The 140465-nt window shown below is 51.9% G+C and overlaps 4 protein-coding genes and 2 long non-coding RNA genes across 31 annotated transcripts in view; 4 read left to right on the forward strand and 2 right to left on the reverse strand.

The window, feature by feature from the left end:
• The window catches only part of LOC109554514 (uncharacterized), a 39571-nt gene extending 34617 nt beyond the window's left edge, over window positions 1-4954 (reverse strand). For all 5 annotated transcript variants that reach the window (XR_011564807.1, XR_011564806.1, XR_011564809.1 and 2 more), the window contains exon 1: window positions 4763-4954. This is a non-coding gene — a long non-coding RNA (uncharacterized lncRNA). The remainder of the gene's footprint in view (window positions 1-4762) is intronic.
• Window positions 1-8229, forward strand: part of RCE1 (Ras converting CAAX endopeptidase 1) — an 89630-nt gene extending 81401 nt beyond the window's left edge. For 8 of the 12 annotated variants that reach the window (XM_070782457.1, XM_070782458.1, XM_070782460.1 and 5 more), the window contains 8 exons: window positions 4621-4802; window positions 5489-5591; window positions 5688-5767; window positions 6025-6103; window positions 6594-6761; window positions 6890-6961; window positions 7220-7282; window positions 7572-8229. In XM_070782457.1, the coding sequence (XP_070638558.1) occupies window positions 4621-4802; window positions 5489-5591; window positions 5688-5767; window positions 6025-6103; window positions 6594-6761; window positions 6890-6961; window positions 7220-7282; window positions 7572-7807 (983 nt within the window). In that variant the 3' untranslated portion in view covers window positions 7808-8229. Of the gene's footprint in view, window positions 1-4316; window positions 4520-4620; window positions 4803-5074; window positions 5354-5488; window positions 5592-5683; window positions 5768-6024; window positions 6104-6593; window positions 6762-6889; window positions 6962-7219; window positions 7283-7571 lie in introns of those variants that run through there. The other 4 variants (XM_019955077.2, XM_019955075.2, XM_019955078.2 and 1 more) reach the window with 4 other exon arrangements.
• Window positions 8230-10133: 1904 nt separating this feature from the next.
• Window positions 10134-112843, reverse strand: PC (pyruvate carboxylase). 10 transcript variants are annotated; one of them, XM_070782453.1, is made up of 23 exons: window positions 112752-112829; window positions 108295-108332; window positions 43038-43222; window positions 31445-31580; window positions 31159-31343; window positions 30616-30781; window positions 30384-30529; window positions 30152-30269; window positions 29733-29884; window positions 28170-28288; window positions 25784-25946; window positions 23629-23811; window positions 14689-14833; window positions 14232-14321; window positions 13923-14144; window positions 13304-13460; window positions 12617-12857; window positions 12243-12492; window positions 11836-12080; window positions 11575-11754; window positions 11243-11491; window positions 10829-10969; window positions 10134-10751 (listed from the first exon to the last, which is right to left on the reverse strand). In XM_070782453.1, exons 4-23 carry the CDS (start codon window positions 31578-31580, stop codon window positions 10503-10505), a joined length of 3537 nt encoding a protein of 1178 aa, XP_070638554.1. In that variant the 5' UTR covers window positions 43038-43222; window positions 108295-108332; window positions 112752-112829; the 3' UTR covers window positions 10134-10502. The 10 variants fall into 10 exon arrangements, with proteins under 10 accessions (XP_070638554.1, XP_070638555.1, XP_019810353.1 ...); XM_070782454.1 differs by lacking the exon at window positions 112752-112829 and adding an exon at window positions 112221-112360; XM_019954794.2 differs by lacking the exon at window positions 43038-43222 and having other exon boundaries at window positions 112752-112843.
• Window positions 18523-21689, forward strand: LRFN4 (leucine rich repeat and fibronectin type III domain containing 4). The gene is made up of 2 exons (XM_019954801.2): window positions 18523-20225; window positions 20864-21689. Exons 1-2 carry the CDS (start codon window positions 18541-18543, stop codon window positions 21423-21425), a joined length of 2247 nt encoding a protein of 748 aa, XP_019810360.2. The 5' UTR covers window positions 18523-18540; the 3' UTR covers window positions 21426-21689.
• Window positions 92776-104398, forward strand: LOC139180590 (uncharacterized). The gene is made up of 3 exons (XR_011564819.1): window positions 92776-92866; window positions 96727-96776; window positions 98768-104398. It is a non-coding gene; the product is annotated as an uncharacterized lncRNA (long non-coding RNA).
• A 13604-nt stretch (window positions 112844-126447) lies between the features above and the next one.
• C29H11orf86 (chromosome 29 C11orf86 homolog) lies at window positions 126448-128714 on the forward strand. 2 transcript variants are annotated; one of them, XM_070782422.1, is made up of 2 exons: window positions 126448-126806; window positions 127358-128714. In XM_070782422.1, exons 1-2 carry the CDS (start codon window positions 126537-126539, stop codon window positions 127451-127453), a joined length of 366 nt encoding a protein of 121 aa, XP_070638523.1. In that variant the 5' UTR covers window positions 126448-126536; the 3' UTR covers window positions 127454-128714. The 2 variants fall into 2 exon arrangements, with proteins under 2 accessions (XP_070638523.1, XP_019810869.1); XM_019955310.2 differs by having other exon boundaries at window positions 126454-126806; window positions 127355-128714.
• Window positions 128715-140465: the final 11751 nt, after the last annotated feature.

The following is a 140465-nucleotide window of genomic DNA, read 5'->3' on the forward strand; positions in this document are numbered from 1 at the left end:
ATGATACTATGGTACTATTATTATCCTCATTTTACAGATGAGGAAGCTGAGGCCCAGAGATGTCAGTAAACCTACCTGAGTTCGCACAGCTTGTAAATGACAGAGCCAGAACTCGAACCCAGCCAGCCTAGTCTAGCTAACAGAGCCAGACCCGTGGGGATGTACTGTCAGACAAAACAGTGCCTAGGCTTGAGGGAGCTGGGGGACTGGTTTCAGCATCGTGCTTTGTTGGTGAAACTTGCCAGGCTAACAGCAACATGCTGCATGGTGTCTATGCTAAGGTCTTAAGATGTGTTTCTGAATCATTCTATTGAATTATATTTTAAATGTGGGGGCTATTCCTCCTGAAAAGAACTGTGCAGTGAAGGCTTGTATAAATTTAGATTTGGCAATTTAAAAGAATGAAAGTGTATCACCAAACACAATTTAGTATTCACCACATACAATTCAGTATTTGTGCAGTGAAAAGATAAAAGAGTAAGTTTCCTTAGAAGAAAGAGGGCTTCCCTGGTGGCTCAGATGGTAAAGAAGCTGCCTGCAATTTGGGAGACCCGGGTTCAATCCCTGGGTCAGGAAGATCCCAGGGAGGAGGAAATGGCAACTCACTCCAGTACTCTTGCCTGGAGAACCCAATGGACAGAGGAGCCTGGCGGGCTACAGTCCATGGGGTCTCAGAGTGGGACACGACTGAGCGACACTTTCACTTTCTTTAGAAGAAAGAAATTAACATTTAATTCAGTACCTTCTGTGGACCCAGGGAGATGCGAAGCTTTTAGTTACCAGTCTTTCACAGGGACGCTTTGCGGTGGGGAACACTGATGTACTTAGCAGGAGGAAGATCTGAATTTCAGCCTGCTGCCCTTAAAGCCCATGCTTTCTCTACTGAGTATTTATGCTCTGGTGGACCCACCCAGAAGAGTGTTTGAGCTGCTCTGCCTTACAGAGCTTCAACTCTAGTTGCCATCAGTCCTGTGTCCCACGTTGGCAGGTATGCTGAAGAAGATCAACAGTGTGTGACGCCTCAGGTCCATTCCCTGAAGAGCCTTCAGTTTGTCAGTGCTTCCCAGTCTTCCTGGCTTTCTCCTCAGTGGCTCCTCCATTCTTTTAAAAATCTACCCAACCTCTACCCAACCTCCTCACTTAGCCTCCTACTTCACTTACTAATCTCTTTTCTCCATCAGATCAGATCAGTCGCTCAGTCGTGTCCAACCCTTTGCGACCCCATGAATCGCAGCACGCCAGGCCTCCCTGTCCATCACCAACTCCCGGAGTTCACTCAGACTCACGTCCATCGAGTCAGTGATGCCATCCAGCCATCTCATCTTCTGTCGTCCCCTTCTCCTCTTGCCCCCAATCCTCCCAGCATCAGAGTCTTTTCCAATGAGTCAACTCTTCGCATGAGGTGGCCAAAGTACTGGAGTTTCAGCTTTCCATCATTCCTTCCAAAGAAATCCCAGGGCTGATCTTCAGAATGGACTGGTTGGATCTCCTTGCAGTCCAAGGGACTCTCAAGAGTCTTCTCCAACACCACAGTTCAAAAGCATCAATTCTTCGGCGCTCAGCCTTCACAGTCCAACTCTCACATCCATACATGACCACAGGAAAAACCATAGCCTTGACTAGACGGACCTTTGTTGGCAAAGTAATGTCTCTGCTTTGGAATATGCTGTCTAGGTTGGTCATAACTTTCCTTCCAAGGAGTAAGCATCTTTTAATTTCATGGCTGCAGTCACAATCTGCAGTGACTTTGGAGCCCCCAAAAATAAAGTCTGACACTGTTTCCACTGTTTCCCCATCTATTTCCCATGAAGTGATGGGACCGGATGCCATGATCTTCGTTTTCTGAATGTTGAGCTTTAAGCCAACTTTTTCACTCTCCACTTTCACTTTCATCAAGAGGCTTTTGAGTTCCTCTTCACTTTCTGCCATAAGGGTGGTGTCATCTGCATATCTGAGGTTATTGATATTTCTCCCGGCAATCTTGATTCCAGCCTGTGCTTCCTCCAGCCCAGCGTTTCTCATGATGTACTCTGCATATAAGTTAAATAAACAGGGTGACAATATACAGCCTTGACATACTCCCTTTCCTATTTGGAACCAGTCTGTTGTTCCATGTCCAGTTCTAACTGTTGCTTCCTGACCTGCATACAAATTTCTCAAGAGGCAGATCACGTGGTCTGGTATTCCCATCTCTTTCAGAATTTCCCACAGTTTATTGTGATCCACACAGTCAAAGGCTTTGGCATAGTCAATAAAGCAGGAATAGATGTTTTTCTGGAACTCCCTTGCTTTTTCCATGATCCAGCGGATGTTGGCAATTTGATCTCTGGTTCCTCTGCCTTTTCTAAAACCAGCTTGAACATCTGGAAGTTCACGGTTCACGTATTGCAGAAGCCTGGCTTGGAGAATTTTGAGCATTACTTTACTAGCGTGTGAGATGAGTGCAATTGTGCAGTAGCTTGAGCATTCTTTGGCATTGCCTTTCTTTGGGATTGGAATGAAAACTGACCTTTTGCAGTCCTGTGGCCACTGCTGAGTTTTCCAAATTTGCTGGCATATTGAGTGCAGTACTTTCACAGCATCATCTTTCAGGATTTGAAATAGCTCAACTGGAATTCCATCACCTCCACTAGCTTTGTTCGTAGTGATGCTTTCTAAGGCCCACTTGACTTCACATTCCAGGATGTCTGGCTCTAGGTCAGTGATCACACCATCGTGATTATCTGTGTTGTGAAGATCTTTTTTGTACAGTTCTTCTGTGTATTCTTGCCATCTCTTCTTAATATCTTCTGCTTCTGTTAGGTCCATACCATTTCTGTCCTTTATCGAACCCATCTTTGCATGAAACTCACCCAACTTGTACTCCGCCCACTGCCAGACCCTTATCAGCACGGGGCCCACCCCTCCAGGGGGCATTACTCCTATTTTCTTGGTGCCATCAGTTATTCCTTCGGCACCTTCAGCTCCTTTTCTGAGTTCTCTCCATCAGGAGGTCCATCTTCAGAAGGACATCGCCCTGATCTTGACCTTCTCCCACCATCCCCTCACGCCGCAATCAGGATTCTCAAAGGAGCAAGCTGCATTCTGTTTCCGTCTCTCTCTTTTGTTCCCTCTCTAAGCCAGGGCACTGCTTTTCCTGTGCCTCTGAACTGCACGGCTCTCGTTTGGGAAGGCCTCTTAATTACCAAATTGATTGTGCATTTATCTGTATCATACCTGGACTATTTGCAGCACTTGGCACTGTGAGACTGTGATGCACCAGGTTCTCCTCATCGCTTACCTTTTCTCTTTGACTAGCTTCCTCTGGCCACCCCCAAACAGTGCTCACACCGCACCCCCTCCCTAGCTGCTCTCTTCCATCCCAGGCACTGACCGCTGCCTCTGGGAACGAGACTCATCAGTTGGTATGACAAGTCCAGGTCTCTCCTGAGCCTTAGATGGAGACCTGTCTGCTCCATATGGTGGCCCATATGGTCAACTTCCTCTCTCCTGGTATCCTGCCCTCTGCACACACACCCAAGATCAGTTCTTCTTTCTTTAGTCTGTGTCAGGATTAGTAGCACCACAGTCGACATATCTAGTTTTTCACATTAGAATCCTGAGATTCATGTGAGATGGCCCTCATTCTAATGATTCACATCCAGTCTACCACCAAGGCCTGTCGATTCAGCCTTATGAATACTTCTGACTCCTCCATCCTCACTGCCTTCACTTCTGGGCTCTTGAGGTCTTCCCTCCTCTAACTTGACTCTAAGCCACATGTTTGACAAATGATCATTCTGAAATACAAAATTAACAATGTACCTCATGTTTAAAAGTCTTCACTGCCTTCCAGTTTCCTATAAATAAAAATCCATTTCTTAGCCTGCCCTGATTCCCACTGACCCATTCAGATTCATCTCCTTGAATCCCCATCTTGCATTTTATGTAGGATACTGCTTAATGCATTTGCGTGTTTGCCTCTTTCAGCCAATTCCCTTCCTCTACCTGTCAGTCCAGTGTATTTCTCTTCATCCTTCAAAACCCAGCTCAGACATCTCCTCAAGGAAACCATTCTTCACTTACAGAGATGGTTAACAGCTTCTTTCTGTTTTACCCCCTGGACTTTGTACACACTACTGCACCCTTCCTAGTACCTGTGAGCTGCACCTAGGGAACAGCTTGTTGATCTACGTTCCCAGGACCTGCTCAGGAAGAAGCTATAGATCCAAACGCTATAGATGCAAACTTAAAGTTTGCACTGCCAACTGAAGCCTGAGCAACAAAGAGGGAGAGAGGTGAGGCCAGGCTTTCCGGCAAGTAGGGAGGAGCTGGATGATGCAGACTCCACGAGGAACGTGTCAAGTGACCGACTTGGCGCGAGCCCCAAGTAAGGGCTTGGTTCAATCCCACATGTCTTCCCAGGCCCAGCTCTGTGGGGACAGGGAGACCCGAAGCCAATGTGCAGCCTCAGCCTGATCCTGTAGACCCGGTGCTGCCAAGTTTTAATGCGGACAGAACCAGATGAAAGGGTTCTGAGGTGGGAGAGCTAAGAGAGTCTGAATCTAACTCCTCCCTTTCTCCCAGTTTTCCCCAAGCACAGGACAGGGGAGTGAGATGAGCGGGTTTGTTTTCTCCTAGGGACCGGCGAGCAAACAGAAAACAAGAGGCTTAAGAGAGGCAGCCAAGGCATGGAGGAGACGCGGGCCTTCCGCTCTGCTGGGGCCTTGAACCCTTCAGAGGCCGCTTCGCGCCGCGCCGAGCCCACCGCGGCCCCGCTGACCTTTAGCAGAAGCAGGACGGGCTCCGGGAACGGCCTGGAGGTAACCGAGCTAAGGTCGAGTCGGGAGGGCGGGGACCCGGCCACGGCCGAGGGGTCCTCACCCGGGTCCCCTTTCCTCCTGCAGGACGCGCTATGGCTGCAGGAAATTTCCAATCTGTCCGAATGGCTGAGTTCTGGGCCTGGGCCCTGAACCTGCCCCCTTCCCCGCGCTTCCACGCCCACCCAGCCGCCACTCGGGTCGCCTGTTCTGTGTTTTTCAATAAACCTGCTCCGCACGCGCAGCTTCTGCTTCAGTGTGGGGGCGGAGTCGGGGGCGGGGCCGGGGACCGCGCCGTCGGATGACGTCAGCCACGCTTCCGGCAGGCGCAGGATCGCGTCACTGCGGCGCGCCGCGGGTCCAGGCGCGATGGCGGCGCTGGGCGGGGACGGGTTTCGCCTGCTGTCGGTGTCGCGGCCAGAGCGGCAGCCCGAGTCGGCGGCTCTGGGCGGTCCAGGCCCCGGGCTGTGCTGCTGGGTGTCTGTGTTCTCTTGTCTCAGCCTCGCCTGCTCCTACGTGGGCAGTCTCTACGTCTGGAAGAGCGAGCTGCCCAGGTGCGGGGGCTGCGCGCGCTGCCGGAATCCGCGCCTCCACGGGGCGGGGCTGTGGGCGGGACTTGGCGGACAGAGGGCGGGGCCGCGCCTTCAAGGGTGGCCGTGGGTCCCCTGAACTTACTGCCTCCTTCTTAGGGACCATCCTGCAGTCATAAAGCGGCGCTTCACCAGTGTCCTGGTGGTGTCAAGTCTCTCGCCCCTCTGCGTGCTACTCTGGAGGGAACTTACAGGCATCCAGGTGCGAGGGAGGCGGGGCAGAGGGCGGCGGGCGAGCGATCTCGGGACTCTAGGGGAGGGAGCGAGACTGATGCCCCCTTTCCTGTGGCTCAGCCAGGCACATCCCTGCTCACCCTGATGGGATTCAGGCTGGAGGGCATTTTCCCAGCAGCGCTGCTGCCCCTGCTGCTGACCATGGTGAGTGCTCGTGCTGTATCTTTCCTTCTCTGCTCTTCGTTAGTGAGACCCTCCTTTTTTTCCTAATCCTGATTGTGCCCAGCTGTTGATTGATGAGAGACAAGAATTGTGAGATGGCCCAGGGCCCTCGGGTATGCATAGGTGGGAAATCCTGGCAGAAAACAGGAAGCTTGAAATCTGAGGCTGTGTCTGGACAATCCACAAGGGCAGTGGATTATGAGCCTTTCCTTTCATCGCTCCTGTTTTTCTGTCCTCAGATCCTTTTCTTGGGCCCACTGATGCAGCTTTCCATGGATTGCCCCTGTGACCTGGCAGATGGCCTGAAGGTTGTCCTAGGTGAGTCCTCAGGGCCAAGGGAAAAAGTAGGCAGTCCAGGATAATGAGGAGAAGGAATCAGTGCACTATGGTGGGACCTGAGATGTTCTGTTTCTCACCAGTAAAATGGGAACACATATCGGGTGGCCTCTAGGAGTTAGTTCCTAATGTCCAGTGAAGCCTGTAGGAACCCCTAGCAGTATTTGGGATGGACAAGAAAGCTTGTCCGTTGCTTCCCTTGACCTTGGTTTCCTAAAAGAGAGCTGGTCTTGGGCAAATTTTGATGGTTTCAGAATTTACTGTCAGGACACTTTGCCTCAGCTACTATTGCTTTTCCCTTTCATTTTCCTTGAGATATTGTTTTATACTAGGTCTGATAAAGTTTGAATCTTAATCTGTTCTCCCAAGTATTTATGGCCAGGGAAGGTTGTGGGAGAGGGGCCCTTGAGGCCTCTGGGTCACTTGGTTCAACAGCTAGTCTCTCATGGCTTGTCTTGAATCCCCTCCCTAGCCCCTCGCTCCTGGGCCCGCTGCCTCACAGACATGCGTTGGCTGCGAAACCAAGTGATCGCCCCCCTGACAGAGGAGCTGGTGTTCCGGGCCTGCATGCTGCCCATGTTAGCGCCGTGCACAGGCCTGGGCCCTGCTGTGTTCACCTGCCCACTCTTCTTTGGAGTTGGTGAGTTTGTTGTGCCTGGTCCTGTTGAGATGGTCCTAGCAGGGAACCAAGAATGGGAAATGGGGGCCAGGGGAGGGCCTGTCCAGCAGGCTGGGAGGAGTGTGACCTGGTTCTCATCTTCCTCTCAGCCCATTTTCACCACATTTTTGAGCAGCTTCGTTTCCGCCAGAGCAGTGTGGGGAGCATCTTTCTGTCTGCAGGTGAGTCCCAGAGAGCTGGCCTGGGGCAGTCCTGGGTTGGGTGTGTGAGGGTGCCCCTGATAGTCACTCTGGAGGAAGAGTTGGGAACTGAGGGCTCTAGTATTGGAGGGGCTGCTGACCACGGGCTTGGGGTGTAAAGAACAGCCTAGGTGTTGGGGCAGGCAGTCAGGGGAAGGGGGTGTCTCTGGCTGATGGGTGTGCAGTGCTGGGGCAGGAAGGGCATGCAGGTGTGGTCACTCGAGGCCTCCCCGTCTCCAGCGTTCCAGTTCTCCTACACAGCTGTCTTCGGTGCCTACACTGCTTTCCTCTTCATCCGCACAGGTTGGTCTCAGTCTCTCACGGGTCCCCTGGGGCTCAAGGGCCCACAGGAGTGGGTGGGAAAACGGCAATCTGTTCTAGGAGCAACAAGTTTTCTTCTCCCACAGTCCTTGAGACAGGCTGAGCCAGGGTCCTCTGCCTGGTGCGGTTTGAGAGGTGGAAGCAGAGGCCGTGTGTGAGGGTGGATGGGTGGCTGTTGATCTCCTGTTTCGGGGGATGAGGGTCTTAGCCCTGGAAGGGCCTGGGGAGGTAGTGGGGCTGCTCCATGAGCTTCTCTGTCTCCCCTCCCCAGGACACCTGATTGGGCCGGTTCTCTGCCACTCCTTCTGCAATTACATGGGCTTTCCTGCCGTGTGTGCAGCCCTGGAGCATCCGCAGAGGCGGCCCCTGCTGGCAGGCTATGCCCTGGGTGTGGGACTCTTCCTGCTTCTGCTCCAGCCCCTCACGGACCCTAAGCTCTACGGCAGCCTTCCCCTTTGTGTGCTTTTGGAGCGGGCAGGGGACTCAGAGGCTCCCCTGTGCTCCTGACCCACGCTCCGTACACACTCCTATGAACTCTCACAGGCTTCCCAGCCCCTCCCGGTCAAGGGGTACTTCAGGGGAGGAGCTGGCGGGAGGCCCCGAGAACTCAGGAATTTTTGTAGGGGATTGAAGCCAGAGCTAGTTGAATCCCAGGGACCAAGAGAAAGGAGCAGACATCCCAGGATGTGGCCCCTCCTGAAAGGGTCGAGGAGCAGCTGGGAGTGAGGGGCCACGGGGCTGGGCCCCGGAGCCAAGCACTCCTGCCTCACCTGGGACTGCTGCTTCCCTGAGCTGCTCTGTCCCCCCTGCCTCTGAAAAGCTGCTCGGGGGTGGAATTTACAGAAACCCCCCAACTTCCCAGGGTTTTCTCATTGTCTTTTTGCATCAGGACTTTGTATTGGGATATTAAAGAGATTTAACTTGGGTAACATGGCCTTGGACCTTTGGGGATTAGTCTGTGTGGAGTCTTGGGAATATGCCCCGTGCCCCCAGCCTGCCCTGAACACTAACCTCTAGGCAGGTCCGCCTGTGCCTGGGTCCCTGGAGCCCTGGACAGGATGGGGGCCTCTGGCTGCCCTCAGTCTGCAGTGTGCTTCCTGAGCCAAGCCCTAGGTCCTCACTATACGGGACTAGGTGGCACGTGCAAGCTCAGCTCATCTGGGCCATCTGCCTTCTACCCGGGTCAGAGTTGGGCCCGTGCCCTGCCCCCAGCGATGGAGCCTCCAGCCTCAGAGGGTGGATCGTCCACTGCGGGCCTTCCACCAGGACCTCCCGGCATCTGCCAGCCTCACGCCACAGAGGAAGCAAGTCTAACCCGAAGAGGAGTCCGCCCAGGCAGCAGGGAGGGGCGGCCGTTCTGGCGCTCTCCACCTCACTCTGCCACGCACTGTGCTCCTTTGGCCCCTGGAGGAACCCAGAGCAAAGGCCCAGAGAGCATGCGCAGCCCTGCCCAGCAACGCTGTAACTCAGGGCTCTTTCTAGAACCTGGCAGTATTTTATTTGCTCTTCCTCTTGTTTTTAGAATGGTCCTTATGTTCTCATTCCTCTGCCTCTAGGACACCTCTCCCCGTCACACACACTTTCTAAAAACATTCGTGATAGAGTATTATCTCTTTAGGTCCCATTCTAGACTTGAGGTTGTCGTGAGTCCCCTTCCCTGAGGCTGGCAGTTGAAGAAAAGGATTCGGATGTACGTCACTCCCCAGGGTGCCCCCAGGTTGGCTATGACTATACTGGCGCTGAACGGGCCTTGTGACAGGCGTGTACTGACCTCGCTGGTGAATTTTTCTCTCCCCAAGCCTGTGTAACCATTGTCAAGGAAGCCAAGGAATTGTGCACAGGCGGGTTTCAGAGGGCATATTTGGGATCTGAGAGTCCAGAAGAGGCAGTTCAGGCCCAGCCTGGAGCCTCGGAGCAGCCCTCAGCACTCTTGGCAGGTGCTGGCAGGGGCCGGGCCCTGAGGTCAGGCTGGGGCTGTCCCTCCACGTCCTTCCACGTCTGCTCAGGAACTGCCTGGGCCCCACCCCACCACGACTCGCTTCCTGACCTCCCTGTAGGGGGCACATTAGTGACCCAGGCAGGCGGGGCTGCTGTCCCCCCCCCCCAGGTGAGGGCACTGTGGGATGGGCTCGGGGGTCTCCTGAGGCCTGGTTGTGGGGGTGTGGACAGGGCTAGACCCTAGGGCTCAATCCAGTGCTCCTGAGCTTCCCACACCCAAGGGTCTTGTCTGTCTCCAGAAGGCGCATCTGCATCTAATTCTGAATCGGATGGTAAGTTAGTCCCTGCTTCCCAGGGGAATAAAGCAGTGTGTAGTTGAGAAGCAAGTCTACCAACAGCCTGGGCTTGAACGCTGCCTCTTACCAGCTGTGGGTCCCGGACAAGTTATTTAACCTGCCTGTGATTCCATTTCTGCGTCTATAAAATGGGCAAAAGGTGACTCCTTGAGTTAATAGGTGTTAAGTATGTAGAACAACCCCTTGCCCAGCCCAGGCTCTTAGTAACTAGCTAACACCCCATTTGGGGTGTGTATACAACAGGCACTTAAGAATCCACCTGCAGTGCAGGAGACCTGATTCAAGGCCAGGGTTTGATCCCTGGGTGGGGAAGATCCCCTGGAGAAGGTAATGGCAACCCACTTCAGTATTCTTGCCTGGAGAATCCCATGGACAGAGGAGGCTGGTGGGCTACGGTCTGTGGGGTCAGAGGCAGACATGACTGAGCGGCTGACAGTCGTCACTGGTGTCCTCGGCGCCTTCCTAGGAGGAGGGGACGGCCCCCCACTCTCATCTGGGGCAGCCCTGCTGCCTGTGCTCAGTGGCACTAAGACCCAGAGTGGAGGGCGGGGAAGCCAGTTTTATTGAGCAAAGTTCTTCAACCTGGGCCTCAGGTCTCCCCTGCAGGAGGTAGCACCCCTAGGTCTGCTCCCACGGGCCCCAGGCCCACCTGCAGTCTCCAGCAAGGAGGGGACCTTTATTTGGCAGGAGATGAATACGTGAGCGACTGTCGACCGCAGGGAAAGGACAGATGGTGGGAGGTGGGAATGGACCGCCACAGGCAGTCTGTCCTGCCGTGAAGAGCCGCGGACAGGAGCTGCAGGGCCAGGCCTTCCTGGCCTCGGGCACTGGCCGGCCTGGGCCTGCCCTGGCAGCACAGTGTCCTGAAGGCAGGGGCGGGGATGGTCAGGCTGCCAGTCTCAGCGTGGTCACTCGATCTCCAGGATGAGGTCGTCACCCTCCAGCGTCATGTCCTTAGTCACGTGGACCTTGCGGACAGTGCCCTCCACAGGCGAGGTCACTACAGTCTCCATCTTCATGGCACTGAGCACACACAGGGGTTGGCCCTTGGTCACCTTGGCCCCTGCTGCCACCTTGATGTCTATCACCTTCCCGGGCATGGGTGCCCCAATCTGGCCCTTGACGTCCTTCAGGGCCTTGGGGTGGAAGTGCATCTCCTGCAGGCAGGGCGGACAGCACGTGAGGCCTCAGCCCTGCCCGTCCCCACCACCTGGCTGGCCCGGGGCAGCTGTACCTTCATGGCCTGGGTGTCCTTGACCAGGATGGACCGCAGCTGTCCGTTGAGCTCGAAGAAGACCTGCCTCTGGCCCGCCCGGTTGAGGTCACTTATGGCCAAGGCTTTGATGTGCAGCGTCTTGCCTCGCTCCAGCTCCACCTGCAGGGAGGCCGCCGGGAGGCTCAGAGCTGGGCAGGGCGAGGGGCAGGCGAGGAGAGCAGCCCCTGACCCAGTCCCAGGCAGGCCGCCCACCTCCCCGAGTCTCAGCTCCACACTTGTAAAGACCTAGCTCCCCAGTCTCTTAAGGGTACTGTGTGAACCCCCAGCTCACGAGGCCAAGGGACAGGCACATCAGAGCCCTGGCACCCTGGAAGTGCTGGGGTCCCTAGGGGTGGCCGCTGTGCAGCGCAGGTAGGTGCCAGAGCCACTGACCTCAAACTCCTCTGCAATCTTGGGTCCCTGCAGGAAGAGGCGTGTATTGAGGCTGTCCAGGGGGCCGAAGGTGGCAGTGAAGTCCTTGAAGTGGGCAAAGACGTCGGGGTACATGGCGGCTGAGAGCACGTCCTCCGGGGTCACCTCCTCCCCGTGCCGTTCCGTCAGCTCCTTCTCCAGCGCCTGCAGGTCCAGGGGTGGGAGGGAGGCTCCTGGCCGGCCCTCCACCCTCGGCAGGTCTTTCAGCACCTGGGATGCAGAGCGGATGGTCAGGCCTGGCTCCCAGACGCCCTTGCACTGCGCCGCCCCCCATGGAGCCGGGCCTTCCTGACCTTGGAGCGAAGGGGCTCTGGGAAGCCCCCGTGGGGGATGCCGATGTAGCCCTGCAGGAACTCCACCACCGAGCGGGGGAAGGACAGCTCCTCTGCCTGCGCTTCGGCCTCAGCTCGGGTCAGCCCGTTCTGCACCATGAACTGGGCCAGGTCCCCCACGATCTTGGAGGAGGGCGTCACCTGAGGAGAGGGGACCCCTGGGTTTAGGGGGCCAGGCACCTTACGGAGACCCCGTGGCAAGGGTGGGCGCACCTGGCTCACCTTGATGAGGTCGCCCAGCATCTGGTTGGCCTCCACGTAGGCCTTCTTGACCTCCTTGAACTTGGAGCCGAGCCCCATGCTGTGCGCCTGGAAGTGCAGGTTGGTGTACTGGCCCCCTGGGATCTCGTTCTCGTACACGTCCGAGTTGCCAGACTTCATGGTGGCCGTGCAGTCAAAGGCCGCGTACAGCCCCCGGGCCCCCTCCCAGTACTCGCTGTAGTCGAACACACGCTCCAGGGGCACGCCTGCAGGGACACCAGAGGGGGAGGCTCGGGTGCGCTGAGTCCCAGAGGCCCCTCCTGGGGCCCCGGGTCAATCAGGCCCCATCGCAGACGTGGGTGATGGAAGGCCTGGCCTGGAGAGGCCACCCTGACCTCCAGGACGGGCAGGGCTGTGGCTGTGCCTACCTGTGTCCAGGGGCGTCCCTCGGGTACAGGCCACCAGGGCCCCCATGCTGGGCTGTGATGTCATTCCAGACATGGAGTCAGCCGCCACATCCACCACGTCAGCCCCTGCGTGAGCACAGGCCAGCATGGCTGCCACGCCCGCCCCTGACGTGTCGTGGGTGTGGATGTGCAGCGGGAGGTCAGGGAAGCGGTCCCGGAGGGAGCTGACCAGCATGGTGCAGGCCGTAGGCTTCAGCAGCCCAGCCATGTCCTGAGGGGAGCGGGGAGGAGAGACAGTGAGGGGCGGGCACGCAGTGTGCCCAGCGGGGGTGAGGAGCGTCACAGCGGGGAGGCGGGGCAGGGGGCAGGCTCCCAGGGGTGGGCTGGGCGGGCACCTTGATGCACAGGATGTGGGTGCCGGCTCGCACCAGCTCCTCGGCCAAGCCCATGTAGTACTGCAGCGAGTACTTGGTGCGGCTGGGGTCGGACACGTCACCCGTGTAGGAGATGGCGGCCTCCACCACGCCACCAGCACTGCCCGCCGCCTCCATGCCCAGCAGCAGGTTGGGCAGGTAGTTGAGGGAGTCAAAGACCCGGAAGATGTCCATGCCATTCTCCTTGGCCACCTCGCAGAACCTGAGTGGTAGGAGTGCTCAGGGTTAGCGCCAGCCCACCCCCTCAGCACATCCTTTGCCGGCTCCTGGCCCTCTTGCAGGCCCTGGGGAGTGAGATAAGGGCCGGGTCTGGCGGGGGCACCCCAGCAGCATCCGGCAAGCAGCAGAGCCGCCCGGTGCCAGTCACGTGCAGTGCAGCTCCGTCTGCCCGAGTCAGAAGGACTGCTGGGGATTGTTTGCTTTGCCAAGGCATGGCAGGCTGAGGAGACGGAGGCCTGGGTTCCAGCCGCAGCTCTGCACACGTGCGCTGGGGCTCGTCTGCCCTCTGGGGGCCTCCCTGGAGCCCTCCCAGTTCTCTCGTTTGCCGCCCTGGCTGGGCACAGCTACTGAGAGGCTTGGTTTCCGGCCCACTGTGAGGTGCACAGGCCTCGCACCGGGGCCCGAACGACACACCCCGCCCAGGCTCACTTGAAGACCACATTGTCGGGGTAGTTGGTGTAGCCCACGGCGTTGGCCCCCCGCAGCAGCATCTGGAATGGGATGTTGGGGACGAGCTCCCGGAGCTCCTGCAGCCGTCGCCAGGGGCACTCGTACAGGAAGCGCATGGCGACGTCAAAGGTGGCTCCTGCACCGAGACCAAGAGGCCCAGGTCAGCCCTTCGCGTCCCGGGGGCCCCGCCATGCCCCGCGGCCTGCGACTCCGGTCTTAACAGCGCCCTGCCCATCAGGGTCCCTCACATCCTGGCCCTGACCCCTGCAGACTTTCCTTTGCTGGCCCCTTGGGACCACTTGGGCTCACAGTGTCCTCTCTGCGCCCCCCTCACAGCCCTTACCCCCCTTCTCTGTGCCACAGCGCGCCAACAGGCTGGCATCTCCTCTCTCACCCTGAGCTGCCAGGGTTTCAGCTCTGCGACCTCAGGTCCGGCACCAGGTCCGGGAGAAGGGACACGGGTCACCATTTGCTAAACCCGCGAACGCCTTGCCTTGTTCAGTTCCCACGGATTCCCCCAGGGTTCCCACCTCCAGCTTGTCCCAGAGAGTGACCCGCCTGCACTGTGGGGCCCACACCCCTCCCTCTTCCAGCCTACCTCCCCAGTTCTCTATGCTGAAGAGTTTGTTGAAGCTGTGGGCAACATAGGGGGAGATCTTTTTGAGATCGTGGGTGCGCACTCGAGTGGCCAGCAGTGACTGGTGGGCGTCCCTGAAGGTCGTGTCCATCAGCAGCAGCCCCTCATGGTTCCGCACCGCTCGAGCAAAGCCCTCGGGCCCCTCCCGTAGCAGGATGTCTCTGAAACCCGTTGGGGGTGGGCCTAGGGCAGAGCGGGGCATTAGCACCCACCCTGCAAGTGGCGGCCTCCGTGTCACCGCTGTGAGGTGGCAGAAGGGATCTCACCTACCTATGGGCACCACAGGGACGATGGGGTCCGTGGGGCTGGGGCTGGCCTTGACGGGGATCGGAGTAGTTGGGCCATTCACCATGACGTGTCCTGGGGAGAGAGTGGGCGAGGGTCAGGGCAGGCTGGCCCAAGCCTGAGTCAAGGGCAGAAGTTAGAGTGGCTGGGCCTGGGGCTGGGGGCACTCCTCCAGGACCCCGGGTCTTCCAGCTGGCCCCTGTCCTCTCCAGAGCCAGGGCCTCCTGGGTCAAGGCAGTGGGGACCTAGTGACAGCCACACGGATGGAGAAGCAGCCTCTGAGATCAGGAGCAGGGGCGAGGGGTCGGGGTCGGGGTCGGGGTGTGAAGCAAAGGAGGAGGCGCGTGGCCAGGCTGAGGATGGGGTGGGGCGGCCAGGCGGCTCTCTGGGTGGGGGCGGAAGCAAGGCATCTGGCGGGGAGAGAAGGGAGACTCGGGCGGACCGAGGTAGTGCAGCAGCTTCTGGGCCCGGTTCTGTGCGGGCCGCAGCTGGAACAGCTCTGGGTTCTCGTCGATGAACTGCGTGTCCACGGTGCCTGCCAGGAACTGCTGGTTGTTGAGCACGTTCTGCAGGAAGGGGATGTTGGTCTGCAGGACAGAGCGGGTGGGAGGGTGTCACCATGCAGTTTGGCCAGGGACAGGAGGGGCTGGACGTGCCGCCCCAGGGGCAAGGCTCCCCAGGCTGCGGCGCAAGGCTCCCCAGGCTGCGGCGCAAGCCTCCCCGTGAAGTGGCGGTCCTGCCCCGCCTCACCACCCCACCCCGCTCCTGGCGGAGCCCCCAGGCCGTCAGGGGCCTGAGCCCACCCCCCTACCCTGCTCGCCTTGGAGCCTGTGCTGAGTCCCACGTCCCCACTCCTCAGGGATCCTTGGATTCAGCCTTTCCTGCAGCACCACCCCTCCCCGCCATGCTTCCTCAAAGGGGCCCCAACCTCCAGGAACCCCACCACCGCACGCAGCACGCGTCCCCGCTTCCAGTTAAATCCACCTTCCTCCTGCCAGCCACCCCCGCCGGGATGCCCTCCCTGAGCTTCCAAGACTTTTCGCTCCCCTCTGCCTCCTCCCTGGTTCCCCCGGGGCTCCTCCCACCCCTGCAAGACAGGGGCTGTCACCCGGCCCCTCCTCCTCACCCAGCACTCTGTCCCGGGGTGGCCTGTCCTGGCCACCAGCTCCAGACCCCACGTGGAAGTGCCTCCTGGGCACCTCTTCCCGAGTGCTCCTCACACAAGCTCTTCCAGCCCCAAGTCGGCCTGTCTCCCCCAGGCCTCCCCTACCTTCCGCTGCGTGCCTCACCACCCACCCGGTTCCCAAAACCTGCGCTCATCACCTTCACCACTCCTGTGCCACTGGGCACACCAGACGACCCTATCACAGCCATCTCTGGACTCCGTGTCCCCTCGGCCTCAGGCCGTGCCTTCTGCCGGGCTCCGCCGGCACGGCCACCTCTGGTCACTCCAGACTTGCTCTGTGCGCTCACACCGCCCCGCCTGCTAGCTGAGCTCCTCCCGGAGGCCTGAACTCAAAGACCTTCCCGGTCCTCATCTCCCGCCCTCACGTGGAGCCGGACACTCCCTTTCTAGCACTCCACAGGACCAGCTGTGGGAAAGCCTCGCTCAGCCTCGTCATTTGCAATGCTCTCAGACCCGGGAGCGCTTTAGAGGCAGGGGTGCCGTCTGAGGGGCTGGTGCCCACGTGCTCTGCGCACAAGGGCCCTCCATTCTGCTCATTAAACAGCTGGGTGACAGCGTGAAGCCACGGCAGGGCTGAGCCCTACCTAGAGGCCAAGCAGGGGTGGGGTGGGAGCGCCTGGGAGCCCGCGCTGCGGGAGCTGCCCCAGGACATGACTTCGAGGTTAGTGGACGTGACTTCAATGTGTGTGTGCCTGCGGCTGTGGCCTGGCTGTCACTTCAGAGAAGGCAACTTTGTGTGTTGCACACGCGCGATCCTCTGGCACCTTCGATAGGAAGCCCAGGCCCAGCAGGCCCCAGGCCCTGAGGCTGCTCTGAGAGATTCTTCCTGTCCCCAGGGCTCTCGTCTCCTCCCCTACCAGCATCCATGGCAGCCACCGCAGATTGGGGCTGGCCAACATTGCCTCATGCCTGCCGGGTGTGACCAGCCTGCCTATCTGTCCCTGAGACTAGTCTGTGCTCCTCCTAAAATGGGGACATTTCAGCTGTGCCAAGGCATGGAATCCGAGACAAGAAAACCAGTTCCACCAGCTAAAGAACCTAGCGCATCCTAGGGGTGGCCAGGATGCTAAGAGGCCTCCACGTCCCACCCTGCGTTTCCCTTGGGTAGACCCCTCCTCCTCTGTCATTTCTGGAGGATGTCACGCCATCCGTCCTCCGTGGGGGAGTGAGCTCCATGCGGGCAGGCAGGCCCCTCTGGTTCCAGATCTATCCTAGCTCCCCGCCGAGCGGCACGTGGTGGATGCCATTAACGTGCTGAGAGTGAATAAAAACGTTCTTGATGGGGAGAAGGACAAGGGAGTATCTGATGCCACTGAGCAAGAGGTGACCTGGGCAAGGATCCAGCGCCTTCATTTTACAAATTCAACAGCCGGGGAGGTCTGAGGAGTGGCAACAAAAAGCATGCTTTCCAGCTGCCTGAGCCCCTCACAGGTCACCTCCTCTCTTCCCCTCTCACCCCATGAAGCACCAACAATCAACACTCCTCAGCCTGAATAAGAAAACTGGCTCAGTGGTTAAAGAACTTGCCCAAGGTGACCGGGTGTACCAGGCACGATTAGAAATCTAAGGAAATGGAAACCCACTCCAGTATTCTTGCCTGGGAAATCCCATGGACAGGGAAGCCTGGCGGGGTACAGTCCATGGGGTCGCAAGAGCTGCACACGACTTAGCGACTAAACCACCACCACTGTTTCCCTGAGTAGCCTGAGGGATAGGAGATACTTGGGGGAGGTGGTAACTTCCTTGTTTCCCTGCTGGGCCCAGACGAAAGACGAGGGTGCGCGTTCTGCTTCAGAGCTCTCAGCGCTCCCAGCCGAGCCCGGATCTCGGAGGCAAAAAGCGGGGAACTCGACCCCGCCCCCGACACACCGCGGGAGCCCCGTCTCGTTCCGGGCCACTCTTCCACGGAAATGGCCCGGTAGGAACAGAAGGGGAAGGAGGGGCCGCGGGCCAGGCCAGGACCCCTGACGCACAGCTTCAAACGGCGTGCCACCGCCGGCCTGCCGGGAAAGCGCGCCGCGCAGACCAATCGGGCCGGAGGCGGAGACCGGTTGGTTCCCGAGCTCGCCCGGTGGGGCGGGGAGCCTGGGACGAGGAGGGAGGGGCCGGCAGCGGGGGCGGGGCGCGGCGCCAGCCCGAGGCCGAGCCCTCTCCGCCCCACCCCGCGGGAGCCCGGCCGGGGGGCATCGCCCAGCCCACCCCTCCCCCCGCAGGGCCCGTGCCTGTTGGGGACCCTCCACGTGACTTGGTGATGCAGAACGGTTATGACCTTCACCGTGTGTCTGTGAACGCGAGGGTCCCAGCAACAGTGCGGGTTTGCACCCGGCCCTGCCGGTGGGTGCGGGGATGTGTGGGAGTGTGGGCATGTGTGGGTGTGTTGGGGAGGGTGCCCAGCGACATGTGACAAAGACTCTCGTCTCTGGGAGATGGTGAAGGGGCCCGCGAGCTGGCGCTTTGTCTGCCTGTCTGCAGAGCGACGGTTCGCGCAGCGGCAGCAGGCGCCCGTGCGGTGCAGGATGCCGGGGCGCCAGGGTGGCCGGGGGCGCGCGCGCCTGTGCCCGGGTGAGTGCGCTGCGGCAGCACCGGGGGGCTGCGCTGCGGGTCCGCGCCGGCCCGGGCCTCGGGCGTGACCAGGAGCCACCCGTGGGCGCTGCAGTGGCCGCGTGTCCGGGTGACCTCGGGAGCCGGCCTGGACCCGGGTGGATCCCCGCGCGCCCCTCCCCGTCCGCTCTCCACGTGCGTGTCCGCGGTGCGCGTGCTCGTTGGCGCGCACCCGCCTGCCTGTCGCTGCCGCCGCCGCCGCCGCGAATCGCTCCGGGAAAAGGTGCCGGGAACCGAGTGAGCCGGGGCCGCGGGCCCGAGCGCCATGGGCCGGAAGGCGCGCGGAGCGCGGCTGGTCAGCCCCGGGCCTCATCCCCGCGGGAGAGCCGCCTGGAGTCGGCAGGGGCCGGCCGGGCCCACGGGGAGGCCGGCCCGCGCCCCCTGAGCTACGGACACCAGGTGAGGGGCCGTGGGGGGAAGTGTGGGGAGCGGCCGGGGAGGGGCGGGGGCCCCGGGAGGGCTTGGGGAGGCGCCTTAGCCGGCGGGGGAGGGGATGGCGCCGAAGGGATGCTGGCGAGTCCAGGGGACGCCAGGGGAAGGAAGTTCCGGGACCCTCCCTGCGCTCCCGGCCACCTCCGCTTCCTGCTCACGCCTCACCTTGTCCCCAGAGCCTGGGTTCCCTCTCACGGCTCGGGAAATGTGACCTTTATTCGGGGGGCCTGGCTCTGCAGGCCCCAGCCTGATCTCAGCTTTGGGGGACCCCTTGGGCCTTTGACCCTGACCCCACCCCCAGGCCAGGCTCTGGAAGCTGCCCCCCCACCCAAGATCGGCCTGGGGGCAAGTGGGCAGTGGTGCCAGCCCCACCTGTGCCTGGGCTGTGGCCCTTCCTACAGGGCGCTCGCCATGGCCCCGCCACTCCTGCTGCTGCTGCTGGCCAGTGGAGCGGCCGCCTGCCCACTGCCCTGCATCTGCCAGAACCTGTCGGAGTCGCTCAGCACCCTCTGTGCCCACCGAGGCCTGCTGTTCGTGCCGCCCAACGTGGACCGGCGCACGGTGGAGCTGCGGCTGGCCGACAACTTCATCCAGGCCCTGGGGCCGCCGGACTTCCGCAACATGACCGGGCTGGTGGACCTGACGCTGTCCCGCAACGCCATCACCCGCATCGGGGCCCGCGCCTTCGGGGACCTGGAGAGCCTGCGCTCCCTGCACCTGGACGGCAACAGGCTGGCGGAGCTGGGCGCGGGCAGCCTGCGGGGCCCCGCCAACCTGCAGCACCTCATCCTCAGCGGCAACCAGCTGGGCCGCATCGCGCCGGGCGCCTTCGACGACTTCCTGGGCAGCTTGGAGGACCTGGACCTGTCCTACAACAACCTACGGCAGGTGCCCTGGGCCGGCATCGGCGCCATGCCCGCCCTGCACACCCTCAACCTGGACCACAACCTCATCGACGCGCTGCCCCCGGGCGCCTTTGCCCAGCTCAGCCAGCTCTCCCGCCTTGACCTCACCTCCAACCGCCTGGCCACGCTGGCACCTGACCCTCTCTTCTCCCGGGGCCGCCACGCTGAGGCCTCGCCTGCGCCGCTGGTGCTGAGCTTCAGTGGGAACCCCCTGCACTGCAACTGCGAGCTGCTTTGGCTGCGGCGGCTGGCACGGCCCGACGACCTGGAGACCTGTGCCTCCCCGCCCGGCCTGGCTGGCCGCTACTTCTGGACGGTGCCCGAGGGCGAGTTCTCCTGTGAGCCGCCCCTCATCGCCCGCCACACGCAGCGCCTCTGGGTGCTGGAGGGCCAGCGGGCCACGCTGCGGTGCCGGGCCCTTGGTGACCCAGTGCCCACCATGCACTGGGTTGGCCCCGATGACCGGCTGGTGGGCAACTCCTCCCGGGCCCGGGCTTTTCCCAACGGGACCCTGGAGATCGGGGTGACGGGCTCCGGGGACGCGGGGGCCTACACCTGCATTGCTACCAACCCGGCCGGTGAGGCCACGGCCCGTGTTGAACTGCGGGTGCTGGCTCTGCCCCACGGAGGGAACGGCAGCACCGAGGGGGGCCGCCCGGGGCCCTCGGACATCGCGGCCTCAGCCCGCACGGCCGCGGAGGGCGAGGGCACGCCCGAGTCGGAGCCGGCCGTGCAGGTGACGGAGGTGACCGCCACCTCGGGGCTGGTGAGCTGGGGGCCGGGGCGGCCAGCGGACCCCGTGTGGATGTTCCAGCTCCAGTACAACAGCAGCGAGGACGAGACCCTCATCTACCGGTGAGGGGGTGCTCTGCAGTCCGGGGCCCCCAGCTCGGGAACTGCCCTCCTCTGAGCTGGCTCTGCCCCCTCCAGGGAGGGCTGGCCACCTCTCCTGCCTCTGCTCTCTCCTGGGGCTTCCGTGCACCCCTTCTCAGCTTCCGAGCTGCCTGGGGGTCGTGGGGGCTGCAGGGGGAGGGGAGGGGGGAAGGGGGGAGGCTGTGCCCTGCATGGTCTCAGGCGAGGCTGGCAGGCGGGGCCCAGGGTGCTGGCGTCTGTGTTTTAGGCGCGCGGGCTTAGCCACTCGGGCACTGCCGTGTGCTTCTCCACAGCCTCTGAGGCCGGCCCGGGGTAGGCCTGGGTGTTGACGGGCACACCCGGGGTAGGCCTGGGTGTTGACGGGCACACCTGTCTGCCCTGCACCATCTCCAGGGCCACACGTGCCTGTCTGTTTTCTCTGCCTTCTGAAGTGAACACACAGGCTCCTGTGGGCCTAGGGAAGAGGCTCTTCAGAGCTGGGACCTGGGGGCGTGTGCGTGGGGGAGGGCAGTGGGCTGTGAAGGGAGCTTCAAGGCCTTGTGGCCCTTGGCAGGGGGAGGGGGCGGGGACGGGGGCTTGGACCCCAGGCCTGCTCTCTGATCCCCTGCCCTTGCCTGCAGGATCGTCCCAGCCTCCAGCCATCACTTCCTGCTGAAGCACCTGGTCCCGGGTGCCGACTACGACCTCTGTCTGCTGGCGCTGTCACCCGCCGCTGGGCCCTCTGACCTCACTGCCACCCGGCTGCTGGGCTGTGCCCACTTCTCCACGCTGCCAGCCACACCCCTGTGCCACGCCCTGCAGGCCCACGTGCTGGGCGGGACCCTGACTGTGGCCGTGGGGGGCGTGCTGGTGGCTGCCTTACTGGTCTTCACTGTGGCCTTGCTGGTTCGGGGCCGGGGGGCCGGGAACGGCCGTCTCCCCCTCAAGCTCAGCCACGTGCAGTCGCAGACCAACGGAGGCCCCAGCCCCACACCCAAGGCGCACCCCCCACGCAGCCCGCCGCCTCGCCCCCAGCGCAGCTGCTCCCTGGACCTGGGGGACAGCGGCGGGTGCTACGGTTATGCCAGGCGCCTCGGAGGGGCCTGGGCCCGACGGAGCCACTCTGTGCACGGGGGGCTGCTCGGGGCCGGGGGCCGGGGGGCGGGGGGCAGCGCCGAGCGGCTGGAGGAGAGCGTGGTCTGAGGGCTGGGAGACCGCCTCGGGGGCGGAGGGTACAGGCGGGCGGCCTCCTGGCCTGGTGGGTCAGCGTGGCCAGAGAGCCCCCCCCCCCCCGGCCCTCCCCTCGGTGCCTCAGGCAGGACAGGGGCCCTTGCCCTGGTTCTGGCCTCCAGTCAGGCAAAACAGGACAGGTCTCTGTGACAGGTGCTCACGGCCTCCAAGCGGGGGCTGCAGCCGCCAAGTGGAAGTCTTGTTTGTCTTTATAATAAAATTATTGGGGTCACCTCAGTGCTAGTCTCCGGTCTTGTCCTGCCCGGCTCCCTGAGGGGCCTGTGGAAGCACAGACAAGCGGGGTCAGGCAGGGGCTCCCAGCCCTGTGGAGGCGGCCCCAGCAGCCTGGGTGCCCGCGGGCCCTAGGGTGCCCCAGAGAGCAGGCGGCTATGTGCCCACATCTATATGCAGAGGACGCCCCTTCCTGGAGCGTGCAGCCAGGACGCTCGCCTGGCGTGGGCATCAGAGCGTGCAGGGCAGCAGCGGGAGCCCGTGGGGGACGGCCCAGCTCTTCCGGGCAACGGGACCTGGGCTGGTAACTCAGAAAGTCCCCACTGGCCCCTGCTGGTGACAGCATCTTTCCCCATTGGCCAAGGTGCCTTCAGGATTTGTAATGTCAAACCAAAGGGGCTGGAATCGTACCGCCCTGCTCTCGGTCTAGGACCCCCGGAGGGCTCCTGTCGGGGGTGCAGGCCCCGAGTGGGGCCTTGGCTCTCAGCTGCTCCCGACGCCCCTCTTGCTGGACACCCCGGGGCAAACACCAGGGGGTACCAGGCCCCCATGGCCACAGCTCTGGTCCCCACCTCGAGGAACCAGGCTCGGGGCGGCGTGCCCTGCCCTGTCCCACCCTCTCCGGGCCCACGTCCCCACCAGCCCATGGCCCAGACGGCCTTCTCTGGGAGCAGCCTTCAAACAACCACTGCTCCCAAGCGTCGGCTGGGAGGAAGCTGCAAACACACCCCAGGCACGCGTGGTTCTCCGCTGGTGCCAGGAGCACCCAGGCGCTTTGAGAGCATGCAGGTGCCCGGGCCCCGCTGTGGAGGGGGGTGTGGCACCCCGGCCCACGGGGCTGTACCTGTGCTGAGGGGTGGTGCACCTTTCTGCCTAAGGCCTGCTGTGCCTCTGATGGGGAGCCTGGTGAGAGCTGGTATGGTAAGGTGCGCGTGTACGCGTGTACGCGTGTGCCGGCTGAGCTCACACACGTGTGCATGGCGCTGAGACACACGTGTGCCTGCCCACCCAGCCCCGGAACACATACCTGGATGTGGCCCAAGAGAGATCCTGGTTTAAATAAAGTGAAACAAGGGCTTCAGCCAAGAGGAGCAGGAGAGCATGAGCCGTGCCAGGGCAGTGCGGAGGGCGGCAGGGCTGGTGCCCGGTCTGGGCACGCACTGGGGGGGCACTGGGGCCCCAGCTTGCTGCCAGCCTCCCACCTTCCTTGGCCTCTGTGGCCCTGGCTCCCTCCTCCACCTTCTGGCGCGAAGGCAGTGGGAGCTTGGGAGCCCCCTAGCCTGTCGGATGGGTGGACAGTCCTCTGGCCCGGGGTCACCAGCAGGACAAGACCACAGGGGTGGGCAGGCGAGGGGTGGGGTGGCCGGGCCCCCCACTCACCAGTCACCTGGCCCGGAGCAGCCCCAGATGCGGCCTGCCACCATGCCACATCCTGGCCACATGTGCAGGAAACAGCCCCTGACCGGGTGCCCCAAGGCTCCTCACGGAAGCACAGGTGCCCCAGCGCCGGGAGACAGCCCTGTCCTGTGAGGCGGGCTGAGAGGGGCCACTGCCCCGTGGGCTCCTCCCTCCCGCCTGCTTTTTGAAAAGGTGAAGGGGATGGAGCAGGGCTGAGCGAGGACAGCGCTGCCCACGTGGCCCAGACCCGGCGCCCAGCCTGGACCCAGCAGAGCGGGAGCCACTGAGAAGGCAGGGGCTGCGGGGTGCCGTGTGCAGTGTGGGGACTTGGGGGGCAGCTCCCCCACCGTGGGCTGGACAGTGTGGTTCCCTGCCCCCGGCCCTGCAGCAGGTCTAAAGTGGCGTATGCCCAGGGCAGGCCCACGGCTATGTGGAGGCACTGGCCTCGGACACAGACAGCCTGCACAGTGACTTCACCTCCAGCTATGGATGCGAGTGGCAAGGACAACCCAGAGGCCAGGGGCATCTCGGGCCTGCAGCCGCTCACCTTCACGCCTCGGACTCGGAACTCGGCCAGGGCTCTACTCATCTTGGTGGCGGCCGTGGGGTGGTCCTTGCCGTGAGCGATGACCTTGACCAGCAGGGAGTCGTAGTGGGGGGAGATGACGGCGCCTTGGAAGGCAGAGGCGTTGTCCAGGCGGATGCCCATGCCCTCCCCGCTCCGGAACACCTGAGGGCAGAGGTGGCCCAGTCAGGTCCAGGTCTGAAGCCGGAGTCGAGATGCGGCACCCCCGTGGCCCCAGGCTGGACCAGCATGGGCCGGCAGGGCGCCAAGAGTCACGCACAGGTGACCCCCAACTCTGGTTTGAGGAGTTCTGCTTCATTTCTGCCAGCACCCCACCAAGGGGCACCCCACCGGCTCTAAGGGCCACAGTCACGGTTTCCTCCTCTCTGAGAGAGCTGGCAGGGTGGGGAGCATGGGCCCCGCCAGCCCCAGGCTCGAGGCCCCGCTCACAGGGCTGACGCGGAGCCAGCAGGACACGGATGGGCCAGACCTGCCACCCGCCTGCTTGACCAGCCCTCTTGCCTTTCAGATTCATTTTTTCATTCATTCAGTCCACAGCGCGTGTGCCCACCTCACGCCAGGCACTGGGGACACAGCAGCTAAAACAGAGGCCCTGCTTAAGCAGGGCTCCCAGCCTGCGGGTTGAGGGGACAGATGAAGGAGGAAATACACAGACGAGTGACCAGGGTGCGGCAGGACGGAGCCAGGCAGGGGAGGCAGGCCGAGGGGGCCCTTAACATCCAGTGACAGGGAAGGCCTCGGGGTCCCCCGCCTCCCCTCCCTGTCAAGAGGGAGACGAAGGAGCAGTGAGCCGATGAGAAACGCTGGGACCAGACGCAAGGAGACGCATGTGAGCCCACAAGCCGACAGGGAAGCGAGGGCGGCTCAGGGCACGTTCAGGGGCTCCCAGGAGTCCCACGGTAGAGACTCAGGGTGGGGGAAGGGGCTTTGGCTGTGAATGCCCGGGGTGGGGGCCTCGTGAGCAGCACCGGCCAGGGAGACGGGGAGCGGGAGGGACAAGCAGGGGGCCTGGGGACACGCACTGCACCGCGTTTCCGCGTCTAAGGGACACAGCCTGTGCTCGATAAAAAGGAACTTAATAAAATATTTAAGCGTGAACACTCAGCTGTGAGCAGGAACTGTCAGCTAAAAATATTCTGTGGTAAACCAGGCTCGGAGGAGCCAGGCCTCGGAGGTGGAGCTGGAGTGGGGCTGCCCCTGCCCGCCGAGGGCAAGCTCGATGGGGGTGCCCGCTGGACAGCGCTCTGGCCTGGGAGCTGGCCCCAACCTGTGGACCTGGATCCTTCCAGAAACAGCCTTGGCGGCAGCTCTGCCTCAAGCTGAGCAGCTGATGCGACTCTCAGAACCAGATTGCTCCCTGCCCCGCCCCACCCCACCCGGCCGCCCCAGTCTCTCCTCTGGGGCTCAGTGACTGAGAATCACCCTCCTGTCCCCCTGCCGGTCTGCTTCCCCAGAGGCCTGGGCAGAGGGGGCAGCGGGAGGGCTGCAGAGTGCTGACTTGGGGCCAGAGGTATTCTTAGCCGGGGCGTGAGGCAGGGCCAGGGGCCAGGGGCCAGGGTCCCCAGCCAGCCCAGAGGCGGGGGTCGGGGGAGCCCCCCAGGCCCTCTCTCAGCCCCTGGCCCCCCATACCCCTGCTCGGTCTCCTCCCTGTCCCCACCATCTCCCGGACTCCCGCATGCATCCCTGACGGGTCCCCTGGCCCAGCCCAGCCCCTCTGCTGAGACCTCCGGGTCATCATCCCTCGTGTGCCTGGCTCCTCCGCCAGGCTGAAGGCCGAAGCCAGCAGGACTGCTCAGTGGGCAGCGAAGCTTTGGGTCCTTGTGAGACGAGTCGAGGACCCTGGGCTCTGTTCCCAGGGATCCTGCACTTGGCTCCACCCAGCTGACCTCCCTGTCCCAGCCGGTGGCCTTTCCGGCCTCCATGGCAGCCTCTCCCAGGAATACTCTCCCCTTTAGTGCTGGACAGCGCCTGGCTCCCGCGTATTCTAAGTCAGCTTCCGATCAGCTCCAGTGAGGCGCCTCCTTCACTGCTGGGCCCACAGGCTCCCTCGTGCCCCCCAGAGAAGCGCCTTCGTGCAGACTGAGCCAGGCAGCGGGCTCCGGCGGAGGCAGCCTACCTCGATGCGGCCGGTGTCGGGCTGGAAGCTGCGCGCGGGGTCCTCGGTGGTAACCCGGCACTGGATGGCACAGCCGTTGATGCGGATGTTCTCCTGCCGGAGGCCCAGGTCAGGCAGGCTCCGGCCCTCGGCCACGTGGATCTGGGCGTGGACCAGGTCCACACTGCAGGTGGGGGGAGGGAAGGGGAGGGGGCCAGCGTGAGGCCCCTGGCCCTGCCTGCTGGCCCTCACCAGCCTCCTCCTGACCATGCCCGGCTGGGAGCCCTGCAGGGTCTGCCTGAGGAGGACAGTGGCTGGAAGAGCAGCTGAGATGTTAGCAGCGCCCTGGGCTTGCCCCCCAGCTCCTCCCCCAACTCTGCCCTGAGCCCTCCCTGTCCCCCTGCCTCCCCCAGACCCTCCCGAGGTCAGATCCTCCCTCTCAGAGCGGTACTGCTACTCTGTATGTGGTGGGTGGGGTGGGGGTCGGTTTGCCAGAGAACAGGTCTGTAATGAATGAATGGGGCCGCAGCTAATGGAGGCTCCACACTTGTGACCGTTGTGGTCAGGTGCCACCCTCCTAGGACCTGCGTTGCAGCTAGGCTTGTCCCCAAGACCCCCCACCCTGCCCCAGAGAAGATCTCAGAGTACAACCTCCACACGAGCCTGGTTTTCTAAGCACACCCTCCCTGACTGCCATGCTCCTAAGGACAGCAACAAATTCAAGTGGAACAGCTGTTAAAAAAGTCCGGGTTTTAAATTTATTGTCACTGAGGCTTGTGGTAAGGACAGCCGGGAAACGCCGTTGGCAGACCTTCCTCAGTGTTTGTATGTCAGCAGCGATGATGATCACTGCATCGCTACGCATCCACGCCGTGGACTGTGGCTGTGCCCTTCCCAAGCTTCACCTCCACAGAAATGCTCTGAGAGCCGCCAACATCCCATCAGAGGACGAGCCCGAGGGTCAGAGAGGCTGCAGCCCAACCAAGCTCTACGCGGCTCGTGACCTGGGAGGAACCTGCGCCCGAGTCTGTGTCTCTCTGACACAGAAGAACCTCTGCTTGGGAGCAAGCAAAGAGCTCGACCCTTAGCAGGACCGACTCAGGGCAGGCTCAAGATTGACGAAAAATTTCCAGCATCGTGAAGGGGAAAGTCTCACGGGGCCAGAGGGTGAGGCTGGAGCATGTGGTCAATCAGCCCTGACCTGGAGACAGGGAGGACTCTGGGGGCTCTCACACCTACCAGGTGAGGGCAGGTGCCCCAGCAGCATCCTCAGTCTCAGGTTGGATCAGAGGTTGAAGAAGGAGCTGTCAGGAAAGTTCCATAGTGGGAGGGACTGGCCCAAGGCCAGGGCATAACACTTCGACGACTCAACATACGTATTTTGAAATGAAGAGAGGCCATATTAATTGTTTATAAAATGGGCAGGTTTTTTGGGGAAATGTCTCTACGCAATGCTTGTGGGAGGACCAATCGGTACAGGTGATCTAGAAAGCTCTTTAGGTGGTGGTGTTGTTCAGTTGCTAAGTAGTGTCCACTAGTTGGTCACTCTCTGTGACCCCATGAACTGCAGTGTGCCAGGCTTCCCTCTCCTTCACTCTCTCTCTAGGTGAGATGTTGCTTATTTATCGCTCAGGTAATCCTACTAAAGATGCGTGTCCTCAGAACTCTTCAGAGAGGTGGGCAAAGATTTAGGCCCAAAGATGTTAAGTGACACACCCTTAAAAGCCACAAAAGTAAAAAACCACCTGATTGTTTAAAAATAGAGGACTATGGAGATGAGTTGGAAACCTCCCAGAAGATGGAACAGTGTGCAGCCACTTCCAAGAATTGAAAAAATAATGGGAATGCCTTAGACAAATATGACATTTGAAACGTAGAATAAAAGTCATATACAAAACATCTCAATTGTGTCAAACTACTTATACAGTTATGTAAATAAAGATGGAAAGAAACCAAACGATTTAGCGTGGGCTTAGGAGATACAGCACAGGGCTTGAGAGGACCAGCTGTGCGACCTCGGGCCACTCTCTTAACCTCTCTGAGCCCCGGTTTTGTCATCTGAAATTGGGGCTGACTGATGCCTTGGGGATGCGCAGCACACAGAGCCGCCCGCTGGGAGCCTCCCAGCATCCTGGTTCTGAGCAGTGGGGCCTGAGGCCTGTTCGTTTGCTCCCTTGTACAAACTCTCACAATGGCATGTGATGCTTGTATAATAATACTTTTCATAAAAAACAAAGTACACGGGTCCCTAACTATTCTCCATCAGTGGACAGTGAGCTCCCCAGGAACCCGCGACCGGGTCTTACACAAGATGTGGGAGACGCCCTTCCCATGCCCGCCCTGCGGAGTGCAGCCGCCTGGCCCCGGAGGCCGCCCCGCCCGCCCCGCCGGCTGCGCCCCTGCTCACTCTGTGATCTCCTCGGTCACCGTGTGCTCCACTTGCAGGCGCGAGTTGACCTCGATGAAGTAGTGCTTGCCGTGCCTGTCCACCAGGAACTCCACGGTGCCCGCGTTCTCGTAGCCCACCTGTGGGGCGGCCTCGTTAAGCAGGGGTCTGTGGTGAGCGCCCAGTGGGGGCGCAGGCTCACCCACTGGGCTGCTTCCATAGTAAAACAGACTGGCCAACCCCACCCCACCCGACGGCAGGCAGAGGGCCAGCCCTGCCCCCGGGGGGTGAGCGCCCAGCCCCCGCAGCTGGGCCCGGCCTGGACGTCTCCCTAGGCCTCCCGGGAGCCTCTGAAGGCTGCGCCCAGCTTGTCCAGGTGAGACCTGAGCAGAGCTCCCACCGGCCCAGACGCCACCCTCGCCCCCAGCGGTTCCTCAGCTTTGGGACATGGGCCCCACCCGTGTGTACCCTGGCCTCTCCTGGATCTTCCTGACGCTTAGAGGGTCTTCAGAAAGCTCCCCTCAGCTTTACTCCGCCATCGCCTCTGGTTACTACCCAGAGACACCATCTGAGAGGGACCTCATCGACAGATGAGGCTGTACCTCAAAACGCACGCCTCATTCTAGCTTCACTTCCAGTCCCACCAAAACCACACCCTAGACTTCACTCCCTCAAATCTGTTCTAGAATGAGACACTTCATAAACCAATAAATAAGACCAAACTCAAGGCAAGAAAACTCCTATGAAGGAAGCAAAACCTCAACTATAATCAGACCCTAATCAACGCCTCATGTTAGCCATGGCTGGAGCCTCACTGGCTCTCTGTTTGGGGAAGGTCCCAGCAGCGTCTGTAGTCTGGGGCCTGGGCTTCCCGGGAGCCTGAGGGGGCTCAGCCCTGGAGGAGAGAGGCCCAGGGGCCCGCCAGGCGGAGGGGACGGCGGACCTGAAAATACGCCCCCTCAGGGCTCTGGGAGGCCGAGGCTGGGGCAGGGTGCCTGGCCTCTGAGTAGGGCTGGGGTCAGGGGTACCAGAAGAAGAGAGAGCGGGGCCCCTGCTCCAGCCTGGCCAGCCCATGGGCGCTCACTCCGCAGCCCCCAGAGTGCAGACAGGAGGTGGCGGCCTTGGGGCGTGAACGGGGTGCAGGAGACAGGATGCCGGGGACGGTTGGGCATGAGTGAGGAAGAAACGCCTGAACACCGTTCCTTAATCCTGACGGAAGCCCCTGCTGCCCCCCGGAAGCTCGGTCTGTGCTGAAGGGCGCTGAGGCAAGGCCAGCGGCTCTCTCTCTCCCTCCTCCTCACGGCCCTTCCAGTCTCCAGGCCTGGCCTCTGGACCCAGTGCCTCCGCGACCGCACAGCACAGATCCCAAGGGCCTGGCATCAGCCCTCCGCCTCCTGTCCTTCCGGAGTCGGTCACCCTGGGCCACCCTGCCCTGCAGCAGCTGGCCACCCTGGGCCCCCCGTGACCACCAGGTGTGAGGCTGTGTCTGCGGGAGCTCAAAGCGAGCCAGGAGCGGGCTCCTTGTCTCCACGTGGGGAGAAGGCCACTGCGCCGTGGCTCTCAGCTCTGTCCCCTGCCCCTCACCTGCTTTGCAAGCTTGACGGAGTCGCTAGTGAGCCGGGTGCGCAGCTGGGGGTCCAAGTGGGCAGCCGGGGCGATCTCCACCACTTTCTGGTGCCGCCGCTGGATGGAGCAGTCCCGCTCGTAGAGGTGAAGGATGTTCCCGTACTGGTCCCCTGGGATGCGGTAAGCCGGGCTCAGCCCCGGGGGGTCTGGACACTCCAGTCTCCAGACGAGCACCATGGCTGTTCAGCACTGCTCCCAGGGTGGCTCAGCAGCGGCTCCAAACAGCACACCAGGCCTCAGGTCTGACCAGCCCGGCACCCGCAGCCCACCTTCCTGGGAAAGGTCCCACAGAGGGAGAGCTCCGGTAGCTTTCCCAAAGCCCAGGAAGACCAGGGCCCCCACTGCCTCATGCTGCCGCCCCCGGACGCCCTACTCACCCAGGATCTGCACCTCGATGTGGCGTGGCTTCTCGATGAACTTCTCCACGAACAGCGCCCCGTTCCCGAAGGCGGCCAGAGCCTCCGAGTAGGCCCGGGTGTAGTTCTCCTCCAGCTCCTGGGAGGGCAGGCGGGGGCCCAGGAGACGGTGGGGCCTGAGCTCTGCCTTCCCCCCAGCACCCCTCCCCCTGGTCCCTCTGCAGGTGGCCGCCCAGCCTCAGCTTCCGCTCACCTCGTAGCTGTGCACGACCCTCATGCCGCGGCCCCCGCCCCCGTAGGCGGCCTTGAAGATGATGGGGAAGCCGTAGGTGTTGGAGAACTCGTGGGCCTCGTGCAGGGAAGTGATGGGGGCATCCGTGCCGGGCACCACGGGCACTCCTGTTGGCACACAGGCAGGTCAGGCCACAGCCTGCCAGCCCCACCCAGACAGCCCCTCGCGGGAGCTAGGCAGCCCCCACCCTCACCTGCGGCGATGGCGATGGCCCGGGCCTCCACCTTGTCGCCCATCTTGCGGACCACCTCGGGGCTTGGCCCAATGAACCGGACCCCAGCATCCTGGCAGGCCTGGGCAAAGTCGGCCCGCTCCGACAGGAACCCGTAGCCCGGGTGCACAGCGTCCACGTTGTTTTCCTGGTGGCGGGCGGGGGTGGTCAGAGGGATGAGCACCCCTCAAAGCCCTTCACACAGCCCCCTAGCCCTGTGGCCCTCCCACCTGCCTCACCTCACTCGCTCCATTCACTCGCTCATTTACTCATTCACTCATTCATTCCTCACTCATTCAGTCCCTCGTTTGCTCATTCATTTGCTTAGTCACCCATGCACGCAGTCAGTCATTCATTCACTCAGTCACTCATTCATGTAGTCACTCACACATTCATTCACTCATTCATTCACCTTTTCACAGGGACTTTCGGCCAGGGAGCACTGGAAATGGGAGGGAGAGCCGGGCAGGCACAGGACCCAGTCTCAGCTCTCAAGAGTTCCCCATCCCCACCTAGCCCCCTCACCTTGGCGACCTTAATGATGTCTGGAATGTGCAGATAGGCCTGCACCGGGGCGAGACCCCGGCCGATGAGGTAGGCTTCGTCAGCTTTCTGTCGGTGCATTTGGCCCGTGTCCTGCTCCGAGTAGACAGCCACCGTGCGGATGCCCAGCTCCGTGCAGGCCCGGAACACACGTATGGCGATCTCGCCTGGGGGTGGGCACAGGGTAACAGGACAAGAAGTGATCCTGGGGTCCCAAGAGACGCAGCAACAGGGGCAGGAAGCTAGGGCAGGCTCCCCCCGTGCTCACCTCTGTTGGCCACCATGACCTTCTTGATGGGCTTGTACTCCAGGCGCCGGACATTGGGAGAGGCAGCGGTTGCGGTGGAGGTCCGGCGGATAGCCAGGAGCCTCAGGCTCCCCCGGACAGTCTGAAACTTCAGCATCTAGGGAGGGAGGTCAGAGCCTGCTTAGAGCAGCCCCACGGCGGCCAGCACCACCGCTGCCTCAGTTCCTGGCCAGACCCAGCATTCCCTGAAGGCTGACCGGCTATAGCGAAGGGAAGAGAGTCATCCCCAACTGGCATCCCAAGCTCACCCTCATACTCTCATACTCTGAATCCTAAAGCACCACACTTCAAACTTTTACAACAATTTCAGAGGCCAGCAAGCAGCCCTGCGTGACTGCAGTGTGTAAGGCCAGTGTCAGTCCAGGCTGCCCCGGGCTTTAGAACCTCCGGCCCTACGCTGACCCCTTCGGCCCTCCCTCAAGGTCTGTCTGGCTGGGCAGGGAGGGTGACAGTGGAGCTCCCCAGGAGAGAAGCTGCAACAATGTGCCCTCCGGAAGCGCAGCCTCTGCTCAGATAAAATGCAGATTTCTTCAAACTGCAGGAACTGTCCTTTCTACAAGGGCTACTCAGTAAATTAGTCATGAAAGCCAGCTGAGGGCCAGTGAAACCGGCCAGTCACAAAAAGACAAATACTGCGTGATTCCACTTAGATGAGGTTCCCAGAGTCACCACATTCACAGAGGCAGACAGCGGGAGGGTGGGGGCCAGGGGCGGGCGGTGGGGGAGTTAGTGTTTAAAGGGGACAGGGTTTCAGTGCCGCAGGACAGCTAAGCCCAAGCGCCACACCCGCTGAGCCCGCGCTCTGCCGCTCCTGAAGTCCATGCACTCTAGAGCCCGCGCCGGCAACAAGAGAAGCCACCTCAATGAGAAGCCCACGCACCGCACGCAGAGCCCCCCTCTCACCTCAACTGGAAAGGGCCCACGTGCAGCGAAGAAGACCTAGCGCAGCCACAGATTAATTCATTCATTCATTAAAAAATAATAAAGGGGACAGAGTTTCCATTCTGTGAGATTTAGAAGTTCTGGAAATGGCCAGAGGTGACGGTTGCACAAAGATGTGAGTGGATGTAACGCCACTGGCCTAACTATACACTTAAAATCAGTTACGAGAGCAAATTACATCACACACATTTTTTCAGAATGAAAAGAATTTTTAAAAAGCCAACAGGGCAATCTCCCTCCCAGAATGCAAAACATCTTCAGAGATCGACCATACCCCTCATTTCACAAATGAAGAAAACCAAGGCCCGGAAAAGCTTTAAAAGATGTGGTCAGAGTCACACAGCTTTTACAGCAGAGCCCAAACTGGCATTCGGTCCTTTTTGCCTGCTCCAGGGTCTCCACCCAGCTAAGCCTGTCATCTATTTCTTCACAAAGTTTAAATGCCTGACTCATCCATTTTAAGTAAGAAACGCAATAAGCAACCCTGGTAGCTCAGGTAGTAAAGACTCCACCTGTAATGCAATGCAGGAGACATAAGAGATGCAGGTTTGATGCCTGGGTTGGGAAGACCTCTGGAGAAGGAAATGGCAACCCACTCCAGTATTCTTGCCAGGAGAACTCCCATGGACATAGGAGCCTGGCAGGCTACAGTCCATGGGGTCACAAAAGAGTCGGACACAACCGAGCGACTAAATCACCACCAAAGAACATAAAAATCTATTCAATAAATCAGATACTGCTAAAACCTCACAGTGTCATATCGTGGCCAACAAGACGGAGAAGGGGAAATAAAGACCAAGTAGAAAGAAAAGAGGAGAAAAGAAATGAGATAAATAGAAGAAAGAGAAAAAGAGGGAAGCCCTTCAACCAGGGGGAGAGAAGGCAGCCCTTCAAGCATCAACCGCGCCAGGCACAGCACCAGGCCAGGGCAGGAACGTCTCAGCTCTCACAGGAGGCTGACCCCGGGAAGGAGAAAAGAAAAGGGCAAAACCAGACAGAAATAGGTCCTTTCAGATCACGATTAGTGCCTCATGGGCAAGAAAACAGGTAATTTTTTGGCGAATTACTGGGCAGGAACCTGAACGGGGGAAGCAGCAGCCACGTCCAGATCTGAGCTGCAGGGCACGCACCCCAGGAGAGTAACAGCCACGGCCAAGGACTCGAGGGCCGCCTCTTCAACCTGTCTGTGGGTCCGAGGGAAATAAGCCAAGGTCCAGCTGACACCAGTGGAGGAGATCACAGCGGGAGCCCCCAGGATCTGCTCACAGTCAGTGCCAAAGTACCAGCTGGGCCTCGGACATGTGACTTCCACACCTTCCTGAAAACCACTGAGCTTCCAACGCTCTCCTGTCAGCTCCCCCTCACAGGTCTACCAGCAGCACCGGCTGCACCAGCTTCCGGCTTCAGCTGCCCACCCAGCTGGAGGGAAGTGCTTTCCCGGCAGAGCAGCCTGGAGCGGGCAGGCCCTGGTGGTCAATGGCGCACACCCCAGGGAGCCAGTGTGGGGATGGATCTTGCCCCCATCCTGGGCACCAGATGCCTGCTCTGCTCAGGGCTGCAGGCAGGAATCTGTGGGACAAGGCAGAGCAGAAAGAGCCCAAATGGCCATGAGGGTCAAGTGAAGAAAGGCAAAGTGTTCTCCGGGACAAGCGTGAACAGCAGATACAAGTGGCTAGCGAACTGCTGACAGTCCCACCTCACCAGAAATCACCACGTGCAAAGGGGAACAGGGGGTGTTGCTTGTGCCTATGAAACTAGCAACAGAGCTGTGAACAATCAGATTTAGTGCTGCTAAGGCCTCTGGGCCTTATTTTCTTGGGCTTCAAGAAATCACTGTGGACAGTGACTGCAGCCATGAAATTAAAAGATGCCTGCTTCTCGGAAGGAAAGCTGTGACAAACCTACAAAGTGTATTAAAAACAGAGACACTACTTTGCCAACAAAGGTCCGTCTACTCAAAACTATGCTTTTTCCAAGAGTCATGTACGGACGTGAGAGTTGGGCCATAAAGAAGGCTGAGTGATGAAGAATCGATGCTTTCAAACTATGGTGGGGAGAAGACTCTTGGAGTCCCTTGAACTGCAAGGAGATCAAACCACTCAATCCTAAAGGAAATCAACCCTGAACATTCATTGGAAGGACTGACGTCGAAGTTGAAGCTCCAATACTTTGGCCACCTGATTCGAAGAGCTGACTCACTGGAAAAGACCCTGATGCTGGGAAAGACTGAAGGCAGGAAGAGAAGGGGACGACAGGATGAGATGGTTAGATAGCATCACTGACTCAATGGACACAAATCTGAGCAAACTCTGGGAGATAGTGGAGGAGAGAGGAGTCTGGTGTGCTGCCGTCCACGGGGTAGCAAAGAGTCGGACACAACTTAGCAGCTGAACAACAACAACAGCCCACTGGGAAGCAGGCCCACAGGCGAGGTCTAGAGATCAGGGCAGCTCTCTGAAAGCAATTCACGAAACCTACCAAGAGCCTTTAAAATATGTATGCCCCTTGGTCAGGCCATTACCAATCTAGGAATCCAACCCCAAAATATTCTAAAATGGGAACCAAGATGGATGCAGAAAGATGTTCAGATCAGCATTATTTACAATAGCAAATGACTAGAAGCCACTTAAAGAGCCAATATTAGGGCATCAATACAAACGGACATTATATAACCATGGAAAATGGTGGCAGAGTTTTGATGACATGGGAAATGCTTATGATATAATATGATGCTTTTAAAAAAAGACAAATAATACGATCTCATGAAGTTTTATTTAGAGCAAGAAAAATAACTAGCAGGAACTCAGCATTCACTCACTCCTATGTTCTAGAATTGCCAAGGTATTTCTTTTCTTCCTTATTCCTTCTCTTTCTCTACATGTTCTATGCTACGGTTTTTCCAGTAGTCATATAAGGATGCAAGCTGCTGCTGCTAAGTCGCTTCAGTCATGTCCGACTCTGTGCGACCCCATAGACGGCAGCCCACCAGGCTCCCCCGTCCCTGCGACTCTCCGGGCAAGAACACTGGAGTGGGTTGCCATGTCCTTCTCCAATGCATGAAAGTGAAAGGTGAAAGTGAAGTCGCTAAGTCATGTCTGACTCTTCTCGGCCTCATGGACTGCAGCCTTCCAGGCTCCTCCATCCATGGGATTTTCCAGGCAAGAGTACTGGAGTAGGGTGCCATTGTCTTCTCCGAAGGATGCAAGAGTTGGACCATAAAGAAGGCTGAGTGCTAAAGAATCAATGCTTTTGAACTGTGGTGTTGGAGAAGACTCTTGAGAGTCCTTTGGACTGTAAGGAGATCAAACCAGTCAATCCTAAAGGAAATCAGTCCTGAACACTCATTGAAAGGACTGATGCTGAAGCTAAAGCTCAAATACTTTGGTCACCTGATGCGAAGAGCCGACTCACTGGAAAAGACCCTGATGCTGGGAAAGACTGAAAGCAGGAGGAGAAGGGGACAGCAGAGGATGAGATGGTTGGATGGCATCACTGATTCAACGGACGTGAGTTTGAGCAAACTCCAGGAGATAGTGGACAGGGAAGCCCGGCGTGCTGTAGTCCATGGGGTCGCAAAGAGTTGGACACGACTTAAGAACTGAACCGAACTGATACGTTCTGTATTTTCTCCAGTGGGGATTATTATTTATAATCAGAAAAGAAAGAAATATATAGAGGAAACAGAAGACCTTTACAGAAAAAAGCCAAGAGGAGTTCCTGAAGCATCCCTCTCAGTGAGGTGACTGGCTTTGGCTTCCATCCTGTGAAACAACCCCTTCTGGGGGGGCCGGCCTCCCAGAAGGCTCATCCCACCGCCCACTGCATCTTCCTCACCGGTTGGCCAGGGAAGCCTGCTACAGGTCTTCCTCCCTGTCTGCAGGTGAGCAGCCTCACAGCGGGTTCCACTGGCACGGAGACTCTCCACCCCCAGGGACATGTCATCCTGGGCAGGGAGGCCTGCTCTTTTCTTCCACGTGGGTGGGTTTATCCCTTCGGACCATCAGGCACTTACGCATGTCTTCTGAGTAAATAGGTCATATTCTCTCTCCACCCCTACCACACACACTTCCTGATCCCTTTTCCAATGAAAAGAGAGATCCCTAGAGGCTCTGGTCAGAGGGTGGGGGTGGGGAGGGAGGACCAAGAGCCTCCCCAGCTCAGGCAGGAAACACGAACCATCCAGCCCAAGACTCTCAGACTCTTTGCATTTGACCCTCACACGTGCTCTAGACAGCAAGGATTTCCTTGGCGTCCTGCTTTACAAATCAAGAACCTGGGTTCTGGGCACTGGAGGTGGGGGGCCTCTGAACGCCCTGGCGCCCCGTGTCCCGTGCAGAGGGAAGCAAGCACAGGCCTGGATTTGACCTGGGGTTCGGGGGCAGGCAGGCAGATGTTTGCAGAAGGGGAAAGGTCACGATCGTTCGCCGAAGTCAGAGTGGTGGTTGAGAGTGGGCAGGGGGCAGCCACGTCCACCGGCGGCAACCCAGCGTGAACCCGGGGTCAGCGAGCTGGGCCTGCCCCCGCGCCATCTGACCTTGGGAGACCCAGGCACCCCAATTCGTCCTCTGTGAAAGAGGGCGACACCACCCCCAGACTGGGCAGGTCGACCTGGGGGTCACTGACAGGGGCTGCCATCACCATCTCCCCCCTGGTCCTTCCTCCCAGACGAGTGTGGGGTGCGTGAAGGAAGGCCCTCTGTTGCCCACCCTGCAGGGTGCTCATTCCCATCCAGACCAGCAAGGCAGCACCGGCCCAGGGGGTCTCGCTGGACAAGGGCATACATGCAGACACATGGAAGACCGTCAGCTGACAAGGGGGCCCGGAGCACTCACCCCTCACCAGCCAGGACCTGGTGCTGCTTCTGCTCTGCCTGAGGTGGTCACTGGCCCAGAATACAAAGTTCTCCCGCCCAGGCTGCCAGAGGCTGGGGCAGCTGCCAAGGCTGAAACTGGGGGAAGGGGCGCCCAGAGCAGGGGTGTCAGATGCCTGGGAGCGCAGGGGAGGTAGGGAGGCTGGGTCACGCGGGCAGCAGGAGCTTCGCAGCCCAAGGCCCAGCTCCTCTATCCCCAGGGACCCGGACAGACCAAGGAGGAGGCATCCCGAGGCTAGCGGTGGGGGTCAGCCTGCAGGCGGAGCGGGTCTGGGCGGCTGGCCGGACGGGGCTCTCGTGGACGACAGAGGGCATGGGTCACAGCCCCTCGCAGCCTGGACGCAGCCCTGCAGCTCGGTTCCCGGCTCAGCCACACGCGACCCCACCCCCGACTGGCAAAGCCAGGCCTGGGTCTTGAGGACACAACAGTGACTAAAACCACCTCTGCGTTCCCAGAACATCTCAGAACTTGGTCAACCCAGCACCCAGCCTTCTCCTGCGTCAAATCCCCCTCGCCTCCCAGACCTGAGGCCCAGGAGGTCCGGCTGCCCGGCGCCTCCGAAGGCCTTTCCTAAACCAGCTCCAGCTGGGAGAAAACCTCAGGACAGACTGGGCCACCCCAGAGGTCTCCCTTCTGGGAAGTGGGGCCCTCGTGGGTTGAGCGTGTGATGGTTCACTCGGGGGTGTGCTGAGTCTGGGGGTGTGGGTTGGGCTGACGGGAGGAGCCGGGTGGACAGAGCTCAGGGTGGCAAGGCAGAAAGCCAGGCACCTGCTGAGATGCAACACCTGGTGAGACCCGCATGGAAACAGAGGGCCTGCAGGGGAGGGAACAGTGGGGAAGGCCTCAGGGCACCGACTCCCTTCCCCTAGTTCTAGAGGCAGGAGCTGCCTCTGGTGTTCAGAGGGGCTCCCAGACTGAGATCAGGCTCTGGCACCCTGGAGGGACCTGGTACCAGGCTCTCCTCACAGCGCCACTTTCTCAGTGCGCCGGCCTCCCCTCGAGCACCGCTCCGAGAGCATCCTCATCACCTCACCACAGGGTAGGGACCCGGTGGCGGCCCCCGTCACAGGAGGGCGGTGTGGGCAGGGCCAGGCGCTCACTGCAGAGCCACACGGCACCTTGCTTTGGGGTTTTGGTTACAGGATGGGAACCCAAAAGTCCTCAAGGTCGTTGACAGTTTAGTGGAGAATTGTCCTTAAAAAACTCCAAGTGGGGAGGGAGGTGGGAGGGGGGTTCAGGATTGGGAACACATGTACACCAGTGGCGGATTCATATTGATGTATGGCAAAACCAATACAATATTGTAAAGTAATTAGTCTCCAATTAAAATTAAAAAAAAAAAAACAAAACTCCAAGGCCCCCGTTAACCAAACTTGACGCCTCGGGAAGCCCTGGTGTTCCATCGCGTCAGTGGACCCTCCCCAGGCTGCTGCAGATGGGACTCCCTCACGGGCTGGGTCTCTCGGCGGGGAGAGGACCCTCAGGGGTGGCCAGGGACCAGCCAGCCTCAGGTCACCTGCCGCAGGGACACCACGTGGCCTCGGTTAGTGCTGGGGATACACCTGAGTGAAAAATCTCCCTTTCTGATCTCAGAGGTAGGAGAGTGACAAGCAAGAGAAGGCCACAGCCACGGCCCCAAGATCCCTTACCTGGCTGCCGTTCCAGAGAGCCGACAGGCCCAGAGCGGCCCGTCTGCTATTTTTGCAAATGCCAGCTGACAGATCCCTTTCCTTGGCCCCGGGCGTGTAAGTTAGAGACAGGGAGTGAGGCGGCTTTGACTCTCACTTGGGACCAGCAAGAGCAGCGGGGAGCTGGGAGCACCCGTCTCTCCCCTGCTCCGCTCAGCGTGACTCCCCAGACAGTCGGCTTCGCTTCCAGCTCAGTCCCTCCCCGGCACTGGGTGGATCAGCTCAGTGTTCTCAACGGCGACAATCCATCCGACGGTCCGGTCAGGAGCGTGCCGACAACCTGCGGCTCGAGGCGGGGGAGGTCTCGACCTCGCGGGCCGGCCTGCTGACCTGCCCTGCGCTGACCTGCCCCCGCGGCTTCTACGGCCTCCAACGCTGGCCAAGCTCCACCTCTATCTGTGCCAGGCGGCGCGGGGATCAGCACAGCTGGAAGGGTCTCTACTCTTTCCCAGGCCCTGGGATCTGCATGTACTCACTCAGGTCGTCCTCACAGCTTTAACAGAAGGAACCAGACATCGTGAGGTCAAGTCACGCTCCAGGTCACCCAGCAAGGCCAGTTCTGACCCCGATCTGTGTACGCCTCCCTCCAGAGCAAGAGTGCTGACTCTTTAGGGCAGGGGTCCCCAACCTCCGGGCTCGGATGCCTGATGATTTGAGGTAAAGTGGACTTAATAGAAATAAGGTGCACGATACATGAATCATCCTGAAACCAGCCCCCGACACCCCCGTCCATGGAAAAACTGTCTTCCGTGAAACCGGTCCCTGGTGCCGAACACACTGGGGACCGCTGTGTCAGGGCAGAGGGAGTCCTCACCTCACTAAGGGAGGAAGTCGTGGCTTTCATCAGAAGCACAGCCTGCAGGCACTTGAAAACCAAAAGCCAAAAGCCCACTCCTGATGAAAACGTGTCACTGCCTCAACTTGGGCAGGAATCCCAGTGGTCTCAGCACTTCCCACCAGACAGCAGGCTAACGGCGCTGGCAACTGTGTGTCCCTGCTGAGCTAGGGCAGTTTCAATTTGTCCAATAAATCATCAAGATGTCTCTAGAAGTCCCACTATGTCGTGACCTAAACTACATCTCCCAGGCTGCCTCTTGCAACCAGGAGCAGTGCAAAATTCTGCTGTTGAGCCATCACCACCCAAATGGTGGTCCAGACAATACGGCCGCGGGGCTAGGGCAGCCATGCTGGGGTCAGGGTCAGCGGCCACCTGAATGACCGCTGTGGCCAAGTGGCGGGCCCAGGAGTGCTCCTCAGAGCGGTTGTATTACTTCCGCCCTAAATACCCCTGTTCTTCACACAGCATCTCCTGCAGACGCCGTGGGCAACTGTGGGCGGCAGACAGAGGAAAGGAGAGCCACAGGCCTGCTCCCGGGGTGACTAGCTGGTGTGTCAGCTTTGGAAGCCCACAGCCTGCCCTGCCCACCCCCAGGCCACAAGTCCTTCGGCATATCCACCTCAGACAGGGGCTGGAGGCGCCAGACGGGAGGTGGGGAGGGGGCAGAGGGGAGAGTGGGTCAGAAACAGACCCCGGAATCTCAAAATTAATTAAGGAGGCGCCTTCCCACACAGTGACTTCCTACCCCCTGCCCCCTACACCGGCACCCCCACCGGGCTCTGTCCCCGGCCCCCAGAGGCCCCCAGTGGCTGGCTGCCAGCAAAAAAGCAGGTCAGAACCGGAAAAAGAGTTCTTGGCAGAGGGCTCCACGCTGTGGCAGAAGCGAGCCGCTGACGGATGGGGCCCGCTCTTGGGAGCCTTCCTTCCAAGCAGCTCCGTGCTGTCCTAACTGTGTCCGATGGAGGCCCCGGGCTGGCGGCCAGCGGGACAGATACAAGGGGAAGACCGCCTGAGCTGCCAGGCTGCAGCAGCTGACATCAAAGCACCAGCGAGAGGACAGACCGAGGCTGCGATTTCGGAGTAGGGGCAGTTGAAGGGAGGATCCGAGAAACAGGGAAGGTGACAGAAGAAGAAAGGGGCGTGGGGATGCCAAAGGCGGGAGCAGACGCGGAGCGGAAACGCACAGGGCCCGGGGCAGCACGGCCCGGCCCCCACCCCGAGAGGCAGTTCCAAGCTGCCCCGCCACCGTGTCTCCGTATCGCCCTGGTCAATCTTTGAGTCAGGGGGCAGGCAGAGAGGAGAGGGCCGTACAGTGACAACTGCAACCACGGGCCCCGTCTGGGCCAAAGGGGCCTGTGGACGGGGAAGCGGGGAGGTTCAGGGAGAGGTTGTGAGGATCCCGGCAGGCAGGCGAGGGTGAGGAGAGGGCTTGTGGGCACAGCAGAGGCTGCCCCGTCCCAGCCTCATATGTGGGTAGGGAGACCAGGTGGTGCTAGTGGTAAAGAACCTGCCTGCCAATGCAGGAGACCTAAGAGACGCGGGTTCAACCCCTGGGTCAGGAAAATCCCTCAGGGGAGGGCATGGCCACCCGCCCCAGTATTCTTGCCTGGAGAATCCCAGGGACAGAGGAGCCTGGTGGGCAATAGTCCATGCGGTCACAAAGTCAGACACAGCTGAAGAGTCACCACACACACATGCAGACTTGCAGGGAAAACACTGCCCCCTGGTGCGAAAGGAGCGCTACTGCCGACCTGCACGGGCACCCGAACGCCGGCTGGCTCACGGAGGGAAGGCAGTCGCCTGAAATTCTCCACATGCTTCCAGACCACACAGGAAGGCCTTCCTGCACACCCCCACCTCCCCAGACAGCTCAGATACCCTTCTTCAGGCGGCCATTCGTCTTGAGCAAAGCTCGGTCACTCTCCCTGCCACAATCCACCGTCCTCTGGCTTGTGTGCGTTCTCGGCGAGGTTGTGTCTGGGAACTTGATGCTCCAACAATTCACTGACCGTCTCACCAGATGCTGTGAGGACTTCCTGGACGGGATTCTCTATTTTGCCCCTCACTGTCTCCCTAGCACCCTGTTCAGTGCCCGACACCAAAATGAGCTGTCTGGGAAATGAATGAGTGAATGAATGAACGAGTACTCCAGGCCACACGAACTTGCAGAGTAATGTGAGCACCTAGACGAAGATAAATAAGGCATGGCCCCTCCTGGGAGCAGTACATGCAAGCCACTGGGACTGTCCCTGACACAGATAAGAGCCCAAAGTGTTGACAAGGAAGGTCAAAGGGACAAGGTCAGCAAACAAAATAGCTCCCAGACGGACAGTGGAAACCAGGACAGTGTTTCAGGGCCGAGTGGGGTGACAGGCACTAAAGCCTAGATTCTAAACATGGCTGGACAATGCTCTGCAGGGAGACACCTAAGCACAGCAGGCGTACAGGTGGTCCGGAAAACTCCCCAACACCTCCATGGCACACTCACCCCAGCTGGAGAGTCACAGAGGACCCCCTCTGTCCCCCCTCGCTCACCCAGGTCACCCCAGTTTCAAGGTGGAGGAAAGTAGACACCAGCGTTTGGGCTGAATTTTTGTTCCCCCCGAAATATGTGAGAGTGCCAAGCCCAGAGCTTCAGAAGGTGACTCGCTGGAAATGTAATCCGCAACAATGAGGTCGTTAGGGTGGGCCTCATTCAGTCTGCTTGGTGCCCTTATAAAAGAGGAAATGTGAACACAGAGAGACACAGGTGAAGACGTGGAGACTCAGCGAGAAGACAGCCTCGTGCCTGGAGAGAATGCCAAGGGCTGCGGGAAACACCGGAAGCTGGAAGAGATAAGGAAAGATCCTCCCCTAGAACTGTCAGAGGGAGCGTGGCGCTGCAGACACCTTGACTTTGGACTTCCGGTCTCCAGACTGAGACCACACATCTCTGCTGGTGGAAGCCATCCCAGGTTTGGTACTTTGCTAAGGCAGCCCAGGGAAACAAACAGACCCGTGTTGCCCACAAAAGACTGGAACCTGCAGAGACCCTAAAACTAGGGACTGGGGAGCACGCTGTGTTAAAAATGCCCCCTTGGGCTTCCCCGGAGGTCCAGCGGTGAGGACTCTGGGCTTCCACCGCAGCGGGAACGGGTTCCACCCCTGTCAGGGAATTAAGGTCCCACAAGCTGACAGGTACACAGCCAAAAAATAAAAAACAACCCTTCTCTCACCTGCTCAGTTTCAAGCAGGTCACAGCAGGGGCCTTCAGAGCGTGGAGCTATTTAGGACTGTGATCAGCACCCCCTCTGGGACAGGGAAGGCCGAGTGGGTGGCAGCAAAAACGAGTCTGTGCTGAACGGTGCCGATGCCAACATACAGCTGCATTGAGAGTGGGCAGACTCGGCAGGAAGACCTCCTGAAGAAAGACACCAAGGGGATAAACCAAAGGATAAGGAAGGAGGCAGGTCAGGCATGGGGACATCAGGAGCAAAGGCAAAGGAGCAAACAGCCTGGCAAGCGTCCACTGAGGCCAGAGGCAGGGAGTGAGCTGCCCAGGAGATGAAGGGCAGACACTCGGACTCCAGGTCACCAGCCTGCATGTATAGCAAGGGGCGCAGACTCACCCTCAACGTCAGGGAATACGACCCAGGAGGCCAGGCAGGGGAGGAGGGATTTGCAGTTTAGAGGGGCCGCTCTGAGGAGCCTGAATTTGAGGAGGAAAGACTAGAGGTGGAGGAGGAACAAGGAAGATGTTCTAACACGCATGTTAGTGGCTAAGTCATGTCCGATTCTTTGCGAGCCCATGGACTGTAGCCCACCAGGCTCGTCTGCCCGTGGAATTTTCCAGGCAAGAATACTGGAGTGGATTGCCATTTCCTTCTCCAGGGGATCTTCTCAACCCAGGGATTGAACCTGGGTCTCCTGCATCACAGGCAGGTTCTGTGCCGTCTGAGCCCCCAGGGAAGCCATTCTAACACAGGCAAGAGAAAATGAGGGCAAGAAACACACTGAGGGTATCGCCTCTGGACCTGTCAAACAACAGTGAAGAGGCCGCCGGCGAGGGTGGCTCTCGATTCCTGTTTAAGGGGAGGGGTGAACAGGGGCGATGCCAAGTTAAGGAACATAGACGCGGAAGTAGGCAGAGGCACGCAACTTCCACTTTGACCCTGATGAGCTGGAATTAACCGCGAGCTCTTCAGCTGGGGAAGCCAAAGAGGCTGCTAGGCGTGAGTCTGCCACGTCCTGAGCAGGAGAAGGTCTGGGCCCTCCTGCTGGTAGAAGAGAGCAGGATGGATGGATGGATTGGGTGGCCAGAAACACCCGCTAACCGGGACCAGCCAGGGCCACGGAAGTGTCGCGAGAGCTGGGGTTCTGAGGAACGTTCAGTGTCTAAGGCAACAAGAGTCAGTGGGAGGCGAGGTGGTGTCCATTGCAAACCCTCAATGTCTGGACTGTGGTTTTGAACTGTGGTGTTGGAGAAGACTCTTGAGAGTCCCTTGGACTGCAAGGAGATCCAACCAGTCCGTCCAAAAGAAAATCAGTCCTGAATATTCATTGGAAGGACTGATATTAAAGCTGAAACTCCAATACTTTGGCCACCTGATTCGAAGAACTGACTCATTGGAAAAGTCCCTGATGCTGGGAAAGATTGAAGGTGGGAGGAGAAGGGGACGACAGAGGATGAGATGGGTGGATGCCATCACCAACTCAATGGACATGAGTTTGAGTTAACTCCAGGAGTTGGTGATGGACAGGGAAGCCTTGCATGTTGCAGTCCATGGGGTCGCAAAGAGTGGGACACGACTGAGCAACTGAACTGAACTGAATGTCTGGACAAACATGTTAGGAAGGTGGAAATAAGAAGAGAGGTGCAGGATGAGCTAGAGGGTACTAGGATCAAGAGACACTTTCTTTCCTTCTTTTTTTTTCTTTCTTTTATGAAACATTTGAAAAATACAGACAATATAGCCAGTAATATAAGACCGATAACCCCAGAATAAACTGTTATCCCTTCACTGACTTAAAGTTCTGTGGTAACAGTTAGGTCTGGTGAATGTATGAATCAAACACAGGGGTTCATTTCTACCCTTCTGCAATCCCACTAAAACATCAGTGAAAGGGAAAGTCGCTCGGTCGTGTCCGACTCTTTGCGACCACATGGACTATACAGTCCACGGAATTCTCCAGGCCAGAATACTGGAGTGGGTAGCTTTTTCCTTCTCCAGGGGATCGTCCCAACCCAGGGATCGAACCCAGGTCTCCCGCGGTGCAGGCGGATTCTTTACCAGCTGAGCCTTCAGAGAAGCCCATCAGCGGAAGGATCTTTTTTTGTTGTTGTTGGCTGCATTGTGCGGCTGGTGGGAAATTAAGTTCCTCGACTAGGGATCAGACCTGGGCCCTCGGCAGTGAAAGCGTGGAGTCCTAACCACTGGACCGCCAGGAAAGTCCCCAAAGGATCTTTCTTTAAACAGTACAAACCCTCAAGGATAAAGAATGGGAAAGCCCAGGGCAGCAGATAAGAGAGGCCGTGAAACTGGACGATGCACAGCATGTGGGCAAGTGACAATGAGCTAGGGGGTGGGGAGCATGCAGAGGCAGTCACAGCATGAGCGAATGTGAGCCGCAGCCGCCTGGGAGGCTCAGGATTCACTGGGTCCAAGGGCTTCCCTGGTAGCTCAGTTGGTAAAGAATCCACCTGCAATGCAGGAGACCCTGGTTCGATTCCTGGGTCAGGAAGATCTGCTGGAGAAGGGATAGGCTACCCACTCCAGTATTCTCGGGCTTCCCTTGTGGCTCAGCTGGTAAAGAATCCACCTGTAATGCGGGAGACCTGGGTTCATTCCCTGGGTTGGGAAGATGCCCTGGAGAAAGAAAAGGCTGCCCACTCCAGCATTCTGGGCTGGAGAATTCCACGGACTGTATAGTCCATGGGGTCGCAAAGAGTCAGACACGGCTGAGCGACTTTCCCTTTCACATGTAGCTATAATCTAAGGGGCTGAGGGGCCCGAACCCCCCTCCCCACCACGTGCCAGCAGAGCCACAGGAACAGCAAACGGCCTCAGCCCTGCTGAGTCTGGGACAGTCACTCCCTGAATCCTCACATCGACCCCTGCGACTGTCCACCTGCGTTCCCCGGTCTAGAGTTGTGGACACTGGGACTCAGGCAGGACAGATGGAGTCACGTGCCCAGGGCGTGCTGCTAGGAAGTTCAGAGCTGGGTGGAGTGGTCACAGGCATCCAGAGCCCTACTCCTGACCCACCAGGCACCGATGCCTTTCAGAAGAAGAGAGACTGGGTCCCTGGAAAGGCACCCCCGTGGCACGCGACCCAGAAGGGTACCTCACAGGGACGAGGATAGCAGGGGAGACCACAGAGTCCTCACTCTACAAAGCGGCTCTCACGCGGATGGCCAGGGAGCACCCTGAGGGCTCCTCTCCAGGAGCCCACCAGCCCAGGGTGGACGTCCCGTGGCTACTGTCATGCACTGGGTGCCCGAAGAAAGGGTGGCCTGCAGCCTTCTCTCAGGGTAAGGACCACTGGTCCACAAGCCCCTCCGTGCCCAGACTTTCCAATCGGCTTTAGCATGAAGGGACAGCCCAAGTCATCAGATGTCTGAGGACAGAGCTGAATAACCCCCGAAAACAAATTGGGAATAAAAACACGGAACTCTGAAGAGAAAGTAATAGAGAGAGCAGATACTTAGAGGAGTGGGAAAAAAAAAAAAACAACTATAATTAATCTCAGAGAAGTAAGAGAAGCTATTGCATTAAGAGGCGGCAGCTATTTTAAAAAGGCAACGAGAAAGAGCTCTAGGGGATTAAAAATAGCATCGCAGACATTTTTAAACATAATAAATAGAAGAATCAGGAGACAGTCGAGGACATCACCCAGAAAGTATTACAAAAAGACTGACACGTGGCAAATCGGAGGTAAGGTGAGAAAATGGGAGACTGAGTCCAGGGAGCCCACTCTCGGGGAGCCCCTGATGGGGGATGCAGGGTAGAGTCAGCCGGCAGCGCCTCCTGGAGCCGAGGGACGCACCCTTGGGTGGCGCAGACCCTCTGAGCCCCAGCCGACGCGAAGAGTGCTGCCTCCAAGTAAGACTGGGGCATCCTGTTAGCTTCCTGTATTCATTCTCGGTGGCTTAAAATAACCGAGATGTTCACTTCTGGAGGCCGGACGTTCCGCATCTGCTTCGTTGGGCCCAGACCGAGGCGCAGGCAGTCACACCCACTCGGGAGGCTGCAGGGCAGTGTCTTTCCTCGCCTCCTCCAGCTTCCGGGCCACCTCTGCTTGTGGCTGCATCACTCCTGTCTCTGCCTCTGTCATCACTTCTAGAACCGCAGTGTGTCTCCTAGAACCGCACCTCTCTTTTGAGGACAATTGAGACGGCATTTATGGTCCCCGGATAAGCCAGGGTCACCTCCCCTGTCAGAATCCTTCACTTGGTCATTTCTGCAAAGACCCTTCTCCTTGCTAATGTGCCACGGGTGATGACCTGGACATCTCTAGGGGCCACCATGCAGCACACTAGACTCCCGAAGACAAGGAGGAGGTCATGGTGGCACGGAGACACTTCTGAGGGAAACTCTTATCAACTACAAATTGGCACTTGCCACGGGCATTTGTCATCTACCTCTACAAGGATGAAATCGTGTGCTGCTGCAGCTGGTGACCTTCAACATGTCCTGAAAGGAGTTCACGTGGAGAACAGGAATGAGGCATTCTGTGCTCCAGGAGAAACTGGCAGGACAGGTCTTCAGACGGTTAGATATTTTCAGGAGCTGATTTTATGAACCCAATTCTCCCCATATCTGGAAAAGGGCTAATATCCTTCATGGTGACGACTGTTTCTCCTGACTAGCAAAGCTTTATGAGACAGTAGAAACCTTCTGGAAAGTATGTGCCTCATTGCATGTAATCCCCCTTCACCAAAATCACACTTTCCCCCCAACTCTTCATAGCAGTCTCAGGGCCACCTGAGGTGCTGTCTCCAGGGCTGCAGTCCGCATTTTGCTCCAGAGAAAATTTAACTCACAGTTCTCACAATATGCATCTTTTTAAAGTTGACACACTCTCCAACCTAGAATTCTCTACCCAGTTAGACTGTCAATCAAGTGTGGGGGCAAAACAAAGGTGTGTTCAGACAGGACTTGGCCAAGGAAGTCTTCCCACCCGCATGTGCGTCTGTCCAGGAAGTCCCTGGGGGACGCGTGCTGATGAACCAAGGGAGTACACAAACCAAGACAAGAGGCCTGGGGGGCACGGAAGGAAGCCGGGGTCCTCAGGGGATGACGCAGGCCCCAGCGGCTGCGGGAACGGCTGCTCCAGACAACAGCACAGGCCAGCAAGCTTCCCGGCGTGCGGCTCCAAGGGGGATGGGGGCTCTACACCAGACCAAAAGGCTGGATTACCTGATATCTCTGAAAGAACACAGAGGAGGTGGCAAGTTACAGCTGGTCTGGGGAAGAAGGAATGAGGTAAAAAGTAACTCAGGGAAACAGAAGTTGTACAGGGAAGTGTTATCATGTATACACTCAGTGGTCTCAATGGTCAAAATTTACTTCATTTTAATAAGGTTAAAACTGAAAGTGTACTTTAAAATGGTTACATGACCATGCGGGAAGGAGTGGGGCAGGGAAAGTGAGCTGTGGGGGTGGGAGTAAAAGCAGGCTATACCTTGCGGCACCCAACTCCAGTACTCCTGCCTGGAGAACCCCACGGACGGAGGGCCTGGTAGGCTGCAGTCCATGGGGTCACTAAGAGTCGGACATGACTGAGCGACTTCACTTTCATTTTTCACTTTCCTGCATTGGAGAAGGAAATGGCAACCCACTCCAGTGTTCTTGCCTGGAGAATCCCAGGGATGGGGGAGCCTGGTGGCTGCCGTCTATGGGGTCACACAGAGTCGGACACGATTGAAGTGACCTAGCAGCAGCAGCATACCCTGCAGAGGAGGAGCTCAGGAAATAGAGCCAATGCTGTATGGAGACAGGAGGGTGGGCTACGAGGAGTTAAAGGACGGAGCACCCCCAGGAGTTCCGCTCAGGTGAAAGACGGGCCTTGAACTGGATGAACAGCGCCCCCTGCTCTGAGTCCCAGTGTAGAACAACCCGGTGACGGCCGTGGGCAGCCAGGAGGGTGTGGCTGGTTGGGACCCAGGGGACCATCTGAGGCACTGACCCCGCCAAGGGCTGAAAGGACCAGTGGCTTCTGTGTCCCAGCTCTCTAGGCTAAGACATCACATTCTGAGAGGCACAGCCAGGGAAGGAGCAGCCCAGGGACGGTGGACCTGCAGTTGGACCTGAAGTGGGCTCCTTGTTCACACCCGAACTCCTGGTTAGCCACGGCTGCTCCGAGAGACAGGATGAGACTTTAAGAAAGTCTTTTTAATAAAGACAGGATGAGATAAGCTTTAAGAAAAATAGCTGGCTGGTCAGGTCAGCAAAAGAGACTGATTAGAAAAAGAAATGACATTTCCCTCTGAGGAGGTTTAAAACTTTTTTCTGAATGAGTTGATTTAGGTCAAGTGCGTCTTCTAGAATAACAAAACATTAGACTGATTTATGCGATTTCTTGGGCTTCTCAGGTGACACCGGTGGTAAAGAATCTGCCTGCTAATACAGGAAACTTAAGAGATGTCCACAGTTGTAGCCGACAACTGAGCACCTGAGCACACACACACCACGAGATTTCTTAAGTTTCTCTTGTGATTTAGCTGTATCTTGGCGTCTTCCTATAACAGGTTGTGTTAATATTCTTTCTTTAAAGAAGAAAAGCAAAAGTTAGATACATTTGGAATTTAGATATTAAGTATATTTTACTTTGGGCTTCCCTGGCGGTGTGGTGGTAAAGAATCTGCCTGCCAATGCAGGAGACACAGGTTCAATCCCTGGGTAGGAAGATCCCCCTGAAAAGGGAATGGCAACCCACTCCAGTATTCATGCCTGGGAAATCCTATGAACAGCGGAGCTTGGTGGGCTGCGGTTCCTGGGGTCACACAGAGTTGGACACACCTGAAGCACAAATGTATTTCAGTTTAAGATGTGCCATGACAGACTTCCCTCCATGCTTCCCCTGCAGGGGGCATGGGTTCGATCCCTCATTGGGTAACCAGGATCCCATGTGCATTGCCAAAAAATTAAAAACAATAATAATTTAAATAAAGTGTACGTGAGTCAGAGACTGGTAGTTCTTAGCACAACCTTGGCAGAGAAATGTGAGTGGCAAGACTGATTACTTCAGTCTCCTCCTGGGCACCTGACTCTCTTCTCAACCAAGATAAAGCCACTGAGCTAAGGGCCTCCAGATTCAGCCAACTGAAATGCAAACTGTTCAGTGAGAATTTGAATTTCAACTAAACTGCATTCTTAGAAAAATGTACAAGTATATCCCATGCAATATACGGCACATACTTACAGTATTAAGTTACTGGTTTACCTGAAATTTGAACTTAATTAGCTAGCCTGTATTTTATCTGGCAACCCCAGTACACCAGCAGTGCTGAGACCCTGACTGGATCTGAGGAAAAAACATGTGAAGAGAATTCCCAGATGTGACCTAACAGGGCAGGGAGAACACAGCAAGAAGACCTCAGGGGTCCACCAGCCTGGGTTCCAATCGGGGCTCCACCAAGCCCACCTAGCTCTGGGCAGGCTACATAACCTCCAGGCCTTGATTTCTTCATCTGTAAAATCAGCATTAATGACAGTCATGTGCACAGCCTGCGTGCAAAGATCAAACGGGTTAATGTGTGTAGCGGCTCAGAAGAGTGTCTGGCACATAAATTGGCCTTTATTATAAATGTCAGTTTTCAGTATCAGCAGTACAGAGGCTGAAGTGGGGACTGGCCCTGCTTCTGATGGGCAGAGGTAGGCGGGGCTGGGGTCGTGAAGGGGCACCAGAGGCAGCCGGGTGAGGCCGGGCTATGCAAGAAGCACCTTGTTTGTGAAGACGATGCTTTGAAGCACAACCGGACCCCCATAGCCTCCTCAGTCAAAGCAAGCTGGACCACCTAAGAAATGAGGTCATCCCACTCAGGCACATCCTCTGGGTGAAGACCTATGAGCCGTCCACACAGGTGCTGCTGGCCCTACTGGCTCCCTGGCGCTGCCCTTTCCAACGCTGGGCTCGGTAACAGTGAACTGGCAACGTGAAACTGACCCCAGTGGGCGTCTGTACATGACAGAAATCGGCAAATGCTACAACTAGGGCCCTTTCCTCACCTCCCTGGGACCCACAGTTCAAAGAACACCCAGACGGGCTAAGCATCCCACAGTGACCTAAAGAAAGGCATTAAGCGTGGCCTGGGTGAGGGGTACCCTTCTCCACTTTCCCTTTAGGCTACAGAACTCAAATAAAGAGGCTTCTGGGGGAAGTTGATAGCAATACAGTCTTACTTCAGGAAACAAGAAAACTCTCAGATAAGCAGTCTAACTTACACCTAAAGCAATTAGAGAAAGAAGAACAAACAAAACTCAAAGTTAGTAGAAGGAAAGAAATTATAAAGATCAGAGTAAAAATAAATGAAATAGAGATGAAAAATAATAGAAAAGGTAACAATAGAAGAGGTTGATGAAACGAAAAGCTAGTTCTTTGAAAAGATAAGCAAAATTGATAAGCCTTTAGTCATAAAAAGGGGGGAAGGGCTCAAATCAATACAATTAGAAATGAAAAAGGAGAAGTTACAGGTGACACCACAGAATACTGAGGATCATAAGAGAACAATGCAAGAAACTGTATGCCAATAAAATGGACAGCCTAGAAGAAATGGACAAATTCTTAGAAAAGTATAATCTTCCAAGTCTGAACTAAGAAGAAATATAAAATATGAACAGACCAGTCACAAGTACTGTAACTGAAACCGTGATTTTCAAACTTCCACAAACAGAAGTCCAGGACCAGATGGCTTCACAGGTGAATTCTATCAAATATTTAGAGAAGAGTTGAAATCAACTCTGAATATTCATTGGAAGGACTGATGCTGAAGCTGAGGCTCCAATGCTTTGGCCACCTGATGCAAAGAGCCTACTCATTGGAAAAGACCCTGATGCTGGGAAAGATTGAAGGCAAAAGGAGAAGACGGCAGCAGTGGATGAGATGGTTAGATAGCATCACTGACTCAATGGACACGAATTTGAGCAACCTCTGGGAGACAATGGAGGACAGAGGAGCTCAGCGAGCTGCAGTCCGTGGGGTTGCAAAGTGTCAGACACGACTTAGCGACTGAACAACCACCACCACCTATGGTCAATTAATCTACAACAAAGGAGACAAAAGTATACAATGGAGAAAAGAAAGTCTCTTCAATAAGTGGTGCTGGGAAAACTGGACAATTAGCTGTAAAAGAATAAATTACAACATTCTCCAGTACTGTATACACACAAAAACACTCAAGATGTATTAAAGACCCAAATATAAGATCAGATACTGTAAAACTCTTAGAGGAAAACATAGGCAGAACACTCTTAGACATAAATCACAGCAATATCTTTTCAGATCCACCTCCTAGAATAATGAAAATAACAACAAACAAATGGGATCTAGTTAAACTTAAAAGCTTTTGCCCAGCAAAGGAAACCATAAACAAACTAAAAAGCCCACAGAATGGGAGAAAATATTTGCAAACGAAGCTACCAATAAAGGATTAATCTCCAAAATACACAAACAGTTCATGCAGCTCAATATAAAAAAATCCCATCATAAAATTGGCTGTGTGCTGTGCTGTGCTTAGTCACTCAGTCGTGTCTGACTCTGTGACCCCATGGACGGTAGCCCGCCACCCTCCTCTGTCCATGGGGATTCTCCAGGTAAGAATACTTGCGTGGGTCACCATGCCCTCCTCCAGGGGATCCCCCAACCCTGGGATCGAACCCTGGTCTCCCACATTGCAGACAGATTCTTTACCATCTGAGCCACAGGGAAGCCAGAAGATCTAAATATTTCTTCAAATAAGATGTACAGGTGACCAAAAAGCACATGAAAAGATGCTCAACATCACTAATCATCAGTTCAGTTCAGTCACCCAGTCATATCCGACTCTTTGAGACCCCATGGACTGCAGCAACACCAGGCTTCCCTGTCCATCATGCTAATTACCAGAGAAATGCAAATCAAAACTACAGTGAGATGCCTCCTAACACTGGTCAAAATGGCCATCATCAGAAAATCTAGAAACCATAGCTAGAGAGGGTATGGAGAAAAGGCCACCCTCCTACCCTGGGGGTGGGAACGTAAACTGGCAGAGCCACGATGGAAAACACTACGGAAGGTCCTTAAAAAATGAAACGCGGAGCTGCCAGATGATTCGGCAGTCCCGCTGCTGGGTATTCATCTGCAGAAAACCGCAATTCAAAAAGACGCGTGCACCCCAGCGTCCACTGCAGCACTGCTTTCAACGGCCAGGACACGGAAACAACCCAAATGCCCATCTGCCAAGGAACGGACGAAAGGGACGCAGCGCAGATACACCAGGGAATACTACTCAGCCATAAGAAGAGTGAAGTGACGCCATCTGCAGCAACATGGCTGGGCCTAGAGAGGTCACACTGAGTGAAGTAAGTCAGACAAATATCATGTGATACTGGTTATATGTGGGATCTGAAAAAATGATACAAGTGATCTATGTACCAAACAGAAAATGAACTCACGGTTACCAAGGGGAAGGCCGCGGGGAGGGACAAATCAGGGATTTGGGACTAACACAGGACACACTATTATATGTAAACTAGACCATCAACAAGGACCTGCTGTACAATACAGGAAACTCTACTCAACATTCGGTAATAACCCATGGGGGAAAAGAAGCTAGAAGGAGTGGATGATGTACGTGTATAACTGAATCACCTTCCCGAACACCTGAAATTAACACAGCATGGTAAATCAGCTGCGCTGCTGTTTCGCAGCGGAGGTGTGTCCAGCTCTTTGTAACCCCAGGAACTGCAGCCCCCAGGCTCCTCTGGCCAGGAGCCTGGACAAGATTTCCTAGGCAAGAATACTGGAGCGGGTTGTCATTTCCTTCTCCAGGGGATCTTCCCAACCCAGGGACTGAACCTGCACCTCCTGCTTGGCAGCTGATTCTTTACCACTGAGTCTCCTGGGAAGCCCAAATCAACTATACTCCAATATATACATATATAAATATAAAAAGAGGCCTCTGTGTCTGTTGTAAAAGTCTCTTGTATAGAGTGCTTAATTCGGTCAAAACATGAGGATGAGCTAAGGAAGAAATGAATCAGAAACGCTCCCTACACTCAAGGCAGTTCAGAAACCATTCTGCAACACTAATGAAACTGTGAGAACATCACGATAAAGATTCCTTTGGTAATCTCATTTAACAATGTGAAAATGAGTCCTTGCTTTTTAGGGGACTGATCTCCTGGTTCACATAACCTTGATATCTTTTCCCTCCCCACCCCCACCCCCCCTTCCTCTCTCTCTTAAGCAGCAGAGGCATTTGCAGGTTGAAATGAAATCAGCTGTTGGACATACACGTCAAATGTCGATTCTGTAACAGAGCTTACCCTGTCCCTCCCCCATCCCAGATGACACACTCCCAAAACCCAATACCCCTTGTCCTCTGTCCCCAGAGAACTAGGGCTTCAGTCTGGGGTCATTTTTGCCCTTCCCTTTCCTACATCCGGTCAAGAAGGCCCATCAGTTCTTCCTCTGAAGTCACTCACATCCTCCTTCCTTTCATTTCCACTAACCCACCCTGATGGCACCCTTTTGACTACCTGAACTACTGTAAAAGCCCCCTATCCATGACCATTCATTGCCACTGGCTGGCTTTAGCTAGCAATTCACGCTGTATACCAGGGAGAACACCCCAAATGCAGGATTCCTTTCACTCTCTTTTTAAAAAACCCTGCTATGACCTTTACTGCCCACCGGTAAGAATCTTGCCTCCCGTCATTAGTCCCACCTGCCTATCAAGCCTCACTTCCCACCATCCCTCAGCCTCTGGGGTCCTAACACCAGCCAAACTGCCTCCTCCTCGTTCCCAAGTGGTCCAAGCACGCTCCCGTCTCCCATCAGAGCACTCCTTCCCCTGAGACGCTCCCCACCTGGACGCCCTTTTCTCTGCACAAAGCCTGCTCCTGTCTGGGTAATTTTTTTTTTCTCTCCCGCCCAAAATCCCACCAAAACTTTGTTGTTGCTAAGTCGTTTCTGACTCTTTGCAACCCCATGGATTGTAGCCCACCAGGTTTCTCCGTCCTTCACTATCTCCCAGAGTGTGCTCACATTCATGTCCATCTCCTCTGCCGCCCTCTTCTCCTTTTGCCCTCAATCTTTCCCAGCATCAGGGTCTTTTCCAATAAGTCTGTTCTTCACATCAGGTGGCCAAATTGGAGCCTCAGCTTCAGCATCAGTCCTTCCAATGAATATTTAGGGTTGATTTCCTTTAGGATGGACTGACAGAGATTTTTGTTTTTAGATTTTTTTTTTTTAATTGGACCACTTGTTTTTCCAAGTCTTTACTGAATTTGTTACAATATTGCTTCTGTTTTATGTTTTGGTTTATTGGCTCTGAGGTATGGTGGATCTTGGCTCCCCAACCAGGGACTGAACCCACACACCCGCTGCATCAGGAGGCAAAGTCTTAACCAATAGCCAACCAGGGAAGTCCCAACAGGTTTTTGTCTTTTAAGCTGTCAATCCCCAAAGACAGGGAGACCAGGAGGGGAGACCACAGGAACATCACGGCCCTACCTGGCAGTGGGAAGGCTGATCATCTACCAGTGTCCACCACAGAATCCAAGAAAGGGCAGGGAACTGTGAGCCAGGTCCTGGGATGAACGGGCTGATACGTACAGTGGAAGCTGGTGAGAGCTTCTGAGAAGCAGTTAGTCCCTAGATCCTCACGCTGCTGGAGACCACCCTCCCCTGCCCTCTCCTGAAGAACAGAGGTCTGCTCTCTGGAGAGAGCAAAGCTCAGGGTCTGCACTGGGGGTGCAACGCACATCTGAGGGCCGGGGTACTCTGTCAGAAACAGGAGGGGAAGGTTAAGTGAGCCTGTTCATCCCGTCCCCTCGCCCCCTCAGCCCCTAGAGCACAAGCAACCAGCCCTTCCCCTCCTCCAATACCTGACCCAGCCCAAGAGGGAAGACCTCAGGATATTGCCACTGAGGTTCCCCAACAAACAGCATGCCTCATCACCACTGTGCACGCGGGAAGCTGGACTCCCAGGCAGTTTTTAGCCCCTACTACTAATTGTGAGCAGGCAACCAAAGATCCCTGTGCAGCTGAGAACAGATTCCTTCAAAGACAGAGACCAAAGAAAAGCAGCAGAAAAAAAGCAATTTGGAGGAAACAGTTAATGCAAGGAGGAAAAAACTTAAACACAGTACTAATATCCTCAAAGAAGCAAGAGATTACACAGGTGAGACAATAGGATGCTTGCATATATTTTTAAAGACCTAGTCAGAGAGCAAGAAAAGCTCTTGGAAAGAAAAAATATGATGGGAAAGACAAAAAAAAAAAAAAATCAATAGAAGGGTTGGAAGATTAGGTTAAGGAAATCTCCTAGAGACTGAAACCAAAGGACAAAGAAATGGAAAGTAGGCAAGAAAGGGGAAAAAATGTGAGGCCATTCAAGAGATCCAAAAATTAAATAACAGTTTCAGAAAGAGAGGACAGGGAAAACACAGGGGAAGAAATAATTCAACACACCCCCAGGACAGGAGGTCACGTTTCACACGCAAGTATGCATTGGGCCAACAGGATGGACGCATGCAGACCCACACCACGCAAGGCGTGACATGTCAGACGCTGTAAGCTTTCAGAAAGTGGGGGAAAGGGGGCACAAAGAACCCGAAATCAGCAAGGTTTGGGATTTCTCAACAGCAACTTGGGAAGATAGAAAGGTACAAAGCAGTCTTCAAAACTGCAAAGGGAAAATGATTTCCAGCCTGAAACTCTCCATCCAGCAGAACCATCAATTATGTGTGAAGGTGAAATAAAAAGAAAGAACAGGGCTGCTACGACTGACCTCCAGGTGATGCTTCTCAAGGAGCTGCTGTGGATGAGCCCCCACCCCAAACAAGGGGCGAACAGGCCGGAAGGGAGCAGGAGCTGTGAGAAGAGGAAGGCAGAGGTGCCCGCAGCGCAGCACATAGAGGGGGCACCAAGTGAGGCGTGGACTACTCAGAGCCGCTTCCCGGGCCGCTTCCTCCAGGGGCCCTGAAGGAGAACGGAGCCAGTATGCCCACTGATGGGACGCGGCCTCTGGGTGAACCTGTGATGAAGGCAGCATGAGGGACACCTGAGGCCCGAGGCCTTGCCCCTAACTGACACGGGAATACTAAAGTATGTGCTCCTCCGTGACTGCTTCTTTCAATGTTCCCAAGGTTGACCCGTGTTGTCATGGGTAACAGGAGTCCATTTAATTGCCAAAGAACATCCCACTGTACAGACACACCACGTTTTGCCAACCCATTGAGTAGACATTCGGTTGTTCCTGCTTTTTGGCTATTATGAATAACACCGTGGTGAGCACTGGTGTACAAACTTCAAGCGCACGTGTGTTTCCCTCTCTTGGGTATATACTGCTGGATGGTATGGTAACTCTATGATTAACCACTTGAGGAACAGGCAGACTGTTCTCCACAGTTGGGGCTCCATTTTCTATTTCACCAGCAACATGTAGGTGCTCCAACTCTACATCCTCGCCAAAACTTGTTGTCATCTGTCTTTGTGATCAGCCATTCCAGTGGGTATGAAGTGATATCTCAGTGTGGTTTTGATCTACATTTCCCTGATGACCAATGATATTGAGCACACTGGCCATGTGGACATCTCCTTTGGCAAAATGTCTACTCTGAGTCCCTGGGTTTGGATTATTTATCTCTCTCTTGTTGAGCTGTAAGAGTTTAAAAAAATATATATTCTAGACACGCGTGCTGATCAGATACATGGTTCGCAAAAACTTTCTCCCATTCTTTGAACTGCCTTTTCACTTTGATACTGTTCTTTGCTGCACAAACGTTTTTAATATTGATGAAGCCTCATTTATCTATTTTTAAAATTTTATTGTGTGTGTTTTTGCTGTCATATCTAAGAAACCACTGCCTAACCCAATATCACAAAGATTTATGAGTGTGTTTTCTTCTGAAAGTTTTATACCTTTAGCTCTTACATTTATGACTTTGATCCACCTTGAATTTCATGTGTGGTATGAGGTTGGGGTTCAGCTTCATTCTTTTGCATCTGGATGTCCAGCTGTTTCAGCACCATTTGTTGAAAAGACTATTCTTTCCCTATTTTAAATTATCTTGGCATTAATTGGGCTCTTGTTAGAGCTCAGCTGGCTATAAACCTAAGGGTTTGTTCCTGAGCTCTCAATTCTAGTCCATCGATCTGTATGTCAGTCCTTATGTGACTGCCACAGTGCCTTGATTACTGTAGCTTTGTGGTAAGCTTTCTGTGAGTTCTCTACGTTCTCTTTCAAGATTTTTTTGGCTGTCTGGTTCCCTTGCATTTCCATGTGAATTTTCGGCACATTCTGTCATCTGCAAGTAAAGGCAGCTGGAACTGTGAAAAATATGACATTGAATCTGTAGATCAATTTAAGGAATGTCGCCATCTTAACAATATTAAGCCTTCTCATCATGAACATAGGGAGTCCATTTATTTATTTGTTTTCTTTCATTTTTCAACAATGTTTTATATGCTTAGAAGTTTTTCACTTGTTAAATTTATTCCTGAATATTTTATTCTTTTTGATGATACTATAAATGGAATTTTCCTCCTTTCCCGACTGTCTCTATATAGAAATACAATTGACTTCTGTGTATTGATCTTGTGTCCTGCAACCTTGCTGAACTCCTTTATTAGCTTTAAAAGATTTTAGTGACTTCCTTAGATTTTCCTATATAAGATTGTGTCAGCTGTAAAGATACTTTTACTCCTTCCTTGCCAATCTGTATGCCTTTCATTTCATTATCTTTCCTAATTGCCCTTAATGACTAAATCTGAACTGGTGACTAATTTTGATTTGGAGACAGCCTCTGCCCAAAGGGCAGCAGCTGCCATGACCCTTAGGAGGGCCACACTCTGCTTGTCACACCTGTTGATTTGTTTCCACCAGGAACGAGCCTTTGGGAGGTTTCCTGGTTGGTTCCTCTCCTCTCACCTCCCTGTATCCCCCTTCTCTGCTCCAAGCCAGGGAAGCTGAGGCCTGTGGATGGAGGTACCTGGGTCCCCCCACTGGCTGGCATCCTGCAGGTTCAGCCAATGGGAGGCCTGAAGGAGAAAGGAGCCTGGGAGCAGAGAAACATGGGTTCTGATCTTCCCCAGTCTTTACTGCCCTTGATGCCACAGTCCTGACTCGGGATGCATCCAGCTGCTCTGGCAGTCCCGGCTGGGTGCTCTTGCCTCCACACTGTCAACCCGCCCTGGAGGCTGGAGGAAACACTCACGATTTCCTCTCCGACCCAACCAAGCCTAGAGGTTGCAATGACTTCCCACTGTGGCTCGTCCCTGGGTGCCTCAACCTCCCTTGTTGGGTTCCTGATTGTCTTGGCTGATTAATTCAGTTTCTCAGAATCAATGCATGACCATCAACCATTCCCGGCAGCCTTTACCGCTATTCTGCTAAACACCCACACCCCAAACATCCCTGCAGAGGGAGGCCCAGAACCTCGCTCAGTGTTAAAACCTGGTTCCCCGGTAAACTGATCACCAACACGCAGTCTCCACGAGCTGAGGAGATGGTGAGGGAATTCTGTGGCAAAAAGCTTCCGTTCCTGGAAGGAGGAAAGTAAACAGCAACCCAGACAGGACATGACTTTGACTATGGCTGCTGCTGCTTTCTCTCCTTTTTCTTGATTCCCTAGAAAAGATATTCCTTTGCGGCCCCTTGATCTGACCTTTCACTCTGCTTTGGAATTTGAGCACAAAAACTGTCCAGAGGCTTCCCAGAGACCAAGTCCTAGGCATCCGCTACTGCTGGTTTAATGCTAATGACCACAGTCACCTGGCAAAGCGTCAGGAGCACAGATACTGTTTGTGCAGGCTTGCTGCCGAGTGCCAGCCATGGCATTAAGAGCTTCAGGTTACCTCATTTAACCACTGAGAACCTTGTAGAGTGAGTAGTAGAGCCCCAGCTATGTAAGTAAGGGAACAGAAACTCAAGATTCAGTAGGTTGGCCATGGTCTCCAAGCTCAAAGGCGCTCGCCTTCCATTCTTTCCATCATCCTAAGCCGTGTCTCAGTCGTGGCCCTGCTCCCCAGGAGTCTGCTGTGGACAGACTTAAGGTCTACCATCCTGGGATTTCCCTGGCGGTCCAGTGGCTAAGGCTCTGCACTCCCAGCGCAGGGGGCCAGGATTCAATACCTGGTCAGGGAACCAGATCCCACATGCCGCACCTAAAGATCCTGTATGCCTCAACTGAGACTCAGCACAGCCAAATAAAAAATAATGAAAATAAAATATTTTGTAAAAAGATCTACCATCCTCCCTAGATTGTCCGTCACCACCCTCTCTCGCCCCTGCCTGCCATCCCCAAACTGTTCCTCCCTGACCATCACGCTTCCCTCACTGTGGGCAGGTAGGGCTGCTTCCCCCACCAGCCGGGCCAGCGTCACACCCACACGTCGTCCCTCCAGCACAGCTTCTCCCGCAGGCGAACTGTGCCCACTGGTCCTGTGCCCACTGGTGGTGAAAGCCTGACTGAGCACCCAGCTGAGCAGAGCAGGAAACCTCCCCCGGGTTGTTTTGAAGTTTTGCAGCGATGGCCACAGGCTCACAGCCACACACCGGCCTTTACCCTGCAGGGCACGCCCGGGGAGGGGAGGGGGCAGGGCGGCCGCCAGCTGGTCCCCTACAACCGCAGGCCCTTTTGCCTACTGGGCAGGTTCTGAGGAACCAAGACTCCCTCTCTGCCCTCCAACAGCAGCAGGCGTGATCCCTTGAAGATAACAGTGTCTCCTTCAACATCGAGAAGTTAGATTGCTGAAAATCCTCCAGGGAGGAAGAAGCATTCCAGCTGAGGACTTTAGACTTCATGGAAAAACAGTTTGGGGACCTAAGGTAGTAAATGAATTACGAAAACCTGGGCGACAGACTGCCTTTCCCACCTTCTCAGTCCCAGCCTAAAGGTCCTTCTCCTGGAGGCCCTCTCAGTGCCCCCCATCCCTCTCTGAGGGAAGACGTCATGTCTTACGATAATTACAAAAACAATAATAATAATAGCTACAAGTGTCTGCTGGGCTTCCCAGGTGGCAAAAGGGTAAGGAGCCCACCTGCCAATGGATTAATGCTGGAGACGCAGGAGACACATTTTGACCCCTGAGTCAGGAAGATCCCCTGGAGGAGGAAACGGCAACCTGCTCCAGTATTCTTGCCTGAAAAATCCCATGGACAGAGGAGCCGGCGGGCTACAGTCCATGGGGTTGCAAAGAGTTGGACGCGACTAAGCACGCACAAGTGCCAGGTCCGGACGAGGCAGCAGCCAGGTCTCCCGAACCTTAGGAGGTGGGCCTTATCCCACCTGAACATTACTGAGTGGCAACTTTGTTGCTGTTGTTCAGCAGCTTGCATACTATAATCACATTTAACAACATTCTTATAGCTCTCTGCAGTTTATAAAGTGCTTTATCTTCTTTAAGATTATTTTTTGATGTGGGCGATATTTTAGGCCTTTATTGAGTGTGTTACAATATCGTTTGCTTTGTGGTTTGGTTTCTTGGCTGCGAAGCACATGGGATCTAGCCGACACCCCTTTCGGAAGGTGAAGCCTTAACCGCTGGGCCACCAGGCGAGCTCCTAAAGTACTTTAATGGACACTCCCATTGGGCTTCCCTGGTGGCTCAGCTGGTAAAGAATCTGCCTGCAACCTGGGAAACCTGGGTTCGATCCCTGGGTTGGAAAGATCCCCTGGAGAAGGGAAAGGCTACCTACTCCAGTGTTCTGGCCTGAAGAATTCCATGGACCGTACAGTCCAGTACAGTCCATGGGATCGCAAAGAGTCGGACATGAATAAGCAACTTTCACTTTCAGACGCTCTCATTTGCTGCTAACAGGAACCTTGACTAGCCGAATGGCCAGCAGCATCTTCACAGTTTCATTTTCGAGTCAAGGAGAATGGCCTTTCTGGCCCCATCTGCCCCCTCACTCCAGCACCGCCTCCGTGTTCTGTCCTGAAGCCCACTTACCATTTCTGCTCACTGCGCCAGCACCTCGGGAGCTGGAGCTTTGGCAAGATAAAGGGGAAAAACAGCCAGGATCTGGGGGCGAGGGGGAGTAGGTGACAGTCGGGTGAAGTCAGGCAGAAGCCTCCCCGCATTGAGGGCAGAGCCCTGGTGAAGTGAAGGCGGGGCCCACACACCCTCATACACCAGCTGTGGACCCAACACCACCTGATTCCACCCAAAGGACAAGGACTGTTTCCAGCTTTGCCACCATATAACCTTGAGGATCAATCGACCTCTCAGCACCTGTGTGATACTGTAATCTATAAGAATCATATAACCTGGGTGTTTTTTTGTTTGTTGTTTTTTCCAGGTTCCAGAGGGCAGAGCTCCTAAAGCCCCTGGAATTTCCTGAGTGGCAGGGGAGACAGAAGCAACTTTTCTCATTCATAATTAGCCCCTTTCAATCACACCTGGGATTATGCTAATGCGGTGACTCCTGGGGAGCCCCTAGACAGCGTCAGGATGGGGGCTGGTTGCCAGAGGAATCAACCCTGTGATTAGAAGGGAACTTTCAGCCCTACTCCCCTACAGGGAGGGGCGGGACTGGCCTACCAGACCTGTGTAAGGGAACCTCCATAAAAACTCCAAGCCATGGACTTCAGAGAACTTCCAGGTTGGTGAATCCACCCGTGTGCCAAGAGGTGGTGCACCCCCATCCGTGGGACGGAAGCCCCTGCACCCCGCATCCTTTCAGATCTTGCCCTATGTACGTCCTGTGCACCTCAGACAGACTGTTCACGGCATCCTTTATAGTAAAACTGCTAATACCAAAGTACTCTTCTCAATTCTGTGAGCAGTTCTAGCAAATTACGGAACCTGAGGAGGAGTCAGGGGAATCTGACGCACAGCTGGCTGGCTGGACATCCAGGAGGCCAGCTCTTACAATTAGTGTCTGAAGCAGGGGCTTCATGTGCGACTGAGCCCTTCGCCTGTGGCACTGGCACCAACTCTCAGTGTCAGAACTGATTCGGTGTCAGAACTGAACTGAATGGGAGGATACCTAGTCGATGTCTGCAGAGAACTGGAGCACTGGTTAGTACGGGGGAGAACCCCACATATTCAATGTCAGAAGTGTTATGAGTGAAAAGCAGTTCACACCCGTCAGTCCACCTATAAAGCAAGCTTACCTGCCCAACCAAGAGCAGACTCACATAGAAAAGACCCTGATGCCGGGAAAGATTGAAGGCAGGAGGAGAAGGGGATGACAGAGGATAAGATGGTTGGATGGCTTCATTGATTCAATGGACATGAGCTTGAGCAAGCTCTGGGAGATGGTGAAGGATGCGAAGCCTGGCATGCTGCAGTCCATGGGGTCGCAAAGAGTCGATCACGACTGAGCGACCGAACAACAATCTGCCCAACACAGAAGGCTGATGAGTGAGTGACCTGTTGTATCTGAAACTGCAGGCCATCCCTTCGGTTTCATAAAGTGTAAACTGCGAAATGTCCTCAATGATTAGATTTCACACAACCAGAGCCATCAAGTGTTTATCAAGCACTGATTGCCTGTAACACATACTCGATGGACAGAGGATAATACAGAACATGACCTGTGTCTTCAAGAAACTTTCTGTCTGGCGAGGAGACAAGACCAGTACGTTTGAAATATAAGAACTATTTAACACTGGTGTACGCAAAGGAGGTGGCGGAAGGCAGCTGAGGAGAGCTGGGTACGGTGCCACAGGGGAGGGAATTTGACTCGTGCTCAGAGGAAGGATCCACTCGAGAGGTCCTGGCAGGTTGCAGCACCTGGCACCTGGGGTGTTGGTGGGCCTCCTCTTCCTGCAAGCCTGACTAGTTTAGGGTCAGGGTCAGGCATCACCAAGTAGATGCTGATCAAGTGAAAAGTCTGGCATGGAATCAACAGAAAATGAAGTTGGAGAGGTTCAGTGAAATGAGAAGCAAAGAAAAGGCACTCATTCATTCATTCATTCATTCGCTATTGATTGAGAGTTTGTAACACGCCGAAGGCAACGGCACCCCACTCCAGTACTCTTGCCTGGAGAGTCCCATGGATGGAGGAGCCTGGTGTGCTGCAGTCCATGAGGCTGCTGAGAGTCGGACACGACTGAGCGACTTCACTTTCACTTTTCACTTTCATGCATTGGAGAAGGAAATGGCAACCCACTCCAGTGTTCTTGCCTGGAGAATCCCAGGGACGGGGGAGCCTGGTGGGCTGCCGCCTATGGAGTCGCAAAGAGTCGGACACGACTGAAGCGACTTAGCAGCAGCAGTAGCAGCAGGCACTTGGACAGAGAGAAGAGGTCCCTGCCATCATGAAACTGACACTTCATTCCAGTCAGGAGACCAAATACACAAACAAGATTGTTCCAGATCCATCCAGATTAGTAAGTACTGACGGCCTCATCTCTGATTCCTCCTCATGACAGGCGTCTCTTCGAGTTGCCTGACCAAGAATAAAGTCAGAGGAACCACATCCCTTCATCCCTGGTCCAGGACACTAGGGAGAAAAGGCACATTCCTTATTCACTTCTGCTCCTGGGAAGTTTGGGACAAAACAAAGGGAGCTGCCTGCCCGTCCCCTTCATCTACTCCTTGAAACACGAACACGCCACACACAGCCAGTCTCTCCCTTCTCCATGAGTCTTTACCCTGTGACCTGGAGGAGAGTTTGGCCTGTTTGCAGTTGAAGATAAGAACCAGAAGCCATCTGGGGCCTGTTTCTGCTTTTCCTCCCCGTAAACTGAGGGAAAGGTTTTCTTCTAAGCAAATGGGAGAAGTCCTCCCTGCTTACACCTAAACTGTGAGTCTGCTCAAACGCCAGAAAGCTGGCCTCCCAGGAGGCGGTGCCACCTGCTTTCCATTCACTGCTGTCTAGGATACAATCACAGACTCACGTCCAGAGGAGAGCTGATCTTTCCCAGGCTCCTAAGGGAGAGCCAGGCCTTCCGGCTCGGGGCTCCAGCGCTCTTCATCCAGACCCGAGTGAGCCAAGGACGTGCATCTCAGCACGTGTCCGCTTCAGGCCCCTGGCCTGGTGCTGTGCTCAGAGCGGACGCTCCCCCTGACTGCCGCCAGCTGCACCATCTCCGCAAGGGACACAGGCAAAGGAACCAGGTGGCCTTTCCCCTAAATGCAGCCACCACACAAAGGCGTTCTAGCCCAGAGCTCCAGGGCCCATGGCCCATCTTCCTCTGTCCCTAGGTCTTGGGCAGAACCCCTTCTGACCGTCGGTAGGGTTTGTCTTCCTCGGGCTCCTCGGTTTTGCCCACCCCTGACCAGTGTCCCCACCGGTCCAGCCCAGCCCTCCCGGGTTCCTGCCCCAGAACCCACCTGCCGTCTCCTTTCCCAAGTATGAGAAGGCTGCCAACTTCTACAGAGGAGAGAAACGGCGGCCACAGTGCATGCACGCCCCCCCCAGGAGAGCAACCTGGAGGTGCTGAGGGTGGTCCCCTTACCGCAGCAGCTGGTCCGCAGGGCCCAGGGAGGCCACACTGTCCTCGGTGCCGGAGCGAACACCCAAGTCTGGGCCCTCTGCCCGCTGCCTGTTTATAAGTGACGTTCTGGGTTAAGCCTCTGTCAATGACTTTCCAGAATTGCCCCCTCCCTTACAGCTCAGGGGAGAGAGAGGCTGCTTATGAGCCAACCTCCAGCTCACGACTAGACCTTGAACAGACTGTTTGAGAAAAGGCAAAAAACACAAAATCAGGTCAGGGGTGAGCTGGGAGGAGGCGGTGAAAAGCCGCTGCCCGAGGGTTCTGGCGGAAGGATTAAAGGGCAGTGTGTTTGGGTTTTACAGGAGGCGGAGGAGCAGGCCAGGGATGGAGAGCTGGGCAGGAGAGGGACCTTCTGGCCTAAGAAAAGAGGCAGAGGATCCCCCGGGAGAAGAAAAACTGAGGCATCTAATGTCCTTCTCCTCCTGCTGAGTCCTCGGGATGTCTCAGGCTGTCCCCTGGGAACAGGTGACATCATGTGGCCAGGAGACTGGATTTCTCGCAAGGGCATATGTCAACCTCGTGGCTCTTACGGGCTGTTGACCTGGTGTGAGCAAGGGTTTTAATTTTTAAATTTAATTTTTGGCCACACCGTGCAGCTTGCCCCCGACCAGGGATTGAACCTGGGCAACAGCAGTGAAAGCACCGAATCCTAACCACTAGGCAACCAGGGAACTCCCTTAGCAAGGTTTTAAAATGCTTGCCCACACTACTGAGCCCACCCAGGCCAGTCCACTTAAGGTACTATTCTCCCAAGACCAGGCCAATCAAGAACAGGAACAGAGCGCCCACCCCCTGGGCGCCACCCGCTACCACCAAAACAACAGACAAACCGGCCTCAGCCCCGCCGCGTTCTTGGAGGAAGCGGAGTCAATAACTCACTGTCCTAACACTTTGCTTAGTGTCCAGAACCCAAGGTTAATTAGTCAGAGAGGGCTTTCTCTGACTCCACGTGTCATGGCGAGTGGTGCCCAGCTAACGTGGTGTGCTGAGTCTGCTAATGAAATGGGGGCACGCTGGCCCCTACGTCAGGCAGAGGTCCACATCGCAGGAGCCTCCAGGAGCCCACAAATTAAGTGAAAGCACAGAGAGGCAGGGAGCTTGCTCACTCCTCTAGGATCCAGATCCTGACCCACACAGGTACTTCTGTTTCCACCTCTTCTCCATCTTTCTCCAGAGCTGACAACAAGTAGCCTCGTGACTCCCCTCCGGCCCACCACGGCAGGGTGAGAACCACTCCTAGACCCTGCAAATTATAGGCAGCTGGAGATCCTGGGAGATGAGGCCAGAATGACATTCCAGTGAAAGGCTCTGTCTGGGAACAGAAAAATGGTTCGTCATCTGTAAAACGGGGATTAACAACACATACCTTGCACAGTTGTTTGTGGGAGCTCAAAGGATCTGGTTATTATGAATAGCCACGTTCTATTCAACAGCAGCAGGAAAGGGATCCAGAGCTAACCCTGGAGGATAAGGAAGAGGCTGACAGGTGGCCTGGTAGGGAAGCAGGAAGAAGTGTTCCGGGAAGAGGGAGAATTGTGACGGGGAGGCCACCTGGCCTTACGAGTTCACAAGCCACGCGCGGCTTGGTGTGGCAGGGACACCAGTTGCCACAACAAGGCTGGAGAGAAAGGCGGGCTCCCCCCAACCTCACCTGCATCACAGAGACACGAAATCATCCTTCCTGCTGTTTTCAGTCTAAGCGGAACAGAACTTCCAGCACTGGAAATTGCAGCAACTAACTTCCTATGCAGTTGTGAAACACCACCAAGGCCACCAATTACTACTTCTTCATGGCTGTTTTCTTTAACTTAGGAAATGGAAGTGGAGGAGGGGAGGAAGGGTCTGCCTCAGGTAAACTGATGGCAAAGTTACTCACTGCTGCTCTGGTTCATAAGGGTTGCTCGGACATGGAAACAACGCTGTTGACCACGGTGTGACAGACAGACTTCCCACCAGGGACTCTACAGAGGAAAGACACTGGTCTGCACTCGGCTCCCTGGATGCGGAAAGGTGGGCAACAAGAGGCAGATCCTGCTTCCGTCCCAAGCCTCTTGTCTCGTACCACCAGAGCGGCTGGGCCCCTGTATGGCTAATGGCCTTGGTCCCCTGTTCTCTACCAAATCCAGCCACAGAGGCACTGCAAGTCTGCGACGTCTATGGAGCAAAAGCAAGCAGACAGACTGTCTTCCATTTATGCAAAGAGGAAGGTCGGGTCATGTACACACTGCTATTTTCAAAATGGGTAACAACAGGGACCTACTGGATAGCGCAGTATCCAGTAACTCTGCTCACTGTTCTGTGGCAGTTTGGCTGGAAGGGAAGTTTGGGGGAGAATGGATACACGTGAGTCCCTTTGCTGTTCACCTAAAACTACCACGACATAGTTAATTGGCTATACCCCAACACAAAACAAAAAGTTTAAAGTTTGAAAGAAAAAGAGAGAGAGAGCTAATAAGGAATGCCCACCAGGTAACAGAAACAGTGCTACGTGCTATGGAGAAACCAAGACAGAAGGTGATGACCCCTGCACTTTAAGAATTCACCATGCGGAAGGTAGAGACAAGACCTAGACGTGGCAAGCGAGCTTCCACCACCAGTTAATCACCATGGATTACACCACAGGGCGTAAGGTCCCAGGGGCTGTCTCCAGGCCCCTGTGAGCTCTTCACACCCTCGGAAGGATTCGACAAACCCACCACTTTGAGATGTCAGTTCTAGGCCAATGAGCAAATGTTTCTGGATGGACCTAACCCAACACTAGTGTTAAAGAGCCTCACAATTTCCATGAAACCCGCATTCTCCTCCTCCTCCACTGCACACACCATCCAGCACCACACCTCCCCTCACCCAGCGCCGCACCCTGAGCTCTGGGAACTGTGCTGAGCTGCAGCTCCAGCACGTAATTCCCACTTTGGCTTAAAAGTTGACATGACCCTTCGAACCTTAGTTTCCTCATCTATAAAACGCAGAATGTTCTGAGTCATCTTATAAAGCTACTCTGAGGGCTTAATGAGGTCATGGGTTTTTGAAATGCCTAGAGAGCCTGGCACATTAGAGATGACCAGAAAAGTGATCCCAAGGGTCAGTCCTTATAATATCAGAGTTAATCCTTCTCTCTTCTCATTACATCCTGGGCTCAAGATAAAAGAGGCAGTGACACGGAAACAAGCCTGGGAGCCAAGAATAGAGCATCAGTCTCACGCAGGATGATGACTGGAAGGAGCTGTGAGTCAGAACAACCCTGGTCCTCCCTCTGCTACCCTTAACAGTGTTGGGCTGAGAGTCACTGCATACCGGGCTTCAGTTTCTTCAACCAATTAGGCCAGGGATAGTAATAACCACGCCTCCTTCACAAAGGCAGTGTGGATTTTAAAAAATAATGAACCATAAAACCTTTACTGCAGTGCACTGTGCTACCCAAGTGCCAGGCCCTATGGAGACTCAGCCTAGTTGAGAGGAGAGAGTGGGGATGAGGGTAAACAAGATAAAGGTAAATCAATACACAGTAAGACAAGTATCAAAAAGAATAAAATTCAGAGGAACAAACGTAATGAAAGAAATGCAGGCTGGTTTGCTGAAAACTACAAAAGTATCATTGAATGCCTGTAGAGACCTAATCAAAAGGAAAAACTCATCACATTCATGGATCAGAGACTTAAGTGTTAAAATGGCAATACTCCCCGCATTGATCTACAGTTTCAATGCCTGCCATCTCTATCCAAAACAACAGCTGACTTTACTGGAAACTGACAAGATGATTAGAAAATCTACATGAGGGGACTTCCCTGGTGGTCCAGTGGTTAAGACTTCGCCTTCCAACACAGGGAGTGCAAGAGTTTGATCCCTGGTTGGGAAGCTAGGATCCCACATGCTGCTTGGCCAAAAAATAAAAAACAAAACCAATATTGTAACAAATTCAAATCAAGTCTTTAAAAAAACTGTCATTGTTCAATTTCTAAGTCATGTCTGACTCTTCTTTGTGACCCCACAGACTGCAGCATGCCAGGCTTCCCTATCCTTCACTATCTCCCTGAGTTTGCTCAAACTCATGTCCATTGAATCAGTGATGCCATCCAACCATCTCATCCTCTGTTGCCCCCTTCTCCTGCCCTCAATTTTTCCCAACATCAGGGTATTTTCCAATGAATCAGCTCTTCAAATCAGGTGGCCAAAATACTGGAGCTTCAGCTTCAGCATTAGTCCTTCCAATGAATATTTAGAGTTAATTTCCTTTAGGATTGACTGGTTTGTTCTCCTTGCAGTCCAAGGAACTCTCAAGAGTCTTCTCCAACTCCACAGTTCAAAAGCATCAATTCTTTGATGTTCAGCCTTCTTTATTGTCCAACTCTCACATCCATACATGACTACTGGAAAAACCAAAGGACCATACAGACCTTTGTCAGCAAAGTAATGTCTCTACTTTTTAATACATTGACTGGGTTTGTCATAGCTTTTCTTCCAAGGAGCAAGTGTCTTAATTTCATGGCTTAAGTCACCACCTGCAGTGATTTTGGAGCCCAAGAAAATAAGATTTGCCACTGTTTCCACTTTCCCCCCATCTTTTTGCAATGAAGTGATGGGACTGGTTGCCATGATCTTAGTTTTTTGAATGTTGAGTTTTAAGCCAGCTTTTTCACTCTCCTTTCACCCTCATCAAGTCTCTTTAGCTCCTCCTTTGCTTGATGCCATTAGAGAGGTATCATCTGCATTTCTGAGGTTGTCGATATTTCTCCCAGCAACCTTGATTCCAGCTTGTGATTCATCCAGCCCAGCATTTTGCATGATATATTCTGCATAAAAGTTAACTAAGCAGGGAGACAATATAGAGATGTGATGTACTCTGTTCCCAATTTGGAACCAGTCCATTGTTCCATGTCTGGTTCTAACTGTTGCTTCTTGACCTGCATACAGGTTTCTCAGGAGACAGATAAGGAGGTCTGGTATCCCCATCTCTTTAAGGATTTTCCACAGTTTGTTGTGATCCACACTGTTGAATGCTTTAGCATAGTCAATGAAATAGAACTAGATGTTTTTCTGTGATTCCCTTCCTTTTTCTACGATCCAACAGTTGTTGGCAATTTGATCTCTGGCTCCTCTGCCCCTTCTAAATTGAGCTTGAACATCTGGTAGTTCTCAGTTCATGTACTGCTGATGCCTAACTTGAAGGATTTTGAGTATTACCTTGCTATCATGTGAAATGAGCACGACTGTATGTAGTTTGAACATTCTTTGGCATTGCTTTTCTTTGCGATGGGGATGAAAACGGACCTTTCCCAGTCCTGTGGCCATCACTGAGTTTTCCAAATTTGCTGGTATATTGCGTGCAGCACTTTCACAGCATCATCTTTTAAGATTTTAAATAGCTCAAATGGTCCACATAAAAAAACTCTTAAAAAAAATAAAATCCACATTTAAATGCAAAGGAACTAGAACAGCAAAAAAAAAAAAAAATAATAATGAAAACGCACACAGTTGAAGGACTCATACTTGCCAATTTCAAAACCCACTACAAGGTTACAGTAATCGAAAACAGTGTGGAACTGGGATATGGACAGAGATCAGTGGAGCAGAAATGAGGGTCCAGAAAACTCTCACATTTATAGTCAACTGATCTTCAACAGGGCATCAAGACAATTCAACAAATGGTGCTGGAAAACACCTAGATATACAGATGCAAAAGAATGAAACTGTACCCCTATCTAACACCATCTACAGAAACTCGCACAAAATGAATCAAAGACTTAAATTTAAGGTCTAAAACTGTAAAAATCTTAGAAACAAATATAAATCCTTGTGGCTTTGGATTAAGCAATGGTTTCTTAGCTATGACATCAAAAGCACAAGCAATCAAAAAAAAAAAAAAAAAGATAAACTGGCTTTGTCAAAATGAAACTTTTGTGTGCTTTCAAGGACCCCAGCGAGAAAGTGAAAAAGACAAACCACAGAATGGGAGAATAGTTTTATAAATCACATAATCGGATAAGGGTCTGATATCCAGGATATATAAAGAACTCTCATAACTCAAAACAAAAACAACACAACTAAAAGTGGGCAACAGATTTGAATATACATTTCTCCAAAGAAGACATACAAATGGGCGGTAAGCATGAGAAAAGATGCTTAATATAATTAAGTCTTAAGAAAATGCAAATGGGAGTAATTTCCTTTTTTAGGAAGTAATATTTTCATATTCTAGAACTAACATCAAAAAAAGATGTCCTTTTCATAAAAGGGGAACTGGAATGCAGAAGCAGGAAGGCCAGACATACCTGGAGTAACAGGCAAGTTTGGCCCTGGAGTACAAAATGAAGCAGGACAAAGGCTAACAGAGATTTTGCCAAGACAACACGTTAGTCGTAGCAAACACCCTCTTCCAACAACACAAGAGATGACTCTACACATGGATATCACCAGATAGTCAATACAGGTGAAATCAGACTGAAATCATACTGATTATATTCTTTGCAGCTGAAGACGGAGAAGCTCTATACAGTCAGCAAAAACAAGATTGGGAGCTGACTGTGGCTCAGATCATGAACTCGTTATTGCAAAATTCAGACTTAAATTGAAGAAAGTAGGGAAAACCACTAGCCCATTCAGGTATGACCTAAATCAAATCCCTTACGATTATATAGTGAAGTGACAAATAGATTCAAGGGATTAGATATGATAGAGTGCCTGAAGAACTATGGACAAAGGTTCATAACACTGTACAGGAGGTGGTGATCAAAACCATTCCCAAGAAAAAGAAATGCAAAAGGGCAACATGGTTGTCTGAGGAGGCCTTACAAATAGCTGAGAAAAGAAGAGAAGCCAAAGGCAAAGGAGAAAAGGGAAGACATATCCATCTGAACAGAGAGTTCCAAAGAATAACAAAGATAGATAAGAAAGCCTTCCTAAGTGAAGAATGCAAAGAAATAGAGGACAACAATAGAATGGGAAAGACTAGACATCTCTTCATGAAAATTAGAGATACCATGGAACACTTCATGCAAAGACGGACACAATAAAGGACAGAAACGGTATGGACCTAACAGAAGCAGAAGAGATTAAGAAGTGGCAAGAACACACAGAAGAACTACACACTACACAAAAAAGATCTTCATGACCCAGATAACCACGATGGTGTGATTACTCACCTAGAGCCAGACATCTTGGAGTACGAAGTCAAGTGGGCTTCAGGGAGCATCACTACAAACAAAGCTACTGGAGATGATGGAATTCCAGCTGAGTTATGTCAAATTGTAAAAGATGACGCTGTGAACGTGCTAATTTGGAAATTAGCACTCAACAAGCCAGCAAATTTGGAAAACTTATCAGTGGCCACAGGACTCGAAAAGGTCAGTTTTCATTCCAATTCCAAAGAAAAGCAATGCTAAAGAATGCTCAAACTATGGTACAATTGCACTCATTTCGCATACTAGCAAGGTAATGATCAAAATTCTCCAAGCTAGGCTTCAACAGAAAGTGAACTGAGAACTCCCAGGTGTTCAAGCTGGATCTAGAAAAGGCAGAGGAACCAGAGATCAAATTGCCAACATCCGCTGGATCATAGAAAAAGCAAGAGAATTCCAAAAAACATCTACTTCTGCTTCACTGACTATGCTAATGAGCCAACTCATTAGAAATGACCCTGATGCTGGGAACGATTGAAGTCAGGAGAAAGGGATGACAGAGGATGAGATGGTTGGATGGCTTCACCGACTCAATGGACGTGAGTTTGAGCAAGCTCCGGGAGATGATGAAGGACAGGGAAGCCTGGCATGCTGCAGTCCATGGGGTCACCAAGAGTAGGACATCACTGAGCGACTGAATAACAACAGCAATATTTTCATAGCTTTTTCAGACAATTGTGGATACCAATGTTTGGTACTATATCAAAACTTGACAAATACTAAATTATAGTGTGAAATATGAAACCCTATGAACTTTACTGTTATGTTAAAATCCACTGGCTTTTCTTAAATTCCAAGCGGGCCTCTTCCCAACATAATTTTGTAAATTCATATCCTGGTCATTTGGAAAATATCAGTTTACTGAATTATGCTGATCTTCAAGATGTTGACACACTTTATAATAAAATGCCAAGATGTCATAGGTGTCATATCACCAATCTCATCAGAAAACTTTTAAGTATTGAGAAGCTGTCAAGCTCAAGAGGATGGATATAAGCTTTCCAAAATTCTAATTTTGGCTTGAAAGCTCTAATTTTACCATTGGCAACAAATACTGTTAGTTGTTTTCTTTGAAGCAACAGACTCACTACATTCATTTTCAAGAGAAAGTTTTGTCAAGTACCCAAGTCTGAATAACCATGGCTACTAGTTATTTGCAAGTAAAAATAGCATCTCCTGGAAAAGGGGGGTTTTGAGTTACAAGCTGAACTAAAGTTACAAGTTTTCAGCTTGTAACTCAAAAACCCCAGAAGTGCTTTCCCTTGAGCCAACCAATACAGTTCATTTACTTCCCATCTCAACACACAGAATGTCAAAGACCTGCACAAAAGCATACAGAGGTAATAAAATGTGTTCATTTTACTGCTTCATCAAGACCAGTCTTAACTGAAGCTGGCTTTTTTTTGGCCACGCCACATTGCATGCGGGATCTTAGTTCTCTGACCAGTGATCAAACCCGCACCCTCTGCATTGAAAATGCAAAGCCTTAACCACTGGATCGCCAGGGAAGTCCCATAAGCTGGCTCTTTTGAACTGCAAGTGTGTGGAGGTGAAGAGATCCACCCCAATTCTTCTCAAGCCGCCAGCCATTTGCCCACCATTTCTTATGCACCATTGGTGCAAACGTGAACACAGTGAAAAAGGCAAGTAATTTCCTAGTATTATATGAAAATCTGACTCAGGGGCCCCTCTGAGGACCAGCAGGGACCCGGGGACCCCACTTGAGGAACTAGGTCTAGGAGGCCACTCCCTGTGGACTGAGAGAAGGAAAAACAACTTTAAAATCAAGTAAACAGGATTCTTCACTTTGTGACAGAGGAGGTAGCAGAGGTCAGCGCAGTGCTGTGATTCCCGCACTGGGTCAGGGCAGGCGGGCTGACCTCAGTACCTTATATTTGACAGGCTTAAAGGGCCAAAGCATTGCAGCTGAGCAGATCGCTTCCTGTGATTTCAAAGTCTCATAGACAAACTCTCTACTTGTTTTCTCTCGGCCCCATGCCACTTTTTCATTCCTTTGCCCTCGACACAAAAGAGGTGCCTTCAGTCTTAGGATTGTTCTCCAGCTCAGCACTAGACTGGGTGAAGCAGGATGCGTGCGGCTGGGGAAGGATGGCAGGAGGCAAAGAAGAAAGACAAGAGGGCAGCAAATGCATCACCATGACTCTGCCCAGCTGCCCTCGGTCCCAGTTCACCTGGCGGGGGGGCCTTCCTACCAGTTCTCTGCATTCCCTCCCGGCCCCTTCCTGCCAGTCAGAGCTAGCCCAGATTCCTACCAACCAGCCCCTTAGGTCAATGTGAACAGAAGGGTTTTCCCCCTTTTCCTTTCTGCAAACTAAGGTCTCTTGGTAGGAAAGGCCCCCCTCTCAGCACCTTAGCTATCAGCTCCCACCCAGCAGCGACCAACACAAGACGGCATGTTGGCTCAAAGCCTTATCCTCCCAGGATCCCAGTAAAACAATGTGATGTCAGGGTGGGAACGGATTTCTCATTTGTGACTAGACTGTTAGAACTGCAGCGGCAGAAAAGCTGCTGGCCTGGGAGCTGAAAGAAGAAAACAGTGCCATTCAGGCCCAAGGGACAAACAATAGGCCTTTATCCTATTTTCCAATCCAGGCTGAGAGCAGCTAGGCAGAGCTGGAAGCCCTGAGGGGAAGCCCCCAGCTGCCCTAGGATACGTGGAATCTGAGGCAAATACTTGGGGGCGGGGGGAGGGGGGTGGGGGGGGTGGGAAGGGGGCAGGGGAAATTCCCCACACTATATTAAAAAACTTGAGTCACTCAAAAGAAGTATGTCAAAACTATTTTGGCCACGCAACCTAACACAATCCTACATATGAAATACTGTGGTCAGCAGTGGAAGCTGCCCTCCTGGAATGGAGACTGGACTTTGGGCCCAGGGACAACCCCACAGGACATCTGGTTGTCCCTGCACAGAGTAGAGGGTTGAGAGCACCACAAAGGGACTGATGTGGATCGCAGTCTGGGTTCGGAATGTTACCTCACGGAGAACAATTCCTTGAGAGGCACTGAGCCAAGTACTAAGGCTTCCGTGACAAATATCCCAAAGTCTCTGCTAAAGGACTGGAGAAGACCATCAGGTGGAATGGCCCCTTGCTCCTTGCTGGAGTCACAGCAGGGAACCAGAAAGACGACCCTGATCTCCTGTCCTCAGGGAGACAGACAGAAGGCCAGCTGCTGCGTAACTGCAGCCCTGATGTAAGGAGAGGACCTTCACCCGATACCATGGCAATACCGTGGGCTGCTTAGAAGCAGTAACCCGGGGTCCTAGGGTGCGCGGGAAGGTAAGGGGCTCACCTGGAAGACAGATCGGTTAGACAGAGATGGGGCGTGGCTCCAGCCAAGGAGGGTGTGGCTGCCACAGTGAACCCCCACTCCGGTTCACTGAGAGTTTGAGCCATGAAACCTGCCCACAGCTCCGTGTTCTGGGAAGATCCACACCCAGAGGCTGCCTGCTGGGAAGCAGATAACAGCACAGCGGGGGAGGCTTCTCCTGGCCCTCTTGTCTGTCTCCCTGAGGACAGGAGATCAGGGTCGTCTTTCTGGTTCCCTGCTGTGACTCCAGCAAGCAGCAAGGGGCCAAGGAGAGGGTGAGCACTCGGTAAACCGCTGGGTAGCAAGTGCAAGTCTCTCAGCTACACAGTGGCCCCTGCAGCTGGGGCTGGCTGCTGACAACTCAGGGCCCAGTGCAGGGGTCCTCCCCTCCATGGGGGCTGGTGGGAAAGGGCAGTAGGCCTCAGCTGGCCTCGTGGGGGACAGTTCTTCAAGAGGCACCGGCCAGGTTCTGAGGCTTTCCGTGACAAATATACTGACGTGAGTGATCAGGTGGGATTTCCTGACCTTGAGACGCGAGCACAGGGGAGGGGGAAGGATGGTTCTGGGCCACCGAGACCCCAGATTCAGCTCACTCTCCTTTCTCGGCCCTCGCCTAGGCACCAGCTATTGCTTCATCTTTCAGCATTTCAAGCTAAGTGCTAACCACCCTTCCTCCCCATAGCAGCTCAGTCTCTCCCAGATGCTCTCATACCAGTAGCCATCCACCTCTGCTCCAGTCGCTCCTGTTCCTCATCCCCTAAACTAACACATCAACCAGCACTGCTTTTAGCCACCAATAGATTCTGCTAGAACTCCCCCTACAGCCGGTGGGACAGGCTAAAACCAATGAGCTTTCTGAGGGGCCCAGACCGCCTCCTTCGCTCTCCCGTCAGCCCCTAGGCTTTCTGTGCATGGGCCCCGCTTTCCAGGGAAGGCACCCAGATCTCATTCACTGAATCCTTCCTGAGTGCCCCCACCACCCCACCCAGCCCACTGTCTTTCCCTGGCGATGGGCAGGCCAGGTTCATGGCTACGGATGGAGCACTTGTTCTGCTGGTTGCCAAGCACATTTATTCATGCAGTCTGTGCTCCAAAGACGGTTCAGTGAAGCCTGACACCCCAACTGATGTGGCTGGTCATGGGCAGCGAGTAGCTCCCTACACAGCCAGGCCTGAGACCATGGCTTACTAATCTTGGCATCCCAAGCCCAGCAGGGCAGGAACCCGGGCAGGCACTGGCTAAATGTTTAGAGAACAAATAAACCCTGAAAGAAGAGAACACGGCACTCCGAATGTACGGAAGACATGGTGGCAGAGCACCAGGGTCCCAGGCCCGGTTCTTTGTGACCTCGGGCAAACCATCTGCAAAATGAGCTCCCTGACCCCCTGAGGAATGTCATGGGTCCCCTGCTTATAGTAAAGGCCAACTCAAACTAGTGTAGATTTCCAGAGATGGCCCCTCCCCCTTTCCTACCTGGGATAAGGAGTTCCAGGATGTGGAAAATTGATAAGCCAAGAAAAGAGGTCAGGTCTGAAATTCCAGAAGTAAGCTACAAGGAAAACAGGAACCAGGCCTGCAAGGGCTGATCACATTTTCTAGTGGTTGATGTGTTTGCTGCTTTGTACATTGTTTCGGGCTTTGTCTGGTATGTCTGTGTTTTGCCTAAGCTAGACCTAAGCTTCAGAGTAATCTAACACCTACATAAATTCACGTCAACTGCTCTGAAATAAGGAAGCTGCTGACAAAGGGAAAGGGTCCGGAAAGCTGTTGGCATTCTGTATAACCAGGGAAAGATGATTTTTTGGCCTGAACTTGGGTGACCTGGGGCACCTCAGCCCCCACCCCCACCCCCACCCCAACCTTCCGGGCAACAGCAGTACTCGCAGCCCAGGGCAGGTGGTGGGGAAGGTCGGTGGAAGGGCTGCCTAGAGCCTGGGACGGTCTGAGGACCTCTTGCTACAGGGAGAGGAGAAACAGGAATCCTGGCAGCTCTCCCCTAAGTTAGCACGTGTTCCTATCCGCCTGTGAGTGCCCAGCCTCCTCTGAAAAATCTTGAGTCAAAATGTCCCAGTCTCTAAAGCCTGTGAGCTCTCTAGGTGGTTAAGGAAAACAGCAAGTAAAATCTTCTTTCCTCCTCCTGAGTACTTCTCCATTAAAGGAAAATTCTCGTAAGGCAATCAGAACTCCTGTTTCCACCTGCAGTTCCTGTAGAAGGGAGGTAAATAAACCACCAGGCCTGAGTCTACAAAAGCCTGCTCTGCTGCTAATACTTCTAGTCTCTTTCGGGGATGGAGAGATGTGATGGGTGAGAAGATGAGAGGCAAAAGAACAAATAAATAAGAGTATGAATAAAAGCCTTCCCGGCCCCCTAAGCCTCCACATGATCTGCTCACCCTGGCCTCAGAGCAGAGCCCCCACCACGTGGAGAGCGCCCAGGACAAGCTCTCCAGTCCAGAAGCGCCTCTAACACAGCAGTTCAGAGAGGAGCGAGGCCGAGCCCCGCAAGCCTCCAGCACCCACATGGGCCTCCAGCACCCACAGAAACCAGAGAACTTCAGGAGAGTCCCTGCGAAAGACTCAGACAAGGCTGGCAGTGGAGTGGACTGTTTCAAGCCACCAGGTAAAATAAATGAATGGCGGGACTTCCCCAGTGGTCCAGTGGTTAAGACTCTGTGCTCCCAGTGCAGGGGCCTGGGTTCTGTTCCTGGGTGGGACACTAGACCCCACATGCGCAGTGAAGATCCTGTGTGCCCCAGCTAACACGCGGCGCAGCCAAAACAAAAACAAAACCGCTAGCCCTTCAACAGGTAAATACATGCAGATGCTTTTCCTATTTTCAGATTCCCCTTCACTCACACCCTTCAAGGGCATCTGTGCAGAACCCTGGATGAGTCTTCCTGTGCTCAGTCAGGGACTCTCCAGAGACCTCCAACAGCTGGACAAGGTGGGAAGGAAGGAGGAGCATTGCCCGGGGGGAGGAGCGAGGGGCGGGGGGACAAGGTAGCGACAACAGCCCAATGGGCTCCTGGCCAGAGGCAGTGGACAGCCGATCCTGAGGATTACTGCTAGGAAAAGGAGACAGATGAAGGAGGCCCTAACTCCCATCACCGAGAAAACAATGAGACTTGGCAGCAAGGGGCCTGGTCCCTGCTCCCCCTGGAGTTGAGGTCAAAATTGAAATCTAGGCCTCAGCCCTTTGGGGAAGAAGGACTGTGTCACTCATGAGGAAAATGAGTTTATAAAACAGGCATTAGGTCAAAGGCAGATCGGTGACACAAACTTCCGCATGTGATACTGGATTGACCACATCAGATACAGCCGTGAGGACGTAGGTTACCACAGTGCCTGGCGCTGGTTGAATGAATACCATGTGGGGAATGAATTCGGATTGAGGCTGGTTCTGTCTGGAATAGTCAGAGCAGCAGAGGCAGAAAGAGGGTGTGTATGCAGAATTATCAGGGACAACTAAGCTTATTTTACCATGGAGCCAGGACCCCCCACGTCCCTAGGCCCGCAGCTGGGGCACAGAGTGAAGGGGAGGAGGAGGGGGAAACGCAAGGGAGAGGTGCTTGTGGGCTCTACCTGCCAACAAGGTGAACCCCAGCTGGCTCAGGAGACGCCCTGAAGAGAGGTGCCCAGCTGCACACCAGCAGGGCCGTCAGCCCCAGCTCTGGGAATATGGGGCTGGGACAAGTACAAGGGCCTGGCAGAAATGGCACGGACCTAAAACCGCGTGCACAAAAGTGGCAGTCACCAGAAGGCCTGTCTCCCAACTTCAGAAAAGGCACAGGGCTGCTCTAAGCGACGGCTTCCTGTCAATCCCAGGCCTCTCAGAGCCCCTCCTGTCTTCATCCCACCGTCCTGTAGGTAGCCTCGCCCAACTGGCTGTCTTCCTTCTACCTGGGTCAGAATTCTGACCTCCTCAGGGAACAGCCTTGGGCTCACATTTGCTTTGCTCAGTGCAGAGAAATGAGATAGAGGAAGTGTGGGCAGGATGCCTCGTACTGAGTCCTTGGCACGACTGGCCCCCACCTGCGTCCATTTATACACCTGTCTCCTCTGCTTCTGAGGAAGACGACCCCCAGGGCATCGAGGACTGTGGCCACCACGAACCTAGCTGGAAACCTCAGCTGCTTGCTAAGAAAATTTCTCCCCTCCATTTCTTCAAGCCCTTGGGCAGGATTATCTTTATCTTTGTTATGGCCTAAAAGAAGTATTCCAGAAAGGAGACAAAAGCAAAAGAGAACAGAGGCCAAGGATGATCTTGTAAAAGAGATGAGAACCAAGATGCGTGAGCAGAGAACCCTGCTTTAGGACCCCAGGCATCACTCAGAGGCTGGGGCATTGGGGGAGGGAAAATAAAAGGAAGCCACAGGCTTTGCGAAGGACTCAAAGCACAGCAACGATCAAGGGGAACATACCACGCGCAGCACGCTGCGGCAGGGAGTGCTGTGTCCTGCTGGCAGTGCCCAGCGCCAGGGCACGGCTTGGGTAACGGGCAGAGAGGCGAGTCTGAACCTGGGCTCTGCCGCTTCGTGGCTGGACAACTTTGGGCAAGTAGTTCACCCCCTGGAGCCCCAGTTTCCTGAAGGTAACACCTTCTACCTCCAGAATAGAGCAGAGCAGAGCGGAATGAATGGAGTTGCCATTACTATTTTACTGTTGTATTCTTTTATATAAATTAAGTTCTAAATGAGGAAAAACAATAAACCCGCAGATACAAATCACCCAAGAATTCTGACCTCATTTTGCCCACACTTAGGAACTCTCCCTGAGAGTTTTAGCCTGACAAGGCTCCACAAAGAGAAAGTTACCCGCCTCTACATCACTCACAAATGGGGCTGTTCCCTAACCCCCAGCTCAGTTAAATAGGAAAAAAAGAGACCCACCGTCTTCTTAATTATAATTTCTCTGTGCTTGTGAATGAGGCTGGGGGTCCTTTCGTCTGCATAAAGCCCACCCAGCATCTACAACCCCAGAACAGACTTTCTGAAGAAAAAGGACCTCAGACAGTATTAATTTAACTCAGAGGGGAGAGGACAGAAATAGGCTTTGGGGCTTGAAATCTAAATAAACAAAATAATGATAAGAAGGACAAAGAGGCGGCTATAGAGAGATGTATTTTCATTCAAAACACAACTGCTTCATCCGACGATTAAAACGTCCTCTTGCTCACCAGCTCAGGCAGGAAGAGCAGTGGCCATCAGCTCTGCGGCCCCTGCATCCACACCCCCAGGGAGAAATGCCTGGTCTCTGCTCCACCCTTTCACCTCCCGTCTCCGGCCCACATTCCCACCTGGCTGCAGGTGACATGGGCGTGAATCATCTGCTGTCCCCAGGGAGCCGAGAGCCACTGGCCTCTCCATCACTGAGACTTGTTAGTTTCACTCCAGGTCCTGGGTTCTCCCCTCACTCTGAAGAACTGTCCTGCCCAAGTTTGCTGTTATCTACAAAGGGCGTTTCAGACAAGGATGCAGAGAGTATGACAGCATCCTCACTCCTAGAAAATAACTCCCAAGAGAAAAGCAAGGCACAGGTCAATGGCATTAGCTGCACAGACAGAATGGCCAATCACTGCTACCAGGTCTCAGCTCGAGGCTCCTGGGCTACGGGGCAACGGGGCAAGAGGACCGGCTGCCACTGCGAAGGCAGACCGGTGAGCGTCTCTGCCGTGCACAGAGAGAAAAGGAGGCGTCTTAGAAGCCTCCCACTTCCTTTCTGCAAGAGCTGTGTCACAGGTGGTTTTACATGGGTCACAGAAAAGCACACAGTTTTGGAATTCAGAAAATGACGAGGCCAAAAAAAAAGTGAGAGAGAGACAGAAAGAAAAAAGTTAGGAATTAAAGGGATGTTGACTTAGCAGGAGAAAAGCTAACACTCTTCTCTCTTCTTATTTGCAAACAAGATAGACAAGGTATTCGGGCAAGATGCATCCTAGGCTCCTGCCTTGGAGAAGGTGAGCGAGAAGTTTTGGCAGGAAATGATGAAACCAAGCAAACTCCAGATGCGGGGAAGAAGATGAAAACGACAGGGCAAAGAGACTTCAAGTCGAAGCTCCTGGGCTTCCCCGGTGGCTCAGTGGTAAAGAATCGTCCTGCCGATGCAGGAGGCCCGGGTTTGATCTCTGGTCCAGAAAGATCCCACACGCTGTGGAGCAACTAAGCCCACGCGCTGCAACTACTGAGTCCGTGCCCTAGGGCCCGGGAGCCGCAGCTACTGAGCCGGGTGCTCCAGCTACTGAAGCCGACGCACCTGGAGCCCGTGCTCCACGACAGGAGAAGCCAAGGGAAGCCCGTGGGCCTCAGCGAGAGAGCAGGCCCGGCTCAGCGCAACCAGAGCAAAGCCCGCACAGCAGTGAAGACTAGCACAGCCATAAATAAATAAATCAATAACATTTTTTTAAAAAGCAGCAGCTCCTTTGCAGATATACGGAATTGTTTGGAGGCCTCTAAAAGCTAAAGGCCACAGTCCAGGCAAGACCATGATATGAATTTCTTATCATTAGATACTACCTTTGTGATCAGAAAAGGCAAGCCAGGAAAAAAGAATATACACAGCTTACAAATGTAACATGTAGAGCTCTTACTCAAAGGCGCATACTTTAGGGGATATTATATTTTGAAACAATCTGGAACAATAGGTAATTATAGCTAACGTGCAACTGCCCACACTAATGAAGTGGGAATAGCAAGCATAGGTAATTCAACAAATATTTATAGCATACTTCTTAAGTGCCTGGCAAGGTAGGGGAAGTAGAATTTTTTTTAAAAATTGTATTGAATCATGGTAAATTGAAATGGTCAGAGACAGCACATGACCAAAGAGAACTGTTTAGCACGTGGGCCTGAAAATGTACATAAAAAGTGAGTACAAGCGCGTGTAAAGCGTACAGGCGCACTGCCAAACAGCAGGGGTCAGTCCAGTGTGACGGGAGTAGGCTTTCATTTTGCTACTTTAGAACTGTTCCTTAGTTTTCTGTCCCTATTTTAACCACTTTAAAGTACACACCTCAGTGGTTTTTAGTATATTCAAAAGGCTGTGCAACCAAAACGCATTCATCACCCACCAAGACATCTGGTACCTTTCACCCCATTCTCCCCACCTCCCCGCCTCCTAGCAACCACCAGTCTCCTTGCTGTCTCTATAAACCTGCCTATTCTGGACATTTCGTGTAAGTCTCATACAGTGTGCAGCCTTTTGTGTCTGACCTCTTTAATGCAGCATAATGTTTTCATGTTCATCATGGCTGTAACATGTATCATTCCTTTTTCTGGCTGAATACCATTCCATCAGTTCTGGATAGACCACATTTGTTTATCCACTCCTCACCTGATACACATCCAGGCTGTTTCCACTTTGGGGCTACTATGAATAATGCTACTTTGAACGTTCATGCATATGTGACATTTTAAAATACATTTTAAAGACATTTTAACCATCCAGGCTGGCCTCCCTAGTTATGCTTTAATTAGTCAAGAACTTGAACCCTATAGTCACTCCAGAGTTTGGCTCCCAATCACACCACTGTACTCCTTCATTTTCATTCTCTGATCTGGAAGGTAACAGCAATCCAGAAATGGGCTAGCTGGCAGAGGAAAGCCTCGGAAATTTAAAAGCCATTGTCAACGATCTACAAACGTGAAGAACCACAGCATGGATAGAAAACCACTTGACTGCACTCCTTCCTGTCCCCACGACCCAGCAGAATGGAGTTTACAGATAATCAGTGGTAAACTCCACGGGCTGACCTTTTAGGTCCTCTGATGAAACAATGATGCTGTGATGCGTATTCATGCTGCTAAATGAAACAAGGACTGACAGGTGGGCAAGTGCTTCCTCAACCTCCAGCACACAACAGGCTTTCAGTGAAGGCTCATCTGTTCATAATAAAGTATAGAATTTAGGGTGCTAACTTTGGGTTCTGCTCTGCCCACTTGGAAGAGTTGGATGATGTCAAACCTACTTAAGATGAAAGAGTGGTGAGGAAGGCAGGAAAACCAGAGCATGAAAAAATAGAAATGTTTGTAGAATTAGGACTCAGAAAGAACAGAAGAAAGTTATGTGAAGAAACAGGAAGGGGAAAGCCTAAGAGAATGACAACAAACATGAGGACCTATGTCCACAATGGCCCAGAGAACAGACTGATGGCCTGTGGTGAGCACAGCACGACAGGCAGACATCAGAGGGACCAAAGAGGACCACCTGGAGAGGGACAGAACCACTGAGGAGGCATGAGAGCTTCTGGGGCCTCTCCCTGCCAGAGGGGAGGGAGCTGGAGAGCTAAGACCCAGTGGGGGAATGAGACCCCCTGCAGGCAGGACAAGGGAGAGGGCAACCGATGACTGAAAAAGGCAACGCTCCGCAGCCCGGAACATGCCAGAAATGTGATGCTACAACTGCGAAACTCGGAAGGCAATTTATAGAACTGAGGCAATAAAAAATGCAAAATTCATGTGAAGAAAGTGGGAGGCGGATAAAGGAGCATGAATAAAGGAGAAGATGAAAAAGAAACAGGTATTTCAGAGGAAAGTTGTCTTTTACTTTTTTTATGTAATTATAAAACGGAGTTCTACAGAAAGTAATATAAACGTGGGAAATAATACCTGTATACTTATGAACGCACCATTGAGAGATGGGAACCTTCCCAGGATCCTCCTACTTATTTTATTTTGTATATATACAGGGTAAACTGCAGTTAGATTTGGTCAATTGTGGTTAGACTCGATCATACGCATGCTGCATGTGTGCTCAGCTGCTCAGTCATGCCTGACTCTTTGAGACTCCCATGGACTGTAGTCTACCAGGCTCCTCTGTCCATGGATTTTTTTCCAGGCAAAATTATTGAGTGGGTAGCCATTTCCTCCTCCAGGGGATCTTCCTGACCCAGGGGTTGAACCGAATCTCCTATTGTTGTTTGGCTGCTCATCATGTCCAGCTCATTGTGACTCCATGGACTGCAGCATGCCAGGCTTCCCTGTCGTTCACTATCTCCCAGGGTTTTCTCAAACTCATGTCCATTGAACTGGTGACTCCATTCAACCATCTCATTCTCTGTTACTCCCTTCTCCTGCCCTCAATTTTTCCCAGCATCAGGGTCTTTTCCAATGAGTCAGCTTTTTGCATCAGGTGGCCAAAGTACTGGAGCTTCAGCTTCAGTATCCAATGAATATTCAAGGTTGATTTCTTTTAGGATTGACTGGTTGGATCTCCTTGCTGTCCAAGGGACTCTCAAGAGTCTTCTCCAGCACCACAGTTTGAAGGCATCAATTCTTCGGCACTCAGCCTTTTTTGCTGTCCAGCTCTCACATCTGTATGTGACTACTGAAAAAAACCACGGCTTTGACTATACGGACATTTGTCAGCAAAGTAATGTCTCTGCTTTTTAATACAATGTCTACGTTTGTCATTGCTTTTCTTCTAAGGAACAGTGTCCTTTAATTTCATGGCTGCATCTACTGTCCACAGTGATTTTGGACCTCAACTAAATAAAAGTCTGTCACTGTTTCCATTTTTACCCCATCTATTTGCCATGAAGTGATGGGACCAGATGCCAAGCCAGCTTTTTCACTCTCCTCTTTCACCTTCATCAAGAGGCTCTTTAGTTCCTCTTCACTTTCTGTCATAAGGGTGGTGTTATCTGCATATCTGAGATTATTGATATTTCTCCCGGCAATCTTGATTTCAGCATATGCATCATCCAGCCCAGCATTTCACATGATGTACTCTGCATGTAAATTAAATAAGCAGGGTGACAACATAGAGCCTTGAAGTACTCCTTTCCCAATTTGGAACCAGTCCATGTTCCATGTCCAGTTCTAACTGTTGCTTCTTGACCTGCATACAGGTTTTGCAAGAGGCAGGTAAGGTGGTCTGGTATTCCCAACTCCTTAAGAATTTTTCATAGTTTGTTGTGATCCACAAAGACAAAAGCTAAAGCGTAGTCAATGAAGCAGATGTTTTTCTGGAATTCTCTAGCTTTTCTATAATCCAATAGATGTTGGTCTTTGCTGAGCCATCAGATCAGATCAGATCAGATCGTGTCTGACTCTTGAGCCATCGGGAAAGCCCAATTGTGGTGAGTTTCAGCTCCTAGCACAGTAGTATCTACCCACCCCAAAAGCAGGCAACTATGCCATTGTTCTTGCAGTACCTTGCACAGAGCTTATGGAGTCAGGGTGGGTAGAAAGCACTCTGTCCTCCAAATACTGAGGATAGGACAATTACGATTGCTGCTTCTTATCATAGAGGTGCAGGCTAAGCAGCAGACAGCCATTGTCGTTGCATCCCACCCCCCCACCCCCCCACCCCCAACTCCCCTCAACGCTGCCCCACTGCTACAAGGCCCTCCTCCTCCAGCTGAAATGACTGCCAGGGAATTTTAAAGAGCCCGCACGATCTTTTCCCCTACTTCATTTTTGGTTCTTTCTTCTTTTGGGAGCCAGACATTCAAGACTAGGAAATTTTTTAAATTGTATTTACAGAAAAAAATAGAAAGTGATTGTGCATGCCCAGGGAAAGGGCTTTTCCAGGGAAAACATCTGGAAAGACTTTTGGTTTACACCTAAGGCTGATGCTTGGCACAGAGACAGCCCACAACAATCAAACAAATAAAAACAGAAAACCCTGGGAAAAGGAGAGAATGATTTCCAGAGTTACTACATTATTAGAATCAACTGTCTGGTGTTCAACTAAAAAATCACAAGGCATACAAAGAAAGAAGAAAGTATGACCCATTCAAAGGGGAAAAAACTAATAAAACCTGTCCCTGAAAAAGATGTACATATGTACATACAAACTAGACAAAGACTTTAAAACAAGTGTCTTAAAGATGCTCAAAGAACTAATAGAATATGTGGAGAAAGCCAAAAAATAAATGAAAATACCATATCAAGAAAGACAGAAAACCTTAAAAGAAACAAACAAAAGAAGTCTGGAGCTGAAAAGCACCATAACTGAAATGAAAAACTCACTAGAGGAATCCAAAGTAGATTTCAGCAGAGGACAGAATCTGAAATTGAAGGTAAGGCAAAGGAAATTATCAAGCCTGATGAACAGGAAGAATAAATAAAGGCTGAATAAAGGTGAACAGAGGGTAAGGGAGCTGTGGGACCCCCTCAAGCATGCCAATATACACCCTGTAGGCATCTCAGACGGAAAAGAGAGAAAAGGACAGAGAGAACATCTGAAGAATAATATCTGTAAATGTCCTACACTTGGTGAAAGACATAAACATTCAAGAAGCTCAACAAGCTCCAAATAAGATGAAGTCAGAGACCCATACCAAGACTCACTGTAATCAAACTTTCAAAAAGCAAAGAGAACTCTGAAAGCAGCAAGACAGAAGCAAACTGTCACATACAAAGCATCATCAATAAGATGAACTGCAGATTTCTCACACAGAAACTTTGGGAGCCAAAGGCAGTGGTTCAATACATTCAAAGAGCTACAAAAACAAAACAAACCTATCAACCATAAATTCTATATCCAGAAAAACTGTCCTTAGAAAATGAGGGGGAAACTAAGATATTCCCAGATAAATGAAAGCTGAAAAAGTCTGTGACCACTGGAGTTGCCTTTTAAGAGATGCTCAAGGAAATCCTACAAGATGAAATAAAAGTATACTAGACAGTAACTCAAAGTCATATGAAGAAATCAAGATCTCAATAAAGTTAAGAACACTGGCAATTATAAATCTAGTACTATCCTAACAATAGTTTGTGACTATAATTTTCTTTTTCTACATGATTTAAGAGACTACAATGGACCCTGAACAACATGGGTTTGAACTGTATGGGTCCAGTTATATAAAAATATTTTTCAATTGTAAAAACTACAATATTACACAGTCCATGGTTGGTTGAATCATGGATACAAAGGAACCAGAGATACAAAGGGCCAGCTTTAAGTTACACACAGGTTAATCTCTGTACTGTTCAAGGGTCAACTGTAATACATTTTAAGAAAGAAAATTATTAGTGAAAAAAAACTAGTATTACTGTAACTCTGTAACATCAAATCTTGTTTTCTACATAATTTAGTAGACAAATTCAATTACAAAATTATTAGTTTAAGTTTGGGGGCACACAACATATAAAAATGTAATCTTATGACAAACCAACTAAAAAGTGGTAGGAAGGGAGCTATAAAGGAGCAGTTTTTGTATGGTGTTGAAGTTAAACTGGTATAAATTCAAATTAATGTTACAACTTTTGGATTTTAAATGTAATCTCCATGGTAACCATAAAGAAAATAGATACAGAATACACACAAAAGCAAATGAGTTAGGAATTTCAACATTTCACTACCAAAAAGCTACTAAATACTAAGAAAACAGTAACACAGGAAATGAGGGGCAAAAAAGGTATAAGTCATATAGAGAACAGACAGCACAATGATAGAAATTTAAGTCCCTCCTTATGAGTAATTTCTTTAAATGTACATGGATTAAACTCTTCAATCAAAAGACTGGAATTGGCAGAATGGATTAAAAACACATGATCCAACTGTATGCAGCCTATAAGAGAGTCACTTGAGATCCAAAGACACAAACATGTTCAAAGTGACAGGATGGGAACAAGATATTTCATGTATAGTAACCAAAACAGAACAGAAGTAGCTATTCTAATATCAGACAAAACAGACTCTAAATTTTAAAAAAAGTTAAAAGACAAAGAAGGATATTATATGTTAATAAAAAGTTCAATATAGCAAGGAAATATAACAATTGTAAACATTTACACAGCTAATAAGAGACCATCAAAATATGTGAAGCAAAAACTGACAAAACTGAAGAGGTATGTAGAGAGTTCTACAATAATAGTTAGAGACTTCAGTACCAGCAAGAGATAAAACAACCAACCAGAGGACATAGAGGACTTACGCAACACAATAAACCAGGCAGATGGAATAGACATAAAAATCACACTACCCAACAACAACATAATACCCATTTCTCTCAAGTGTACGTGGGACATCTTCCAGGACACAGCACGTATTAGGACACTGATTAAGTCTCAACTGGTTTATACTCAGTTAATAACAGTATAATTTATACTCAGTTAATAACTCATACAAAGTTATTTTCTCCTACCATAACAAGATGGAAGTTAAAAATAACAAAAGGGAAACTGGAAAACTCACACATTTATGGAAATTAAACCACATACTTTTAAACAATCCATCATTCAAAGAAGAAATCACAAGGGAAATAAAATGCACAGAGACAAATGAAACCAAAAACATGACATACCAAAACTTATGTGATGCAGTGAAAGCAGGACTGGGGGGAATGTATAGCTACAAATGCTTACATTAAAAAACAAGAAAGACCAGCTTCCCTGGTAGCTCAGTGGCAGAGAATCCAGCTGCCAACGCAAGAGACCTCGGTTCAATCCCTGATCCAGGAAGAGCCCACATGCCACGAAGCAACTAAGCCCGTGTACCATAACAACTGAGGCTGGGAACCTCAACTGCTGAGGTCACGTACTGAAAGTAATGAAGCCCCAGCCCCTAGAGCCCGCGCTCTACAATAAGAAACACACCGCAGCGAGAGGTCTGTGCACTGCAGCAGAGAGCAGCTCCTGCTTGCTCCAAAAAGAGAGAAGCCCAAGTGCAGCAAGGAAGACCCAGCACAGCCAAAAATAAATAAACAAAATTATTTCCAAAAAAAACAAAACAAGAAAGACCTCAATCAACAACTTAACTGCATAACTTGCTGCTGCTGCTGCTGCTAAGTCACTTTAGTCGTGTCCGACTCTTAGCGACCCCATGGAGTGCAGCCCACCAGGCTCCTCTGTCCATGGGATTTTCCAGGCAAGAGTACTGGAGTGGGTGCCATCGCCTTCTCCAACTGTATAACTTATGGAACAAAAAGAAAGAGAAGAGCAGTAAGCCCAAAGCAGCAGAAGGAAGAAAATAACAAAGATTAAGAGCAGAGATAAATGAAGTTGACAACAGAAAAACACTAAAGAAAATCAATGAAACCAAAAGTTGCTTCCTAGAAAAAGATCAACAAAATTAACAAACCTTTAGCTAGATGAACTGAGAAAAACTAAAAAAACTCAAATTATTTGAAATCGGAAATGAAAAGGGGGACATTACTACCAATCCTACAGAAATAAAGAGGATTGTGACAGATAACTATGAACAATAGTACACCAACAAACTGAATCACCTAGATGACATGGATAAATTCCTAGAAACATAAAATCATCAAGATTAAATCACAAAAAAATAGAAAATCTGCACTGACCTATAACTAGTAAGGAGATTGACTCAGTATTCAAAAATCTCCAACAAAAAAAAATCCTGGATCTGATGGCTTTACTGGTGAATTCTACCAAACATTTAAAGAAGGAACACCAATCCTCCTAAAACTTTCCAAAAAATTGAAGAGGAGGGGACACTTCCTAACTCATTCTATGAGGCTAGCGCAATCCTAAAAACAAAGTCAGAAAAAGACCCTACAAGAAAAGAAAACTACAGATCAATATTCCTTATGAACACTCATGTAAAAATCCTAGAAAAATATTAACAAACAGAATTTAGAGGCATATTAAAAGGATTATACGCCAGAACACAGTAGGATTTACTCCTGGAATATAAGGATGGCTCAGCATATATAAAGATATATCAATGTAATATGCCACATTAACAAAAAGGAAGAAAAGCCACACGATCATCTCAATTGATGCAAAAAAGCATTTACTAAAACTCAGTACCCTTTCAGAGTAAAAAACACTCAACAAAATAGTAATAGAAGTAAAATACCACCACATAATAAAATCTATTCATGACAAAACCACAGCAAATACCATACACAATGGTGAAGACTTAAAGCTTTTCCTAAAATCAAGAAGGATGCCACTTTCTCCACCCTATTCAACATAGTTACTAGGAGTTCTAGCCACAGCATTTAGGAAAGAAAGGAAAATTAAAGGCCTCCAAACTGGAAAGGAAGAAGATCTGTTTGCAGATATGATCTTACATATAAAAATTCAAAAGGTTCTACCAAAAAACTGTTAGAGCTAATAAATGAATTCAGCTTACAAAGTCAGCACACAAAAGACAGCTGTATTTGTATACATGAACAATTAATAATCTAAAAAGAAAATTACAAAACCAACTCCATTTACAATAGCATCCAGAAGAATAAAACACTTAGGAATTAACCAAGGAGGTGAAAGACTGGTACAATGGAAACTATAAAACACTGCTGAAAGAAATTAAAGAAGACATAAATAAATGGAAACTCCTCCCATGTTCACGGATTGAAAGACTTTTGTTGTTGTCGTTCAGTTGCGTCCGACTCTGTGACCCCAAGGACAGCAACACACCAGGCTTCCCTGTCCTTCGCCACCTCCTGGAGTTTGCTCAGCTTATGTCCACTGAATCGGTGATGCCACCCAACCGTCTCATTCTCAAGACTTAATATTGTTAAAATGTCAATACTACCCAAAGCAATCTACATATTCAAAGCAATCCCTATCAAAGTCCTAATGGCATATTTTTTGGTAAAAATAGAAAAACCCATCCTAATGGTATCTCAAGTGACCACAAATAGACAACACAATCTTGAAAAAGAAGAATAAAACTGGCCTATCACAAAGCTATAGTAACCAATTACAGTGTGTTACTGGAGAAGGAAATGGCAACCCACTCCAGTGTTCTTGCCTGGAGAATCCCAGGGACGGGAGAGCCTGGTGGGCTGCTGTCTCTGGGGTCACACAGAGTCGGACATGACTGAAGTGACTTAGCAGTAGCAGCAGCAGCATTGGCATAAAGATAGACATACAGACCAATGGAAGGGAATAGAGAGCCCAGAAATAAATTCTCACATGTATGGTCAAAAGATTTTTGACAAGGCTGTCCCAAGAGTGTTAATCACGGAAAGGACAGTCTTTTCAACTAATAGTGTGAGGAAAACTGGATATCCATATCCCAGAGGATGAAGTTAGACCCCTACCCATACCATATATGGATCAAGGACCTAAATGTAAAACCCACAACAACAAAACTCTTAGAAGAAAACAGGACAAAAGCTTCATGACTTTGGACATTGGATTCTCTGATATGACATCAAACTCACAAATAACAAAAGAAAAAACAAATTCAACTTCATGAAAATTTTAAAATTTTGTGTATCAGAAGACATTATTCACAGAATAAAAAGGCAACCCACAGAAAGGTAGACAATATTTGCAAATCATATATCTGATAAAGGGTTAATAATCAGGTGGTTGGGTGGTAAAGAATCCGCCTGCCAATGCAGGAGACACAGAAGACGTGGGTTAGATCCCTGGGTCAGGAAGATCCCCTGGAGTAGGAAACGGCAAGTCACTCCAGTATTTTTGCCAGGAAAATTCCATGGACCGAGGAGCCTGCAAGCTGCAATTCATGTGGTCTCAAAGAGACATGACTGGGCACGCATGCAACCAGAATACAGAGAGAAACTCCTAAAACTCAACGACAAAAAACAAACAAGTCAATTCAAAAATGGGTAAAGGACTTGGATACACATCTACTCAAAGTAGATGCATAAATGGCCAATGAGCACATGAAAAGATGGAAAGTATAATGACAGTTGTCAGGGCCTGGCAGGGAGGGGAAAATGAAAGTTACTGTTTAATGGAGAGAGTTTCTGTTTTACAAGAGGAAAAGAGTTAATGGGGAGAGATTGTGAGGTCGGTTGCACAACAATGTGAAATGGACTTAATACCACTGAACTTTATACTTAAAAATGGGTGGGAGGGGAAAGTTTGTGTGTATTTTACCACAATAAAAAAAAAAAAGGAAAAATAAATAAGTAGCCTTATTCAGACAACATTGTGTGTGTTAGTCCCCCAGTCACGTCTGACTTTGCGACCCCATGGACTGTCTGGCTGTCCGTGGAATTCTCCAGGTAAGAATACTAGAGTGGGTTGCCATTTCCTTCTCCACAGGATCTTCCTGACCCAGAGATCAAACCCAGGTATCCCACACTGCAAGCAAATTCTTTACCATCTGAGCCATCAGAGAAACCCCAGGCAACAAAAGGACAATATTAAAAAGTTTTTAAGAAATACAAAAACAAACAAGACTGAGGTCAGTCTGAAAGATCAATTTGGCAGTTGCAGAATGACAGCAGGATATTCAGTCTCCCCAGGAATGCAAAAAATGTGTGAACTATGGGCAATTTCAGAAATGGGAAGGCCAAAATAGTTAGAAAAAGATCTATGTGAAAGTAGGAATCTGCAGCCAGAGTCAAAGGGGACTGGGGACTGAAATAGGATAATTTCATTTTGAAAATCACTGAATACATTGTGCCATTAATAACTGTGCTATCCTGCTATCAAAAGCAGCTCTATCTACATAGTGAATGCTAGAGTGGACCTAGCCCCTGGCAAGACCCACCTGGTACAGATGCTGTTGTTCAGTTGCTCAGTCGTATCCGACTCTTTGCAACACCATGGACTGCAGCACGCCAGGGTTCCCTGTCCATCACCAGCTCCCGGAGCTTTCTCAAACTCACGCCCATGGAATCGGTGATGCCATCCAACCATCTCATCCTCTGTCGTCCCATTCTCCTCCTGCTTTCAATCTTTCCCAGCATCAAGGTCTTTTCCAATGAGTAGACTCTTGGCATCAGGTGGCCAAAGTATTGGAGCTTCAGTATCAGTCCTTCCAATGAGTATTCAGGGTTGATTTCCTTTTCAGATTGACTGTTTTGATCTCCTTGCAGTCCAAGGGACTCTCAAGAGTCTTCAACACCACAGTTCAAAAGCATCAATTCTTCAGCCCTCAGCCTTCTTTATGGTCCAACTCTCACATCTATACATGACTACCGGGAAAAACCAAAGCTTTGACTAGACAGACCTTTGTTGGCAAAGTAATATCTCTGCTTTTTTAATATGCTGTCTAGGTTGGTCATAGCTTTCTTCCAAGGAGTAAGCGTCTTTTAATTTCATAGCTGCAGTCACCTTCTGCAGTGATTTTGCAGCCCAAGAAAATAAAGTCTGTCACTGTTTCCAATATTTCCCCATCTATTTGCCATGAAGTGATGGGACCAGATGCCATGATCTTTGTTTTTTGAATGTTGAGTTTTAAGCCAGCTTTTTCACTCCTCTCTTCCACCTTCTTCAAGGCTCTTTAGTTCCTCTTCACTTTCTGCCATAAGGGTGGTGTTATCTGTATATCTAAGGTTATTGATATTTCTCCCAGCAATGTTGATTTTGACTTACGCTCCATCCAGCCCAGTGTTTCTCATGATGTACTTTGCATATAAGTTAAATAAGCAGGGTAACAATATACAGCCTTAATGTACTCCTTCCCAATTTTGAACCAGTCTGTTGTTCCATGTCCGGTTCTAACTGTTGCTTCTTGACCTGCATCTAGGTTTCTCAGCAGGCAGGTAAGGTGGTCTGGTATTCCCACCTCTTTAGAGAATGAAGAAGAAGAAGAATTTTCCACAGATTGTTGTGATCCACAGTCAAAGGCTTTAGTGTAGTCAATGAAGCAGAAGTAGATGTTTTTCTGGAATCCTCTTGCTTTTTCTATGATCGAACGGATGTTGACAATTTGATCTCTGGTTCAAATGTCTACAAAACCAGGAGGGGCAGACCCCAGGGATTCCATCGTCCATTATAAACTCACAAAGTGGCCTCTTGGACAAATCAGTGTCATGTGAGTTTGAAACGAGTGAGTCAGATTACCTGGCTGGACCCCAGCATCAATGTACTGCAATTCTGATGAAACAGCCCAAACCACCTCCAAAATATCACTGTGATGCTGGTGGTCTTATTCTCAAATGTGAAACCCGAAGACCCATGGGAATGGAAGCCATATCCCTAGGGACTCCATCTCAGAACCACTACTTTAAACAAGAGATGTTCTACCTGGGCTAGATAACCATTCATCTCTCCTGCTAAAAACAACGAAAAATGCTAGATAAAATACCTTTTATCTAAAGGTATCTAAAATACCTTTATATATATACATTTAATTTTTATTTCTTAAAAGCATAGACAAGTTAGCAAGAACCTAAGGAACACCACTTGGACCAAAATCTGAACAGAGACAGAAACCCAGACAGGCAAGTAAACATTGATATTTTGCCCTGAGGGCACTGGCAGAATCAAGGCAAACCTGTGATTCAGCTTTCAAAGTGTCAAAGGGCACATGGGCAGAGCCCAGAGCCCACCCAAGGTGGGAAGTCAAAGAAGACCTTACGCCAGTGAAGCTGGGACTGCCAAGGGTGCTCCCTCAGAAAATGAGGCAAGCAGAAATAAATCTGACCTACTCCTCCTCACCCCCAAAAGCTACCTGCATGAAAAATCAAGTGTCTCTCTCTTGGGCACTGAGCAGTTGGAGAAACAAAAAAAACTCACCCTAAGAAGTTGCAATCACAAGACAACCATCACAGATTTGTGGTTCAAATTCCCACCACACAGGTGGTCAGAAAACAATGCTCTATACTGTTGGTGGGAAGAAGCATAAATTAGTACAACCACAAATAGAGTTTTGCATAACCAGGAAGAGTTAGACATGGCAGAAATTCCACTTCTGGTTTACAACTTGGAGAAACCACATAAGAATGTGCACAGCAGGGTTACTCCTAAGAGCAAACCCATGGGAGCGGCCGACAGGCTTCCCGGCAGCAGAAGGATGGGCGCACGCAGCGCACTCACTCAGGAAAGCTGCATGGCCGTGAAAACCAAAGGAGTCACACGTGTTCCTGGACGGGAATCCAAACGCAACGCGAAAACTACAGCACGACTCCAGGTCTATGATGTTCAAAGCCAGGTACAGCTAAATAATACATTATCTAGAAATTGTTCATGAGTGGCAGAACTAGCGAGAAGATCAAAAGAATGATTACTACAAAAGCAGAATAGTCTCGGGGGTCAGGGCACTCAGGGGACTTCTGTGGTCATAACCTTTTATTCCTTAACTTGGAGGAAGGGAACATATATGTTCATTGTATCATTTTGTTGTGTGTGTGTGTACTTGTTTAACATATGTCTTCTGGGGACTTCCCTGGTGGTCTGGTGCTTAAGACTCTGTGTATTTCCAATGCAAGGGATGTGGGTTCCATCCCTATTTGGGGAACCAAGATCCCACTTGCCCAGTGGTATGGCCAAAAAAAAAAAAAAAGTCTTCTGTGTGATATATTTTGCAATAAACATACGACAAAAAGAAAAAAAAAACTATGGAATGCTACACAGCTGTTAAAGAGTGAGGCAGACATCTGTCCTGATACGGGAAGATCTCCAAGACACACTGATTAATGAAAAGCACACACGCAGAGAGGACGCAGGAGGGAAAAAAGAACGGAAATATACTCTATTTTAAATGGCCACATTATCTCTAAAAGGATAGGACACTTTAACCAGCTCTAAGGAGCTGAACCAGGTTATAAGATAGAGAAAGCAAAAGATTATTCTACATTTAGACATTTGTACCAGGCGCAAGTAGTACTGAGCTAAAATATGTAACTTTTTAAAGTCAAGTCCTAATCCTTTGGGTTGCTGCTTGGGAACCGGTTAAAACACTACCAGGTCCACGCGTGGTGCCTCTAAAGCTGTGCCCTGGGTCACACCTGAGCTTCCTTCGCCTTATCAGTAACTGTTTCACCAAATCTCAGGTTTCAGAGTGGAAGGTCCTCTGTCATCTCACAAGATTTCATGGCAAGGGTACAATTCCAGCCCATCCAAACCCAGAATCCTACCAAGATCCTGTGATGTTGTGATATAATAAGAAATACATGTTTGGTCTTTGTCCTAGGTTCCTGGCGCAAGAGTTTCTAAAACCCTTGGAATTTCCTGCATGATGAGGTGAGAGGAGCATCTTTTGCTATTCACAAAACTCCTTTTCAACCACCTGCATTTATGGTAACACACTGACTCTAGGTGAGCCCCTAGATACAGCTTCAGGATGCAGGCAGGTTGCCAGAGGAAGCAACCACGTGACTAGAGGACTGGAATTTTCCGCCCTTCTCGCCAGACTTCTAGGAAAGGGAGAGGAACTGGAGATTGAGTTAAGCACCAATGGCCATGATGCCCACACAATGGAATCTCCATAGATACCCTAAACAACAGGGTTCTAGGAACTTCCTGGTTGGTGACTGCCAGAAGGGTGAGGCACCCCAGCTCCATGGCGACAGAAAATCCTATTCCTGGATCCTTCCAGACCTCACCTAAAGTACCCCTGTATCTGGCAGTTTATTTGTAACCTTTAAATTAAATCAGTAAATATAAGTAAGGTGCTTTTCTGAGTTCTATGAGCCATTACAGAGGAGAAGGGGACGACAGAGGATGAGATGGTTGAATGGCATTGAAGGAGGAAACAGACAGAGCTGGACTCCATCGTAGGCCAGGCTGCGAACATTAGGCTACACACATGGTCACCCTCCCAGCGGACTCTGAACTTTGTGCCCGGTGTCTATAGAAATGGCATACCAATGGAAAATCAAAACCCCAGATAAAAGAACCTCAGGACTTGGACTTGGACTCTCCTTTATTCTTGCCTAAAAGAATATGCTAATTATCTCTGTAACAGAACAAAGTCATAAATTCCATTATGTTTATCGGGATATGACCACAGGCCTATTGATAAACATCCACTGTTTACCTAGTCTTGTGACACATGAATCATGGGTTAACTTTGATCATATCTCTCTTTTACCTTGTCCAGACTAGTTTCAAGGAATCTGGGGAGATGGGTTTGAGCAAGTACACTTAGGGTATATAAAGTTTTCACAAAAACTGGTCGGGATCCTTGGCTAAGAGGAGACTGCCTTGGGCCCACCGGTGTAATAAACTGCACTCCACTATCTGCATTGTCCTGCTGAGTGAGTTTGTTTCCCGGAACGTGTGGCTACAACAGCATCACTGACTCGATGGACATGAGTCCGAGCAAGCTCGGGGAGTTGGTGATGGACAGGGAAGCCTGGCATGCTGCAGTCCATGGGGTTGCAAAGAGTCAGAGACAACTGAGTGACTGAACTGAATTGGTGAGCCATTATAACAAATTATCAAACCTAGGTGGGAATCCCCTATTTATAACCGGTTGGTCAGAAATACAGGTAGTGGCTACTATACAGGTGGCTGAAGTAGGGACAGTCTTGTGGGACTGAACCCTTAACCTGTGGTATCTGCACTAACTCCAGGTGGTTAGTATCAGAACCAAACTCAAGTATAGATCACCCAGTTGATGTCAGAGAATTTGTTGGCTTTGGAAAAAACAGCACACATTTGGTGTCTGAAATGTTGTAGGTTAAAAACCATCAAAGATCCCTGACTGGGATCCCATCAGCCACTTGGGTTTACTCTGCTGGGCTGGCTGATCTGGGACAAAAATTTCAAAAAGGCAGTGACTGAATCGTCCCTCTGGGGCCATGCGGCTGCTAGAAACAGCTACATTCCAAATCCAAAACCCTCTGCCCCAGAAACGTCCTTCATCCGCCCACCGGAGAGAAAGCCTCTTTAAGCTGTGTGCGCTCTCCAGCTGGAGAAGCGAGCCATGAAGGGAAAGAAAACTGACTGGGGTTGTAAAAACTACAGAGACAGGCCAACCACAGGACTAGACCCAGACCTTTTCTAACTTGTGACTTCAGGCTCCGTGCACTTCCCTCTCATCAGCACGCATGCCACTCCCCACCCTGGTCTATTCTAGTGTTTTCTCCAGGTGAGTTTTCTCAAGATTAACTTAGTCTCAAGAAAACTCAGTCTGCTCAGGGAATTCTGAGTTGGGCTTAATAGCTCATCTCCAAAGATGGCACCCCATTCCAACTCCCTATTTCTATGCCTTTCCACTTCCCCTGCAGAGGATGAGACGGTTGGAGGGCATCACCGACTCAATGGACATGAGTTCGAGCAAACTCCAGGAGACAGTGAAGGAGAGGGAAGCCTGGTGTGCTGCAATCCACGGGGTAGCAAAGAGTTGAACATGACTGAGTGACTGAACAGCAGCAATGACCACTTCCCCTGACGTCAGTCCTTTGACTGTATGAATGGGTTGCTTTTCCTGCATAGCATTTCAGGATGGAGGCAGAGTTGCAAATTAGAGCTCTCCAAGTCCTTTCTCCACTCTGCCCCACGACAACCATTCTTTTGTGTTCGCTTCCTCCTTCCCATCGCCACCCCTTCCCTGGTCCATGCACGCAACAACAGCAGGTCTGAATTGCAGCAATGGCCTCTCAGAACTGGTTCCCCCCTCCCCCGCCGACCTCTTGCCTCTCCCTATGCCAAGTCAACCAGTACACTGCCGCCAGAGTTTTCTCAAAACCCCATTCACCTTTGGGGGGGGGTGGGGGTGGGCAGTGGTCACCAGCTTAAGCATCTCCACGGCTTCTCGCCTAAAATGCCAACAGGCAGCTAGACACACACAGAACCCCCAGCCCTGATGCTCACTACTCCTCAACAGTATCCGTTCTATCAACTAAGTGCCAGGGTCCTGCGGGTTCAGCGGAAAACAAAGCAGACACAAATCTCCATCCTCATAGATCATCCATCGCCTGCCTCCTGCCAGTGAGGCTGGGAGCATCACCCCTTCAAAGCCTGGCTTTTCTCAGCACATGACTTTGCTCCCTGCACCACTGCCTGGGTGCCGTGTCTGCCTCTCCACCAACCCAGATGTGACTCTGGGCCAATTCTCCCAAGACATTCTTCCTGACCAGTCCTCCTCCCACCCAGTCCCTGCAACCCACAGGCCCCTGGCCTCACATGTTCTGCTCTCCACAGTGAATCCTCCCAGAACTGTCCCCCACGGGCCCCATCCCCATAGCCACCACCAGGACGCGTCCACTAAGTGCTGGTTCACATTATTTCACTATATCCCTCCAATAAGCCCCTGGAGGAAGGTCTTTTTTTTTTTTTTCTCAAGTTTTAAACTTTTCGTTTTGTTTTGGGAAATAGCTGATTCACAATGCTGTGGTAGTTTCAGGTGAACAGCGAAGGGACTCAGCCGTACATATACATGTATCCATTCTCCCCGAAATCCCCCTCCCATCCAGGCTGGTACATAACACTCAGCAGAGTTCTCTGTGCTATCTGCTAGGTCCTTGTTGGTTATCCATTTTGAATACCGCAGTGTGTACATGACCTTCCCAAACCTCCTAACTATCCCTTCTCTTGGCAACCATAAGTTCGTTTTCTAAGTCTATGAGTTTCTTTCTGTTTTGTAAGTTTATTTGCATCATTTTTTTTTAGATTCCACATATAAGGGATGTCATATATTTCTCCTTCTCTTTCTGACTTACTGGACTCAGTATGACACTCTCTAGGTCCATCCGAGTTGCTGCAAATGGCATTATTTCATTCTGTTTAATGGCTAGTATTCTACTGTGTATTTACGTGTCACATCGTCTTTATCCATTCCTCTGTCAATGACATTTTAGGCTGCTTCCATTTCTCGGCTATCGTAAAACAGTGCTGCAATCAACAGCGGGGTGCACGTATCCTTTCGGATCATGATTTTCTCCAGATACATATGCCCAGGAGTGGGACTGCAGGGTCGTATCGTAACTCGATTTTTAGTTTTCTAAGGAATCTCCATACTGTTTTCCATAGTGGTTGTACCAATTTACATTCCCACCAACAGCCCATGAGGAAGGTCTTACTGCCCCTATTTTACAGATGAGGAAACCAAGGCTCGCAGAGCCTACCGAACTTGCCAGAAGTGACAGGCTAAGTGGTAAAAGGCTAAGCCCGAGCTCCCTGACTCAACTATGGCTATACCACCTCCCTGGTAATTTTCTACACTCATCTTTGCATGGAGCATCTCACTGGCCACAGAAACCGTGCTCAGTAAATGGCAACTGTGACTGTTCTCAACCAGTCACCACGAGAGTGAGCGTGAGTTTTGTTTCGGCACACACATCCTTGTCTCAACCACAGGACAAGCCACCTCGGCCGGGGCCATGTCGTCAGATGCTCTGTGGCCTCACAGCATCCAGCAGCTATGCCTGCCACAGATGCTCAGCAAAGGCTCGAGGAGGGGACAAACGGTTCCTTGGAATAATGCACAGTAGCAACTTCCGCCTTTCTTAAACCATTCAGTCAGTTGCAAAAAGTCAGGATTAGATCACGGGAGATTTATTCTGCCAAATACTGAAACTGCCATTTAAGAATACCAGAAGTAAAAAGGGATGGAAAGATGGTTCAGATCAGCAAAAACAAAAACAGCTGTTTAGCAACCGACTAGAATAAAATAGTCAAAATCCAGAAAGGCTGAGGAAAGCCATAAGGTCTTAGGCAACATGGCAGGGGGGAGAGCCCTGCCCTGAGTGAAGACTCCCACAAGCCCAAGTGACAGCCCAAGTGATCACCAATCAGGAGATCAAATAGGAAGTCGGAGAGTTTCAGGTTGGTCTTTTCAGACCTGTGCGCAGGGACACTGAGACATCATGCTCTGATATTCTGTTGGGACAGCAGGAAGAACTCAAGGCCAGGAATCAGAATTGCTGCTTCCCAAACATTACTTTGCCAACAAAGGTCCGTCTAGTCAGAGCTATGGTTTTTCCAGTGGTCACGTATGGATGTGAGAGTTAGACTGTGAAGAAAGCTGAGCGCCGAAGAATCGATGCTTTTGAACTGTGGTGTTGGAGAAGACTCTTGAGAGTCCCTTGGACTGCAAGGAGGTCCAACCAGTCCATTCTGAAAGAGATCAGCCCTGGGATTTCTTTGGAAGGAATGATGCTAAAGCTGAAACTCCAGTACTTTGGCCACCTCATGCGAAGAGTTGACTCAGCGGAAAAGACTCTGATGCTGGGAGGGACTGGGGGCAGGAGGAGAAGGGGACGACAGAGGATGAGATGGCTGGATGGCATCACTGACCCGATGGATGTTGAGTCTGAGTGAACTCCGGGAGTTGGTGATGGACAGGGAGGCCTGGTGTGCTGCGATTCATGGGGCCACAAAGGGTCGGACATGACTGAACAACTGAACTGAAACATGCTCTGCCTCTTACATAAGTCTCTGGACCCCTCCGAACCTCTGATCCATCATCCCTGACAATGAAATCATGACCTTCACCTGTCCCAGGGAGAAATGTCCAATAAAGAATAAAACTATAAGGAATATTATTAACAACAAAAGCAACAGAACATCAGCAGTTGGTTCCATAGCATCCTGGGGTACGCTGAGATTAGACCCCAGTATTTGTTGAAACTTGATGGCCAACGGGTAGAAGTGAGGCTGTTATTAGCATATGATAGTAGTTGTTCCGTTTTTCTAGAGGTAAAGGTTGAATTCACCTTTACGGGAAAAAAAAAACCAAACTTTTGTTTTCTTTCCTGTGTTGTAATTCCATTCTGCTATTCCCAAGCATTCAGTAAAACTTTGTGAAATATCTGATAGTATTTTCAAAAGATGTACTTTGAGAAGTTATGTGATAGATCTGTTTGCGTAGATCTGAACGCAAAATATCAACAGTATGAGGAAAGAGGACACAGCTGAGACAGGTAGAACTAGGTTACATGAAGAAGAGTAAATAGACAGCTGGCCAGGAAAATAAGTAATCCAGGTAGATTTCATTCAACAAATATTTTTTGAGCCCCAACTATGTCCAGGTTTGGTGGAACACACAACAAGCACTCCTTGCTGCTGCTGCCAAGTCGAGTCAGTCGTGTCCGACTCTGTGCGACCCCACAGACGGCAGCCCACCAGGCTCCCCCGTCCCTGGGATTCTCCAGGCAAGGACACTGGAGTGGGTTGCCAATTCCTTCTCCAATGCCTGAAGTGAAAAGAGAAAGTGAAGTCACTGAGTCTTGTCCGACTCTTAGCGACCCCATGGACTGCAGCCCACCAGGCTCCTCCATCCATGGGATTTTCCAGGCAAGAGTGCTGGAGTGGGGTGCCATTGCCTTCTCCAAAGCACTCCTTAGGTATTTCTAAAAGTACTTGCAGAGAGAACTTGGTAAAAGAATTCCTACAGGTTAAGTATGAAAGTAGCTTGAGTAATTGTCATTCAGGGACTATATTGACATGTTCCTTGGTCAGGAAACTAAGGTCCCACAAGCTGTGGAATGACGACAAAATGTTTTTTAATTAAAGTGGTTGTATCATTTAAAAAAAAAAACAACCCTTCTGATGAATTGCTTATCTATTTCTGCTTTCAAGATTCTTTGATCATGGCGTGTCTGTGTGTGAATCTCTTTAATTTTATCCTACTTGGAGTTCACTGAGCTTCTTGGGTACCTAAATTATTATTTTTCATCAAATTTGAGAAGTTTGGGGCTATTATTTCTTCAAACTTCATTCTTCTCCTTTTTCTCTACCCTCTTTCTAGGACTCCCATCATGTGTATGTTGCAGATGTCTGAGGCTCTATTTGTTTTCCTTCACTCTTTTTCCCTTTTGTTCCTCAGTGTTTAATCTCAATACACCTATCTTCAAGTTTGCTGATCCTGAGAGTTCCCTGGCGGTCCAGTGGTTAGGACTCCACACTTTCACTGCTAAGGGTGTGGGTTCAGTCCCTGGTCAGGGAACCAAGATCCCACAAGCTGCATGGCAAGGCCTTTAAGAAAGAAAACAAAAAAAAGGGCAAAACAAAGTTTGCCATTTCTTCCACTTGCCCAACTGTGCTGTTGAGCTTCTCTAGTGACTTTTTTCACGTTAGTTACCATAATTTTCAACTCCAGAATTTTATTTCTATCACTTACTGATCATATTTGATGAGGTACTGTTCTCATACTTTTTTAGTTCTTTAAACATATTTTTCAGCAGATGATTTAAAATCTTCTGCTTAAAGTCCAAGGTCTGAGTTTCCTCAAGGGATGGTTTCTACTGATTGCATCTTTTCCAGTTGTACATGCCATTCTTTCTTGTTTTTACATGCCTCATAATTTTTTGTTGAAAACAAGATTCAGCCATTTTTCTTGAATAAATGTACCTTGGGTTGCTGCAAGCCTTTGGTTAATTTACAGAGTTCTGAACAAGTTGATTTTGCCAGTAATTGCCAGTTTTCTTTTCTTATACAGAGGAGTATCTTTCAGAAGTCCTTATTACACCATTCCCCAGGAATCTAAATCTCATATGGCATTTAAAGAGGTTTTCATCCCCACAAACAACTTTTTGAAATATATATGGGTAAAAGAAGGCTGATACTTAAATACTCTATACTTGATCTTAAGCTCCAAATAGTGTTATAAATGCCACATTGCTCTAAATTTTTCAAAACTCTGATTTAAAAGACACAGCAAAATTTTTTTAAACACATAATTTTATAATCCCAGCATCCAGAAAAAAAAACTGGAATAACATTTCCAAGTAACAAATGAGGTGTTGACATTCCCAGATAACCAAAAGTAAGGTGTTATACACCTTGTTTTACCTTTCTCGAGTAAAAGCATCATGGCTCCTGTTCTGTGGGAACAGATCAGAGCCACAGTTTGATAAGGTATGTGGGCTATTTCTAAAGCTGCACTGTATGAGGCAATAAAAGATTACATGTTGCAATTCTTTTCTCGTGTACCTTTTGGTGGTTTCACTTTTTTTAAAAAGAGTTATTTATTTATGGGCTGTGCTGGGTCTTCACTGCTGCACTTGGGCTTTCTCTAGTTGTGGGGAGCAAGGACTACTCTCTAGGCTTCTCATTGGGGTGGGCTCAGTGGTTGTGGCACACAGGCTTAATTGCTCCATAGCATGTGGAATCTTCCAGAACCAGGGGTTGAACTGGTGTCCCTTGTCACCTGCAGGCAGATTCTTTACCACTGAGCCACCAGGGAAGCCCTTAAAGAGTCTTTTTTTTTTTTTTTTTGGCTGCATGGCATGTTGGTTGTTCAAACCAACCAGGGTTTGAACCTGCAACCCCTGCACTGGAAGTGCAGTATCTTAACCACTGGACCACCAGGGAAGTACCAGTTTCACATTTCTTTTTGCCATAAAAGTGCTGGTCCGAACAGCCGGGTATGTCTGTGTGCTTGTCCCATTATAGCTTAGGTGACATTTTTAGAGCTGAAATTGCCATGTCAAATGTATTTTTTAAGGCTTAGGTGTCAACTATCCTCTGCCACTTAATGCCCTGCCCTGTAGTGGAGCACATTTTCCTCTCTTAAGTTGGAATTTTACTGTTTAAAATCAGTATTAGCAGATGACAAGTAAGCATATGAAAAGATGCTCAACATCATTAGTCACCAGAGAAATTCAAATTGAAACCACCATGAGATACTACTACATACCTTTTAAAATGGCTAAAATGCAAAACACTGACCATCTCCAGAGTTGGTGAGGATGGAGGTACCAGCTCACTCGCTGCAGGCAGGACTGTAAAATGACACGAGCGCTTTGGAAAACGGCTCGGCAGTCTAAGTTAAACACACCTACCACACCATCCGGCCACTCCACTCCTACGCCTGCGCCCAGGAGGAAAGGAGTATATGACCATACAAAGACTTGTACACAGAGAGTCAGGGCAGCTTTATTTAAAATTGCCAAAAACTGGAAACAACTAAAATGACCAACAACAGGTAAACAGACAAATCGTGGGATGTCCACTAACGGAATATTACTCAGCCGTTGAAAGAACTGTGGAAACACGCAACACGGGCAAAGCTCAAAATAATTATGCTGAGTGAATGAAGCCAGACAAAAATGGAATACATACAAGTTCACTTACACAACATTCCAAAAAGTGCCAACTAATTTATAACAACAGAAAGCAATTAGTGATTACTTGGAGATGGCGGAAGCAGAGAGGAGTGAGTGGGAGGGATAACCAAGGGACACTTTTGGACAATCACTATCTTAACTGTGCTCATGATTTCACAAGAGCATGCATATGTCAAAATATAAATCATACACTTCAAATGTGCAATTTTTATGTTAAAAATACCTCAGTCAAGCTGTGTAAAAAGAATAAGACAAGACAGTACAGGAATGTATAAGAAAATTTAAGAGTCAGTTTATTAGATTTACAGGACTATGGAAGATTTTGTTAATCAGAAAACTGCAGTAACTAAAGGACGCTGAATATAATTCATAAACTCAATTTAAAATCTTCATATGAGTTAAGATTGCAAATGGATCAAGTGTTAACCCAAAGGCCCCTTAAAATGATTGTGAACATTTTCTAGAATCACAAATAGAACAGAAAGATTTGTAGGCTACACTTCAAAGTTAGATGTAAAAGACTGGCCCTTAAAGGAAGAATGAGATTTTTGAGTCTGTGACTTAAACAAACTGAAACTCAATTTTTTCAACCAAAGTTACTTCTGAAAAATCTTTGCATTACACGGAAATCCAGGGTAAGGGGATAAAAAAAACTCACCCCAACATGCCACTCACCAATCACCCAAAACTAACCAAGTCACTTAGTCTCTCCAAACCTCAGTTTCCTCATTTATGAGAGGAATGTTTTCCAGGATAAAGAATCTACTTATTATGAATGATTTAAGATTAATAAATTTTGTATTGATAAAACAGCACGTTAGAAAAAGCACTCGGAGAAGCATACAGTGATGGGCAAATCGAAAAGATTAGCAACACGGATCTCAGTATATAGTAACTGCAGCCAGATCCTGGGCTGACCAGTGACAGGCATTGCAGGAGGTGACGCTCACATCCTCAGAGACAAAGCATGACTCAGCAATGACTCAGCAAGGCCAGACCGTGGAATTTTCCCCAGGCGTCAGCCAGGATGTCAATAAGGAGAGGAGCTGCGGCATGGCATCTGGCCCCTGCAACACACAGCTGGTGGACATGTACTTAAAGCAGCCCTGGACACCCCAGCCTGCCCCAGCCTGCCTCTGGCCTGCAGGCAAATCAGGATGAGGGGTGAGCAATGGCAGCAATGTGGCATGTGGAGATGACCAGGAGTTATGCCTTCTGGCATTAAAAAAAAAAAAAGCCACATCCACCTCCCTCCAGATCACCAAGGAGACAGAGAGGAGGAGGACAGGGGAGGGCAGGAACCTTCAATGGCAGAGTCTTAGTTACGGTAACTAAGCAAAGCTCTGGGGACTCAGGAAGGATGCAGGGACTGAGAAGCCAAGCAAGCTTTAACAAATTAGATGATCTGGGAGAAGGCCCTTCCTGGCGACTAACTTTCCTTTCCAACGGATGGATTTAGGGAAGACACACAATAAAAGATGACAGTCTGGTGGGGGTTTGGGAGGGAGAGGAAAGGGGTCGGAATCTTGGATTTTGCTCATTAGCTTCCTCTGGGCCCCAGTTTCTCAGTTCCATAAAGGAGGTGGTTTGGGACCGTCACCCAGCTGCCCCTCTTCTCCCACAGGGATGCCAGTAAGAGTGACAACATTCACTCTGTCAGCCAAGACGGGAGGCCGAGAGCAGAGAGGACAGGCCATGGAGTCTGAGGAGGGTGGAGTCTGTCAAAGTTCCAGGGGCATTTCCACTCATGCCATCTGCCTTTACACTCGGCCTGCTTTCCCAAGCAAATGCCATCTCGGGGTGGAAAACAGCCACTGCTGGCCCAAGACCTAGGATATGTGAGGACATGGAAAAATCTCAGGATGGAGAAGAGCTTATGGGTCTTGAAGGGTCATCTGAGAAAAATCCCCGGGCAAAGGAATCCCCATGCTGAGCACTGGCCTGAGCTCTGGGCAACGCAGTCCCTGAGCCAGGAACCTGGCTGCGAAACGGGGGCAGCGGCTGGCCGGCCTCTGGGTGGAGCAGGGAGGCATATCAGCGTCTGAAATGCAGGCGGGCCGCTGCACGGAGCCAGGACCATGCCCGGCCAGGGCGCGCTCTCAGACCATCAGGGGCCTCGGAATTCAGGCTGAGGAGAGGCGCCAGGGTCGGTGCAATCAGTGGCGTTTCCTGCAGGGGGGGCAACCTCAAGAGCAGGAGGCTGTCAAGGGCTGCGCTGCCACACGGAGGGCCACCGGGGGAAGGGGGCAAGTCCACCGCCCCCGCCTGCATCGTTTTGGGGACACGCGTCCGGTGCTGCTTCAGCCAGCCAACAGAGCCACCCCTGTGCTCGGCTGCAGCCTCCCCAGGTCCCTCTGCCCAGCTGCCTGCCCTCCACATGGACTCAAGGGGTCTCCTCAGAGGCTGCCTGGCCCTACAGGGGGGCTTCCTGAGGTCCTGAGGAGCCACACCCGTCTCCCCCTGACAGGCCTCCCAAGCCACACCCTTCCAGAAGTTGGGCCTCCTGCTGAGGCAGGCTAGCTGCCAACTGGGGCCAGCAGGGAGCCAGACACCACGGTCTTGTGAAAACCAAGAGCGCTGGGAACAGACAAAGACTGCTTATATTTTCCAAAAATCGGACTGCTTGGCCTTTTTTATTGATTGAGCTTGATCACTGACGTGCCAGGGCTGCTAACATCTACAGCGGCTGCTCCTGGAGACGACCCACGCACATCCCACTGACCTGGATCCAGGCACAGACTTACCCTCAGTGTTTTGTCGGCTCTTGGGAGGCAGGCACTATCTAAATAAAAGAAGAAGACAGTGTTACCTCGTTTCTCTCCAAGTGCTCCCCAGAGAACCCAGGCGAGACAGAAGCACACACTTAGAACCCACAGCAGACCTGCTGCTGTGCTTCTGCCCCCCCCGCCCCGGGCCTGCCCCCTGATCCCAGGGAGGGGTACCTGGGGGCGGGCGGAGTTGGGGGGAACACCAGGCCACACATGGCCGAGAGCACCCACGCTCTGCCATACAACTGCCTGGGCTCCGCTGCTTGGCCACCCACTCCCAGGACCACTCAAGGCTTGTCTCCTCCTCCGTGAAATAGGAGCGACACCTCCACCCAGGCCGGAGGGTTGCTGAGGAGGCCACACACGCTCCAAGGGCTGGCACCCTGCCTGGTACAGAGGACGTGCTCAGATCTTAGCCGATGGGCCCAGTAAGAAGCATTTAAGCAAGTTTTCTGGCACCCCCTACACAAGAAGAAGAAGTTCCAGAAACTTCTCTTCTTTGATCTGAAGTGCCTGGTCCTCCTGCCCACTCCATCTAGCCCCAGGCCTATCTTCTCTGCAGAGCCTTCTCCAACCCCTAGGCACTGCCTCCTGTCCGGTTCTCTGAGCCTGGTTCCTGTCTTCTCTGCAACCTGACACCCAAAGGAAGAAGCCATCACGTCTCCTATTTCACTGACTAGGTCCTCAGATCCTTTCCTGCAGAGAGCAGCACCCCTCCCCCGCCCACTCCACACACACGAAGAGCACACTCTGTGCTCAGGCCCATGCGAGCCCAGACAGTGGCTCCTGACCACTTTCTGGAGTTTACAGACTGACTGCTTGATTTTGAATGACCACACCTGTCCGTCAGCTTTAACTACCAGCCAGGAAAGAGCAAAATGGAGACACAGGCCAACGCACCATCAGATGAACTAAGTCCGTATTCCGAGAAAAGCAATTGCCTTGGTAGATTAGGTCAAGACTGAAAATGAATATTTGGGCCATTCAATTTATTAAAATACTTCTTGAGCACATACCCTGCATAGGCACCGTGCCAGAAGGCACAGGCTCTGCTCCCCAAGCGCCAAAAAGCAGGTTGTTGGAGGCGAGCAAAGAGAGGTTAATAACAGGATAACACACGAGAGGGACCCAAGCAGGTACCCTGAGCCTGACGGTGTGCAGCGGACCCCAGCTGCGCTCTCTGCTAGCTGTGTGGCTCTGGGGGAGCTATGCACCCACAGCTCCTCATCTGTAAACAAGGAGCTAACAGTACTTTTGTTGTAGGGTTGTTGTGATAAATAACTCATAAAAGGGGCTTAGCAAGGTCCCTGCCACCTCGTAGTAAGAGCTCAACAAAGGCTGGCTTTTACTATGACGAGAAATCATTATTTATCATCTTTATGATTAAAAGAGAGAACCCAGGTCCAACTCAATAGATTCAGCAAGGCTTAATGCAGAAAAGTCTGAAGAGTAATTTTGCCAGGACAAGATAAGAGGAAAAGGCCTGCAGAGAACAAGGTCACGAGGAATAAAAGCAGAAGAGGGGGCAACAGCGAGTCGTCTCAGATGAGGCTGAGGCAGAAGAGGGTACCTGCGGGCCAAGTGAAAGAAAAAGCCCAGGAGGTGGGGTCCCACCTTTCCCTTCAATAAGAGGACATGGTTTCCTCTTTTCGTCATCTTCCCACCCTCCACTATCAGGCCCCACTCCTTTGACAGTTTGGCAAAGTTTCCACAGCTGAGACTAGAGGCAGTTAGGACAGAGGGGAAGACAGGGTCAAGCGGGCCCAGGTGAAGCTTCAAGAGAGCAGGCAAAACGCCCCACTTCTGTGAAGGACGTCTCCAGGAGAGAAAGTAGCCCCCGAACAGGCACACTTTCCGGATGGGGGGGAGGAGGCCCCGCTCAGAAGAGTAAGGTGCTCCTGGGAGGCAGCCAGAGAGAAGGCCCATCTATCCTCAAGGGCAACGCCGAGGTGCGTGAGGTGTCCCGCTCACACAGAAGGGTGCTGGAGAGGGATGTGGACGGCCCTGGGCTGCCCAGGCCCTCCGCCCAGATCCTCCGATTTGTGACAATCATTCTTGCAGCACCAGAATGGGCTGCAACTTGGAACGAGACCTCGGTCTGCAGTCCCGCAGAGCCCTACTCCCCACGCCAGTGTCAGGACAGACACCTAGCACAGCACCCAGGGCTCTGGAAGTGAGACAGAAGAAAATAAGGCAGCGGACCAGAAAGAAAGAAAAAGGCAAGCCGCCTGTACAGGTGCATCAAAGGCAGGAGGGATCCACTGGGCTCACAACCCCACGGCAAACCCCTCTGAGGGGTGATGCTGGCGGTGAGAGTCAATCGAGCTGCAGCAGGCTTCAGTAGAGAAAGAGAGAGACATAAGGTGCAGAGGGGACTTGGGGCAAGCTGGGGAAAGTCTGAATGGATGCCTAATTTAAACAACAGATATTGAGCAACTACAGTGAGCAAAGCCCTTTCCTTCAGGACAGGCCGAGCAGCCACTAAGAAACTTCTCACAAGGACGCCTGCTCACAGGTTGCTTATCAGAATACAAACATAGCAAACTGTAGCTCAGGCCTGCTGCTTCTGGGCCCTCAGAGCCCAGCCAAGCCCCCTGGCGCCTCTGGACCCAACCTCACTTCTGACTTAGGGAGCGCCCTCGCCTTGTTCCGTCTCCTGCAGAGGTCTCTGCTCGGGGACCAACCAAACGTCTCACTCTACTGGGAACCTGTTTCTTCCACATTCTCCTTCCACCTTCCTCAGCCTTCCTCTGGTAGGCTCTAGTTACTTAAAACTCACCTCTACTTCACCGTAAAACCCTGGCCGCTCGAATCCATCACTGCTTCTTCACTGCTGGCCCCAGTGGAATCAAAAGGCTCGCAATTCACCTCTTCCATGGAGCCTTCCCCAATCCATGCCCATCCAGCCCCCAGCCAGTCCAGTTATCCTCTCCCTGGCCTTGGTATCTCTCACCCTGGTGTGCCAGCCTCTACAAAACTTCCTCCTCCACGTCCTCCTTGGGCCATACCTCGCCCACACCCACTCTCCACAAACATCTACGGCATGCTGATTGGCTGCTTACGTTCTGTTTCTTTTCCTCTCCCCCAACCAGTTTGTTGGCAGTCCTGGGGCACCTCATCTCCCAGGTCTTGGTTCATGCAGCACCCAGTCTAGGGCTCTGAACATGACAAGTGTGCAGAGAATGCGAGCAAGGGTTCAAGAGTTTAGATGAAGAGCAGGCAAGCAGAAAAGCCGTAGCTGCGAGCAGATAGAAATGCTGAGCACATCCATCCCAGAGTAAGTGTTTGCAACACAGGCAGGGGAAGAGTGAGGGGGGAAGCCAAGGCTGTGGGTGCAGGGGGTGAGGGAGCAAGCGGAAGGTTGACCTCTTGGTAAAGACTGGGGAGGCTCTGGTTATGATCTGGCAAATATTGGCACCTCTGTGAGCCTCAGTTTTCTCAGCTAAAGAATGGGGATTCCTGGCCTACTCTTTCTCTCTTAAAAATCAGATTTGTAAGAATTTCAAAGGTGCCAGGGGCCGAGGGACCTGACCTGGCCCCAGCACTTGTGAAATGAGGAAAGGAATCCCCAGAAGTGAAAGAACTCACTCAGAGTACACAATTCAAGACAAGCCGGGAGAAACCTGTATGGGAGGTCCTCCCAGACGGGGCTTCAGCCTGCATGCCCAGGAGGGCATTTCCCCAGGCCCAGCTGCTACTCACTGCACATCGTAAACTGCTAAAAGCTGTAGAAATAACGGACTGAGCCCAGCCCCACCTCCTCCTAATCACTGCTCCTGGGCGCCCCAGGCCTCCACCTCTGCAACTAAGTGGAATTCTAAGAATGCCCCCCAGGGGTTACTAGGAGGATCCTACGGGAAGCAGAGTGCAGGCACTCGGAACACGGAAAACCCTCTCCTTACACGCCGCGGCTTTCTTCAGAGCTGAGCAACTTCCAGTATGATGGGGGACACTTGGGCTCCGGACTCTGACAGACCTGGGTTCGAACCCTCAGGGACCTCGCGCGAGGCATCTGAGGGCTCCGTGCCCTCAGCTTCTCCATCTGCAAAATGGGCCCGAGAGCAGGAATAAGGCCGCCAGCGGCCCCCCTGGGCGCGGGGCGGACAAGGCCGGGCGGTGCCCGCGCGGGGAAGATGCTCGCCGGCTGGCGAGCCTGGAGGACCGGGGCGAGGGATCCGCGAGGAAGGGTCCCAGGGCTGGGCGGAGGGCTCGCGCAGGCAGTCCCCCGCCGTAGGGGGAGGGGAGGGGCGGCGCACGTCGCGCCGCGTCGCGCGCCGCCCGCCGCCGTCTCCTCCAGCCGTCACTCGTGGAGCCCGAGCCGCCTTGGCGCGCGCGACCCTTACATAAGCGTCCCCCGCGGCAGCGCCGGCGCACGCCCACCCGCTCCGACCCGCTGCGGGAAGCGGGAGATGCACAGCGCCGGCGGCACTCACCTCCTCGCTGCCGCCGCAAGTCGTCGCCACCGCCTCTACGGCCGCTGCCTCCACTGACAGGGAACAGCTGCGGTCTCCCCGCAACCGAACTTGCTGCAGTCCCAGTCCCGCCTTACGGACTTCCTATTGGCTCAGGCAGCCCAACCCCTCCTGCTACTGGACAGCATCCTCCGTCACTCACCGCTCCCTGCCCAGGACTCCTCCCTACGCCCGCCCGCCCGTCACGTTTAAGCCTTGGCGCCCCACGTTAGCCCCGCCCCTCGCGTCCCCGGCGGGCCACTTGATTGGTGATGAGGCTGGGGGAGCCCGCCTCTGGTACACCACCGCCTACTCCCTTGTCTCCAGAGCCCCACGTGGGCCGCAAGGCCCCAGCCGCGTCCCGCAATAGGCGGAAGTGGCCGTGCTTTGACAGGCTGTGATTGGCTGTCGGCGGGGGTGGGGCCATGCGATTCATTCACTCGAGTAGCACGTGTCTCCCAAAGCCGCAAGCATAACAGATAGCAACCCGGCTCTGGGTTCGGGTACACTCAGATATGCGCTAGTGGGTGGAGGAGAAGTCGGAGAAAAAGGGTTTGCGAAGGGCAGGAGGAAGGAAATGGCGCTTGTGCCACACGACTTGATGTGATTGTGTCTTTTAGCAGCTGTGGTGGTGGGGGGGGTGGGGGGTGATGGCGATGGGGAGGAATCTCGGTGTGACCTTGGACAAGTGACTTCCCTTCTCTGAACCTCAGTTTCCTAGTCTGTAAATCGAGGCCACTCAGGACCTAGAGAGTTTAGAAGGCTTGGTTGAACGGAAAGTTTCCAAAATGGGGCTCTGTGCCAACCAGAGGATGCAGAAGTGACCAAAACAAACCAAAATTACTGCCAGTGAGAGAAGATAGATGACTTAAAAAAAAAGTGCGGCCCTGAACAGGTCTAAGCAATAATGCTCTTAAGGGCGCAAACACTGTTATCAGGTAAGAGAATTAACAACTGCAAAGATAATAAATCAGTTGTAAACTTCCACTTTTGTTTCAATGATAAAGATTAGCCTAAAGCACTTTCCCGAGCTATTTTGCAGGATTTAACACCTCACCGCTGCCCCACCTCACCACCCCAGGTGCTCAACCAGTAGATCAACTGGAAGCTGTCAACCTTTGCCCCAGTTCTATGGTGAATTCCCCTCCATTCAAGCCCCTTCATGAACAGGCATATACAACCCAAGCCAGTTCATGAATATGTAGGTACCCTTAGCTTAAAGCTTTCCCAATTTTGCTGTTCAGGGATACATCACTCACTCTGAGAAAAATCCCCAGTGTTCTTGCTGCAAGTAATAAATTCTTCCTTCTCCAGATCTTTTGGCTGAACCAAGAGATGGACCCCGTTTTCAGGGAACATGGGCTCAGTGCTGGCTGGTCCCTGTGAAATTCTGAGTCTGATGGCTTCGCTCAGGTTCAGGTGAATCTCATGTCAATACCACCAGGTGGAGGTCTGAACAAAGAAACTAATTGAGAACTAGATATGGACTGCTGTGAACAAAGTGAAAGTGTTAGTTGCTCAGTCGTGTCTGACTCTGTGACCCCATGGACTGTAGCCTGCCAGGCTCCTCTGAAATTCTCCAAGCAAGAATACTGGAGTGGGTTGCCATTCCCTTCTCCAGGGGGATCTTCCCGACCCAGGGATTGAACCCAGTTTCCTGCCGCGTAGGCTAGATTCTTTACCATCTGCTGCTGCTGCTGCTGCTGCTAAGTCGCTTCAGTCGTGTCCGACTCTGTGCGACCCCATAGACGGCAGCCTACCAGGCTCCTCTGTCCCTGGGATTCTCCAGGCAAGAGTACTGGAGTGGGTTGCCATTTCCTTCTCCAATCCATGAAAATGAAAAGTGAAAGTGAAGTCGCTCAGTCGTGTCCGACTCCTATCGACCCCATGGACTGTAGCCCACCAGGCTCCTCCGTCCATGGGATTTTCCAGGCAAGAGTACTGGAGTGGGTTGCCATTGCCTTCTCCTTACCATCTGAGCTCCCAGGAAAGCACCATTTTCAGAAAATGGACTTCTGTGAACAAAAGTTGTATGGATTTTGGACAGTTAGCTCAGACATATAAATGAGTTGAAGTCTGGTTAGGAAGCAAGACATTCCTCCATCCAGGCTCTCTCCTACCTCCAGGTTGAGTTCCCCTGGAGGCCGAAGTTGGAAGGGGTGTTCTACCCCAGATAGAGAATACTGCCCAGGCAAAAGCCTGAGTGGGGAGTCCAACGTGGCTAGAAAATGCATTCCTCCGTGCGGGCATCTGTAATACTAGAGACAGAATCTAATTTGGACAAGGTGCTGGTGGGAAACACAGACTGCTGAACCCCCACCTTCCCTCCCACCCCAAACTGTTCTTACGCATATTATCCACCAACTCAGAGGTCTTAGAATCTCCAGCACAATATTACTGTCAACTGAAAAAAGATGCACAGAGTGAGAGTTGCATGTGAAGTTTTATTTGGGGCAAAATGAGGACTGCAGCCCAGGAGACAGCACCCCAGATAGCTCTGAGAAACTGCTCCAAAGAATTAGTGGGGGGAGGTCAATATATAAGTGTCAACTACAAATTGCCACTTACCAAGAACACTGCCAATGACTGAACAACAAAGGCATTTGCCATCTGCCTCTACGAGATTGAATCCCTTGCTGCTATAACTGTTGACCTTCAATAACCCCCAAGGGAGTTCAGGGTGGAGTCAGGCACTCTGTGCTCCAGGGAATCTGGTGGACAGGTCTTTAGATAGTTGGATGTTTTTAGAAACAGATTTAATGACCTCAATCCTTGCATCTCCTCATATCTAGAGAAGCACTAAATCCCTTCATGGTGACATCAGATCCTCATGACTAACAAAAAACTTTTTGTAAATTGAGTGCTTCATGGTATCTTCACCAAAACCTTATATTTTGACTTTCCCCCACTGCCGCTTTGGAGCAGTCTCTCAGAGCTATGTGAGATGCTGCCTCCCGGGCTCCAGTCCTCATTTTGCCCCAAATAAAGTTCAATGCAATCAAGCACTTATCTTACAAAAAGTTTTCTGCTTGTCATGAAGAGCTGATGTCATCATGAAGGGATTTAGTGCTTTTCTAGATATGATAAGCTCCCCTGGTGGCTCAGACAGTAAAGAATCTGCCTTCAATGCAGGAAACCTTGGTTTGATCCCTGTTGGGAAGATCCCCTGGAGGGGGCAATGACTACCCATCCCGTATTCTTGCCTGGAGAATCCCATGGACAGAAGATTCTGGTGTGCGACAGTCCATGGGGTTACAAAAAGTCAGACACAGCTGAGTGACCAACACACACAGATATGAGGAGATGCAAGGATTGGGGTCATGAAATCACTTCCTGACAGTATCTATCTAAAGACCTGTTTATTAGATCTGATAGAGTGCCTGAAGAACTATGGATAGAGGTTTGTGACATTGTACAGGAGGCAGGGATCAAGACCATCCCCAAGAAAAAGAAATGCAAAAAGGCAAAATGGTTGTCTGAGGAGGCCTTACAAATAACTGTGAAAAGAAGAGAATCAAAAGGCAAAGGAGAAAAGGAAAGATATATCCATTTGAATGCAGAGTTCCAAAGAATAGCAAGGAGAGATAAGAAAGCCTTACTCAGTGATCAATGCAAAGAAATAGAGGAAAATAATAGAATGGGAAAGACTACAGATCTCTTCAAGAAAATTAGAGATACCAAGGGAATATTTCATGCAAAGATGGGCACAATAAAGGACAGAAATGGCATGGACCTAACAGAAAGAAGATATTAAGAAGAGGTGGCAAGAATACACAGAAGAACTATGCAAAAAAGATCTTCACGACCCAGATAATCATGATGGTGTGATCAGTCACCTAGAGCCAGACATCCTGGAATGTGAAGTCAAGTGGGCCCTAAGAAGCATCACTACAAACAAAACTAGTTGGAGGTGCTGGAATTCCAGTTGAGTTATCTCAAATCTTAAAAGATGATGCTGTGAAGGTGCTGCACTCAATATGCCAGCAAATTTGAAAAAATCAGCAGTGGCTACAGGACCGGAAAAGGTCAGTTTTCATTCCAATTGCTAAGAAAGGCAATGCCAAAGAATGCTCAAACTACCACACAATTGCACTCATCTCACATGCTAGTAAAGTAATGCTCAAAATTCTCCAAGCCAGGCTGCAACAGTACATGAACCATGAATTTCCAGACATTCAAGCTGGATTTAGAAAAGGCAGAGGAGCCAGAGATCAAATTGCCAACATCCGCTTGATCATCGAAAAAGCAAGAGAATACAAGAAAAACATCGACTTCTGCTTTATTGACTATGCCAAAGCCTTTGTGTGGATCACAACGAACTGTGGAAAATTCTGAAAGAGATGGGAATACCAGACCACCTGACCTGCCTCCTGAGAAATCTGTTTGGAGGTCAAGAAGCAACAGTTAGAACTGGACATGGAACAACAGACTGGTTCCAAATCGGATAGGAGTACGTCAAGGCTGTATTTTGTCACCCTGCTCATTAAACTTATATGCAGAGTACATCATGAGAAATGCTGGACTGGATGAAGCACAAACTGGAATCAAGGTTGCCAGGAGAAATCAATAACCTCAGATATGCAGATGACACCACTCTTAATGGCAGAAAGAGAAGAACTAAAGAGTCTCTTGATGAAAGTGAAAGAGGAGAGTGAAAAAGTTGGCGTAAAACTCAACATTCAGGAAACTAAGATCATGGCATCTGGTTCCATCACTTCATGGCAAATAGATGGGGAAACAGTGGAAACAGTGTCAGACTTTATTTTGGGGGGCTCCAAAATCACTGCAGATGGTGACTGCAGCCATGAAATTAAGATGCTTGCTCCTTGGAAGAAAAGTTATGACCAACCTAGACAGCATATTAAAAAGCAGAGACATTACTTTGCCAACAAAGGTCCATCTAGGCAAGGCTATGGTTTTTCCAGTAGTCATGTATGGATGTGAGAGTTGGACTGTGAAGAAAGTTGAGTGCTGAAGAATTGATACTTTTGAACTTCGGTGTTGGAGAAAACTCTTGAGAGTCCCTTGGACAGCAAGAAGATCCAACCAGTCCATCCTAAAGGAAATCGGTCCTGAATATTCATTGGAAGGACTAATGCTAAAGCTGAAACTCCAGTACTTTGGCCACCTGATTCGAAGAACTGACTCATTTGAAAAAAACCCTGGGAAAGATTGAAGGCAGGAGGAGAAGGGGACGACAGAGGGTGAGATGGCTGGATGGCATCACGACTCAATGGGCATGAGTGTGAGTAAGCTCTGGGAATTGGTGATGGACAGGGAAGCCTGGTGTGCTGCAGTCCATAGGGTCACAAATTGTCAGACACGACTGAGCGACTGAACTGAACTGAGCTGAAAGACCTGTTACACCAGTTTCCCTGGAGCACAAAGTGCCTCCTTCTCCACACTGGACTCCTTTCAGGGCACGTCGATGGTCAGCAGCTGCAGCCACACGGGATTCAGTCTCCGAAGCAGATGGAAAATGCCCTTGGCAAGCGCCAGTCTGTAGTTGACACCACTTAAGTCCCTCTCTAGGGAATGGAATCCTCTATATTGCATTGCTAGTATTAGAAGCTCTCCAAATGGCTCTAATGTGGGTCAGTGTTGAGACTCGCAGAGAGACCTAGAGAAGTTATTACCCAGACTTCCCTGGTGATAAGAATCCCCTGGGGCTGTTTAAAAATGAAAGGGATTCCTGGACCCCAGGCCTCTCTGGATTCTGAGTCACAGGGTGGGCCCCAAGAATCTATTTAGTTTATTTTTTTAAACAAACCACAACCTGTGAAATTGATTCTTGAGGCCCAGGAAGCTTGGGGAACTTGGCTGAGTTCCTGGGAGATGCAGGGGAAGATGATGTGGGAGAGACAGGCTGAGACCAGCCTGTGGAGGGCTGGCCGGGAGGCGCGCAGGCCTCTGGAGGGAGTGGTCCCGGGGCAACTGCAGAGCAGCTCAAGGCTTCTATTAGTCTGGGAGCATGTCTGCTCCGGCGTTTGTTTGTTTTTAATTTAAAAATTATTTTTTTATTACTTTATGGCTGTGCTGGTCTTCACTGCTGCAGGGGCTTTCTCTCATTGCAGTGCATGGGTTTCTTATTGCAGTGCTTTCTCTTGTTGCATGGACTCTAGGGGCACAGGCTTAGTTGCTCCCTACATGTGGGATCTTCCTGGATCAAGGATCGAACCCATGTCCCTGGCATTGGCAGGCAGATTCTTAACCAGCGAACCACCAGGAAATCGCTTGCTTTAGTGTTCCTAAGTAACTTACTTTTGGGAAAGTTCTTGGTTTTTATCTTCTGTACTCCCATCCCCTCCTCACACTCGAACATCACTTCTACAAAAGATGAGTTTGGCACACTGTAGATGCTTAATATATAGTTTGCAAATGAAGGAATGGAAATCATCAGCCCACACGTAGTGTTTGAAACTACAGAGGGAATGGGACCATCTCCAGAGGCTGAGTAGAGTCCGGTAGAGAGGGGAGTCCAGACGGCACCACTCTTAAGGGGAAGGGGAAAGTTAGAGAGAGGGAGGCACGGGCTAACAGGGAGGAGGGGGTTGTCAACAGGGCCAGGAAGGAAAATGAGGTGATGGGGACAGTGCGATTCCTTCACTCCAGTCATTTTAGCTGCACCAAGAGACATACAGTGAGAACAAGGTACTTTCCCGTCCCCTGGCTGCTCCCAGACCAGTGAAGGCACACAAAACTCAAAGCACTCCATTTCAAAACAGTCTGGTGCTATGCTAGAGATAATGGTCAGAGTGCTCTGACCGTCCAAAGAACTCCTTACTCCATGAGAGGAGGCTTGGAGGACTTCCTGGGGGAGGCAAAGTTGATAGCTAGACAGATACATACACACATAAACCAAGCTTTTATCAGATGAAGATATTGATAAAAAGGACCCCACACATCGCCCAAGCAAAGGTGAGGGGCAGCATGTTGGGGTCAAGGCATGGAGAGGGTCAGCGAGGACAGCTCGCCAGCAAGTGCAACCTGAGAGGGTCTGTGGGGAAGGCCAAGAGAAGGACTGAGAAGGCTTGGGTAAGCAGAAGCATCCGGGTCAGTGGGGGCTCCCAGATAAAGCCATGAACCCCTCAAACTGTAGCAGTCACTATAAACCCAGAAACAGCCCACCCCTCTGTGTTTTCTATTCAGAAAGCCAGATTTGCCCTGAGAGCTCACAAGGACAACCTGGATGTCCCAGATCTCCTGTCCTGAGATGACACAAGAAAATCACTTTTTTTTTTTTTAATTAAATTCTAGCAGTTCGAGATGAAACCCAGCCTCACAGCTGGTGAGATCTCAGGATAAACTCTTACTGATGGAAAGACAGGGTGGGGCGTTAGGCTGTGATGAACGTGCCCCCTCATTGCCTGAAGAACAGCCCTTCTCTGCAGGCTGGATGGTGTCTTCTTTCTAGGCAGCGGGGAACCCTCAATGGGCTGGGGATGGTTTAGGAGTAGCTCTTCTGTTCTTCTTTGTAAGTTTCCCTCGCCTCACCACCCCCACATCCTCAAGGGGCCCAGGCCACTCCACCCACGCTTTTGTGATGAATCCCCCAGACAGGGGGATTCTACAAGTAGGTCTCTACAGGGTCTCTACAAGTCGGTCAGACCTTCCACCTGCCAAGGTAGTTCCAGGTCTAGCGCCTCTCCAGGTCCATATCAAGGGCTCTGCCCATAGGCTGAGGCAGAGAAGGGTAAGGTCCTCCTCCTAGCTCTGAGCCATACTCCCCTGGACCTCCCACCATCCCTGAACAGGTAGGCTGTACCCATTTTAAAGCAGGTGTGGATACTGAGGCTCGGAGAAACAAACCGATGCCTCTCTGGATCACAGAGTTATTCAGAGGCAGAGCTGGGATGGAACCTCCAGTTCACTGACCCCCAGATTGTATTCTTTCTGCTCCACTGGCCACCTCGGTATAAAACAGAAGACAAAAATGTTTAGACTTCAGATTTCAGAGGAAGAACTTTGGTTTGAAATTTGACTTGTAAGATCACAGTCCTCAGAGGTGGGAGGGCCTTGAGCAATAATATTTCCAAGACTTACCAGGAGAAATAGATCTCCTGGAATGTGATTGTACAGACAGCTTTTCAGGCCACTGCCCAGACCTGTCTATGCCAGGGGCTTGTGATGGGGCTCAGCAACTGGTATTTTTTTAACAAGGAAAGTCTGAGGTACCCTAGCTAGACCCGCCCAGCTCCATTTTACAGACCAGGAGACAGGCTCAGACAGGAGAAGGGGCAGACCCACCACTGATAGTCATCAGGTCCTGCATATTTGGAGGAAAAAAATGCAAGAGCACCCATGTGACCAGCGCTGGGACCCTGCAATTATTGATATATGCTTTGTCTAAACTAAGACTAGGGGCTTCCCTGGTGGCTCAGTGGTAAAGAATCCACCTGGCAATGCAGGAGACACAGGTACCATCCTGATCCGGGAAGACCCCCCACTGCAGAGCAACTAAGGCTGTGCTCCACCACTCAGCCTGCGCTCAGCTTCTGAGCCCGCGCGTTCCAGAGCCCGTGCTCTGCACCAAGAGAAGCCACCACCGTGAGCAAATGCCCTGCAGCCAGAGAGTAGCCCCTGCTCGCCGCAACTAGGGAAAAGCTTACCCAGCGATGAAGACCCAGCACAGACAAAATAAATAAATAAAATTGTAAACTGAGATTAATCCTCCCCTGATTCCTCGGCATGAGGCCAGGACCACATACACAAAGCCCTAAGCGCCATGCCTGGCTCAGAGTGCGGGAGGTTTTGCAAGCGTTTTTACTGTTGGGTAAGATGGTACGGGGAGAAGGCAGTGGCACCCCACTCCAGTACTCTTGCCTGGAAAATCCCATGGATGGAGGAGCCTGGTAGGCTGCAGTCCATGGGGTCGCTAAGAGTCGGACACGACTGAGCGACTTCAGTTTCACTTTTCACTTTCATGCATTAGAGAAGGAAATGGCAACCCACTCCAGTGTTCTTGCCTGGAGAATCCCAGGGACGGGGGAGCCTGGTGGGCTGCCGTCCATGGTGTCACACAGAGTCGGACACAACTGAAGCGACTTAGCCACAGCAGCAGCAAGATGGCATGGAGAATCCCGAATGAACTTTTTGGCCAAGCTAATATTTATACTTCCCTTTCTCTGATTTCTCCAAGTGCTAAATTGACCAAAATCTCTTGTTGAACCTAACACCCTGGCATTCCAGCTTCCTCTGGAGAAATGAAGACCAAAACAATAGACCATTGTTCTGAAGTAAAAGAACTAGTCCCCACCCCAAATGTACTGTATTACAAGACCTGCTCAGGCAAAGAAATAATTTATATTATCAGTTGAAACACACGCAAACACTTAAAATTAAATATGTATATCTGTGGGCTTCCCAGGTGGCTCAGTGGTAAAGAATTCGCCTGCCAGTGCAGACGTCACAGTTTGGTCCCTGGGTCAAGAAGATGCCCTTGGAGAAGGAAATGTATTCCTTCTAATTCTTCTTGTCTGGGAAATCCCATGGACAGAGGAGCCTGGCAGGCTATAATCCATGGGGTCGCAAAAGAGTCGGACAGGGCTTAGCGACTAAAACAACAAGCAAACAACAAATGTATACCTGCACAGCCCCCTGCCCTGTTTCTGGTGGGCATCACATTTTCAAGGAAAAGTCTAGTGGCACTAACCATTAGGCTCACGGTTCTGTCTGATCATCCTGAAGGGTGCATGAAGACTGGGGTGAAAAATGGGGGCCGATGGGGGTGGAACGCACATTTGCTGAGGACTCTGTTTGCTGACCTGACTCTGCAGGACTGCATTCAGGGTCCACTACTGACTGTGTCTCACTGGGTAAGTTTCTTCACCTCTCTGAGCCTCTGTTATTTCATCTGAAACCGTGATCACAGAGGTAAGGCTCCCGGAGTGGAGGGCCCACTCCATCCCCATTGTCTTCAGGATCAGTCAGATTCTTCTTCCTGGCCCTGGAAGGAAGAGCAGCAGCCAGTCTGCCTTTCCAGGCTTTTCCCATTCAAAGGGTAACTCTTTCTTCTGTTCCCAGGCTTTGGTCACCCACAGGAGCCTGCCCGCATCTCTACTGCAACAGTCCTCCACGCCCTTGAGGCTGGGCTCCATCGCCACCTCCTCCAGGGAGCCTGCCGGGATTCTCCCAAACCAGATGGGGTCTCCCATTCTCTTCTGTGCTCCCTCAGCACTGGGTGTCTGTTTTAAGGTACCTTCCTTGATGTACATGAGAATTCCTCCTTTTCTGGGGGTGGAAGTTCTACCCTGCTCCCCTTGGCCTCCCTTCTAGCCTAGACATCATCAAAACAAGATCTTGCTCACAGTGTGTGGGTTTGGAGCAATTTCACTAGATCAGTAGTAAGAAAGAACTAGGCAGCCTGCCCCAGTTTGCAGCCTTGCGTGTATCTAAACCTCACAGCAACCTCAAATGACACCAGACATTTAAGTCTCAGACCACCTTAGGGAAGACTGTGTTTCATGTTAAGGCATACATTCTGTACCACCCCCCCGCCAGTACACACAGACTTCGACTTCTAAAACGGGGCTACATCTTCAATGAATGGGCAGTGGATATCCTTTCTTACTGATGTATAAAATAATGCCACCTTTCCATCAACACCATCTTAGATTTGATGAGATAAAATAGCATCCCTTTTAATAGCTGAGTAAGTCTAGGCGCATGAGGTTAAGCTGCTCACTCAAAGCACCTAGCAGGACTTCCCTGGTGGTCCAGTGGTTAAGAATCTGCCTTCAAATGCAAGGGACGTGAGTTTGACCCCTAGTTGGGGAACCAAGATCCAACATGCCAAGGGGCAACTCAGCCCCTGTGCCTCAAGGAAGAGTCCATGTATCAAAACTAAGATCTAACACAGCCAAATAAATAAACAGTTTTGTAAAAAAGCACATAGCTGTCACAGCCACTATGATGACCCCCATGACCCAGCCTCCCCTTGTGTTCATGCCCTTGTGGGTCCCCTCCCTTGGGTACCAACTGGACTTGGTGAGTTGCCTTGGAGGAGCAGAATACGGCAAAAGTGATGGGAGGTTATTTCCAAGTTTTAAATTCTGCAAAGAATCCGACCTCTGCCCACCTGCCATCTCTAACCCTCTCACTTGCTGGCTCCCACTGAAGCCAGCTGCTGTGATATGAGTTATCCTTGGTAACTGCCAACAATCAGCAAGAAACTAAGACCCTCAGTACGACAACTCACAAAGAAGTATATCCACCCTCAGTCAAACCTGGACGTGACTGTAGCCTCCTGACTGAAGCCTGCGAGGGACCCTGGGTCGGAGGCCCCCGCTAAGCCGTGCCTGGATCCCAGACCTACAGGAAGTGAGGTCATACCTGAGTGCTGCTTTAAGCCGCCACGTTTGGGGGTAGATAGTTACAGAGCAATAGACGCATAATAATCTCTGATATTGAAGGCCAAGCATTGACTCTATCATGTCTTGGGGCAGAGATAAAAGAGATGTTGTCCTAGCTGTCAAAGGATATCAAGCGTGGCAGGGTGTGACTGCTGCTACCATGTGTACTGGGAGGGCCAGAAAGGGGGCTGCCTCCCTAACCCAGCTGAAGGGTCAGGCCCGCTTCCAGGAAGCTGCCAACCAGCAGGTTCTGGAAAGGTGAGAGCTCACCCACCCGGTGACAGAGGCAGGGAGGCAGGGGGGAGGGAAGGAAGAGAATATATTTTCTCCTGGTCCTCCACGGATTTGTGGATTTGGGAAATTGTTGTAAGATTACACACTTGGCAAGAGGGTATCTGGCAGCTATAGGCGTGACGCAAGAGCGTGTGATTCACCCTGACACGTCTCAGAAGCCTGTGAGTCATCGGCAAGCTCTTCCCAGCCCAGACTGGGGTGAACGGGAGGATCCGACCTAACTGTGCTGCAGGGAAGGTGTTGATGATTGTGTAATGGTTCCGTTGCTTTTTAACCAGGGTCAGGGTTGCTCTGTGGCTCAGGCGCTAGAGGTGTGGGTAGGGTTGCAGTGATGGTCACAGTCCACCTCTAAGACAGGCTGGGCAGAGGGTCAGGGTCCCTTTCATGAATTCCCTTCTTCACATTGGCCCTCCCTTGGCTCCTCTGGCGGGGAGTGGGGGGGAAGGTGGGGAGCGAGCCTGGCAGACAGCAAGAGATCCTGAACGCAAGGAAGGCCTAGAAATTCTGAGAGAGGAGAAGGAGCAAGACCAGGGGTATGGGATGCGCCAACAAGAGCTCTTGCAGCCAGCACTTCCCTGACCTCAGACAGGGCACCCCGGCATCACCCCAGACACAGAGGACGCAGGACATCTGCCCCTGCTACCAACACCAGGACAGGAGAGCAGAGTGGTTGGAGCACAGGCTCTAAAGCCAGGCTGGCCAGAGCAGGAGGCCCAGCTCTGCCGCTTACTGGGTGTGCTTAATCTGAGCCTCAGTTTGCCAACCTACAAAATGGGGAGCTAGCAAATGAAGATAATGATTCCCATTTTGTAGGACTATCATAAGGTTTAAAGGAAATATAGGGAGGAATTAGCTCCAGAACCAGTAAAAATGCTCAAAAAATAGTGGTAAAAGCAAAAAGGAGCATGGACCAGATGTGTGAGGTCCCTCACAACCCTGAAATTCTAGGATGCGAAGGATTGGCTGGCCCAGCCCAAGTACCTTTCTCCTCCCCACCAATCTTAGGAGAAAGAGCTGCTCCTGGTAGTCTGGCCCTTGGAGGGACCTGCATTCACGATTTCATTTACTGTTCACAACAACCCACTTTACAGATGAGAAGACTGACAAAGAGGGGAAAGGATTTGCCTCGAGTACTGACTAACACTGGCTTACTTTTATTGAGCACTTGCTGCAGGCCAAGCCCTGGGCTTGGCACAGCGTCATTGCATTTAGTCCTCCTGACAACACATGAGTTATCCATCCCTGTTACAGACAAGGAAACCAGGCGGGGGAAGGCGCCCAGCGTTGCACAGCTGTGGGTGATGGAACCAGTGTTTTCCTAGGAGCAGCTGGTCCTCAGAGCCTGAGCTGTTAACCCTATTCTCTCGTAGAAAATTATGGGCAGAGTTAGACCTGGAAAACACCTCACACTCCGAACTTTCAGCCCCAGAACTAGCCTCTTTTTTTTCTTTCTTTTTTTAAATTTCTGATTGTAGTAAAAATATACAGAAACATAAAATGTACCACCTTAGATTTTTACATGTACAATTCGGGAGTGTTATATTCATTCAGATTGCTGTACAGCCAAACTCCGGAAGTTTCTCACCTAGCAAAACTGATGCCCTGGAGCCATTAAACAACCTACCACCGCCCCCATTCCCCCAATCCTCCCACCTCCCCACCCCACCAGGCCCTGGCGACCACCATGCTACTTTCTGTCTCTGTGAATTTGACCATTCTAGGTTGGAGCTGTCCTGTTTCTTAAAAGCCCGTGTCTGTTTTGCTGTTGGGCCATCTGTTCTCACTGTCAACAAAATGTTTGGACAGCCAGGGCTACAAGAGTTTGGGAGAGGCTAAGATCTTTAGGATGGGTTAGTCAGGAAAGGCTGCCTGGAGGAGATAGAGGGGGAAGGAGGAGAGGAAGCCTGTACCCGCTTCCCTGGGAGGTGGAGAGTGTGCTGCGTGGGTGACTCAGGGATGCTTGACCCTGGTGGCCTGCCCTTTGGATTACGACAGCCACCTCACCAGCACCAACCTTTGTCCCCAAGGGAGCTCCCGTCAGGTGGGTGGGGGCACCAGGCCATCTCAGAAGGCCAGTGGCTCGCCGAAGGGTGAAGCAGACGCACCTGCAGCCTCCAGAACCATGGGGACAGGGCTACGCAGTCAGTCCTTGCGAGGACCACGGCCCTCCTACGGCAAGCTCCAGGAGCCCTGGGGGAGGCCCACGGAAGGCCGACTGCGCCGGGCGCTGAGCCTCAGGCAGGGCCGTGAGAAGTCCCGGTCCTCAGATGGAGGCCCAGAACGGCTGGACACCCTCGGTCAGGAGTGGCTGCCCGGGAGCCTGGGGGACACGGAGCAGCTGATCCAAGCGGAGCAAGAAGGCAGCCAGAGGTGGCTGAGGCAGTATCAGCAGGTTTGGCTGAGGGCTGGTGGGTGGAGGGGTACGACAGGGAAGGGGCAAGATCCCAAGCAGAGGGACCCAGGGGAGCAAAGGCTCAGAGGGAGAAACGGATGGGGCTATAGACCAAGAAGACAGAGAGCTGTCGGGGCAGCGGCTGCAGAGAGAGGTATTCCAGAGGGGCCTGAAGGTATTTGGGATTTATCCCGTGGGCACTGGGGAGTCAGGGAAGGTTTTGGAGCTGATGGGTGATATAGTCAAAGCTGTTCTGAGATGACCAGTCTGTCAGTGTGTTGGACGGTGGATTTTGCTGGAGGCACGAGATGAGTCAGTACAGCTTCCCCAGGGTTACATCTTGTTGTCCCTTCTAACCCCAGAAAAGAGAGGATCAGGACCCCTGGGTGGGCGCTGCCCGCTGGGCTCCTGCCTTCCGGGAGAAAGGGTGCCTAGTGAAGGGGCTTCTGTCTCTGGGGTCTACCACCCCCTCCTGGCTATAGGTGGAACAGCACCTGAAGCCCACCCCTCAGGTGGGCTCTGATCGCAACCCCTCCTCTGTCTTCCAGAAGATCAGGAGAAGGTGGGAGAGCTTTGTCACCAGCTTCCCCAACGTGACCCTGAGCCGGTCAGCCTCCCCACAGCCCCCGCTGGGCACCACCAGCTAAGGAGGCCACGAGCGGTGGGGACCCTCGCTGCACCCAGATGAGATGGCACGCCTGCTGCCCTACCTCTCCGTGGCCCTCTGGACTGTGTGGATGGGGTGACCGCCTCTCTGTGGACTGTTCCCGCCTTCCCTAGTGGCACGCCCAGGCCTCCGCCACCAGGACAGAGCTCGGTGAAGCCAGACCCATGGCTGAGCAGCTCTGGCACATCGCCTGGTCACTGGGCCATGCCCGACCCACCCTTCTCAGCAGCTGCCAGTGGTGGGTGGGGCCTGGGCCTCCCTCCCCAACGGTGAGCCCTTCCCCAGGGCAAGGACCACGTCTGGCCTGTGTCTTGTCGCGTGTTGTCGCTCTCCTCACAGTCTCCCGATGAAGGAAGTCCCTCCCTGCTTGACAGGGGAGAACTAAGGCCCGGATAGGGGAAGGGATTGCTGCCATTGGCATCTCGGGCCACACCCGCACCCAATGCCCAACACTGCGTTGAACACAGGAATAAAGGTTGCCGAGCTGAAGTAAATGATTTCCTGCTGACGAACTGGCCCCCAGTGCTCTCCCAACCCCCTGGGGGCAGGTGGTGTCCAGAGCTTCCCAGAGGATAGAGCAGAAGCCCTGGGGGGTGGGAGTGGCAGGGGAGGGGTGGTCTCCAGGAGGCTGGGCCTCAGCTGCTACTTGTCTTAACCTGATTCTCCCTGTGCTGACCTCAGGCCAGCTTCGGAGGGCCTAGATCTCGCCAGCTCCCTGTCTTTGCGCTCACCCCCGAGGCAGGGCTCACCTTGAGGATCAGAGAGGGCAAGGGGCCCACTCAGGGCCACACCGAGGGGAGGGTCTGACCCCAAAGGGCCTAAGCTCCTTGAGAGACACTGGTACTTCCTGTGGGGTCCCTGGGGCTCTCCCAGGTCAAGTAGACCCAAGGTCCAAGGTGAGGGAGCAGCTGTAAGCAGCCTGGGTGTGTCCTGGGGTGGAGGGGGGACCTGAGGGCCCAAGTGACAGAGGGGAGGCTTCCTTGTTCCCCAGAGCCCGGAACCCTGCAGGGCCATTCAGGAACAAGAACGGTCCTGGCAAAATTTTGTCCCAGAGAGTCCCGCCTTTCCAGACCAAGCCTCCAAGCTCTCCGTCTTTCCTCATCGGCCGGCCTGATGCTGAGCGTCCAATGGGACCCCAGCCAAGGCTCGGGGTGGCAGTGGCACTGAAGTAGAGCCCCCTTACCACTCATTTGGACTGTGATATGAATGCAAAATAAACCTTCACTGGGTTAAGCCACTGATTTGGAGGCCACTTGTTACCGTCACGCCTATTAGCATCTCCTGGAAACTCGGAGAAGGCAGGACTATTCACTCACCGCCAACAGCTACACCTTATTGTAGGTCTCATGAAGCAGTTGTCGGATTATGAAACGGACACCTGGAGGATGAGTAGGAGTTAGCCCAGACAAGAGAGGGCATGAGTGTTTCCATGGAGGAAGAGGGCTGGGCGAAAGCCTCACGGTCAGGGGGTTAGACCATGTGAATGGGCCAGGACACAGCAGGTGCCCCTGGCTTCGGCTCTACACGTATTTACAGCAAATGGTCCCCCTCCATGGCAACCCACTCCAGTATTCTTGCCAGGAAAATTCCACGGATAGAAGAACCTGGCGGGCTGTGGTCCATGGGGTCGGACACGACTGAGCAACGAACACCCACCCCCGCCTCCCCGTCTGCCTGTCTCCCCTGACGTACCAGGCCTTGCCCATCCTGGTTTCATCAGCACAGAAGCCTTCACTATCACGAGCTGGGCAGGCCATTGGCAAGCAGACCCCAGAGGACGTTGCCCACATCATGGGTATTCATGGAGGGATGTGGCTCCCCAGGGAGCCCTCCCGACATGGGCAGTCAACGTGGCCCAAGCAGAGAGGGGACTCCAGAAGGGCAGAAGCCCAGGGGCTCCGAGTCTATCCATCCTTAGGCCAGCATCTGCCCAAAGATCACAGAAAGTCATCCTCACCGAGGGACTTTCCTGGTGGTCCAGGGCATTGCAAGGTGATGTGGGTTCAGCCCCTCGTCTGGGAACTAAGACCCCACAAGCCTTGGAGCAGCTAAGCCCACGTGCCATAACAAAAGATCTTGCACAATGTAACAAAGACTGGAAGCAGTCAAATAAAGTTAAAAAAAAATGTTTAATAAATAAATAAATACAATATGGAAATTTTACATGGGAAAAAAATAAAAGACATCCTTGCTGAGTCAATTTCATGCTTCTTTGTTCTGTTCCCACTGCCCCCAGAGGGCAGAGCCTCCAGGCCTCTCCCGTGCTCACAGGGGTCTCAGAGCCCGAGCCTGGAACTGAAGGGGCCTGATTTCCTTCACCTCTACACCCAGCTCCATTCCCTTTCCTGTTCAACATCCCTGCCACACGCAGCCTCTCTGTGCCTGCTCCCAGAACTGGAAGGCTCATTGCTTGTCAAGCTCTGCTCTCTCCACGTGACCTCTGCCCTCAAGGGGCTCGCAGTCCTGCGGCAGAGGGAAACAGACAGACGACCGGCTACTCTGCTTCAAAGCAGAGCTGAGTAAGTGCTCCCTGGGCTGGGTGGTGAGGCAGGTTGAGCAGAAGGCCCTGATTCCTGAACCAGTGTGAAGCGCTCTGGGCTTGGCCGGACGTCTCTCCCTCAGCTTCCTGAGGCCTGCAGCCACACCAGATGGGAGGAGGCTGCAAGCAGGCAGGAAAGATTACCCTGCAGCTAAAATGGGGCGGCCATTGCACTAATGGGGAAAGCAGGGGACGCTGTATCCCCAGGCACCTCTCAGAGCGAAGGCAGCGAATTCAGGCTGGAAAGGCCTCGGGGGCACAGAGGTCCAGGCTGTTTACTTTACAGATGAGGAAACCAAGGGACCCCGCAGCAAGCTGGAGGCCAGACTTAGGCTCCCCTCTAGAACTCCCAGGTGGGAATTCTGCACCCACCTGCCCTTTGTGCTCCAAATCCCCTTCGTCAGGGTCTCCAAACTCAGTGTGTCCAACCAGTCAGGGGGCCAGGGAAGGCCCAGGCCTTGGTGTCAAACCTGGGACCCAAGCCCCTATCCAGCAACTAACTTCCTCTGTGACCTTACTCCAGTCCTCCTCTGGCCTTGATTTTCTCCTCTGCAAAATGCGGGTGATGATCGCTGTGCCTTTCTTTGGGCTGAATGGCAGGGAGGTGGCAAGTGTGCAAAATCTTTGCAAACTGGAGCGTGTCGTGTCCTGAGAGGGAATGCCAGCATCACCCTCCTGCTCAGCACACTCATCGTCAGGCTGAGAGCAAAGCGTGTAAACGCTCTGTGGCTAAATGCCCGAGTTCTGCCACGTGATACTGGTGTGACCTTGGGCAAGTGACTTAACCTCTCTGTGCTTTGGTTTCCTCATCTGTTCCACAGAAATAGTAACGGTCCCCCCTCACCCAAGTTAATGCATGTAAAGCACTTGGGGCAGGTAGCCCTTGGTTCTTAGTAGCAAGTTCCAGGACATTCTTCCAGTGTGACCCTTGGCAGGTCCCTTTTCTGAGCCTCAGCAGTCTCCTCTGGGAAATGAGGATGCTAATAATAGCACCTGGTTCAAGGTGTCTTGGGGAAGAGATGGGTCAAAGCACACACACCCTGAGCCCAGGGCCGTGCCACAGAAGCACCCTCTCCATGAGAGTCCACGGAGCCTGGCGTATCCTCAGCTCACCTTGGCTGAGACGGACCTTGGCAGGCCCGCCGGCGTCAGGATCCAGGAACGTGGGCCCGACCGCAGACCAGACGGCCGTCCTGGGGCCTCCCAGGAGGTGGGCTCTCCTTTAGCGCCAGGGCTGAGATGGGCGTGGGAGGAGGCCCTGTCTCCTTGCACACTGCACCCCACCCGCTACTGCGGCTGTTGCTGAACTCTTCCTGCCCCCACCCACTGCCAGGCTGTGGCTCTCAGCTCTGAGCACCAGGGACAAGCGATCCATTCAACCAACACTCAGCAAGGCTCACTCGGAGCCCTGCTCCCGCGAGGACTTCGGAAGGGATGACACGCGTCGCCCTCCATGCCCCCCCGGGGTGACAGTCGGCAGTGATCCAGCACTCCAGAGCCAGCTAGGGAGCAGAAGTGCCCAGAGAAAGGCGAGGTTAGCTGTTGGCAGGTGGGCATCAGAGCCGGCTTCCTGAATAGGGGACAGAAGAGCTGAGTGTGGTTCACCCCCGTGGAGGGTTGGACAGGGCGTGCCAGGAAGAGGGAACAGCACATGTGAGGCATGGAGACCTGGACCAGATGGAGCGTTTGGAGACCAAGGCATGACTCAGTTTTGCTGGGGAGAAAAAGGGGTCGGGGAGGTGAGAACAGACAGACAAGGCAGAGGGCTCAAAGGACCTGGGATGGCACTTCACCTGAGGAGCCCCAGGGAGCCTGGACAGGCTTCTATAACATAGAGACATTCCCTGTGATCCTGGGAGGATGCGGAGGCGAGCAGACCAAATATTCCCACATTACAGCTTAGAATCTCAGGGGTGTTGGAGGGAGGGAGGTGGCTCAGACGTGGACAGTATTGACAGAGTCAACACAATGTAACCAGGACTCACCCGGGAGTCCAGTGGCTACAGCTCGGCGCTCCCAACGCAGGGGGCCTGGGTTTTAGGGAATTAGATCCTACAAGCCATAACTCAGAGTTCGCATGCCGAAACTAAAGATTCTGTAGGCTGCAATGAAGATCGAAGGTTCCAAGTGCTGCAACCAAAGACAACGCAGCACAGCCAAATAAATAAAGAAGTGTTACAAAATAAAAACAATGTAATCAATGCACATCTAACCACAGTTCGCGGTCTAACTCTACTGGGAGGGTGGTTGAGAGGTGATCAAGAAGGGCTTCTCTTCCATTGTAGAAAGCCCAGGGATGATGTCTACACTTGAAAAACCAAGAAATTGCCAGAAAAGCATATTATCTAGAAATCCAGAGGTAAATCCCAGAGGAAACACCTACCCAAGCTGAAGCTGTGTGTGTGGGGGGCGGGGGGGGGGGCGGTGGGGTTGGGGAGTGGAGTGGGAGAAAGCAAAGGAATGCTCGAATCCTCATAAGCTTGTTGTTCAGTCACTCAGTCGTGTCCAACTCTTTGTGACCCCAAGGACTACGGCATGTCAGGCTTCCCTGTGCTTCACCATCTCCCAGAGTTTGCTCAAATTCATATCCAATGAGTCAGTGATGCTATCTAACCATCACATCCTCTGCCACCCTCTTCTCCTCCTGCCCTCAATCTTTCCCAGCATCAGGGTGTCTTCCAGTGAGTTGACTCTGCATCAGATAGCCAAAGGGTTGGAGCTTCAACTTCAGCATCAGTCCTTCCAATGAATATTCAGGGTTGATTTCCCTTAGGATTAAGTGGTTTGATCCCCTTGCTGTCCAAGGGACTCTACTCTCAAGAGTCTTCTCCAACACCACAGTTCAAAAGCATCAGTTCTGATCTCAACGTAAGACCAGAAACTATAAAACTCCTAGAGGAGAACATAGGCAAAACACTCTCCGACATACATCACAGCAGGATCCTCTATGACCCACCTCCCAGAATATTGGAAATAAAAGCAAAAATAAACAAATGGGACCTAATTAAACTTAAAAGCTTCTGCACAACAAAGGGAACTATTAGCAAGGTGAAAAGGCAGCCTTCAGAATGGGAGAAAATAATAGCAAATGAAGCAACGGACAAACAACTAATCTCAAAAATATACAAGCAACTCCTACAGCTCAACTCCAGAAAAATAAATGACCCAATCAAAAAATGGGCCAAAGAACTAAATAGACATTTCTCCAAAGAAGACATACAGATGGCTAACAAACACATGAAAAGATGCTCAACATCACTCATTATCAGAGAAATGCAAATCAAAACCACTATGAGGTACCATTTCACGCCAGTCAGAATGGCTGCGATCCATAAGTCTACAAGCAATAAATGCTGGAGAGGGTGTGGAGAAAAGGGAACTCTCTTACACTGTTGGTGGGAATGCAAACTAGTACAGCCACTATGGAGAACAGTGTGGAGATTCCTTAAAAAACTGGAAATAGAACTGCCTTATGATCCAGCAATCCCACTGCTGGGCATACACACTGAGGAAACCAGAAGGGAAAGAGACACGTGTACTCCAATGTTCATCGCAGCACTGTTTATAATAGCCAGGACATGGAAGCAACCTAGATGCCCATCAGCAGATGAATGGATAAGAAAGCTGTGGTACATATACACAATGGAGTATTACTCAGCCATTAAAAAGAATACATTTGAATCAGTTCTAATGAGGTGGATGAAACTGGAGCCTATTATACAGAGTGAAGTAAGCCAGAAGGAAAAACACCAATACAGTATACTAACGCATATATATGGAATTTAGAAAGACGGTAACAATAACCCTGTGTACGAGACAGCAAAAGAGACACTGATGTATAGATCAGTCTTATGGACTCTGTGGGAGAGGGAGAGAGTGGGGAGATTTGGGAGAATAGCAGTGAAACATGTATAATATCACGTATGAAATGAGTCGCCAGTCCAGGTTCGATGCACGATACTGGATGCTTGGGGCTGGTGCACTGGGACGACCCAGAGGGATGGTATGGGGAGGGAGGAGGGAGGAGGGTTCAGGATGGGGAACACAGGTATACCTGTAGCAGATTCATTTCGATATTTGGCAAAACTAATACAATATTGTAAAGTTTAAAAATAAAATAAAATAAGCAGCAGTTCTTCAGCGCTCAGCCTTCTTTATGGTCCAACTCTCTTCATAAGTGTAGACTTCTATTTTTTGAACTAAGTACATTTATTGCTTCAATAATTTTTAAAAAATGAAATAAATGAAAAAATACATTTAATGTAGATTTCTCTTTTGACCACAGATTGAACCTGAGCCCTCAGCAATGAAAGCTCAGAGTCCTAACTACTGGACTGCCAGGGAATTCCCTAAAATCACTTTAAAAAGTAACACAAGACAATTGGCAAATTTGGAGTATGGTCAAGATACTACATAATAGAATGCCATCTTTGTAACGTTCCCTGAATTTGATGGTGTGGCATAAGAAATATATATTTGGTCTCTGTCCCTATTTCCTGGCACAGAGCTCCTAAAACCCTAGGAATTTCCTGAGTGATAGAGGTGTTAGGAGCATCTTTTGTTATTTTTCATAAGCCCTTTTCAACCAGATTCTTTGCCACTGAGCCACTTGGGAAGTCCCATATTCACTTTATTTGGATACTAATCCAAACTATACAGAAAGAAAAGATTTATGAAGTATCTGGAACTTTGAATATTGACCAAATTTTTAATGACATTGAGAACAATTCCTTTTTTGGCAGTGAAAATGATACTATAGATACACTGACAAAAGACTTTCCATCTTTAAGATTACTCTTACCTTTTGTGGATAAAATGATACATTACTTACTTTAAAGGTGAGGGAAGTGGACAGGAATGAAGATGAAGCAAAATCAGCCCTGAGCTGATAATTGTGAATTGGGGTGATGGGGACTGGATGAGGGTGGGCGTTCTGCTTAATTTTGTATATTTCAAGAGTCTTTATAATCAAGTTTTTGAAAAGCAGTCCTCTGTGTAAGTGGTGACCACATGGAGATGGTTAACGTACCTGAACAGCTCTGGACTCCAATTTACCTTCCTGGATGTGAGGCTGGGGGCAGGGTGCTAGTGACAGCCTGGTAGATGGCTCTCAAAAGGGCTATGTCTGGTGACAAAGACGCTGTTGTCCAAGATGTTTGGGGAGACTCTGTTCCCAAGTGTTTCATAAAATGTGAACGTTGGAAAATGTATCCAAAGCAGGATGTGACTGTTAGCTACTCTGCTATTGTTGATGACGGTGATGCCCGAGGTACAGGCTTGGTACAGGCTTCCCCTCCCCCACACGGTGGAAGACACGTGCTACTTCCCACTAGGACTGAGACCCTGAACCTGACACCAGGAGGAGCAGAAGAGAAGGGCCGGATGTGTGGACTTCCAGACCGTCCTGGCCAAGGCAGGAGGGACCACTTATCTCTGTATATTTGGAAATCTGTGGGCGGTGTTTATTTGCGGGGAAGTCTGGGTCCCTTCCTCTGGGGGTGCTAGAAGCCACAGTAGCCAAAGAACACAAACTGGAGGTGGGTCTAGAGTTGGCAGCGTGGGGTGGGCTGAGGCCAGGGGAGGGCGTGGTGGGTGTGAAACAGTCGCAGACTTGGTGGGGTCGGAAGTGGCTTAGGCGGTGTGGGAGGGCCTGGGCAGCGCCACCGACTTGCTGGGTGGCCTCAGTTAAGCGTCCCCCCCGGGACCTCAGTTTCTACATCTAAGCAGTTATGTGCAGGTCAGACAGATCAGGTAGGAATCCTGGTTTTGCCACTTGCTCGCTCTGGTGTGGTCTTCCCAGGTGGCACTAGTGGTAAAGAACCCACCCACCAATGCAGGAGATGCCTGAGACAAGGGTTCTCGATCCCTGGATTGGGAAGACCCCCTGGAGGAGGGCATGGCAATCCAGTGGGGCTCATTGCAGGGATGATTCTGCTTTCTCATCCATGAAATGGAGACAATAAGGGGGCCAGCGTGACAGTTTGTTCTCAGAAATCGGGGAGGTGACCTGCAGAAGCTCTTAGGATGGGCTAAGGGCTCCAGGAATGCTTGCTACATATCTATACTACTACTACTACTAAGTCACTTCAGTCGTGTCCAACTCTGTGCGACCCCACACACAGCAGCCCACCAGGCTCCCCCATCCCTGGGATTCTCCAGGCAAGAACACAGGAGTGGGTTGCCATTTCCTTCTCCAATGCATGAAAGTGAAAAGTGAAACTGAAGTCGCTCAGTCGTGTCCAACTCTTAGCGACCCCATGGACCGCACCATAAACACCGCTCACGTACAAGAGTGTGCTCAGTCTCAGTCGTGTCCGGCTGTTTGTGACTCCGTGGACTATAACCCACCAGGGTCCACTGTCCATGGGATTCTCCAGGTGAAAATACTGGAGTGGGTTGCCATTTTCTGCTCCAGGGGATCGTCGCAGCCCAGGGATCTTACATCTCCTGCATTGGCAGGTGGGCTCTTTACCTCCAGTGCTACAAGAGATGCCACAAGAGATGTGGAAACAAAAAGTAACTCGGCAGTGGAGAAGCCTGCCCAATACCACGTCATCCTCTCACCTATCAAACAGATGGTGCCCGGTGTTGATGAGAGTGTAGGGAAACGTGTGGTGCTGGCTGGAGTATAAATTGGTACAAGCTTTGGTGCAGGCAATTGGGCTGTAACTTTTTATTTATTGATTTGGCTGCACTGGATCTTCATTGCAGAGTGAGGGCTCTTCTCTGCAGTACACATGCTCTCTACTTGCAGCACGCACATTTACTTGAGGCATGTGGGATCTTAGTTTTCTGATCAGGGATCAAACCTGGGCCCCCTTCACTGGAAGCACAGTCTCAACCGCTGGACCACCAGGGAAGTCCCTCGGGCTGTAACTTTTAAAATAAAAATGCCGGTGCTGAGTGGGTTCACTGTAACATTATTCGTAATAACGAAACTTAAGAATAAATTTGACCATTTAATAGGAGACTATGGTGCACAGAGTCGGACACGACTGAAGCAACAGCAACATGGTGCACCCACACAATGGAATATTCTGCAATAAAGAAAAAGTGTGGGAATTTCCCTGGTGGTCCAATGGTTAAGACTCTTCACTTCTAGTGCAGGGGGCTTGGGTTGGATCCCTGATCAGATAACTAAGATCCCACAAGCCACAACTAAGAACCCAGCGCAGCCAGACAAATAAATAAATGTTTGTTGTTTTTTTTTTTTTAAGAAAAAGCATGAAGTAGACCAATTGCACATTGAGTGTAATAGTCACTGTGTAGTTCATCGCATATTTGACTCTCTTAAATGTCATCTGGGTTAATTATAATGCTATTCCCATTTTACAGATGAGGAAATTGAGTCACAGAGAGATTAAGTAACTTCCTCAAGGTAACACTTGAGGAAATAGCGGAATGAGGATTTGCATCCAAGCAGGCTGGCTCTAAATGACAAAAATAACAGCAAAATATACATGTACAGTCACAAATCTGTGTGCATAAGTGCATGTGTGCATGCTAAGTCATTTTGACTCTTTGCAACCCATAGACTGTAGCCCACCAGGCTCATCTGTCTGTGGGACTCTCCAGGCAAGAATTCTGGAGTGGGTTGCCACACCCTCCTCCAGGGATGGAAGCCGTGCCTCTTCTGTCTTCTGCACTGGCAGGCAGGTTCTCTACCACTAGAGCCACCTGGGAAGCCTGTGCATATATGTATATGCAAACATATAAACAACACTTGATGGAGATACTTACCTTCAGACAGCAGCGTGGGGGATGGGCGGGGGAGGCATCCACTCCATCTGTGTAGTAGAGTGTATTTGATCCTGCAGTGGTTTTTGTTTTCCCTTTCATTTAACTCTTCCCTCCCCCCTCCCACCACCTCCACACTGACCTCTGGAATTGGCTCCTTGGCACCGATTCCTGGTGGGGGTGGGGGTGGGGGCTGGGAGATGGGTGCAGAGGAACAAAGAAATCCTCGATCAGCTTTAGGTTTCAAATTAGACTTTTCAAAACTCACAACAGAAATAATACAAGCATCTCCCCGAAGGGGCTTTCTATTGTGGAGCTTTCTGTGGGAGAAGAGGTTTGTTGAGAAAAGAAGGGCTTCAGGCCTTGGAGGACTCACAGTAAAGTTTTCTGCAGTGGGAAAGAGGGGCCTGGGGGTGTTCCATGTGCCCAGGAGGTAGAAAGAGCAGATCTAGGGGCCTGAGACAGGCCCCAACCCCACACACACCTCCATTGCTGCCCACCTCCCCAGCACCTGCCCCCCCATCCCCGCCTCCCAGGAGAGCTGTGAGGCCTCAGGTGAGACCAGGGGGCTTCCCAGGTTTCCCAGGTGGTGCAAGTGGTAAAGAACCCACCTGCCAACGCAGAAGACAAAAGAAACTCAGGTTGGACCCATGGGTCGGGAAGATCCCCTGAGGGAGGGCATGGCAACCCACTCCAGTATTCTTGCCTGGAGAATTCCATGGACGGAGGAGCCTGGCGGGTTGCGGTCCATAGGGTCTCAAAGAATCAGACATGAATGAAGCCACTTAGCATGCACACATGCACGAGACCAGCAAGGAGGTTGGCCTGAGCCCCTGGGCCCCTTGACAGAGGCCTGGTCAGGCCCTGGTCAGCGGCAGCTAACAGTAGACAGCGGCCGAGGTCCAGGAGATGCGGGGCAAGCCTCCCTCAGTAGAGAGAGAAGAGCGCCAAGTGGGGACTTGGCATACTTTTCCTGGCTTTGGCGCCATACCCAAACCCAGAGCTTCGCTCTGCCCTGGTGTAAGCAGATAGGACAGAGGGTCCCCAGGGAAGGAGAACCAGTCATGGCTTTCTTGACATAAGAGAAGCCAATTTTGGCCTAAGACATTTTGCAGTCTAAACCTGGCCACAGTGCTTGCCCTTGAGCAACTCTCAGTAATTACTGATCTTACGGGAACCAAGGAATGCAGAAACGGAGGAAAAGCAGTCAAAGCAGTCAAGAAACAACAGTTCAGCGATTAAAGGGTCCCAGTTCCTTCCTTGGAGAAGGCAATAGCACCCCACTCCAGTACTCTTGCCTGGAAAATCCCATGGATGGAGGAGCCTGGTAGGCTGCAGACCATGGGGTCTCGAAGAGTCAGACACGACTGAGCGACTTCACTTTCACTTTTGCCTTTCATGCATTGGAGAAGGAAATGGCAACCCACTCCAGTGTTCTTGCCTGGAGAATCCCAGGGACGGGGGAGCCTGGTGGGCCGCCGTCTATGGGGTCGCACAGAGTCAGACACGACTGAAGCGACTTAGCAGCAGCAGCAGCAGCAGCAGCTCCTTCCTAAGGGCTACACAGAACAATCTGACACTGACCTCAGGTGACCTGGGCCTGCAGCAGCTTGGAGCGGGACTTGGGCTTCCAGCCAGCCATTGAGGCCAGGTGGTGGCTGTGAGAACACCAGATCCTAGCCACTAGGCCAGTGGTCAGTGACAAAGATCCTGGCCCTTTGGCTTTGTGGAAAAGAGTTACCACAAAGATGGAAAGTAGTGAGACAAGTGAAGTATTTGTTATAAGGAAAAAAGTACAGTACGTGTGTATAGACACACGAAGACTCGGGGAGAGAGAGTTGCTGAGTCGCGCCTTCATGGCAGTTTGAACTACTTTTATGAGATATTTCTTCCCTGTTTCCTTTGGCCAATAATTTTGATTTGCCTGGTTCACAGTCCATACTTGGTATAACTCAGGATCCTCCCATGGTGCACAGGCATCTCTTAGCCAAGATGGATTCTACGGAAGAGGCCTGTGGGTAGCCTGGCATTAGTTAACATCACTGCCCTTTGACCCTCAAGAAGCCTTTCTGTGCATGTGTAGTCGGGGAGTTCTCCTGACTTCAGGAATGAAAAATATGTGGTTTGGGCAAGGCCTAGCCTCCTGTCTTAATTGTTCTGCTATTCTCATCTTGGAGAAGGAAATGGCAACCCACTCCAGTGATCTTGCCTGGAGAATCCCAGGGACAGGGGAGCCTGGTGGGCTGCCGTCTATGGGGTCGCAGAGAGTCGGACACGACTGAATCAACTTAGCAGCAGCAGCATTCTCATCTTGGAGTTTCAATCCACAGGGAACGAACCTCCAATCCCTTTACCCTGGGGGATGGGGGGCGTCTGTCTCCTTCCTCAATACATACTCCTGTATAGCGCAGGGAACTATATACAATATCCTGTGATAAACCGTACTGGGAAAGAATATATAAAAGATTATATGTTTATTTATAAAACTCAATCACTTTGCTGCACAGCAGAAATTAACACAACATTGTAGATCAATCGTACTTTAATCAAAACAAAAAAGAAAGAAAAGCAACACTCTGATACACATCTTCGAGTTGTGAACTACACGCTAATACCCCAGACACCAGACTGTTGGGAACCTAAAGAATGATGACATTGACCTTCCAACAGTCAACTAAGACTTGGACTCTGTCAACCTTTGCCTCAATTCTGTATT

This window comes from Bos indicus, chromosome 29 (genome assembly GCF_029378745.1).
Source record: "Bos indicus isolate NIAB-ARS_2022 breed Sahiwal x Tharparkar chromosome 29, NIAB-ARS_B.indTharparkar_mat_pri_1.0, whole genome shotgun sequence".
Classification (NCBI taxonomy): domain Eukaryota; kingdom Metazoa; phylum Chordata; class Mammalia; order Artiodactyla; family Bovidae; genus Bos; species Bos indicus.

Excerpts from the sequence above, each read along its gene's own strand:
- LRFN4 (XM_019954801.2), top strand. The coding sequence starts at position 18,541 with ATGCTGGCGAGTCCAGGGGACGCCAGGGGAAGGAAGTTCCGGGACCCT. Across the intron at positions 20,226-20,863 it reads GACGAGACCCTCATCTACCG|GATCGTCCCAGCCTCCAGCC; the intron begins GTGAGGGGGTGC and ends CCTTGCCTGCAG.
- PC (XM_019954794.2), bottom strand. The coding sequence starts at position 31,580 with ATGCTGAAGTTTCAGACTGTCCGGGGGAGCCTGAGGCTCCTGGCTATC. Across the intron at positions 23,812-25,783 it reads CCGACACCGGCCGCATCGAG|GTGTTCCGGAGCGGGGAGGG; the intron begins GTAGGCTGCCTC and ends CTCTGCCCTCAG. Across the intron at positions 10,752-10,828 it reads AGGACACCCAGGCCATGAAG|GAGATGCACTTCCACCCCAA; the intron begins GTACAGCTGCCC and ends CCCTGCCTGCAG.
- C29H11orf86 (XM_019955310.2), top strand. The coding sequence starts at position 126,537 with ATGGGGACAGGGCTACGCAGTCAGTCCTTGCGAGGACCACGGCCCTCC. Across the intron at positions 126,807-127,354 it reads GGCTGAGGCAGTATCAGCAG|AAGATCAGGAGAAGGTGGGA; the intron begins GTTTGGCTGAGG and ends TCTGTCTTCCAG.